Source organism: Alnus glutinosa, chromosome 6, assembly GCF_958979055.1.
Source record: "Alnus glutinosa chromosome 6, dhAlnGlut1.1, whole genome shotgun sequence".
Classification (NCBI taxonomy): Eukaryota; Viridiplantae; Streptophyta; class Magnoliopsida; order Fagales; family Betulaceae; genus Alnus; species Alnus glutinosa.
The window spans coordinates 28,410,924-28,519,741 of NC_084891.1; the positions used below are offsets into that span (position 1 = coordinate 28,410,924).

At 37.4% G+C, this 108,818-nt stretch overlaps 8 protein-coding genes and 1 long non-coding RNA gene across 26 annotated transcripts; 5 read left to right on the forward strand and 4 right to left on the reverse strand.

The window, feature by feature from the left end:
• Positions 1-23,924: 23,924 nt before the first annotated feature.
• Positions 23,925-40,784, forward strand: LOC133870375 (calcium-dependent protein kinase 29). Of its 3 annotated transcripts, none has more exons than XM_062307484.1 (8): positions 23,925-24,854; positions 26,278-26,421; positions 26,607-26,759; positions 27,027-27,142; positions 27,669-27,836; positions 28,050-28,177; positions 28,400-28,499; positions 40,438-40,784. In XM_062307484.1, exons 1-8 carry the CDS (start codon positions 24,173-24,175, stop codon positions 40,495-40,497), a joined length of 1,551 nt encoding a protein of 516 aa, XP_062163468.1. In that variant the 5' UTR covers positions 23,925-24,172; the 3' UTR covers positions 40,498-40,784. The 3 variants fall into 3 exon arrangements, with proteins under 3 accessions (XP_062163468.1, XP_062163469.1, XP_062163467.1); XM_062307485.1 differs by lacking the exon at positions 40,438-40,784 and adding an exon at positions 28,692-29,032 and having other exon boundaries at positions 26,278-26,397; XM_062307483.1 differs by lacking the exon at positions 40,438-40,784 and adding an exon at positions 28,692-29,032 and having other exon boundaries at positions 23,926-24,854.
• Positions 40,785-41,438: 654 nt separating this feature from the next.
• LOC133870370 (RNA pseudouridine synthase 2, chloroplastic) lies at positions 41,439-60,822 on the forward strand. 2 transcript variants are annotated; one of them, XM_062307475.1, is made up of 9 exons: positions 41,439-41,894; positions 42,731-42,874; positions 51,703-51,833; positions 51,934-52,012; positions 52,123-52,325; positions 53,021-53,099; positions 59,888-60,063; positions 60,144-60,246; positions 60,532-60,822. In XM_062307475.1, the coding sequence occupies exons 1-9, from the start codon at positions 41,541-41,543 to the stop codon at positions 60,547-60,549; spliced, it is 1,287 nt and encodes a 428-aa protein (XP_062163459.1). In that variant the 5' UTR covers positions 41,439-41,540; the 3' UTR covers positions 60,550-60,822. The 2 variants fall into 2 exon arrangements, with proteins under 2 accessions (XP_062163459.1, XP_062163458.1); XM_062307474.1 differs by lacking the exons at positions 41,439-41,894; positions 42,731-42,874 and adding exons at positions 49,028-49,633; positions 50,506-50,649.
• Positions 60,823-61,746: 924 nt separating this feature from the next.
• Positions 61,747-65,595, reverse strand: LOC133870371 (probable prolyl 4-hydroxylase 3). Of its 3 annotated transcripts, XM_062307476.1 has the most exons (8): positions 64,962-65,574; positions 64,769-64,853; positions 64,532-64,629; positions 64,278-64,375; positions 63,011-63,140; positions 62,700-62,887; positions 62,399-62,488; positions 61,747-62,073 (listed from the first exon to the last, which is right to left on the reverse strand). In XM_062307476.1, exons 1-7 carry the CDS (start codon positions 65,258-65,260, stop codon positions 62,415-62,417), a joined length of 972 nt encoding a protein of 323 aa, XP_062163460.1. In that variant the 5' UTR covers positions 65,261-65,574; the 3' UTR covers positions 61,747-62,073; positions 62,399-62,414. The 3 variants fall into 3 exon arrangements, 2 of the variants coding, with proteins under 2 accessions (XP_062163460.1, XP_062163461.1); XR_009900705.1 differs by lacking the exon at positions 61,747-62,073 and having other exon boundaries at positions 64,282-64,375; positions 64,962-65,588; XM_062307477.1 differs by lacking the exons at positions 61,747-62,073; positions 62,399-62,488 and having other exon boundaries at positions 62,764-62,887; positions 62,985-63,140; positions 64,962-65,595.
• A 281-nt stretch (positions 65,596-65,876) lies between these two features.
• On the forward strand, positions 65,877-68,418 carry LOC133870374 (uncharacterized). Its single transcript, XR_009900715.1, has 2 exons — positions 65,877-66,272; positions 67,568-68,418. It is a non-coding gene; the product is annotated as an uncharacterized LOC133870374 (long non-coding RNA).
• A 14-nt stretch (positions 68,419-68,432) lies between these two features.
• Positions 68,433-76,744, reverse strand: LOC133870373 (uncharacterized). 13 transcript variants are annotated; one of them, XR_009900712.1, is made up of 5 exons: positions 76,577-76,595; positions 76,012-76,126; positions 69,447-69,515; positions 69,225-69,324; positions 68,433-68,833 (listed from the first exon to the last, which is right to left on the reverse strand). XR_009900712.1 is itself a non-coding variant. In XM_062307480.1 (3 exons), exons 2-3 carry the CDS (start codon positions 76,115-76,117, stop codon positions 75,033-75,035), a joined length of 249 nt encoding a protein of 82 aa, XP_062163464.1. In that variant the 5' UTR covers positions 76,118-76,126; positions 76,577-76,735; the 3' UTR covers positions 74,952-75,032. The 13 variants fall into 13 exon arrangements, 4 of the variants coding, with proteins under 4 accessions (XP_062163464.1, XP_062163465.1, XP_062163463.1 ...); XR_009900714.1 differs by having other exon boundaries at positions 76,012-76,130; positions 76,577-76,592; XR_009900713.1 differs by having other exon boundaries at positions 68,621-68,833; positions 76,012-76,093; positions 76,577-76,744.
• On the forward strand, positions 72,652-74,612 carry LOC133870152 (pentatricopeptide repeat-containing protein At1g20300, mitochondrial). Its single transcript, XM_062307210.1, has one exon. It carries the CDS (start codon positions 72,718-72,720, stop codon positions 74,323-74,325), a length of 1,608 nt encoding a protein of 535 aa, XP_062163194.1. The 5' UTR covers positions 72,652-72,717; the 3' UTR covers positions 74,326-74,612.
• Positions 76,745-85,040: 8,296 nt separating the features above from the next.
• On the forward strand, positions 85,041-86,043 carry LOC133872078 (uncharacterized protein At1g76070). The gene has a single exon (XM_062309593.1). It carries the CDS (start codon positions 85,106-85,108, stop codon positions 85,904-85,906), a length of 801 nt encoding a protein of 266 aa, XP_062165577.1. The 5' UTR covers positions 85,041-85,105; the 3' UTR covers positions 85,907-86,043.
• Positions 86,044-96,662: 10,619 nt separating this feature from the next.
• Positions 96,663-97,799, reverse strand: LOC133871210 (thioredoxin-like protein CDSP32, chloroplastic). Its single transcript, XM_062308605.1, has one exon. It carries the CDS (start codon positions 97,674-97,676, stop codon positions 96,777-96,779), a length of 900 nt encoding a protein of 299 aa, XP_062164589.1. The 5' UTR covers positions 97,677-97,799; the 3' UTR covers positions 96,663-96,776.
• Positions 97,800-101,890: 4,091 nt separating this feature from the next.
• On the reverse strand, positions 101,891-103,244 carry LOC133870484 (24-methylenesterol C-methyltransferase 2). Its single transcript, XM_062307624.1, has one exon. It carries the CDS (start codon positions 103,170-103,172, stop codon positions 102,090-102,092), a length of 1,083 nt encoding a protein of 360 aa, XP_062163608.1. The 5' UTR covers positions 103,173-103,244; the 3' UTR covers positions 101,891-102,089.
• Between the last annotated feature and the right edge of the window lie 5,574 nt (positions 103,245-108,818).

Sequence of the window (108,818 nt, forward strand, 5' to 3'; positions counted from 1 at the left end):
CACAAGCATTTCTGTGACTCGTGGCTCGATCTCCTCTAATTCTCTTAATAGTGTTATATCGTTCTATCTTTCTCCAGTAAGCTTACAAAGTCAGAATTCTAAGTTGCAATGATGGAGATGGAGTACTGTTATCAGCAGATAGAATTTTGACAGGGTGCTGAGCATTGTTCATTGTGCTAGTTCCGCTACTCCAGTTCTAGTCTATATACGTACTGAACCACTCTCATGGATAAACTCTCAATTTTTTTTTTTTTTATGAGTTTTGACCCAACCACTCTCAAAGGCCAAAACCCTTAACCATTTTATTTATTTTTTATTTTTTTGCCATGGGATGGCCGGCCACCCCCATGGTGGCCAAGGGGTGGCTCAGCCACCCTATGTCTTTTTTTTCTTTTTTTCTTTTTTCCTTTTTTTAAAGTTTTGTAATATTTTTTATTTTTTAATTAATTTTTAAAGATTTTCTATTTTCTATGTTTTTTATACTAAAACACGTGTCAACCCTCAGGGGTTGACACCTGGCTGACCGTTAGTTTTTGAATGGAAAACTTGACTAAGGTACTAATTTTGTATTTTACCAAAACTGAAGTACCATCTGTGATATGAATTGAAACTCAAGTACTAAAAACTAAAGTTTCCAAAACTCATAGACCAGAAGTGTAATGACCCCGACCCCTTTCGAGGGTAGAATAGTCTTTACCACCTATGAGAATGGATAACTAGACGGGAATAATAAACGCATGATTTTTACATATGAAATTTTTTTTTATTCATTGTTGTTAAATAACCGTTTCTATATTTTATTAAAACACCTGTTGTTAAATTTAATAAATTTATATCAATTTAAGTTCCACTTTTATATTATATATTTATATTAAAATATAACGACCAAATATTTTTATTCAATTTTATTATCATTAAAAATATATGTTTTAGTACATAAAACCCTAGCAACCAAAGATTGAAACCCTACTCCTATAAATGAATCTTTTAGCTATTACTCTCTCCTCTCATCACAAAAAAAAAAAAAAAAAAGTTTTCAAGCATTCTCTCCCTCGTGTTGTACGTACAAGGATTTTCAGTTTCCTTCACTCCTACCTGCAGGTATATATATTTTTTTTTTCATATTTCTATTCTTTTCTTTTTTGCTGTACCAACGTAACGTACGTCTTTCTCCCTTATTTTTTTTTTCTTTTCTCTTCTTTCTTTTATTTGATGACTACCGTGGCATGCAGCCGTGATGTTTTTGTGACATGTACATAACAGAACATAACAGAATAATGGATTGTTAATTTTGGAATTAGTAAAAAGTGATGATGTGATGTATATAAAAAAAATGTATAGAAAAGTGAAAAAGTTTTGGATTGTTGTGAATTTTTTTATTTGAATAGTAATAAAAAATTATTAATGTGATATAAAAAGTGAAAAAAGTGGGAATGTTTTGATGTTGATTGGTATTAAAATATATGAAAAAGGTGAAAAAAGAAATGCATGAACAGTAACCCATTATTCTGTAATGTATTGTCCCTTGGCAAACAAGGCCATTAATGTCTTCTCAGTTTAGTGCAATCATCGCAGGTCTCTAGGACTAGCTAGATTTTCTTTTTCTTTTTCTTTTCTTTTTTTCTTTTTGTAGCTTTGTTGTTGACTAATCTTTTATAGCCTTGTTGTCTTGTTTTTCTATTTGTTAGAGCACTAGTAGCAGTTACCCTATATTGTTCCCTTCCCTATATTTAGGAAAAATTTCATGAAAAACATAAAAAAAACCTCCCACAGCAGATGCCTTATATTTAGATGAGGGGGTTGAGAATGAATAGTGATTCACAATGTATACATGTCTGCTATTCATTCCCTATGTATTATTTTAATATAAAAGAAATATAATTAATTGATATAGGAAAGAGAGAAAAAGTAGGAAAGAGAGAAAGTAAATAAAATAAGAGTAAAAAAATAATATTTAATTAATATAAGGAAAAATAAGGGAATCTATTGTGAGCTATTTTTTATAGGGAAGCAAAAAATAGTTTTGCTCCCTAAATATAAGAAAAATGATTGGAAATCTGCTGCTAGTGCTCTTACACAGCCAAGACTTTTGTCCCACTTGCATGTTGTTCTTTTCATGCTCTTTTTCTAATACCAACGTCATCCTCCTATTTCCTCCAATTCTCTTACAGAAATTCTGTAGTACCACATGCCAAACTTGCAATTTCTTTTAATATCATTATTTTTATTCCATCAAGAAACTTCACGCCGAGTGCTTCTCTCGGTTTCTTAATTTTTTTTTTTCTTTCCTAGCAATAAAATCACAGGAAGCATAGCAGACTAGCTTTACTGTTTATTCTTTTTATTTTATTTTAGTATGTTATTTTATTTATTGATTTATTTATTTTGTTCTCTTAAATCTTTTCCACAAAGAAGCAAAACTGTTTTAGTTCAATTGTTTCAAACCTTCTTGTAAATTTCTTAAAAAGCAATCATGAATCATTTTTATAAACCATTTTTATTAAAAGTATAGTTCGTAATATCGGAATTTATTAAACTTTATTATTATAAAATAAAATATTTTTGATAACAAATATCTTTATTAAGTCGTATTTCTAATGTCAATAAAATAAAACGCATTGTTACCTATTTAATGATTTAAATATTATTCGAGTAATTAATGTCTTTAAATATATCTAGGGAATTCTCAATAGGCTAGCAAGACGAACCGTAGTAGTGTCTGGATATTTTCTAGTGTCGAGTATGTAGTATTAATTTGTTGGAACCTGTATTCAGGTGACTAGCTAGCTGTCAATGAATTTGCTTTAGTTGCATTTGGAGAGGTAAGTGATCCTCTACCCCTTCTCAAATTGTTTTATGTCATATTACTTTATCATTTTTTAAGCATATTTGCAATTAATTGTTCTTGTTTTATATTTCAAATTATATTGATGCATGAAGGACTGTTTTAAAAATAGTTTTGAGATGAAAATTGTCGGTATAAATGTTAATCTTGAAATCACTGTTTTAAAAGAAGCTTTGGTTATAAAGGATTTTCTAATTATTAGTAAATTGTTTAGTTGGTTCCCGAGACGGGAAGTTACAGCTTTTTGGAATTAATGAGAAAATGAGAGTAAAAACCCTCCCACACGTTGCCTCAAGAGTTATTAAAGGAATAAGAATAATTTATGAGAATGAAATTTTTATAAATGAGGCACGTGTGTGGAATAAACTATTATTTTGGCCACAGATATTCACAGAGATTTGCAGAGTTTAAGCTCGGTACCGTTGCTTGGATGGAAGCGCAACCGCTGAAGGACTTAGAGAAGGCGGAATCCATCCGTATGTCATGCTAAGTGCACTTCAATTAATTAGCTGACGGGGCAGGGCATGTGGCCACAGTTTACATGCTTAAGGTCGCAGTAGACCGCGCAACCCTAGTACACAGGGCATAATAGTGTACATGGGCCCTATATATGAGAAGTCTTAATTGTTAACGGGTATTTTATGTGTTAAGTAAAATGCCGAATTTTGAATTGTGTTCTAGAAATTTAGATTTCAAGTGTATTTTAATAATTGTTTTAAAGAAAATGAAGTTAACTTAACCGTTTTATGGTTGAGGGTTGTCTTACTGAGCATTTCTCGCTCACCCCTTATTTTTGTTTTGTTTTTAGGTTATGAACAGAGAGACCTAGGCGGCCGGGATGGGATCTAGGCTAGCAGTAGGATATTATTTTTCTGTTACCTTAATAAGTGAACTCACACAATAAATCCAGTTTTCCTTTGCATTTTTATTTATGGTATTAAACAGTATTACCCTTTTCAAAATAAACGTTTCCGCATTTATTAAAGCTCTGAATTTTAAAATTATTATTATTATCTTTATTTAATTTATTTAATTCAGCATATTAGCTAGGTTATTTGGCAGACCTTACGAATCTTTGCAGTTTGGTGTATGAAAATGGACGAACCTAACCCTTAGCGGTTTGGGTGCGTTACAAGAAGTGTATTTAACCAAAAAAAAAAAAAACTGAAAAGATTTAACAATATATCAAAACCAATTATCCAGTTAATAACCGGTTTTTAATAACCAGATAGCCAGCAGTTGCAATTATTAAAATGAGAATAATTGAGTACTCCGATTATGACCAAATAATCACAACCGAAACAGAATGTACAACTCTAATTAATACTGCAGCCGTGATTCAACAAACTGATCCGTGAAACATGCTCTTTGTTTCACTACAAAAAAGAAAAAAGAAAAAAAGCGTTTTAAGCCATTTTTTTGGAGCCGTTTTAAGGCCTTAAAACGGCTCAAAACAGTTTGAGACATTTTTTTTTAGCCGTTTTCAAAATGGCTCTACATATCAAGTATTAAAGTCTCAGTTTGAGCTGTTTTAGTAAAAATGGCTCAAATAGGTTGGAGTCGTTTTGGAAAAAGCGGCTCAAACCGGTTTGAACCGCTTTAGTAAAACCAGTTCAAACCGGTTGGATTTGTTTTGGATCAAAACAGCTCTAACTAATTGGAACCGTTTTAAGGATCCTAAAACGGTTCTAAATTTTTATTTTTATTTTTTTAAAAAAAGACCATTATTTTTTTTAGAGCTGTTTTATGGACCCTAAAACAACTCTGAATTAAAAATAAAAAATAAAAACTTTTTTTTTTGAGTTGTTTTAGAATTTTCTAAAACGACTCTAAATAAAAAGAAATTAAAAAAAAAAATAGTAATGCCAAATATAGCAAGATTACCAAAAAAGGAACTAAAACGAACTAAAACGCCAACAAAAACGATCCTAAAAGGCTATAAGAACTTGCAATTCACGCTTCAAATTAATCTCTATATTTTGAATGTTAAAAAGGGTAATCACGCATATAGAGATTCAACGAGAAGCTCACACGAAAATGATTCATTAATTCTCTTAAAATAACAAAATCGAGCTAAAAGAATAAGCTTTTTATTGAATAAAAGAAGGGTTTAATATCGAAATTCAACCTTGAAAATTCAAAAATTGTCAATGACTTCCTCGAAGTCCGGAGTGGGTATTCCTTCCCTGTCGACAGCCGGAGCAGATTTCCGTTCCCTAGCGACGAAAAACAATAACCGACATAGAGATTTAACCCAAAAAAGCAATAACAAACAAAAACAATTTCCGTTCCCCTTCCTTACCCATGAAATTCAACCAAAAATTAAAATCCGGCCAACACAGAGTTCCAAGAGAGTTCAAAAAGGGAGAAAAAGTGGAAGGTCGGACCCAATCTTCCACCGGTGACCCAAAAAAATCCAACCTGGAGTGGAGCTCGATGCCTTCATCTCCATCACTGACGACGAAAATGAGCTTCTCTGGGTGGTGGCAAACGAGTCATGTGGCCGGTGGGTGAGTCGTAATCTTCTGGAAAAAAATATAAAATAAAAAAAATAAAATAAAATAAAATAAAATCAGGTGAGACACATAGAGACGAGGTCGAAGAAGATGGATTTTTTTTTTATTCAATATTGAGAGAGAGAGAGAGAGAGAGAGAGAGAGAGAGAGAGAGAGAGAGAGAGAGAGAGAGAGAAAGTTGAGATTAGATAGATATGTAAAAAAAAAAAAAAAAAGGCAAAATTTAAAGTGGTCCATACTCATTCACGTTGAGAGAAAGAGTTGAGAGAGTGATGATGCACGGCACGGTTTTTTAGAGCATTCCTCATAGTCTCACAAAAATAATTTTTTAGCTATTTTGGTGAGCCAACTTGATGAAAACATTAAAAAATTACTTCCAACAGCCTCACTACTTTAACCAAAAAGTTTTGGTAAGTGAAAATACTTATAAATTTTGATGAGTAGTATTCACTTACCAATTCTCTCACCAATTTTATTTTTCCTTTCTCGCTCACATGATCACAAAACTTTTTTTCTTTCTTCCTCCATTTTCTTCTCCTAACTCTCATAGCACCAAAGCCTTTGCGCACAGCAACAAGCATTTGCACACAACTCTAATTCTAGCAAGCCTACTCCCACGCACAACAGATATCAACCCAGCCTTTGCGCAACTTCTGCTCAGGTAAACCACTAAAAGATGATGATTTACTACACCGTAGAAAAACACCCATAAAAAGTGAAAAATTTTGTATTGCCTATATTTAGAAAGCTTGAAAATAGAATGAGTGAATGAATGGCGTTTATATACACTGCCATCATTAGTATGAAAAGTTACACTAGAAGAAGTAAAAATATATTCAATATCAATTACAATAAACACTTTGATTTCCTTTTGCTGACTTTGGAATTATTCTTGATGAATTTTGGAGATTCACTTTGCCTTGGGGAGCACTCTTGACTTGGGAATCACGCTGAACACCACAATAGGAAGAATCAGTGTGCGGTCAGCCTGTCATGCATGATTTCCTTCCAACTTGAGGTGAGCTAGTATCTGCTGAATATTCTGTAACATGATTTATGGTGACTGATATGAGATGTTTGGCTGCTGATGTGGAGGAGTGTTTTGCATGGTATACAGCATGATGTGCGGCTTTAGGTAGAGAGAAATCCGTGGCTGATATGGGAGAATCTGGTGCTAATATGGGAGTATTTGCTACACATCGTGTAGCAAGGTATACGGGTGTAAAGATGGAAGGTTCTGATATGCGGCTACTAATGGGAAAGACTTGTGTATGGCTGGCAGTGTGGTAGGCTGCAGTAGGTGCTTATATGGAAGGTGGTGAGTTGGCTGCTAGGTGTGTGTTGACTTGGGAAAGTATGTTAACAGCCCCCCTCAAGTTGATGGGGATGGGAATCACCAACAGCTTGGACTTGAGATAGAGGAAGCGGGCGGTGGAGAGGCCTTTGGTGAAGAGGTCGGCAACTTGGTCACGGTTGAGAACTTTCTCCCGAATGAAGTGATAGTCCACTTCAATGTGCTTAGTCCGAGCATGAAATACCAGGTTGGAAGCCAATGCAAGAGCACTAAAATTGTCACACCAGAGGACGAGAGCGACAGAGAGAGGAATGCATAGTTCCTTGAAAAGCATTTGGAGCCAAAATAACTCGGCAATAGTGGTGGAGAGAGAGCGGTACTCAGCTTCAGTTCTGGATCTGGAGACAACAGTCTATTTCTTTGCACTCCAAGAGATGAGACAATCACCGAGAAAAACAATAAAGCCAGTGGTGGAACGACGGTCATCAGGATAGCCGGCCCAGTCGGAGTCACAAAAGGCATTAAGTTGGAGGGGGCCCTTGGTGTAGTAGAGGCCATGATCCAAAGAGTCACGGAGATACCTTAAAACCCGTCTAGCTGCAACCCAGTGAGTAGAAGATGGAGCATGGAGGTGCTGACAAAGTTCGTTCACAGAATAGGAAATATCGGCCTGGTAAGGGTACAATACTGAAGGGCCCCTACGACCTGTCTGTGCATTGTTGGATCAGGGAGAGGAATGCCATCAAGTCGAGACAGTTTGGACCCAGACGGGCAAGGTGACTTGGCGGGTTTAGCGTCACTTATGTGAGTCTTGCGAAGAAGATCTTGAATGTATTTGGTTTGGCACAAATGAAGGCCATGAGGACCGTGGCTAACCTGTATACCAAGAAAGAAATGGAGTGGTCCCAAGTCCTTCAAGGGAAATTCAGTCTGCAATTTAATAATCAAAGCTGCAATAAGAGATGGAGGATTGCCGGTAAGGATGATATCATCCACATACACCAGAAGATACAATTGCACAGGTCCTGAGCAAAACATAAACAAGGAAGTGTCAACAAGAGAGGCTGTGAAACCAAGATCAAGTAAGAAAATGGACAATCTGGTGAACCAAGCTTTCAGGGCCTGTTTCAAGCCATAGAGAGCCTTGTGCAACCGACAAACATAATATGGATGAAGCTTGTCACGGAAGCCTTAAGGCTGCTTCATATAAACCTCTTCAAGCAAAAAGGCCTGCAAAAAAGGGTTAGAAACACGCAATTGACAAATTTCCCACTCAAAGTGGACTGCAAGAGTGAGAATGACCCAAATAGTGGAGGGTTTAATCACAGGGCTGAAAAGTCTTAGTGTAGTCTAGACCACTACGTTTGTGACGACCTTTTTTTTTTAATACAAATTATTTGCTTAATCATTAATCTCTTAAAATACAAATGGATCTTCACAGTGGCACGACGATGTGTCGCAAAGCCAACATATGGTACATACCCCATAATATGTATTCGGTAAATCATAGTACATCATCTAACTACTATGCAGCGAAAAATATAAACCTAATAGCGGAAATCACATCTTAAACATATATCATAAATTAATAACAATCAGAGCCATTTAACATCTATCTGTTTAAGTCTTTCCTCAATATGAATACATAACAGACATGGCTTTACACAATAACAAGTGACTTAGGTGTCACCAGTGGCGGAGCCAGCTTCTTGATTCAGGAGGGGAAAAAATAAATAAATAAATAATAAAAATAAATAACAAAATTAATTAAAAAAATTAAAAAAAATGTGAAGGACAAAAGAAATAAACAATTAAGCAAATTTTAATTACTATTTAACTCATATAAATGTAACTTGTAATTTATTTATTTTTTTTTCACTCTTAGCGTTAATTTACTTATTAAAATTAATGAATCATTGTTGTTGTTTATAATCTTAACCATAATGATATATTTTCATACAATTAAAATATGTAACAAAAAATATATATTCATCAACAGTTAATTTTGAAAAATGGTCCATATATAAAAATCAACATAGATGATTTTATTATTAAATAGTAAATTTATAAATAAATTAGTGTAAAATTTTAATTATATACCTTAAAATTTTAAAGAACCAAAAGGCTGTCATTTTGCTTTATTTTAAGCACTCTCTTTGCAAACCCCCACACTCAAGCAAATTTATTAGAGATAATTAAGGCTAAAAATTGCATTGAATTTTTGACTTGTTTCGAAAGTTCAGATTAATATATTCTAAAGTAACTAGTGTTGGTCCCTATTTTCATATAATTATGGCTTTTATACACACAAATGTGGATTTGAGAGTCCAAGACTTCAAGTGCTTTGATAATTTCTTCCTGACACTAGCACTTTTTTTTCAGACCTTCTTGACACTAATCAATGTAAGAATCAGACTAGACTACTTTCAATTGCATACGTGAGCTATAAAGCTTGAACACCTAGCTAGTTTTTTTTTTTTTTTTTGATCTTTTCAAGTTTTTATGGCTTCAAGCCATCAACTCTCACGATACGAAATGCTTTTCATTAAAAATAATTAATAAAAAATGCACCTCATGTTCAAATCAGCAACCCAAGCTCAAGTTTCAATGTGAGCGTGCTGCGATCTGGTCAACGTAAGTTATGTAACTTAACTCAAACCTTATAAATGAAACGGTGCGTTTTTGTCATATAATAAAAACATACTGTAAACGACATCGTTTGTATCTTCTTCTTCGTGAATCTAACTTAACCTAATCTCTAAATCTCTGAAACTGAAAGTTTGAGCTGAGAATCTGAGATTGAAAAATAAAATATCCATTGCCGCGTGTCGCTGCTAATAATAACGATCTCCTGTTGAGTGATTGAGGGTGGGCATTCAGAGTATTCAAGAAAAATTTACAAGGGTAAAAAAAAAAAAAAATAGAGGGTTGAGAGGGGGCAGATGCCCCCTCTCGACCCCCCTGGCTCCGCCCCTGGGTGTCACAAGCCATAAACAAAACCTATAAAACTGAGGATGCCCATGGTTCTGCAATTACGACCGTCGTGGCGAGCTCCGGTCATAATATCTCAAATGCACGTCTACGACTCGAGTTCCTGCAGCCAAAGAGACATCATTTATACGGTTGTGGGGGTTTGCCTCATCCGTATAGGTGAAATGATGAGTTCACCGCCTCAGTACATAATACCGAGACCTCAGTGATATTAAACTAACTGGGTTTTCGCAATGAACCAACTTTTCTTTTTAGTCTCTCGTACACTATAACAGCTACCAATTTATAAAATTTTGTTTGAAAACCCTCATAGCTGATATAGCAAACACTGACTATCAGAAAAACATTTAAAACATACTATGTAGTTGGACCCATACGTAGAAGTTCCAATGGCTTGGACGCAACCACGTATAAACCCACCTACAATAATACTTTTATGTTGGTAGTTCAAATGCACATAGGTCTAACGTTATTAACTGTGATAACACTGTGCCTCAGGGTATTATAACTTCATGTCAAAGCACATAGTTGTCAATGCGGTTACTAGAGTAAGACTCTGATATCCAAGCACTTCTTACTGATGAGTCACGACAATCCATCTACCTACTCCCAAGCCACATTGATATCACAACCAATAGCGTCATAACCAAGCACACTAAGTTTAAAACATGTCATCTCGCTCTTTAGTACAAGCTTACTATCATTTTCCGAACATGGTTAACACGGAATCCTAGGGCATTACAACTTCATGTCGAACACGTAGTTGTCCATGCGGTTACTAGAGTAAAACTCGGGTATCCAAGCACTTCCTATTGACGTGCTACGACAATTCATCTACCTACTCCTAGGACACTGTATTACTCATACCGAACCATGACAATATTCTTGTTCATCCAAGTTCAATGTTCTAAAATTATGCAACTAGACGATAGCAGTATACATAAGCTCTTTTGCCATTAAAACTCTTAGGCATACTAATACGTCTAGTATAAAAACTACAATATTCTATATCATGAAAACATAACACAATTTAAATAGTGATATGCATGCTTATAATGGTATTTTCATTCTTTGTGAGACTTTCCTTCCTTTCCATTCTTTGAGGCTTACTTTTCCTTTCATTCTTATGCTCATGCTTTATGCTTTACAATTCAAACTCTATACTCATATTCTTTACAATTCATGCTTTCTTCAAATACGATGGACCAATCAACATGAAACTTTATCATTCTACTTTGCATAATTTAAATCCCAACCACAGCTCACATTCAAATACTTAAAAAAACAATTCTACACATTTCATCCATACATCATTTCATAACATTATTGATATTATTTGAACATAGTTGAAACTACTCAAATCAACCAAAACAGATACCTTCAACATACAGTTGGTTCGGATTTATAAAACAACATATATATTTTGTAATTCTATAATGTATGAAAATAACAATTTTTCAGTGAGTAAAATATCACCTGGCTGCATTAGACTCTTGACTTGAATATCCCCTCGGACTCTAGTCACTTGGACTCTACATTGGAGAATCAATTCGAGTCTCAAATCCGGACACTATCCTGCAAACATTACAACGTTAGACTATGTTATGTGATGAGTGCCAAATATTGTGTATTTGGACCATTTGATTTGCACTAGTTAGACCTTTAGCCTTGTTATGTTATGATGTTTTGGTTAGTTTTTGTGTTTTTGTGTTTCTGTAGGTCAATAAGAGAGGAATGGCAAATTTCATAAGGAAATGCCAGGAAATTCGGAGGTCCTGAAAAGTCGATCGATCGAAACTTTGCCCGAAGTCGATCGATCGAAATAAAAGTCGATCGATCGAATTTTTCCGGAACCTGCTTTTGCAGAGTGCGCTAGAACACCCAATCAGAAGCTCCTCCATGACAAAAAGCAGTTCTCCCTCTGATTTTCGCAGCAGAACACGCTGGTTTCGTGTTCTTGGTTGTCTCTAGCAAGAGAGGAACCCTAAAGGAGGGTAGATGAGTCATTTTACATGGGTTTCTAACCCTAGTTTTCTTCTATAAAAGCCATAGTCATGCCTCCTTGTTGGGAGAGTAGAGAACAGTAGATAGGTTTAATTTCGTGCATTTTGTAGTGTATTTCAGTAGCTTTTGTTCTCAGACACTTTCTCTTTGTAAAACTTTTCTTTTATTTCTATGGTTGTTCTTCATTTTCTTGTGGTGTTCTTTAGTCATGGAAGGCTAGTAACCTCAACTAAGGTTGAGGATGAAACCTTTCCACTGATGACACTCACACTCTTGCTGTACCACTTGCACATTTAATGATATGTCATATTAGTTGTTCAAGTTCCATTCATTTAAAGCTTTATCTTTTGCAATGAATGTGGTTAGTGGTGGAAATAGGACATTTGATGTGTTTCAACCGATGGATACATTGTTTTATTGGTTTGAATGACGATATCCATTGTGATTGAATGATACATTGGATGATTTGATTTCAACTGGTACTCTTTGTGATTTGTTTTTGTGTTGGATTCATTTAATGGTTCTAGGGTTTATGGTTGAGAAACTTGAATGAAACCCTAAGCTTAATGTTCTTTGGGTGTTCAAGTGGAAACCAAGAGTGTGAGTTGTTGGAATTGGTTGGGTGGATTCCTTAGCCTTAGTTCCTTTTAATTTGCATATTTCATTCCATCTCTTTTATTTAGTCTTTTGTTCTTGAATCAATCCCAAACCTTTGGAACTAGGTTAAAATGAGGTTGATTAAACAAGACACCAATATTTGACCATTTCCCTGTGGATTTGACATCGCACTTGCACACACTATATTGCAAACGATTCGTGCGCTTGCGAGTACTCTTTAAAACACACATCACTATGGGACTCATTCTATGACTCTAAAACTATCCGCGTGCTCACACGCCGTGTTACTCGCTTCTAAGTCTAGTTAACAATCTTAAATTATTATTAAGTTCACATTTAGGTTTAGGTTTATATTATATCATGTTTATTAACACTAATGTGCATTTATTATTTTATTAGCCCATTCATTATTGTTGCATTACACTACCATTACTAGCCATTTTTATAGCTTGTCATTTACTTATTAAGTTAACAATATTTATACTTAAGCCATATGCATGTATATGTATACATATATACATATACACATAAAACACTTAAGCCTAATCCATTAACACACATAAATATTATGTGTACATGGATAGGTGGATTAGGTACTAAGTTGTTACCTAATGGATTTATACCACATATATGTTTTCATATGCTTACTAGCTTGTATTTACAAACTTATGGTTATTTGAATAATCTATAGCTCTTTAACATACTATTAGAATCGTTGTCCTCTTTTAATATTAACCATAGGCTTAGGTTTGTAACATTATCTAGTCCTTAATTCTTAAATACAAGCGTTGTCATACTCTATACTTTATTTTCTATTCGTTACTAATCACGATAGGTAGTTTAGATCTTAGAACCGTATCCTTATTCAAGGTACTAATTTTACAACTCCTTAGGTCAAGTCACAATCATAATTTGTAATGTGAACTAATTTACTAAAACTTATACATCAACCACTCTTGCACTTAATTCCAACAACCTTAATAAAAACTAATCAAACTTATTCCTAACCGGTTGGCTAAACAAAACAGCCCCCTAATAATTCATAAAGTACCAATCATCAACATTACAATCCCCAATCTACCAATAAGCCAAGGTTCACCTATCACCAATCCTTTTAATGGCTTGTTGATCATTTACTAACCTAACAATATATATATATCTATATCTATCTATATATATATATATATATATATATATATATATATATATATATATATATATATATATATATATATATAACTCATATATATATAAACCTAGCAACCATGTTACCAATTCATCATCATCAACTAATCCAAAACACCAATAAATCAATCACATCATTAAACTCAATCTTTAACAATCAAACACTAACCAACATCATCAAATTTACATATCTTCAAAGGCACAACCCTACCATCAAACCTATTATCCTAGTCCATCAACACAAGATTAACATTTAACTAATTAAACCCAAAACCAACTCCCATATCATTAAACAGAAAATCCACCACAAAGTCCCAATCGGGACCTTCCAAAATCACCTCTAAAACTCACATCTTCCCTCACTTAGTAAGCATGAAAACAAGGGAACTAAACCAATCTTCGAGAATCCTAAAAATCCATCTCCATTCTCAGTTAGCATCAACTCTTCGACACAAATCCAAAACAATAATCCAACATAATTAAATTCAATCTCTAACAACAAAATATAAACCAACATCAACATCAAAATACAACTCGACCAATTCACAATGGGAAATCACAAGTCACAAACACAACACTTCAAATCCACTATTTCAATTCGCACACACACGGCCATGACAGGAAAGAAACCCCAAAATCAGCCCCTGTCGAGGCCACAACTCAACCATAAACACCATAAAATCCCTCCAAATCAGTCCAATATTTTCCATAACCAAAATCACCAAATCAAAGTTCTCCAAAACGAAATACCCAAAGAAAGATCACTAAAACTCATTCTCTAAATCGGCCACCCAAAAATCAATCCAACCAACCTAAAACCATTCAGCCATCCATAACTCAAAAACCCATTCTGATTCAACTACTAATTAGGAAAATAACCAACCTGAAATCATACCCAAATGATGTCCTACTGAAAATCATGAAATATTCAAGCAAAAACAAAGAAAAGGAAGAGATGTCTCACAGGAACAGGGCCGAAGTTCACGGCCTAGCTGCTGCCACCACGTTCTAACGGTGGCCTGACCACCTAGCTCCAAAATCACACTACCACTGGCTGGACAATTGCAGGACTGGGCCTATGTCATGGTTTGAGTTCATGGGTTCGACGGGTTCCTGTTCTCCCTCTCTCGATCGGTCTCAATCTCTATGTCTCGGTGTGTGGGTGTATGGAGAAGAGAAGAAAATGGAAGAGAGGGGGAAGGGATGCGTGAAACCGGGGAAAATGGGCTGCTGTTGTCGGTTGGAACCGAGAGGAGGAAGAAAAGAGGAGGAGAAGAGAGAACGTGTGGCAGGGGAGGAAGAAAAGAAAGAAAAAGGGAGAAGAAAAGAAAAAGGTGCGGGTGAGGGGAGAGAGATCCGGGTGGTCCAAAGAGAGACGGAGAAAAGAAAAGAAAAAAGAAAGGAAAAGAAGATAAGAGGCCATGTGTCACCTTGTGATTGGTTGAGAGAGGATAATATAATCTTCTCTTGACCAATCCGATGGTGACATGTGGCAAGCTAGGATTTCATTTTATTTAAAGCCCACATCTATTGTTAATTATAGTAGGACCCCACCTTATTTTATTGCTATCATTTGGTAATTAATAAGTAACTCCACATTTATTTTAATTACATTCAATCCATCAAATTAATTATTTATTCTATTATGACCCATTATTATTATTACTCTAGTTCTCTTATTTAACCTAGACTTATTTTATTTTCTTAACATAAATATTATTATCTAGAATATAATTATTGTCCCATCAATTTAATAAATACAATTTATTTAATGCTAAATTCTTATAAATTTTCTTGGTCTTTACAATGTTGATCAAACCCCTTTGCAACTAGGCGGGCTTTGAACCTGTCCACTGTGCCATCAACATGCCTTTTGATTTGATACACCCATTTATTTCGAATAATATTATGAGTAAGGGGTCGGGGACATAGAGTCTAAGTGCCATTGGAGATTAAAGCATCAAATTCAAGTTGCATGGCAGCTTGCCATCGCGGGTTAGTGGCAGCCTTACTATAGGAATTTGGTTCAACCTCAGGTTGTAAGGTGAGAAGGAGTTTGTAATCAGGAAATGATTTCGGACGAAGGGAGCCAGTGCGAGACTTGGTAACCATAGCATGAGAGGGAAGTAAGGAAACGGATTCTGAAGGAGGAAGAGGTAAGGGTAGTGAAGGAGAGGAATGGAGAGTCAGTTGTAGAGGTGATGGCAAAGAGACAGGGGAGTTTGTAGGGACAGAGACAGTGGTAGAGAGGGAAGGAGAGGATGGAGCAGTGGGTGTGGTAGTGGAAGAGGAAGGTGGGGTAAAGAGTGGTGAAGTAGTGGGTGGTGTATCAGTGGGAGAGGCAAGAGGTGAAGCACCAATAGGTGCTGCACGGTGTGTGTGCGGCAGAGTGACAGTGGGAAATGAACAGGAAGCAAAAAAGGAGCATCACCTTGTGCACTTACCTTGGAGGAGAAAAGAAACACGGCCTGATCCTTTGCAGGGAAGGAGTCCTCATTAAACACCACATGCCGAGACAAATATACTTTGTTGGTGACATGGTCTAAACACATATAACCTGCATGATGATAACCTAGGAAGATGCATGGTTTTGACCGATATTCTAGTTTATGCAAGCCACAAGGGCGAAGGAGAGGATAACAAAGACACCCGAATACTCGAAGCTCTTGGCAATTAGGATCTCGATGATAAAGTTTGAAGTAGGGAGACAAATATTGAAGAGTAGGGGTAGGCAGCTGGTTGATGATATGGACTGCAGTGATAAAGGCATCAACCCAATAACGATTGGACAAATGAGAGTGAGCCAAGAGAGTCAGCCCTGATTCAAGAATGTGTCTTAACTTCCTCTCGGCAAGGCCATTTTGTTGGGTGGTTTGGGGGGCAGGATTTTATGTGAAGAATACCATGTTTAGTCAATAAGGACTAAAAGTGATTAGAAACGTATTCACCTCCCCCATCCGATTGGAATTGCTTTATCTTGGAGGAGAATTGATTTTCAACTAAAAGTTTGAATTTTACAAAACTGTCAAACACTTCAGATTTATGGTAAAAGGGATAAATCCAGGTGAAGCAAGAAAAATCATCAACGAATATCACATGATATTGCAGCCACTAATAGAATTGACAGGTGAAGTCCACTCATTAGAATGAAACAAATCCAAAGGTTGAAAAGAGACTCGAGTAGAGTTAGGAAAATGTTGTCTTTTATTCTTGCCTAATTGGCATGAGTTACAAGAAAATGTATTATTGAAATTGAAAACAGAAACTGAAAGATGCTTGTCCCTTACGACACGGTTAACTATGTCTAAGGATGGATGTCCTAATCTAAAGTGCCACATTGAGGATGTAGTTTTTATTCCAATCAAAGCAGTAAAAGTTTTGGTGCCTTTAAGAGAATTCCCTCCAAACCGTAGCGGATAGAGGCCATTTTCACTCTTCCCCTCCAAAAGTATTGCGTATGTCTTCAGGTCCTTGACAAAATAATGAGAGGATGTTAGCAAAAAATAACAAGAATTATCCAAGCAAAATTTTTGTATAGAAAGGAGATTGGCAGAGGCTTGTGGACAATGCAAAACATCATTTAGTTGAAAGGAAGAAGTGGGAGTGTAAAGGAGGGTTGAACCAGTGTTTTCTATAGTGAGGCCCGTGCCATTGCCGACTGCAACTTCTTCAGTGCGCTAAAAGGGCTGTTGGATATGCAGGTTCTCCAATGCACTGGTAATGTGAGCATTTGTCCCGCTGTCAGCAAGCCATTGTGGTTCTTCATAAGCAGCATTGGTGTGGGCAACCATGGCTGCCAGTTGAGCATGAGGATTTCTTCCTTGGTATGCATAATCCATGCAGTGATAGCAATCTATAGCAAGGTGGCTTGACTCCCACAAATTTGACATGGGACTCGGGTGCTGTTGTTGAAGAAATTGCCCGGGGTTGGAAGTACGCCTTGAGTAGTTGGCTTGCTGGGGAAGTCTGGACGTGACTGCATGTGGCTCTGTGGATACAGTTGATTCTGTGGAAGGTTGTTTTGAATATATGGCTGCTGGGAAAATTGAGGATTCTGTGAATACTGATGAGGGTTTCTGTTGAATTGATTGTAGGGTGAGGGACCTTTGCTGTATTGCTGATAGTGTGGTCGGCTTTGAAAGCCAGTGCTCGGCCTTGGGTCATAGCTTCCGGGATGATATTTGGATGGTGGATACATTGGGCTCTTGCCCTTGTGGAGTTGAGGATTGGAGGGTCTTTGGGCTGTCAAGGCAATAACACAGCTATTTGTGACTTTGTATTGCTGCTGATTGAGGAGCATTTCATGGCTGAGAAGTTCATCTTAAAAATCATCAAAGTTGATGTGGTTCTCTCGGGTGGCAAAGGAATAGGTGGTGATAAAACTGGTAAAAGGTGGATTCAGGCCATTAACAATAAAGGAAATTAATTCTTCATCTGTGATGGGATTACCTGCGGTAGCAAGTTGGTCTACCAAACTCTTGGCAGTCTATAGAAATTTAGAGCGGTTCTTCGGCCCTTGAGAGAGGGTTTGCAACTATTTCTTCAAGTGAGAGATTCTAGACTTAGGTTGTGAGGCAAACTTGGTTGCCAAGGCATTCCATGCCTGTTTGGAAGTGTGCAGCCCGTAGACAGTAGTTAGAACACTTTCTGTGAGAGAAGAGGTGATAACATTGAGAAGATATTGGTCTTTCTTGTTCCAGGTAATGAATTCTGGATTGAGGACTTCTTTCTATTCAACATTGGTTATGAATTTTGGAGGGCACAGTTCTGATCCGTCAACGATACCTAACAAGTCATGGTGACGCAGTATAGGAAGGAATTGTGTCAACCACATGAGATAATTATTGTTATCAAGCTTGAGAGAGACATTTTGGTTGGTAGAAGGAGTGAAGGTAGGAATAGCAGAAGGGGGATTGGAAGAAGAAGCCATAGAGAGGATCGGATTAAGCTTGGCGTGTGCCTAAGGAGGCTCTGATACCATGAAAAATTTTGTATTGCTTATATTCAAAAAGCTTGAAAATACAATGAGTGAATGAATGGCGTATATATACATTGCCATCATTAGTATGGAAAGTTACACTAGAAGAAGTAAAAATATATTCAATATCAATTACAATAAACACTTTGATTTCCTCTTCCTGACTTTGGAATTATTCTTGATGAATTTTGGAGATTGACCTTGCCTTGGGGAGCACTATTGACTTGGGAATCACGCTGAACACCACAATAGGAAGAATCAGTGTGCGGTCAGCCTGTCATGCATAATTTCCTTCCAACTTGAGGTGAGCTAGTATCTGCTGAATATTCTGTAACATGATTTATGGTGACTGATATGGGATGTTTGGCTGCTGATGTGGAGGAGTGTTTTGCATGGCATACAGCATGATGTGCGGCTTTAGGTAGAGAGAAATTTGTGGTTGATATGGGAGAATCTGATGCTAATATGGGAGGATTTGCTACACATCGTGTAGCAAGGTATACGGGTGTAAAGATGGAAGGTTCTAATATGTGGCTACTGATGGGAAAGACTTGTGTATGGTTGGCAGTGTGGTAGGCTGCAGTAGGTGCTGATATAGAAGGTGGTGAGTTGGCTGCTAGGTGTGTGCTGACTTGGGAAGGTATGTTAACAAAAAGAACTGTACTGATTCTTATTCTTTTTTATTTTTATTTTATTTTCCTTTTGGTCAAGAGTTGGAGCTTTTGATTGCTTATCAATGATGTTGTTGCTTCATGGGTATGTCGTGTTTTTTGGGAGAATTTATCATTGTTGGTTAATTCTGGCCCTTTTTTTTTTTTTTTTTTTTTTAAAAAAAAAAAAAAAAAAAGAGGAAAAAATAGAACAAGAGATACCCATTTGGAATTTTTCATTTGTCTGAATATACCAGTTTCTAATTCTATCATGAAAATCCATCCCAGTATGTGCACTTTTGATCTCGGTTGTTGTATGTGCACTTTTAATTCCAGTCATCATGAAGAATTTTGAGAAGAAAAGAACAACTCTAAAGAAAAAATGAGCCATAAGAGTAAAAAAAAAGATTGAATGGAAAATAAGTATTGGTTGTGGTAAATGATAATTGTGGAGGAAATGGTCTTATTTATAGTGTAAAGCATGACAGATTTTTTGAAAAATATGACCGTTAGGATAAGACAAATTTTTAAAAATATGACCGTTAGGAAAAGAAAAACATTTAAAAAAGATTAAATAGAGAAAGAATAGAAAAAATTGAAAAAATATTATTTAAATGAAATAGTGATAGTGAATAATTAAAATCGTGAGGCTGCTGAGAAAACTTTAAAAATGTGGCTCATCATAATAGAAAAAAGTAGTTTTTAACTATTTTGGTGAGTAAAATTTGGTGAGGATATTAGGAATACTCTTAGGAAGTTAAAAAAAAAAAAAAAAAAACTTAAAATTTAAAAAATAACAAAAGTAAAGAACCTTCAATTTAAATTTATGGGAGAGGTGCACGTGGGACACGAAATTTAATGGGTCAGAAAAAAAAAAAATTCAAAATTCAAAAACACATGAAGTTTTGATTGGGTTAGTGTCCTGTGCGCCCCCAAAAAGATGTTAGCGCCGTTTTAGAATTGGAGTTGTTTTCTCCAAGACGGCTCCAACTGGAGCCGTTTTCCCCAAAAGGGTTCTAGTTGGAGTCGTTTTTTCCAAAATCGGCTCCAATCACTAATTTTAATTTTTTGATAAAAAAAACAAGCATATATGTCACACACTAAATAAGCATATAGTATACTAGCTAATTAAATATAGCATACGGTTCCAATAGTTTTTAATTTTTAATAAATTTATTAATACATTTTTTACTCAAGTTATTAATATATGTTACATATGTTACTTAATATTTATTAGTGTGTGTATTTTTTATAAGTAAAAAAATACACACATTTTTTACGTGTATTAGTTAACATATATACTAACTACTTAGAGCTATTTTTTATTTTATTTTATTTTTTTAAAAAAACCAGTTTTTATTTTATTTTTTTCTATAATTTTTTGTTATTTTATATTTTTTTAAAATTTTTTTAATAATTTTATGAAAGGTAATTTTGTCATTTGGGGGAACATTGACATAATTGGTAGTTTAAGGGAACATTAACAATTGACTGGTAGTTTTGAAGGGGATATGTAAATCGTACCACGATCGATCACATAAATCGCACCACGATTGATCACATAGATCGTACCATGATCGATTACTTAGATCGTACCAGTTGTAGGATCGATCGTGGTAGGATCTAAATGTGATCGATCGTGGTACGATCAATGTGATCGATAGTGGTAGGATTTGAGTGTGATCGATCGTGGTAGAATCTAAGTGTGATTGATCGTGGTACGATAAATGTGAGACATTTATTTTATTTTATTTTTAATTTTTGTGTATTGTTTGTACAACTCTGGTGTACACTAGGACGACTGGGCTCATGTTGCCCTGTAAGTTTATCTCAATCTTGTCCGGACCACATAACGCGTATATGACTGAGTGGTCAGTTTCTCTTCTCCCTATAATGCTGTGCGTTGCATGTGTTGTGTCTACACTGTCTATTGGCTGACCGGCTGTTATTGTGAAGTTAAAATTCTTTGATTTGAAACCACAAGCGTTCCTCGATCTCCGGTTCAAATGAACCGGAGAGGATCCAAATGCCATAGTCTTTACCTGGAATGACTTTTGTAGTAACTTCTCTTCTTGTTCACTCGTTACTGTTAATGCCCAGTTCTACTATAAGGCATGATTCAAGATAGAAGAGATGGCTTTTGGTACTGTGCCATTTGTTCAACCTTTTATGTCGGTCCTGCATGTCTCCAACCAAAGGAAAATGTTAAGGGCAAATGGGCAATAACATCCGGTTAACCATTTTTTTAGCTAAATTTTAGCTTAAGAATCTTTAAAGCTTGTTTGAGAATGCCTTTTACCCATACTTTTAATTTGCTTCTAACCCAAAATGCAAAACGTCCATGCATTTGCTAATGTTTTTATATTTTTTTACTTTCACCTGCACGAGTTTTTTTACAGTATTTTTCACGGCTTTTTAGAAGATGTGGAAAACGCCAGCAAAAATTATTGTGGATGATAAATACGTTAATGCCTCGGTGAAAAACAAAAATAAAGAAATGTCGCGAGTTGTGTTTTTAGGTGTTTCAACAATTAGTATTTCTTTTCACTTAAATATTCTTCGTCCGTTTGTTAATACTTTTTAGATAATATTTTTTGTTTTTTATTTTTTATTTTAAAAAAAATAATAAAAAAAAGTTGGAGTTTTTTTTAGCTTTGGCTAGTGCTATAGAATTTGAGTAAGTTTAAGGGCATCTTCAGCAATGAAAGTTAGAATAGTTATTAAAAAAGAACAACTCTCTACTTTAATCATTGTTTATCTTATTTTCTCTCCAACAGTTCACTCTCTACTTTTTTAAAATATTATTTTTTAATCATTTTCTTTAATTTTTGTTTTCATTTCTCTCTCACTCTCCGGTCTCCCCCCAACCCCAACCCACTGCACTACGACGAAGAAGAAGAAGCACCCACCGCACCAGAGTAGCACTTCAATACCGCACCATTCAACCACCGGATCAACGCCGTTCAACCACCGCACACAATACGTCAATCCACCCACGGCCAGAGCAACGGAACCACCGATCAAGACCGATTCACCAGAAAAAAGGCACAGCTGAAGCCAATCAAGACCTCGGAAGAATCCATCTACAGCTTCACTGGCGTCGACCCATCCACCGGAAAAAGGGCACAACTGAAGCTGATCAAGACCCCGGCGGAATCCACCTCCATCTTCACTGGCGTCGACTCATCAACCGGACGTCACCCATTGTTGATCCATGGAAGATCGAGGCTTATACTGTTGCTTCCATTGTTATGAACACTTTATTAAATGAGGGACGAAGAATGACAGAGAGGGGCGGAGAGGGACGAAGAGGAATCGGAGAGGGAGAGAAAAAATATTAATGAAAAAAGTCTAAACACATGAGCAGTGATATGTTTAGAGAAATAGTTAAAATAGCCATTATGTTGAAGAAGATAATTTAAATAAAAGTTAAATTTGACTATTTAAAAGAAAATAACAAGTCTACGGAGATGCTATTAGCTGGTGAATGCAACACCTTTTTTGACGTATGTCACGTATTTTCCCTCATTGGGCTAGCCATACGTAAGTGCGCAAATACCGGAATATCAGGTGGTGTCAGGTGTGCCATTTTCGCAAAGGACAAAAGCCATGCCCCACATATATATATATATATATATATATATATATATATATATATATAGACTTTGCAGCATTGGTACGAAGGCAAACCTGAATGGAGAAAATACTCTTCCTGGTGATGAATGCTATTTTGTTTTTCTTTCTTTCTAAGCAGTGATTTTTTATGGCTTTATTGAAAATGGTTAATTATTCTCAAATATTTGCTTAAAGCAAACTAAACGTCATTCCATTCCCTGGAATGTCAGTATAGTAGTATCCCAAAAAGACAATAAAAGAATTCGTTTTTACGTAGCATCACTCAAGAGCATTTCTCTAGGCGAAAAGTGATTCGTTTTTATGGGACAGATCGAGACGCCGAGGAGCTATAGAATTCTACAAATGCTAAATGTAACTGTTTTTATATCATTCCAAATTTAACAATAAGTAGGTAAATAAATAATTTTTTATGAGGATAATATTATTCAGAGTAATGCTAGTCATACGTGCATTTTACGTATAATTAGCTTACATATTGACGTGGCCTCCAAAATAATTTGCACACCCTCCTGATCGGTGCTACTCCTAACCACCATGCATGTTGGTCATAACGCTCGAAATTTCACTCTTATTTGGTTGAAAACTCTGTTTGGACTTAAGTACCTTATAAAAATCATAACTCCTCCTCATATACATGTCCAAAAACCAGGAATTAACTTTCAAAACGTATCTTATTCATCATCTAACATACCTTACCCCAAAACCATTTCATTTATTGTCTCAAATTGACTTATTAGTGTTCAAAACGGTTCAATTTTCTTCCCTTATATGGTAAACCAAATCAAAAGTGTGATTCGAGCTAGGGTGGTCGCATTACTCTTAAAAGTTCAGTTGACAGTGATCAACTATCCCTTTTGAAAGTGGCTAGGTAAATTTTTTAAGCTACCGTGACACTATCACGTGTCAACAAAATTATTTTTTAAACCGACGTGACAATGCAAAATGTCCCACTTCCACGTTAGCGCCATGCGTAAATTGTACATATGGTTAGCATGACTGTACAAGATGCTTCATGAAAAGGTAGTGTAATTATCCAAGAGGCTATTATCTTGGGTCCAATAAGATCATGTGAATTCGCTTTGGGCTTTCTAATCCTGTGGGCTTTTGAGAAATTCAATCGACGGGCCAATAGAATCAAACTAAACGTCACCCAAAACGCGTAATTTAGCAAAGGCTTGCTTCTTGTTTAACACGAAACCGAGCCAAACAGGCAAAATTCTCTCTCTCTCTCTCTCTCTCTCTCTAGCAAAACGTAGCAGAGCAAAAAGAAGAATGATGCCCAGGGCCATCCATAGGGCAAAAGCAAAGCACATATAGAAGGAATATGTAGAACCAAGCAAACAAACAAGTCCGAATTTAAATATGCTCTTCCAACTGATACGAACCCACCAACCAAAAATCCTGAAAAAGCACCACCTGAAAGTCTGAAACTTCTTGCTCTGTCTCTCTCTCTCAATGGGACTCTGCTTCCGCAAACCCCGTGACGTCCCAATCTCATCCACCTCCGCCTCTGGCTCTGAGTCACCTCCTCATCACTCCCGCCAAGTCTCCAACAACACCCAAGAACCTTATGTCCCAACTCCAAGCAAATCAGCCTCTTCTAAAGCTACGCCGTCCTCTAAAGATACTGGAGACATTCTCGGCAAACGGTACGTTGACATAAACTCCATATACGTTATTGAAAAAGAACTGGGGAGGGGTCAGTTTGGGATTACCTATCTCTGTACGGAAAAGGCCACGGGCCGGAAATACGCGTGCAAGTCCATAGCCAGGAGGAAGCTTGTGAATCAGAAAGATATAGAGGACGTTAGGAGGGAGATTCTGATACTGCAGCACCTGACAGGGCAACCCAACATTGTGGAATTCAAGGGCGCTTATGAGGACAAGCAGAATCTGTATTTGGTGATGGAGTTGTGCTCCGGCGGCGAGCTCTTCGACCGCATTATCGCCAAGGGGAGCTACTCCGAGCGCGAGGCGGCGTCGATTGGTAGGCAGATTGTGAATGTTGTTCATGCGTGCCATTTCATGGGGGTGATGCATAGGGACTTGAAGCCTGAGAATTTCTTGATGGTGAGCAAGGATGACAACTCTCCAATCAAAGCCACTGATTTTGGACTCTCTGTCTTCATTGAGGAAGGTTGGTTGCTATCTGTGTACCCTTCAATTGCTGCATTTTTGGGTTTAATCGTGATGTTTACTTTGTTCTTGTCGTTCTCTGGGTCTAACTCTGCAATTAGTGTGATGGTTTGCTAATTTCTTTATTGCACTTCCGGCTATTTTCGAACTTCTTGTGATCTTTGCTTTCCCTTTTCTTTTTTCTTTCCATTTCAATGTTTGGAATCCCATTAGCTTGAACAAATATGTGTTTAATTCTTTCCATGGTTTCTCCATTAATTTGTTGGACTATTCCCATATGCTTTTTTTATTTTGAGCGAGAGAACTAGATCAGAAATTGCAGTATGAAATCTGAGAGCTTCGTGTAAACGATTTCTATGGATGCCATGATGGGTCAGGTTGACGAAGTCAAGGATGACAGCGACAGGTCAACCAAGTAAACGGTTTTCAATAATTAAAACGCAAACAAAAAAGGGGGGCAAAGAAAACAAAACGCGTCCTGTGCTTCATCACATGACTAGACATCATCGAAATTCCACTGGAGTAATGTCGCCCATGGTAGGAAAATATTCTAGCAGATCGATAAATATGAAATGTTGCTGCCTCCTATGTAATATGTAGCGCTAAAATACCTTCTGGATTTTACTTTTTTATTTCTAACTTTTCTTATCAGACAGATAAACACAGTAAGATATTTCACAAGCCTTCTTTCTGATCAAGTTGAACCATGAACAATCCTAGTTACTAGTTCACTACAAAGACTTTCTTTATATTGATATCATAATCCATAGAAGTAATTTGTATTATGAAATAGTTTTAGCTTAATACTAGTTATGATAGCTGACTTAAACAGAACACATAATGGCTAGAAGTTATCTACCACTAATATCTGTAATGATACAAATAGTAAAAGAAAAGAAAAGAAAATTTAAAACTAACCGTGGTTGTGCCCAAAAAACATGTTTGCTTACACGGAACACGTTGTGTTAAATCATTAGTTATTATAAAAGTTTAAGCTGATAAGAAATTATCAATTTAATCCTTTAACACTCTTTCAGCCCAATACGTGGATTATTTATTTGAAATTTGGAGTAAATTGTATGAAGTCAATATTCGAATTCACAACTTTTGCACTGATTGTTAAGTTATTCCAAAAGCTTAAGCTAATAAGAAACTTTGAATTTAATTGTTTAATTAAAATTCCAACATATTAAATTTTATGATAAGAAAAATTGCCATAATTTTAGGTAAATGCACCTCATGAATGGGTAACTGATTTACCTTTGTTAAAGTTTCTTACAAGAAAATGAGGGAACAGGAAAAAGGCTTTCTATACTTTGAAAGTTTGTTATATTGTGATTTATTAAGTTTGTTTATGTGATGCTCTGTTATAATGTTCTTTCATCACTAATACCGAAAAAATGAATGTATATAACATTCTCCAGGGAAAGTGTACAGGGATATTGTTGGAAGTGCATACTATGTGGCACCAGAGGTGTTGCATCGGAGCTATGGGAAGGAGATGGATGTTTGGAGTGCTGGAGTCATTTTGTACATCCTTCTAGGTGGGGCCCCTCCTTTTTGGGCTGGTAGGTAAAGTAGTTACAATTCAGTTGGCGTTGCCAGTTTGCCACCAAAAAAATTTGTGGTGGAAACTCTACAAAGAGATGCATGTTACTAGTCCTCATGAAACCAATATCTTGCTGTCAGAACATATTTTGTTTGAATTTTCCTTGGATAACTGATGGTGAAATCAATAAGTTTTGTTTTTTAGAGACCGAGAAAGGCATATTTGAGGCAATTTTAGCAGGCAAACTTGACTTGAAAAGCCCACCATGGCCATCGATATCTACTGGTGCAAAGGATCTCATCAGCAAAATGTTAACGATGGAACCTAAGAAACGGATTACTGCTGCTGAGGCTCTTGGTGAGTATAAAATTCTAAAAAGGCTTACTGATTTTGAATGAGTAAGTCCCATGTCAAATAAACTTCTTATAATGATTGATCTTACAATTCTATTGCTTGTCTTGGGTTTGGAGATGCTTTGGTACCATAAAAACAAATTTAATTAAGATTCATGCTCACTGCACAACACTTACTTCCTTCTTTTTTTCAATGGAAGTTGTGGAAAACTATTTCCATACAGACAACTTGCTGATAATTAATGTCACTTGCATTATGCATATAAACCAGAGCATCCATGGTTGAAGGAAGATGGTGAAGCATCTGACAGACCTATTGATAGTGCCGTTCTAATTAGGATGAAGCAATTTAGGGCAATGAACAAGCTGAAAAAACTCGCTCTAAAGGTATGATTTGATGCCTCCTCTTTTCTTTTTAAGTTATGTAGAACATAAGAGATGTCCTGAATGATCACAAGCATCTAGTCTTCATGCATTTGGATGACCCTAGGAAACAAACTAATTCCATTTCATTAACATAGCATTAGGAGATAGAAATGTGGCCCTTAACATGGAATCATTAAAAAAAAATGATTTCAATGCAAATAACTGGAGTACTCAAGACGTAATTTCTTGAATTCAGAAAATACCAATTGTTTTAGAAAATAGAATCGGCTCCTTTCCACTGCTCATGTGAAACATGGGATGTTTTCATTCCCATGGGACTTTCATCTGCTTCCTTGTAACAGTTTCATTATCTTGGTTAAGCCATGGTCATTGTATATGTGCTTTCCTTATATATATGGGTTCTAGTTGTACTTCAGAAGAACATCTGTTTAAATTGAGGAACACAGTGATTGGTTGTCCTTACTTTTCTTTTGGCTTTTTTCTTACACGCTGTTTTTCTAGTAACTGAAATTTGTATTTTTGAAAGGTTATCGCAGAGAACCTTTCAGAGGAAGAAATCAAGGGCTTGAAACAGATGTTCAACAACATGGACACTGATAAAAGCGGTTCGATCACATTGGACGAACTCAAAACTGGATTGTCCAGGCTAGGATCTAAGCTTACTGAAATAGAAATTAAGCAGCTGATGGATGCTGTAAGTTCTGTAAACCTATCCCATTATCCTGTGATCACTTTACTTACTGAAACAAATAAACTATTCATTGTGATATATATATATATATATATTGATTCTAAACTATTCATTATCCTATCTCATTGATTCTTCAAGAAACAAACCATGTTAGTAGTTACATAAATTCCCTTTGGCTCATGTATTTATTTTGTTTTTTTTTCTTCTTTCTGTCAGGCTGATGTTGACAAGAGCGGGACTATTGATTACCATGAATTCATTACTGCTACTATGCATCGGCACAGACTTGATAAGGAAGAAAATTTGCGTAAGGCGTTTCAGTACTTTGACAAGGATGAAAGCGGGTTAGTGTGCTGGTTTTTTGAATTATGCATTTGAATTAAGTGCTATAATACCTTATAAACAATGCTTAAATCTGTTGCCTAAAACTAGGCAGCCGGTCTGTTTTATTTAAATAAAGTTTTTGAACCTTTTTATTTTTTTTTATTAATGCAAGAAGTTTTTGGACATTCACTGTTGACAATTTTTTTTTTTTTTTTTCAATATACTCGTTTGATTTTCACCAGATTTATTACTAGAGATGAGCTAAGACTAGCTATGGCTGATTATGGAATGGGGGATGAAGCTACTATAGACGAAGTGATTGAAGATGTCGATACTGATAAAGTAATTATCTTCTCTTGAATCCTAATCATCTTTATTTTTTCCTTTTATTTGGGTACATTTTTTTATTTTTTATTTTTATTTATTTATTTATTTTTTAAATTGGGTTGGAGAAAATTCATCTAACCCAATTTAAAGGGGAAAACTATGTCATCTATGCGGGTCATTCTAATTATTATGGTGTTCAATATGTAGGACGGAAAAATCAATTACGAAGAGTTTGTAGCCATGATGAGAAAGGGAACAACATCATAATCAACACATATGCGTGAAGTGCTTATATCATGTACACAAATAAAACCCTCAAAGCTCTACGAGGCTTGCCTTCGACCCGCTAGAGGATCAATCTCCAATCTTTCGCATGCTGTATCAATACCTGCTCCTCTCCCAATGTCAATAAACTCTTTACAATACAGTTATTATTATGTGTACTTGTGTTTTGTCTTTGCTCTTCTTAATAATACTTGTGATTACTTGTAAGAAAACTGTTTTTGTAAATAAAACAATACTAAGCATATATATTGTGGACTTTGCTTTAGACCTAAAAGGGTAAATTTTTTAAGCTACCGTGACACTATCACGTGTCAATAAACTTATTTTTTAGACCGACATGACAATGCAATGTCCCACTTCCACGTTAGCGCCACGCGTAAATTGTACATATGGTTAGCATGACTGTACATGATGCTTCATGAAAAGTTGGTGTAATTAATAATTATCCAAGAGGCGATTATCTTGGGTCCAATAAGATAATGTGAATTCGCTTTGGGCTTTCTAATCCTGTGGGCTTTTGAGAAATTCAATCAACGGGCCAATAGAATCAAACTAAACGTCACCCAAAACGCGTAATTTAACAAAAGCTTGCTTCTTGTTTAACACGAAACCGAGCAAAACAGGCAAAATTCTCTCTCTCAGTCTCTCTCTCTCTCTCTAGGAAAACGTAGCAGAGCTAAAAAAGAATGATGCCCAGGACCGTCCAAAGGGCAAAAGCAAAGGCTTCCGCAAACCCCGTGACGTCCCAATCTCATCCTCCTCCGCCTCTGGCTCTGAGTCACCTCCTCATCACTCCCGCCAAGTCTCCAACAAAACCCAAGAACCGTATGTCCCAACTCCAAGCAAACCAGCCTCTTCTAAAGCTACGCCGTCCTCTAAAGATACTGGAGACATTCTCGGCAAACCTTATGTTGACATAAACTCCATATACGTTCTTGAAAAAGAACTGGGGAGGGGTCAGTTTGGGATTACCTATCTCTGTACGGAAAAGGCCACGGGCCGGAAATACGCGTGCAAGTCCATAGCCAGGAGGAAGCTTGTGAATCAGAAAGAAATAGAGGACGTTAGGAGGGAGATTCTGATACTGCAGCACCTGACAGGGCAACCCAACATTGTGGAATTCAAGGGCGCTTATGAGGACAAGCAGAATCTGTATTTGGTGATGGAGTTGTGCTCCGGCGGCGAGCTCTTCGACCGCATCATCGCCAAGGGGAGCTACTCCGAGCGAGAGGCGGCGTCGATTGGTAGGCAGATTCTGAATGTCGTTCATGCGTGCCATTTCATGGGGGTGATGCATAGGGAATTGAAGCCTGAGCATTTCGTGATGGTGAGCAAGGATGACAACTCTCCAATCAAAGCCACTGGTTTTAGACTCTCTGTCTTCATTGAGGAAGGTTGGTTGCTATCTGGGTACCCTTCAATTGCTGCATTTTTGGGTTTAATCGTGATGCTTACTTTGTTCTTGTCATTCTCTGGGTCTAACTCTGCAATTAGTGTGATGGTTTGCTAATTTTAGTGTTGCACTACCGACTATTTTCCAACTTCTTGTGATCTTTGCTTTTCTCTTTCTTTTTTCTTTCCATTTCAATGTTTGGAATCCCATTAGCTTGAATAAATATGTGTTTCGTTCCATGGTTTATGTTGAGACAGTTTCTGGGTTGGTGACACGTCAGCTCTTGGTTGGTTTCTCCTTTGGCTACTCAGCAGCCTGCAAAACAGTAAAGGGATACCGTTGGTTTCCGGCAAAACCTCCTCCGATGATTAAATCAGTTTTCAATGTCCTTTTGGAAGGGTTAAGAAAAAGAGGAAAAACTTTTCGAAAGAGAGAGAGATCCCACTTACCTAATTGGGAGTTGTATTTATATTCATCCCATACTCAGCACCACCTATATCTATTATTCTTCATTCTTCGTTAAGGAAAGTTTCTTTACCTGCTATCATTACTCCGCACTCGCATGAGCGCCTCTGTGCCTAATGTCATCATTCTTCTGTGTGCGCTCGGACTCTCGGCTATAGCAGGGCTATTCGGGTTGTCTACTCATAGGAGCGGCATTTTGGCGGCCCTATTGTATATTCCCAGGGTCTTGCTATGAAGTAGGGGCGGTACCTCTGGTATCCTGCTATTATCTAATAATTTCCTACTATGAAGTAGGGGCGGCACCTCCGGTGTCCTGCTGTTATCTAATCATTTCTTGCTATGAAGTAGGGCGGCACCTCTGGCGTCTTGCTGCTGTCTAATCATGTAGGTTAGGCGCTGATATTCTTTCTGACAAGAATCATTTGTGTCGCCTTTCTCTTAAATGCTTAAGTCAAAATGGGTCTACTAGTCTTGGGCCTTCCACAGCATTTTGGGCTTTCTAATTTGGGCCTTAGTATTTCTTTCTTGAAGGGCTATTCTCGGATGTAAATCTATCGAAGACAGGCCGAGCTCGAGAAATGAGCCAGTATTTTATTATTCAATGTGGGCCGATCCTATTGGAAATATCCTCAACAGTTTATCCATTAATTTGTTGGACTATTCCCATATACTTTTTGTATTTTGAGCGAGAGAATTAGATCAGAAATTGCAGTAATAGAAATTTGAGAGCTTCATGTAAACGGTTTCTATGGAAGCCATGATGGGTCAGGTTGACGAAGTCAAGGATGACAGCGACAGGTCAACCAAGTAAACGGTTTACAATACTGATTGCTGCACTACACTTCAGTGGGCCCCACCCCATATAAGGGAGTGTTGTGTCCATGTTGTGTTAGTGTTGTAAAAGTAGCATTTCTCATAATTAAAACGCAAACAAAAAAGGGTGGCAAAGAAAACAAAACGCGTCCTGTACGTGCTTCATCACATCGTGACTAGATATCATCGAAATTCCACTGGAGTAATGTAGCCCATGGTGGGAAAATATTCTAGAAGATCGATAAATATGAAATGTTGATGCCTCCTATGTAATATGTTTTTTTTGATAAGTAAGTAGAGAATTTTATTAGAAAAACGCAAAGCGCAATCAAGTATACAGGGGGTATACAAGAAAGACAATTAAGAAGAAGAAGAAAGCAATACAAGGAAATCGTTAAAACTAATCTCTAGAGGTGCTAGATACGCAGCCGTCCAGGAGTACAAAGAATGAAGAAAAAAGGAAATGAGCTCCTCTATGGTTCTTTCTTTGTCCTCAAACTGTCTATCGTTGCGTTCCGTCCACAAGCACCACATAAGACAACAAGGAGCCATTTTCCATACGACCGCACTTCGGGACTGTCCCCCTGACCACCAACAGGCAAATAAGTCTGTCACCCGAGAAGGCATCACCCAATACAGACCGAAACGGCTAAGGATGACATACCAAAGAGCGCGTGCAACCTCGCAATGAAGAAGAAGATGATCCACAGTCTCCCCGGTCATTTTACACATGCAGCATCTATCAATCACAATGACACGCTTCTTTCTGAGATTGTCCAAGGTGAGGATTTTCCCTAACGCTGCCGTCCAAGCGAAGAAGGCCACTTTCAATGGGGCCTTGGTCCGCCAAATACTTTTCCAGGGGAATAAAGAAGCTTCTTTGCAGGCAAGAGCCTTATAGAATGATCTAACATCAAAAGACCCTTTGCGAGAGAGGGACCACCAAAGCCGGTCCCCCCCATCTTGAGCCACCTTGGATGAATACAGTAAGGAGAAAAAGGAAGCCATAACGTCCACCTCCCAATCGTGAACATCACGGAAAAATCTGACATCCCACTGATAGGAACCACTTACCACTACCAAATGGTCTTCTACCAAAGTATCCTTGGCACAAGCTATATCATACAGAACTGGAAAAGCTTCCTTGAGGGACATCTCTCCACACCATACATCATCCCAAAAACGTATCCTCGACCCATTGCCCAAGATAAGTCTGGTATAGCTACAAAACAAGCTCCACCCCTTCCTAATGTTCTTCCAAATCCCCACACCGTGAGACCCAAGGGGATCTAAGGAACACCAACCAGCCCTAGTAGAGCCATACTTTGCATCCACCACGGATTTCCACAGAGCTTCTCTCTCATAAGCATAACGCCACAACCACTTCCCTAAAAGCGCCTTGTTGAAAGTTCTCAAGTTTCGTATGCCCAAACCACCTTCAGAAATAGGATGACAAACCTTGGACCAACTAACCAAGTGGTATTTGAATTCTTCACCTATGCCACCCCACAAAAAGTTTCGATGCAGCTTCTCAATGCGACTAGCAACACTGGATGGAATAGGGAAAAGAGAGAGAAAATATGTAGGAAGGTTGGAGAGAGTACTCTTTATAAGGGTAACCCTACCCCCCTTCGACAAATACAACCGCTTCCAGCTAGCCAACCGCCTCTCAATCTTCCCTACAACTTCATCCCAACAAGACTTAGCCTTGAAAGGAACTCCCAACGGAAGACCAAGATACTTTATAGGAAGAGAGGAAACTCCACAGCCCAATATGTTAGCCAGACCGTCCATATTATCCACCTCACCCACAGGAACCATAACAGATTTGGCCAGATTAATCTTCAATCCTGACACAGCTTCAAAAGAAATAAGAAGCATACGAAGATAATGAAGATGATCAGAATTAGCCCTACAAAAGACTAAAGTATCGTCTGCGAACAATAGGTGAGAAATGTTAATAGCTTCGCTGTTGCCAGAACCCACAGAAAACCCTGAAAGGTAGCCCTTTTGGACAGTAGCGAAGAAAAACTTACTAAGAGCCTCCATCACAATGACGAACAATAGTGGTGACAGTGGGTCACCCTGTCTAAGGCCACGAGAGCTACTGAAAAAACCGGTTGGGGAGCCATTCACCAGCACAGAGAAACGCACTGTAGATATACAGTGCGCTATCCAGGAGCACCATCTCTCCCCAAAGCCACATCTTCTCAACATATACAATAAGAAATCCCAGTTAACGTGATCGTAGGCCTTCTCAACATCCAGCTTACAAAGTAACCCTGGTTCACCGGATTTGATTCGACTATCCAAGCACTCATTGGCAATAAGAACTGAATCAAGAATTTGCCTACCTTTCACAAAAGCATTTTGAGGGGATGCTATAATCTTCTCCACCACCTTTTTAAGTCTATTTGCAAGGACTTTTGCAATGATCTTGTACACACCACTTACAAGACTGATAGGACGAAAGTCCTTTAGATCCACAGCCCCAGACTTCTTCGGAATTAAGGCAATAAAAGTGGCGTTAACACTTTTGACAAACTTGCTTTGAGAGTGAAAGTCCCAGAAAACCCTCATAAGATCTGTCTTGATCACATCCCAGCAGTCTTGGAAAAACGCAAGAGAAAACCCATCTGGACCAGGTGCCTTGTCTCGATTCATGCTTTTCACCACCTCTAAGACCTCCATCTCCTCGAAAGGAAGTTCTAAAGTAGAGGCTTCAGCTGCATCCAAGGTGTCGAAAGCAATATTATCCATACTAGGTCTCCATGGGAAAGGTTCTGTAAAGAGAGACTCATAGAATTGAGCAACATGCTCTCTGATAACCTGCTGGTCGGAAGAAACAGAGCCATTGATAGAGAGCGACTCTATGGAATTAGACCTCCTGTTCGAGTTGGCAATTCGGTGAAAAAATTTAGTGCATTTATCACCCTCTTTCAGCCAAAGAACCCTAGACTTCTGTCTCCAACTAATCTCTTCCTGCAAGATAGAGTTCTCCAAGTCTCTGATGACCACACATTTCCTCTCCTTTTCTTCGGAAGATAAACCTTGTTGTTCCTCCAACCTATCAAGAGTACATAACTCTTCCATGTGCATTTTTTTGCGAAACTCCACATTGCCAAACTCCTGTTCATTCCATCTCTTGAGATCAGCCTTTAAGGCCTTAAGCTTTTGAGTGAAAATGAAGCTAGGAGAACCCTGGAAGCGATAAGACTCCCACCAAAGCCGGACCCTATTCACAAACCCTTTAGCCTTCAACCACATATTCTCAAACTTGAACGGTCTGGAACCCCATTGAATGCCACCACAATCCAGTAGGATAGGGAAATGATCAGAACACAATCTAGGAAGCCTTTTCTGAATAGACCCTGGAAACTTGACCTCCCAATTTGAAGAGACAAGAAATCTGTCAATACGAGACCAAGAAGGGTTCTCCTGATTATTGGACCACGTGAAAGTCCCTCCAGCGAGAGGAAAGTCCATGAGGCCCTGCTCGAAAATAAAGTCTGAGAACTCCATCATAGCAGTGTTGAGGCGACCTTCCCTAGACCTTTCAGCAGGAAAGCGAGTGACATTAAAATCACCCCCAATACACCAAGGCATCTCCCACCAAGAAGCAAGGCCAGCCAGCTCGTCCCAGAGCGAGCTTCTTAAAGAATCAAGGTTAGGACCGTATACCCCCGCGAAGGCCCAAGTAAAGTCATCGGCAACGCTCCAAAAAGAACAAGCAACAACAAACTCCCCCACATACACATCTAATTTCTCAACAACCCTTCTATCCTACATGATAAGGATACCACCAGAGGCCCCGCATGAGGGTAAGTAACACCAATCAACGAAGTGACATCCCCAAAGGCACCTCACTAAACTGTTGGAGATGAACTCCAATTTGGTTTCTTGCAAGCAAATAATGTCTGCCTTCCATTGTCTAATTAAGTTTTTAACTTTCAACCGCTTGCTACCCTCATTTAAGCCCCTGACATTCCACGAAAGAATTTTTGGCTTCATAAAAAACCTCCAATCGCCCTCCCTTTACACCTACTCTGAGAACTGCTTCCGCTTCGCACATCATAGTTAATAGAACAAGATAATCTATTAAGTTCTCTATTGAACTTGTTGCCCACTTTCAGAGAAGAACCCGTCTCCTTCTTGTCATTTTCAGCAAGGATAGCCTCAAACACGGCTGAAAGCTGACCTTCATAGCCATCGCACGTGACCCCACCCACCGACTGGCTATACTCCAGAATCGCCTTCAAGAAGTCCATTGGAGATTTTTTACCGGAAAAACCCCTGATATTATCACCCGGACAGCAACACAAAGGAGCCGGCTCTTCCTTCGGGGGCTCAAAAAGCTCCATTCCATTCGTGGGCCCCAAACCGGAGGGGGAGAAGAGGGTAATAGAGGCATTGTCAACTTCTGAAACCGAGGGATAAAAGCCCGAAGGAACCAAAGGATCCAACGAACTCCGACCAGCCCAGACAACCATCATTGAGTCTGAATCCATCCGAACTGTGGCAGGGGCATCCGGAACAACCTCCAACATAGAAACGGGTAGCTCAAACCCATTACTAGGAACCGGCTGGGAGGTTAAGCTTTTCGAGGCAGGGACTACAGTCGGCCCTCCGGCGCAGAGCAGAGGTGGGCAAATGACGGTGTCCACCACGTTGATGACTGGCCCGGAACCTAACTCCAATAGATTGGTGTTGCTTACCGGTGCTTGGATTTCGAGAGGAGCAGAAGCACCACCGTCAGCCTCTGTGCATCCCACAAACTGAACCACACTCCTGGCTATACCCATTTCTTCCCTCATATCCGCAACTGTGGTATCAGGTCGAGACCCCCACTCTGGCCTGGAGGCAGACTCGGCGAGCGTGATCTCCGAAGACGTGATCGTCGTAGGTGGATGACAGATCCCGTCGGAAGTCGTCGCTCTCTCCGGAGCACTCTCTTGTCCACCGGAACCCATCGCTGACAACGGTCCTGTTGCTGGAGGCGTAGCCATATCGGCCGTTGAAACACTTGGGTTGGGCTTAGTTTTCGGAACCCAACAAGTCCTCTGCTTTTTCTTCTTCCTGTTCTTCTTTCTCTTCCGCCTATCACCATTGGGCTTGAAGCCCGGCCCAACCAACAATAACCCTTCACGCACACTACTCAGTGCTCGGTCCACCTCAGTTTTCAACTTCTCCAGCTGGCTTTGCCAGAGCAGCAGGGAGGGTAACGTGTCTTTCCCTCCAAACATCTGAAACCCATCGCTAGTTTCACCAATAGAGTAGTCTGACTTGCCTCGGAAAACAGCAGGGAACTTTGCTTCCGATTTAGGAAATCTTCTGACCCCCTGCACATTGTCGAAGGCGTAACGGTCATGATGGTCTTTACCCAAATGGTACACCGGCTGAACCTGCTTCAACCCTTCCTCCTCCGGTCGGCGAGAACCTGTGCATAGAACTTCTGCGTAAGATGGTGCTTTGTCTGAGGCGTTTGAACCAGTAGCAGCATCAGTGACGGCTCCATTTCCGTCAACCCGCTCCATCGCTGGCGGAGGTCCAGTCCGAATCAAATCTTTCCCTGCTGACTCTAAGAGGAAGTCCCTGATCTTACCCAGCTCTGCTAGGAATCTGCTCCATCCCCACCCATTCCGACCTTCAGGAATGTAAATAATCCCTTTCAAACCACCCAAGGCATAGGCTGCTACTTCGATGAATCTTCCAGCTATGTTGCCTCCTCGCCTAACGATGAAGACCTTGGACCCCTCCCTGAAAGACCTTACAAAATCCTTCCCTGTAAGCCTCAGCACACTCTCCAGGGTCGAAAACAGCCACCCACTGCTCTGGGCACCAAGCAGTACGAGCCCTGAACATCTCCTCCTCCTTTCCTCCACTCTTACCACCGAAGCACCTTCTATCACCGAAAGCACAAACGTCTTAGATTCCACGCAACACCACCTCTCCATTTAATGTTGTTCTTCTCCCTATGTAATATGTAACGCTAAAATACCTTCTGGATTTTATTTTTTTATTTTTAACTTTTCTTATCAGACAGATAAACACAGTAAGATATTTCACAAGCCTTCTTTCTCATCAGTTGAACCATGAAAATTCCTAGGTACTAGTTCACTACAAAGACTTTCTTTATATTGACATCATAATCCATAGAAGTAATTTGTATTATGAAATAGTTTGAGCTTAACACTAGTTATGATAGCTCACTTAAACAGAACACATAATGGCCAGAAGTTAGCTACCACTAATATTTGTAATGCTACAAATAGTAAAAGAAAAGAAAATTTAAAACTAACCATGGTTGTACCCAAAAAACATGTTTGCTTACATGGAACACATTGTGTTAAATTATCAGTTATTCTAAAAGTTTAAGTTGATGAGAAATTATGAATTTAGTAATTTAATTAATATTTTAACATTATCTCAGCCCAACACATAGTATATTTAACTGAAATTTGGGGTAAATTATATGAGGTCAATATTCGAATTTACAACTTTTGCACTGATACTATGTTAAGTTATCCAAAAGCTTTTACTTACTTATCAAAAAAAAGTTATCCAAAAGCTTAAGCTAATAATAAATTATAAATTTAATCATTTAAAAGTTGTTACAAGAAAATAAGGGAACAGGGAAAAAGGCGAGGCTCTCTATACTTCGAAAGTTTGTTATATTGTGATTTATTAAGTTTATTTATGTGATGTTCTGTTATAATGTTCTTTAATCACTAATACCCAAAAAATGAACTTGTATAACATTCTCCAGGGAAAGTGTACAAGGATATTGTTGGAAGTGCATACTATATATGTGGCACCAGAGGTGTTGCATCGGAGCTATGGGAAGGAGATGGATGTTTGGAGTGCTGGAGTCATTTTGTACATCCTTCTAGGTGGGGCCCCTCCTTTTTGGGCTGGTAGGTAAAGTAGTTACAATTCAGTTGGCGTTGCCAGTTTGCCACCAAAAAAATTTGTGGTGGAAACTCTACAAAGAGATGCATGTTACTAGTCCTCATGAAACCAATATCTTGCTGTCAGAACATATTTTGTTTGAATTTTCCTTGGATAACTGATGGTGAAATCAATAAGTTTTGTTTTTAGAGACCGAGAAAGGCATATTTGAGGCAATTTTAGCAGGCAAACTTGACTTGAAAAGCCCACCATGGCCATCGATATCTACTGGTGCAAAGGATCTCATCAGCAGAATGTTAACGATGGAACCTAAGAAACGGATTACTGCTGCTGAGGCTCTTGGTGAGTATATAATTCTAAAAAGGCTTACTGATTTTGAATAAAGTCCCATGTCAAATAAACTTCTTATAATTAATGTTACTTGCATTATGCATAATGCATATAAACCAGAGCATCCATGGTTGAAGGAAGATGGTGAAGCATCTGACAGACCTATTGATAGTGCTGTTCTAATTAGGATGAAGCAATTTGGGGCAATGAACAAGCTGAAAAAACTCGCTCTAAAGGTATGATTTGGTGCCGGCCTCCTCTTTTCTTTTTTTACGTTATGCAGAACATGAGAGATGTCCTGAATGATCACAAGCATCTAGTCTTTATGCATTCAGATACCCCTAGGAAACAAACTAATTCCATTGCATTAACATAGCATTACGAGATAGAAATGTGGCCCTTAACATGGAATCTTCAGAAAAAAGAAAAGAAAAAAAAAAAAGATTTCATTGCAAATAACTGGAGTACTCAAGATGTAATTTCTTAAATTCAGAAAATACCATTAGTTTTGGAAAACAGAATCAGCTCCTTTCCACTGCCATGTGAAACATGGGATGTTTTCATTCCCATGGGACTTTCATCTGCTTCCTTATTACAGTTTCATTATCTCGGTTAAACCATGGTCATTGTATATGTGCTTTCCTTATGGGTTCTAGTTGAACTTAAGAAGAACATCTGTTTAGATTTAGGAACACAGTCATTGGTTGTCCTTACTTTTCTTTTGGCTTTTTTTTTTACACGTTGTTTTCCTAGTAACTGAAATTTGGATTTTCGGAAGGTTATCACGGAGAACCTTTCAGAGGAAGAAATGAAGGGCTTGAAACAGATGTTCAACAACATGGACACCGATAAAAGCAGTACGATCACATTGGACAAACTCAAAACTGGATTGTCCAGGCTAGGATCTAAGCTTACTGAAATAGAAATCAAGCAGCTGATGGATGCTGTAAGTACTGCAAACCTATCTCATTATCCTGTGATCACTTTACTTACTGAAACAAATAAACTATTCATTGTGATATATATATATATATATATATAGCTCATTGATTCTTCAAGAAACAAACCATGTTAGTAGTTACATAAATTCCCTTTGGCTCATGTATTTATTTGTTTTTTTTTCTTCTTTCTGTCAGGCTGATGTTGACAAGAGCGGGACTATTGATTACTATGAATTCATTACTGCTACTATGCATCGGCACAGACTTGATAAGGAAGAAAATTTGCATAAGGCGTTTCAGTACTTGGACGAGGATGAAAGCGGGTTAGTGTGCTGGTTTTTTGAATTATGCATTTGAAGTGCTATAATATATACCTTATAATTAAACAATGCTTAAATCTGTTGCCTAAAACTAGGCAGCCGGTCTGTTTTATTTAAATAAAGTTTTTGAACCTTTTTATTTTTTTTATTAATGCAAGAAGTTTTTGGACATTCACTGTTGACAATTTTTTATTTATTTTTTTCAATATACTTGTTTGATTTTCACCAGATTTATTACTAGAGATGAACTAAGACTAGCTATGGCTGAATATGGAATGGGGGATGAAGCTACTATAGACGAAGTGATTGAAGATGTCGATACTGATAAAGGAATTATCTTTTCTTAAACCCTAATCATCTTTATTTTTTCCTTTTATTTTCATACAGTTTTTTTTCTTTCTAAATTGGGTTGGAGAAAATTCCTCTAACCCAATTTAGAGGGAAAAACTATGTCATTTATACAGGTCATTCTAATTATTACGATGTTTAATATGTAGGACGGAAAAATCAATTATGAGGAGTTTGTAGCCATGATGAGACAGGGAACAACATCATAATCAACACAAATGAGCTAATTGTTTATATCATGTACAAAAATAAAACTCCCAAAGCTCTATGGGGCTTGCCTTCGATCTGCTAGAGGATCAATCTCCAATCTCTCCCATGTTGTATTAATATCTGTTCCTCTACCAATGTCAATAAACTCTTTACAATACTGTTGTTATTATGTGTACTTGTGTTTTGTCTTTGCTCTTTTTCATAATACTTGTGATTACTTGTAAAAAAACTGTTCGCTTCAAAATGGAATACATCTATAAAAGAAATGCTAGATGTTATAATTTTATCTGACATTCATCCAACAATGATGACGTGGTGGCATTTTCAACTAACTATTGGATCAATTCTTTTTTTTTTTTTTTTTGAAGAGTGGATCAATTCTTGTTAAATAAAAAAAGATCAATTGTTGATTTAAAGTGCCACATTAACATTATTAGACAATTGTAAAATAAAACTATAGTGTCAATATTAATGTGGCATGGGTTAGTAGTTCTTGATTAGCCATTGTTAAAAAAAAAAAAGTAATCATATTTTTTAATCTCATTTTACATAATTGATGTGATTTTTATTTAAATGTGAAAAGTTAATAAGAAAATTAAAAAAAAAAAAAAAGAAAAAAAAAAAAGAAAAAAGAAGGGAGATGATACATGCACTATAAGCGCATAACATCAAGGCACATTGAGATAGGACTCATATATATGGATCTCTTATAATAAACTTTGGTGTTGTGCTCTTGTAATACATTTATTGTAATTTGAGTATTTTTTATTAAAAAAAAAAAAAAATCATCCATGCCAGCCTTGCCAGGTCAGCATAGTGATTGTGGTGTGATTTGATTGCACACCCGTTTACGGAAGCCAAGACGTCGTGGTTCTGGTTTTGTTTTCGAAAAAAGCCTCTTGCACAACATTGTGCACAACTGCAAGACATGGGTTCACAACTGTGCACCAATCAGTTCCCTTTCTTTCCCTCCCTTCCTTCCCTGGGACCCGGTTTACCTTCCCTCTTATTAAAGCAGCGAAGCTGTAACGGGAAGGAGACCATGCTCTCCCTCCCCCTCCACTCTTCTCTCTCGTCTTTCTCGGCAAAATCATTTGTTCTTCAAAGCTCACCTTCTTTCTTTCGGAACCCTAGAGCTCCCTCTAGGGATTTAAGAACCTTCCTCACAGCCAGTGCCAGTTCTGGTTCCACAAACTCCGATGAAAGCCACGAAGCCCTTTCTGGTCGCAGAGGCAACTACGGCGGAGTACGATTGGAAGAGACCGTGTGCATTAGCTCAGGCAAGCTGAGACTGGATTCTTGGATCTCTTCTCGCATTAGCGGCATCAGTAGGGCTCGCGTCCAGTCTAGTATTCGCTCCGGCCTCGTCGCTGTCAATGGCCGCGTTGTGGATAAGGTAATTTCAATTTCTTCTCTATATTAGGCTCATAATATTGTTGACAATATATATTCGTCGAACGGTTTGATTTCAAATTTGTCGTCTCCATAGTTAGTTTGGATTGCGTTTTCGCTTACAAGAAACCAGAGCCTTGCAGCCTTTGCTTTGTTCAACTACCGTAAGATATTTAGAAATTCGGTGTTAAATTGGTTTCGATAGGAGGTAGATATATTATGGAAGGGCCTGTTTTGAGAGATATTTTTGCTCTCCATAAAGAATTCGGTCATTGTAAAAATTCGAAATCGTGAGTTTCTGTGTACAAGGAGTTTCAAAAAAATTGATTTACATTCCATGTTTGTAGTGCAAGATCCGGGAAATAAATTAGTAAGAGAATTCAACCTTTTCATGGTTTAATTTGATTTTACTTGTTGATGTGGGTCATCGAAGGTTACATTAGTTATGTTTAGGCCATTTGTTGACGTATCGCTTCCCTAGTTAAAGATTCACTGATTTAACTGGTGGCACATTGAAGAATTTTAAATTCTCAACACAACCATCTCAAATTAAGCAGATCATAGATGGTATGGTCCCATTAATTGATTCTAGATTTCCTTGAGATAGTACCATTTTACAGATTTGTTTGTTATCGGAATGGTTTCATTTGCAATGATTGATTTGAAGTTTTCAACCAGAAATTCCATGTAGGTAATTTTTTTAGTTACAATCTAAGACTTGTGGCTAGTAAATTCTCATGAGGACATGTTTTGCAGGAGTTTGTCCTCTGTTCTCTGTATTTAAAATATTTTTACTCCCGTGTATATTGGAATTTTAAATTTCAGTTTTAATGTGAGCAGGTTTCACACAATGTTAAAGCTGGGGATAAGGTAGATTGCACCATTTCAGAGTTGCAACCCTTGAGGGCAGAGCCGGAAAACATACCTTTGAATATAGTTTATGAAGATGAGCATGTACTAGTCGTTAATAAGCCTGCACACATGGTAAACACCTCATATATGCCTGTCTTATCAAAAAAAAAAAAAAAAAAAACCTCATTCTCGGCAAACCGTACGTTGACATAAACTCCATATACGTTCTTGAAAATGAACTGGGGAGGGGTCAGTTTGGGATTACCTATCTCTGTACGGAAAAGGCCACGGGCCAGAAATACACGTGCAAGTCCATAGCCAGGAGGAAGCTCGTGAATCAGAAGGACATAGAGGACGTTAGGAGGGAGATTCTGATACTGCAGCACCTGACAGGGCAACCCAACATTGTGGAATTCATGGGCGCTTATGAGGACAAGCAAAATCTGCATTTGGTGATGGATTTGTGCTCCGGCGGCGAGCTCTTCCACCACATCATTGCCAAGGGGAGCTACTCCGAGCGCGAGGCGGCTTCGCTTGGTAGGCAGATTGTGAATGTTGTTCATGCTTGCCATTTCATGGGGGTGATGCATAGGGACTTGAGGCCTGAGAATTTCTTGATGGTGAGCAAGGACGACAAGTCTCCAATCAAAGCCACGGATTTTGGACTCTCTGTCTTCATTGAGGAAGGTTGGTTGCAATCTGGGTACCCTTCAATTGCTGCATTTTTGGGTTTAATCGTGATGTTTACCTTGTTTTTGTCATTCTCTGGGTCTAATTCTGCAATTAGAGTGTGATGATTTGCTAATAACTTCTTGTGATCTTTGCTTCCTTTATTTTTCTTCTTCTTCTTCTTCTGCTTCTTCTTCTTTTTTTTTTTCATTTTTTTTTTTTTTTCATTTCAATGTTTGGAATCCCATTAGCTTGAACAAATATACGTTTCTTTCCATGGTTTATGCATTAACTTATTCCCATATGCTTTTTGTATTTTAAGTGAGAGAATTAGATCAGAAATTGCCATAATAGAAATCTGAGAGTTTCGTGTAAACGATTCTGTGGATGCCATGATGGGTCAGGTTGACGAAGTCAAGGATGACAGCGACAGGTTAACCAAGTAAATGGTTTTCAATAATTAAAACGCAAACGAAAAAGGGTAGCAAAGAAAACAAAACGCGTCATGTGCTTCATCACATCGTGACTAGACATCATCGAAATTCCACTGGTGTAGTGTAGCCCATGGTGGGATAATATTCTAGCAGCTAAATATGAAATGTTGCTGCCTCCTATGTAATATTCTAGCAGATTTTATTTTATTTTTTTAAACTTTTCTCGTCAGACAGATAAACACAGTAATTGATCTGAGAAATTTCACAAGCCTAGCTTCCTTCTCATTAGTTGAACCATGAACATTCCTAGGTACTAGTTCACTACAAAGACTTTCTTGATATTGATATCATAGTCCATAGAAGTAATTTGTATTATGAAATAGTTTGAGCTTAATACTAGTTATGATAGCTCACTTAAACAGAACACATAATGGCCAGAAGTTAGCTACCACTAATATTTGTAATGATACAAATAGTAAAAGAAAAGAAAATTTAAAACTGACCATGGTGGTACCCAAAAAAACAAGTTTGCTTACACGGTACACACTGTGTTAAATCATGAGTTATTCTAAAAGGTTAAGCCGATAAGAAATGATGAATTTAATCATTTAATTAATATTTTACCAACACTCTCTTAGCCCAACACGTGATACCATCTTAAGTTATCCCAAGAGCTTAAGCTAATAAGATATTATGAATTTAATCATTTAAGATAAGAAAAATTGCCATAATTTTAGGTAAATGCACCTCATGAATGGGAAACTGATTTACCTTTGTTAAAGTTTCTTACAAGAAAATGAATTTATATAACATTCTCCAGGGAAAGTGTACAAGGACATTGTTGGAAGTGCATACTATGTGGCACCAGAGGTGTTGCGTCGGAGCTATGGGAAGGAGATGGATGTCTGGAGTGCTGGAGTCATTTTGTACATCCTTCTAAGTGGGGTCCCTCCTTTTTGGGCTGGTAGGTAAAGTACTTACAATTCAGTTGGCGTTGCCAGTTTGCCACCAAAGAAAACTCTACAAAGAGATGCATCTTAATGTTACTAGTCCTCATGAAACCAATTTCTTGCTGTCAGAACATATTTTGTTTGAATTTTCCTTTGATAACTGATGGTGAAATCAATAAGTTTTGTTTTTAGAGACCGAGAAAGGCATATTTGAGGCAATTTTAGCAGGCAAACTTGACTTGAAAAGCCCACCATGGCCATCGATATCTACTGGTGCAAAGTATCTCATCAGCAGAATGTTAATGATGGAACCTAAGAAACGAATTACTGCTGCTGAGGCTCTTGGTGAGTATATGACTGTAATAAGGCTTACTGATTTTGAATAAGTCCCATGTCAAATAAACTTCTTTTTTTTTTTTTTTTTTGAATGAAACAGAAAACTTCATTACTAAATATGAGCCCAACATGGGATTACACTTGACCAAAAGGCCAATAGAAATACAAGAGAAACTCATACATGCCCGAAGGCAAAATCACTACCTGTAGGCCATTTGTGACTAGAGATAAAGAAACTCCACCCACTAAGTCAGGAAAAATATACAACAACAGCAGCTACCCAAATAATAAATAAACATTACAAAGAACAGACTTTAAGCCCCTGTTAAAAAACAGATCTAGCATCCAAGCCAAGAAACAGTCCTCATAATGTCTAAAAATTACAAAGGAAACCATAACAGAAAACACAAGCAAAAATCCAACACAGTGCCGGCAGAGGAGACACAGCCGAGTTTCACCGGAGACGGCGGCGCGTGGCAACATGCGCCATCAACAGAACCGCCCAGCCAAAGAACAACCGCCGTAGACCCCTTCCCCACCATGCAAGGCCAGAAAATGGCGGAACATGGCCATCACGCTCGTCAAAGAGCAAAAGGCTCTCTGGCGCGTGCAGGCCACGCACCAAACTCCGACGACCGGTGTGACCTGTGCGACCGGCAGCAGGCGCGGACAGCGACGGAGAACTCGACTGAGCGGCGTGTGTCTAGCAGAAGTCGGCGGACGTGCGTAGATCTGGCGTTGAAAATCTGAAACAAAAAAAATGAAAAAACCGGCCAAAAAACACACCTACGACGACACCGACAAACCGACCACTCCCCCAACCTGAGCATCTAGAGTTGAACCTTCTACCTGAACGAAAGAAACAAAACCACCAGCCCAAAGGGCTAGGTGAACATCAACCCCCACCGGATCAACCGGGGGGAACAAAAAACTAACCTCCACTAGTAAAACCCGGAGGCTAGTAGACACCACCACTGGGAGAGGGAGACGTGAAGCCTCCCTCTCCCAGCAAAACCAACTTCAAAGATGGGCTAAATAAACTTCTTATAGTGATTGATCTTACAATTCCAGTACGTCCAACCCAAAAGAACAAATTTAATTAAGATTCATGCTCACTGTGCAACACTTATTTCCTTTTTTTTTTTTTTAATGGAAGTTGTGGAAAACTATTTCCATAAAGACAACTAGCTGGTAATTAATGTCACTTGCATTATGCATATAAACCAGAACATCCATGGTTGAAGGAAGATGGTGAAGCATCTGACAGACTTATTGATAGTGCCGTTCTAATTAGGATGAAGCAATTTAGAGCAATGAACAAGCTGAAAAAACTCGCTCTAAAGGTATGATTTGATGCCTCCTCTTTTTTTCTTTTCTTCTTTTTTTCTTTTTTATTTTTTATTTTTTATTTTTTTTAAGTTATGCAGAACTTTAGAGATGTCCTGAATGATCACAAGAATCTAGTCTTTATGCATTTAGATGCCCCTAGGAAACAAACTAATTCCATTTCATTAACATAGCATTAGGAGATAACATGGGATGTTTTCATTCTTGTGACTTTCACCTGCTTCCTTATAACAGGTTTATTTACTTGATTAGAGTTGGTTTTAAATATTTATTAGAATTTATAACCTGGAAGCACAATTAAAATTCATTGTTTATGCAGACACATAGATACAGAATAGACAACAAAATTGTCAAGTCCAGTTTCCCTTAAACAAATTATTTGGGTTAAGCCATGGTGATTGTATAATGTGCTTTCCTTATGGGTTCTAGTTGTACTTCAGAAGAACATCTGTTTAGATTGAGGAACACAGTGATTGGTTGTCCTTACTTTTCTTTTGGCTTTTTTCTTACACGCTGTTTTCCTAGTAACTGAAATTTGGATATTTGGAAGGTTATCGCAGAGAACCTTTCAGAGGAAGAAATCAAGGGCTTGAAACAGATGTTCAACAACATGGACACCGATAAAAGCGGTACGATCACATTGGACGAACTCAGAACTGGATTGTCCAGGCTAGGATCTAAGCTTACTGAAATAGAAATTAAGCAGCTAATGGATGCTGTAAGTACTATAAACCTATCCCATCATCCTGTGTGATCTGTTTACTTACTGAAACAAATAAACCATTCATTGTGATATATATATATATATTTAGCTCATTGATTCTTCAAGAAACAAAACCATGTTAGTAGTTACATAATTTCCCTTTGGCTCATGTATTTTTTTTTTGTTTCTTTCTGTAAGGCTGATGTTGACAGGAGCGGGACTATTGATTACTATGAATTTATTACTGCTACTATGCATCGGCACGGACTTGATAAGGAAGAAAATTTGTATAAGGCGTTTCAGTACTTTGACAAGGATAAAAGCGGGTTAGTATGCTGGTTTTTTGAATTATGCATTTGAAGTGCTATAATACCTTATAAACAATGCTCAAATCTGTTTTATTTAAATAAAGTTTTTGAACCTTTTTAATTTGTTTATTAATGCAAGAAGTTTTAGGACATTCACTGTTGACATTTTTTTTTTCAATGTACTTGTTTTATTTTCACCAGATTTATTACTAGAGATGAACTAAGACTAGCTATGGCTCAATATGGAATGGGGGATGAAGCTACTATAGACGAAGTGATTGAAGATGTCGATACCGATAAAGTAATTATCTTCTCTTGAACCCTAATCATCTTTAGTTTTTCCTTTTATTTTCATAATTTTTTTATATATTTTTTTTAAAAAAAAATTGGGTCGGAGAAAATTCCTCTAATCAGTTTAGAGGAAAACTATGTCCTCTATATGGGTCATTCTAATTATTACGGTGTTCAATATGTAGGACGGAAAAATCAATTATCAGGAATTTGTAGCCATGATGATGAGAGAGGGAACAACATCATTATCAACATAAATGAGCTAATTGGGGCTTGCCTTCTGCAAGAGGATCAATCTCCAATCTCTCCAATGCTATACCAATACCTGTTCCTCTCCCAATGTCAATAAACTCTTTACAATACTGTTGTTATTATGTGTACTTGTTTTTTGTCTTTGCTCTTTTTAATATACTTGTGATTACTTGTTAAAAAAACAGTAATAATGATCGCTTCAAAATGAAATGCATCTATAAGAGAAATGCTAGACATTATAATTTTAATTTTATCTAACATTTATCGAACAATGATGACATGGTGGTACTTTCAACTAACTATTGGATGAATACTTGTTAAATAAAGAAAAATCGATTGTTGATTTAGAGTGTCATGTCAACATTATTGGACAATTGTATAATAAAAATATAGTATGTGCGTTAATGTGGCATGGGTTAGTAGTTCTTGATGAGCCTTGTTAAAAAAGAAAAGAGAAAGTAATTGTATTTTTCATTCTCATTTTACATAATTGATGTGACATATTTTAAGTTTTTTTTGTTTTTTTAGGTGAAAAAGCTATTTAAAATAGTCGTGAAATGAACTCAAAGAGTAGCAATATAGCATTACTAAACGAGGTGTTAACATGTCAACTCTTGAAAGATGTTGACATGGACTTTCGTTAATTTTTTGACGAAAGTACTATTTTCGTCTTTAACCATAAATGACGTACCATCTACGATATAAAATGAAGCACAAAGAGCAAAGAATAAAGGTGCTAAACTACGATAGGTCAAACGTATTTAATCCTAAAATTGTAAATAAATAATTAAATCATTCATGCCAAGTCAGCATAGCGATTGTGGCGTGATTTGATTGGACACCCATTTATGCTTTATTGAAAGCCAAGTCGTCGTGGTTCTAGTTTTCTTTCTGGAAAAGCTATTTCACAACAGTTATGCACAATTTATGTACAATTGCAGACACATCACACTGGGGTGAGATTCACATATGTCTGGAAGTTGTGCACCAGTAGTATTTTTTTCATTTCCCGCACAACTGTGCACCAATCAATTCCCTTTCTTCCTTGGGACTTGAATCCTCTCTAGTTGAGAGGAACCAGATAGGAGAGTAAAATTATTAAAATATAAAATACCCCCAATATAAACGACCGGCTCCTCTCCTGTTGGCTGTTGATATACAACTGGAGAGGATCCTAATTCCCTTCCCTGGGACCCGGTTTACCTTCCCTCTTATCAAAGCAGCGAAGCTGTAACGGGAAGGAGACCATGCTCTCCCTCTCCATCCACTCTTCTCTCTCCTCTTTCTCGGCAAAATCATTTGTTCTTCAAAGCTCACCTTCTTTCTTTCGGAACCCTAGAGCTCCCTCTAGGGATTTAAGAACCTTCCTCACAGCCAGTGCCAGTTCTGGTTCCACAAACTCCGATGAAAGTCACGAAGCCCTTGCCGGCCGCAGAGGCAACTACGGCGGAGTACGATTGGAAGAGACCGTGTGCATTAGCTCAGGCAAGCTGAGACTCGATTCTTGGATCTCTTCTCGCATTAGCGGCATCAGTAGGGCTCGCGTCCAGTCTAGTATTCGCTCCGGCCTCGTCGCTGTCAATGGCCGCGTTGTGGATAAGGTAATTTCAATTTCTTCTCTATATTAGGCTCATAATATTGTTGACAATATATATTCGTCGAACGGTTTGATTTCAAATTCGTCGTCTCCATGGTTAGTTTGGATTGCGTTTTCGTTTACAAGAAACCAGATGTTTGCAGCCTTTGCTTTGTTCGACTATCGGAAGATATTTAGAAATTCGGTGTTAAATTGGTTTAGATAGGAGGTAGAGATGTTCTGGAAGTGCCTATTTTGAGAGATATTTTTGCTCTACATGAAGAATTCGGCCATTGTAAAAATTCGAAATTGTGAGTCTCTGTGTACGGGAGTTTCAAAAAAAATTATTTACAAAAGAACAAAAGCTGTCTCTAGTGGAATTGATGCTACTTTCCATGTTTGTATTGCAAGATCCGGGAAATAAATTAGTAAGAGAATTTAACCTTTTCATGGTTTAATTTGATTTTACTTGTTGAATTGGGTCATCGAAGGTTACATTAGATATGTTTAGGCCATTTGTTGATGCATTGCTTCCCTAGTTAAAGCTTCGCTGATTTAACTGGTGGTACATTGAAGTAATTTAAATTTTCAACACAACCATCTCAAATTAAGCAGATCATTGATGGTATGGTCCCATTAATTGATTCTAGATTTCCTGAGATGGTTCCATTTTGCAGATTTGTTTGTTATCGGAATGGTTTCATTTGCAATGATTGATTTGAAGTTTTCAACCTGAAATTCCATGTAGGTAGTTTTTTTAGTTACAATCTAAGACTTGTGGCTAGTAAATTCTTGTGAGGACATATTTTGCGGGAGTTTGTCCTCTGTTCTCTGTATTTAAAATATTTTTACTCCCGTGTATATTGGAATTCTAAATTTCAGTTTTAATGCGAGCAGGTTTCGCACAATGTTAAAGCTGGGGATAAGGTAGATTGCACAATTTCAGAGTTGCAACCCTTGAGGGCAGAGCCAGAAAACATACCTTTGAATATAGTTTATGAAGATGAGCATGTACTAGTAGTTAATAAGCCTGCACACATGGTAAACACCTCATATATGCCTATTTAAGTCTGTGTCAAACTTATTTTAATATTGATTGTCCATTGACAATCATGCACCTGTAGTATTGAGTTATTGTGCATCTGTGGTGTAAATAGCAAAATTAAGGATTTATTGCAGACCAATGCAGATAACAATTCTACAATATGTAATAAGTTTGACTGATATCTTATCCATCATGTTTAGTGTTTAGTAAAACTTTCCCATAACACAGAAATAATTATGGAATCGCATATTTTTGACAATTAAGGAAACAATTGACTTTAAACCTTGCAGTTGAAAACACATTTACTAACTGACCAACTGATGGCTGATTTAAATATACTTGAAATTCAGTTTGTGGCTGTTCACATTTATTATTGGGAAGATGAATAATTCGTGTAGAATGAGTAAATTATAAAGGTACTAAGTCTTACATTGGTTCCTTATTAGGTGAGATTGAACTTTATAAGTGAAGGAAGTTCCAAATTGACTAGTCCTTTTGAAGTGATAGCGCAAATGTGGCTAGCGATTCTCATGAGTCATTACAACAACCTAATAACATCTTGTGGTACTGGAACACGCTGCGTGATGTGACGCTGATGAGGACATCTAAGATTTAAAAGGGGGAAATTGTAACACCGCAGTCTCACATTGAGAATATGAATAACCTACATATAGTGAGTGGATTAAACTCATGGGTGTTAGCTACTGTTAAGTCTCATATTAGTTCCTTACTAGATAAAACTGTGTTTTATAAGTGATTATAGGGAGCTCCAAATTGACTAGTCATTTTAGAGTGATAATGCAGATGTGGCTAGTGTTTTTCCTGGGTCATTACAACTGAACCCTTAGAATGAATCGTGTTAGCCGCAAATGTCTGGGCGTATACTCAAACACTTGTGAAGTTTTAATAGTTTAGTTTTCTTTTCCTTAATCATATGCAATCAAATGGAGGATATATATATATATGGAACATTCAGGAATTGGGCTTCAAAAGTTTATCATTGTCAATTTCATCTTGACACTGGAAATGACATTCTGGTTCTGATTTAGGTTGTTCATCCAGCACCTGGGAATGCTACTGGCACACTTGTAAATGGCATTCTTCATCATTGCAGTCTTCCACTTGTTGCATTTTCAAATGAGGAAGTTCTTTCAGATGCTGAGGATATTTCTGATGACGAGTTCAGTAGCTTTTTTACTTGCTAAAAGAAAAAGAAAAAAAAAAGATGACTTCAGTAGCTTTTTTACAGACCAAAGTCCTAATGAGTGGTTATATTCCAGCCAAAGTGGGGCAGCTATTCGCCCAGGGATTGTGCACAGATTGGACAAAGGCACTAGTGGATTACTTGTTGTGGCAAAGGTAACCCCTGGGTCCCTTGATAACTTCTTCTATGCACCAGAAACTAGAAAACTACCATTCTGTTTGTAACAGTCAGATTTGTCCTGTGGACGATTACACTATGATGGCAGGATGAACACTCTCATGCCCATTTATCTGAACAATTCAAGCTACACACCATTCAAAGAGTATACATTAGTGTTACTTCTGGAGTGCCATCTCCAACTGCTGGACGTGTTGAGGTCCCAATTGGTCGTGATTTCAACAATCGGATTCGCATGGCTGCTGTATCAGGATCAAATAACTGTAGACAGGCCCGCCATGCTGCTAGTAGGTGATTGATGGTCCTCCATCACTTCCATTATCATGTTACTTGTCTGTTACTTAAGTTATGCTTTACAGTGTTGTTAAATACAACAATTAAGGAGAGAGAGAAAATGATATGGTAGTAGGGATTTAATTCCTGAGGATTTAGACTACCTTGCTATCAGAAATGAACCTCTAACGCCTAAAGTTGTGAAATATAGGAATTGGACACTTAAAAAGTACTCACCAAATTAACATGAGGCTTGGTCGTCGGATCAGTGGATTTGGTTTTCACTATGCTGAAAACGCTGATTTATTTGGCATATATTTGATGTGAAGAAAGCTCTTTCAATCAAAGTAAATTTTCTTTTATCCCAACATGTGCAGTTTACATGTTGCTTACATTTCACATCTACAGTGATTGGAATAGAAGAATCGAAAGGAACCCTAGACCTTGAAAAGTAATTGTGATTTATTCGTATATGGAGAATTCAAAAGGTCATTGAACAACGAATAAAAGAAACACTAATTAAGATTTTAAATACAAGCATGCTGTAAAAGTAAACATGAGTTGTAAGTTTGATGCAACAATACATGTCAGTGTGATAGGAATGAAGCAATGTCTTTCATTCTGTTGGTTTTGCTTGTTTTCAAATTATACGCTGTTCAAATCTTTATAAGGTTATGCTGCATGTGTACTAAAGTTGGTTGAAACTATATCAGATACAAAGTAATTGAAATACTTGCTGGTGGTGGTTCTGCATTGGTTGAGTGGAGATTAGAAACTGGACGTACTCATCAGGTACTGCATAGTGTATAATTTGAAAAAAAAAATATCATGGAGATGTTAAACTTTAAACAACATTTTAAATTTATATTCCAATGCTGATGAACAAATGCATCCATGGAATGTTGGTGCCTGTGTTTACAAAGCCTTCATATTGAATGTATGCTTGTCAAATGCCCACCAGAATCTGTGGTAAAAATAAGGGAGAGTTTTTTGCAATCATGATGTTTTTCCTTGCACTGCCAAGGAGCTTAAAACATCTCAAATCATGGGATCTAATTTTCAGCTAGAAAATATATGCTTTTGCCTAAAAAAAAAAAAAAAAGCAGAAAGAAAAAAAAAAAAAGAAAAAGAAATTTGATAGTGAAATGGTAAAGATGGTATGTTGTGTTTGGTTGTGTTGAATTGACGTGAAGCAGAATAGTAGCACCGATTTCTCTGCAATGCAGGCTTATCATTTCAGATTATACTTATAACTTCTCTAAATCTCATGAGTCTTATCAAACTGTTACGGACCTATGTTAGGAGGCACAAATGCATGGCAGCCGACATAGCTGGAGAACAACATGATGAAACCCTAGCGACAACAAATCCTAACCCTAGTGGCGGCTGATTATGTTATGGAAAGAGGCAAGTCAGTGCTTGTAGAGCACAACTGTGTAGGGGGGAAATTCCTAAGAATAAGGGATTTATATCCCATTTCAGTAGCTCCTAAGAATAAGGGATTGATATCCCCTTTTTGTTAGATGGAAAAAATCCCTAAGAATAAGGCGTTAGCTATTATTAGCATCTTGTAATCGTAAACCTATTTATACGGGTTTTATGAAATAAACAAGCATGTTGAAAATTAGCAAAACACAACACTAGTAGTTGAATTGGGAAGCAAAGGTACCTCGAATACCTCATTATCCATTCACCATAGGGAAGCACATGAAGTTCGTTCTTGCGGCTTTGCCTATCATCAAACCAGTTACCCGTTCACAAACACGAGCCTATAACAACTTGGTATCAGAGCCAAGTCTCGACGAGATGGAACAACGAATAGAGCGCATGGAGAAGGAGTTAGGAGCCATAGACTAGCGGATACAAAAGGATATGGAGAAGATGTTCGGTGCCTAGAAGCATATGGAGGAGATGTTGGGTGCCCTACTCACCAAAAGGCAGGGCAATCGAGAGGAAGACCAAAGCAATTCAGCAAGTTCCTCTGGCCCCGAATCGGCAGTGATTCCAACCGGACTGAATTTGGCAGCTCTTTCCCAAAGGTTGCCAAATTGAAGTTTCCCAATTACGACGGTACTGAAGACCCAACCAGTTGGTTCTGTCATGCAGAGCAATTTTTCAACTTTCAAAACACAGTGGAAGAGGGCAAGGTGGATTTGGCAGCATACCATTTGGAAGGCGAAGCACAGTTTTGGTATCTGTTATACAAAGAAACTGAGGAAGGAGTAATGTGGGAGAATTTGAAGGAAGGTTTGCATGTGAGATATGGCCCTACACAATTCGATGATTTCTTTGGAAATCCCACAAAACTACGTCTACCGGGACTGTACGAGAGTATCAATGGCAGTATGAGCGGTTGTTGAGCAGGGTCGGTAGACTCTTGGCAGCACAACAGATTGGAGGGTTCATTAGCGGCCTTAAGGAGATCATCAGGTCGGAAGTCCAGGCCTCCCGTCCCCCCACTCTCGCTGCAGCAATAGGCCTCGCACGGTTGTATGAGGCGAGATTGCAATCCCAACGAAGAGCCCATAATTTTTTTGAGCCAAGGAGAGCCACGGGTCCAGCAAACCCACCTCCACTGCCATCCGCCAATTTGGTGCGGAACTGGGCTTCGGTGATTCGGAAGTTGAGCCCAGCCGAGTTGAAATACCGAAGAGATAGGGGCCTTTGTTTCAACTGTGACGACAAATTTTCACCCGGCCATAGGTGCAGGAAAATCTTTCTAATCAAGGAGATTTTATGAGGATGAGGCTGACGATCCAGGCGATGAGTGGGCAATGACGACGAGATTGAGATCCCAGAAATCTCTCTTCATGCAATCTCCGGAATACCGACCCCCCAGAAGATGCGAATCCCCTGCGTCATTAAGGAGACTCGGGTGGTCTTGTTAGCCGACACAGGAAGTACCCACAACTTCCTCAGCACAAAACTAGCGGCGCAGTTGGGCTTAAAACCAAACAAACACACGGCCGTTGAAGTTATGGTGGCAAATGGGGAGAGATTGTCCAGCAAAGGGAAGTGCTCGGCCGTGCCGGTCTGGCTTGAAGGAACCTTGTTCACCCTAGAATTTTTCCTCATCGACCTCCGAGGATACTACTCGATCCTTGGGTTACAGTGGCTAAAAACACTCGGCCTTATCCTTTGGGATTTCACAGTCCTATCTATGAGCTTTATGCGGGAAGGTCTGAAGGTGACTTTAATAGGGATGAATGCACCTAGTAACCGGTTGTTGGAAGGATCAAAAATGCAGAGGGAGTTGCGGCGCTGCCCCTTGCTCCAGCTCTTTGCAGTCCAATTGAGAGTAGAGCAGCAATGCCCAAGTGTCAACGACCCTGATTTGCAGCAGCTCTTGGAGATTTTCCAGGACTTATTTGAGGAGCCCGTTGGCCTGCCATCGGTGTGCCGCCATGACCATAAGATTCCCCTAATTGAAGGCTCTTCACTAGTAAACGTGCAGCCATACAAGTACCCTCATTACCAGAAAATGAGATTGAGAAGATCATTGTAGATTTGCTTAATGCTGGTGTCATTAGGGCTAGCACTAGCCCTTGTTCATCCCCAGTTTTGTTGGTGAAAAAAAAGACACCTCATGGAGATTGTGCGTGGATTATCGAGCTCTCAACCGGCTTACCATCAAGGATAGGTTCCCCATTTCGGTTATCGACGAGTTACTAGATGAATTGCATGGTGCCCAATATTTCTCAAAGCTGGATCTTCGCTCTGGATACCATCAAATTCGGATGCAAGAGCAAGACGTGGAGAAAACTGCATTCTGGACACACCACGGGCATTTTGAATTCTTGGTCATGCCTTTCGGCCTATCGAATGCCCCATCAACATTTCAATCCTTGATGAATGATATCTTCGATAATTTTTTGCGTAAATTTGTTCTTTTTTTTTTCTTTTTTTAATGATATATTGATCTATAGTCGGTCTTGGGAGAATCATCTACAACATTTAACCTGTGTTTTTGAAGTTCTGAGAGCTAACCGTTTATATGTTAGAAGAGATAAATGTAGCTTTGGGTAGCAAAGGGTCCATTATTTGGGCCACATCATTGACAGGGAGGGTGTTGCGGTGGATCCCGATAAAGTCCAAGCAATGCTGGCATGGCCGAAGCTCCACTCTCTTAAAGGACTTCGGGGTTTCCTCGACCTCACTGGATATTATCGCAAATTCATTCAACACTACAGAGCCATTGCTCGGCCCCTAATGCAACTCTTGAAGAAAGATGCCTTTGTGTGGAATGCGAAGGCCGAAGGTTCTTTCTCTCAACTCAAGACAGCCATGACGCAAGCACCAGTGCTGGCCCTGCCAGATTTCACCAAACAGTTTGTCATTGAATGCGATGCATCCGGTCTTGGCATAGGGGCATTTTTAATGCAAGGTCGCCAACCTATTGCCTACTTTAACCAAATTCTACAGGGCCACAATCTCAACCTCTCCACCTATGACAAAGAGATGCTTGCCCTTATCACCTCTATCCAAAAGTGGCGCCCCTACCTCTTAGGTCATCGGTTTGTGGTAAGAACCGACCATCACAGCCTCAAGTATCTGTGGGATTAGACTATAGCTACCGAGGCATAGCAAAAATGGCTCATCAAGCTCATGGGGTATGATTTCACCATTGAGTACAAAAGGGGACATGACAACCGAGCAGCCGTTGCTCTCTCAAGACAAACGGAAGGGGATCTTCTTGCAATATCCGAGTCGGTTCCTCGTTGGATTGAGCCAATTCAGCGTGAAGTCCAGCATGATCCTGGCCTTGTTGCCTTGACTGAGAAGATAAAACAGAATGCAGTTCAAGGGCTGTGGCATAGACATGCCGGGCTTATCTATTTCAAAGACTGGATATACCTCAAGGCCGGCTCCCCAATAACAGAAGCCATAATTACCAAGTTCCACAACAGCACCCATGAAGGATATCAGAAGGGCCTTCAGCACATCCGGGCAGTTTTTTTTTTGGCCCTGTATGAAACAGCAACTTCATAGTTTTATCCGGAACTGTGATACCTGCCAACGCCATAAAGCCGACAACACCTGACTTGCCGGGTTGCTGCAGCCCTTGCCCATTCCCGAACGTGTTTGGTCGGACATCTCCATGGAATTAATTGATGGGCTCCCTACCTCCTATGGCCGAACCACCATCTTTGTGGTTGTTGACCGTCTTTCCAAGTATGGACACTTCACTCCCCTCAAGCATTCTTTATACAGCCCCGCAAGTGGCTCAAACTTTCTTTGAGGTGATCTTCCGGCTGCATGGCATTCCTTCTTCAATTGTTTGTGACAGGGACCCGGTATTCATGGGAATATTTTGGCGGGAGCTCTTTCGCGTCCAAGGAACTAAGTTTAACTTTAGTTCCGTGTATCACCCTCAAACGGATGGCCAAACCGAAGTTGTGAACCGCACCATTAAAATGTGCTTGCGGTGTTTTACTAGCTCTAAGCCAAAGTAATGGGCCAAATGGTTCCCGTGGGTGGAGTATTGCTACAACACCGGGTTCCATTCGGCAACTAAGCGCACCCCCTTTGAGATTGTTTATGGGCGTCCCCCACCACCCTTGTTACCGTACACTCCAGGTACCATCCAATTTGCTGCTGTGGCCGAGGCTTTGGGGACTAGGGATGAGCTGCTTAGGGAGGTAAGACTATTGGCAGCCCAGAACAGGATGAAACAGGTGTATGATCAGCATCATTCGGAACGAGTCTTCTCGGAGGGTGAATGGGTCTATTTGCGGCTCGAAGGGTACCGACAGCATTCGGTTCAGAAACACCATCATCCTAAACTTGCCCCTAAATTCTATGGCCCCTACAGGATTGTCAAGAAAATCGGTCTAGTGGCATACTGGCTGGCCCTTCCCCCAAAAGCGAAAATTAATGATGTCTTCCATGTCAGTTCTCAAGAAGTGGGTCAGCAATGGGGTTCCAATTCAAGATCATCTTCCTCTCATTCCAGAAGACAGCAGGTTGACTCCCCAAGCCATCCTTGAACACCGTATCCATCAAGGAAATGCTGAGGTGCTTGTACATTGGAAGGACCTCTCCCCTGCGGATGCCACGTGGGAGTCTCTCTCGGACCTCCAGCTTTGTTTTTCCAATTTTGCCCTTATGGATAAGGGCCATTTTAAGGGCTGAGGAGTGTTACAGACCTATGTTAGGAGGCACAAACGCATGTCAGCCGACACAGCTGGAGAACAACATGATGAAACCCTAGTGGCAGCAAACCCTAACCCTAGTGGTGGCTGATTCTGTTATGGAAAGTGGCAAGTCAGTGCTTGTAGAGCATGACTGGGTGGGGGGGAAATTCCTAAGAATAAGGGATTTATATCCCATTTCAGTAGCTCCTAAGAATAAGGGATTGATATCCCCTTTTTGTTAGATGGAAAGAATCCCTAAGAATAAGGCATTAGCTATTATTAGCATCTTGTAATCGTAACCCAATTTATAGGGGTTTTATGAAATAAACAAGCACGCTGAAAATTATCAAAACACAACTCTAGTAGTTGAATTGAGAGGTAAAGGTACCTCAAATACCTCATTATCCATTCACCACCGTTCACCATAGGGAAGCACAGGAAGTTTGTTCCTACGGCTTTGCCTATCATCAAACCAGTTACCCGTTCACAAACACAGGCCTATAACACAAACTATCTAAAAGCTTAGACATGAAGCTTATTGGGACACTAGTATTATTTGAACTAAAACTTGCCCTTGTTGAGGGTAATAGCCACTTACCAACTTTGTATGTCTGAACCCAAGTCAACAACTCCAAAGATTTATTTCCTGCCATTAGGGCAGCTGATATCTTTTTCTTCAAGATAAAATTTTCTAAAATAACAATTTTATCATGCACCTTTTTTTCCCAAGTTGGTTGAAGGTTCACTTCAACATTGCATGAAGTTCCTTGTTACTTTGTTAGTATTCATGCTTTTGTATACAAAATAGAAGCTATTGCCTAACGTCTTTTGTGATCAAGTGTCTTTAGCTATCCCTACTGTGTAGATTTGTAAATCTTTCAAGTAGTTTCCTTTATTAGTGGCTGTATTTTTTTTTTTTTTTTTTTTAATTTATACTTTCCTCGTCCCATTGACATTTACCTTGCATGTTTGATTTGAGGAAGATAAGTTATTTGTGTCTCATGCCGTAAGATATAGTTTCCAGCTCTCCCTCCTTTGGTCTCTGGTTCCAAATTAAAGCACATTACTTTAATCATTATTATAAGGCCATTCATACTTTTGGAAGCATGTCACAGTGTAATGACACATTTTTTATATACCATGTTAGTGTCTGATCGAGTCTGGTTGATTGCTTATTTATTTATTTTTTGAAAATAGATGCGCTTGGCCCCTGCTGGACCATCAGAATGATGGATCCTTTTAGTATAATCTACACAAAATGATTGACAGGTTCCACGTATTTATGCAATCATTTGCATCATACCTCTTTCTTTTAATTTCTTAAATGACTAACTTGAGACATGTAATCCCATTACATAAAACACCAATTGGTGATCAAAATATCTTTGATCTTCTATAATCTATACTCACAAGTCACAACCCCTCTTATTGCTTTATTTGATGTAGATCCGTGCGCATGCAAAGTACTTGGGGATTCCCCTTTTAGGTGATGAGGTTTATGGAGGGACCAAGAGCATGGCCTTGTCGCTGCTTCGGCCTAGAACCCCACCTGGCCATCATGGACAACTTTTGCAACTGGTTTCTGGATTGGACAGGCCTTGCCTCCATGCTTTGGCTCTTGGGTTAGAGGAGAAAAAATAGTTTGCAATATTTGCTCTACAAATGGAGTTACAGAATATTTACTTTTGCCATTCTTTTGTAGGTTTAAGCATCCTCATACAACAGAAAACATGTATTTTGCATGCCCTCCACCTGCTGATTTTGCTGAGATCCTGAGCCAGCTTCGTGAAATTGGCACAGTGAAGGTACTTACCCAGTAATATGCACGATCAGGCCTCACCTGTAGTATTTCCAAAAGAAAAATGTTAGACCTACAAGTTTTTTACATGCTGACCCGTGTTAGCATGTAATTAGAATGTGTTAATTTTTTTTTTTAGTGGTTGATGTGACTTCAATCACATGCTGACACATGTCATCGAGTTGTAAAACAGTTGTAGGTGTAGTATTATTCTTTCCAAAATGACATTTCATGATGTTTCTCCTTAAAAAATGAAACCAGCCTTTCTAACTATCAAGTATTTGTTCTGCAGCCTTCATTGAAGGTATGATTATAGCATGCTGGTAAAGGTAGTGAGGACCTGCTGCCTTCCGCTGAAGACATGGCTCGATAATTAATAATGAGGATCTGTAGTTATAGAGGTCAACCACCCCTTCCCAAACACACACACAAGAAGGCCTTCTTGAATGCATGATTATTTTTGGAATCTTGCTTGAAGAATGCTTCGTACATTATGTTAGACTATTTAATTAACTAAGAATTATGTAACAAATATCATCCAGAGCCTGTAATTGTAATTTAATATTGTTAGATGATTGTTGTATGCTAGTTCATCTTAACAAATATCATCCACACCCAACAACTATAAGAAGAATGCTCCGTTGTGAATTGAACCTTTCGGTCAAATGTTGTATAAAGATTTCTCTCCTTTAGGTGGCGGGCATGATCGTAATCCGGCCCGACGCTGGGCCAAATATTAATTTTTTCAACATGGCCAGCCCCATAGAGTTTTATTTTTTCAATGATTTTTTGTTTTTTGTTTTTTTGTTTTTGAGAGTCGACTGTGGAGCCTTTGTTTAAAACTTTAAATCTCAGACTCTAAACAATCCTACGTGGAATTAGGGGAAATTTCTTTAGCCCCCATTCTACACGATTTGCAATATCTGCTCTCAACTTTTCAATTAGGTTTAATGTTCTCCAATTGGGGTTGCGGTGTCCTCCTTTTCTCTTCAAAAAGACTATAATGCCCATAAAAATAAAAATGAAAAAAATTAAAGAATTTTGATTATGACAAAAAAAAAAAAAAAAAAAAACACTGACCCATGGCAGTGATGGAACAACCGTTGCCATGGGTAACCAAAGTACTAAAATACTTGGTCTTTTCGGAGTGAAAAAGAAATATTGCAACCCATCTAGTAGATTGGTAAGGTCCATTAATCTAATTAAAATATGGGAGAGACTATAAATTATAAACCAGGAGATAGATTAAAGGACATGCAAGTTAAAACACTAATAAATTTAAAGCCTGGGTTTGGTTCGTTCACGGACTCTCAGTAAAATGCACTGGGCCTAGGACCGGCACAAATCTTGATCGGGCCTGATTTTAATATCTGATCGAGTTCAACCTACGGGGCCCTATTTTGTTTGCCCACATCCGTATATCGAGGCTGGAGAGAGCACAGTCGGAACTGGCCCAAAGGCAAAAAAGGACAGCACGTGCTCATTACCGGCTCCTAAGAGATAAGGAGAGAGCAACTTTATTTTTTTTATAAAAATAAATAAATAAATAAAAGATGTATAAGCACTTTTAATTTAGTGATTATTTTGTTAGTTTACAGTTGGCTATCAACACATCATCTTCCTATCCCTGAAGATCTGCAACTAAACTCGTATACTCTCTGCATCAGAGGAAGCCTACTTTATTCTTCAAAATGAGGGGCGAGCAAACAAGTGTGCTGGTTAGAAAGAATGGAAGTGCATCGAATGAAGGCTTGATCAAGGCAGCTGAGTTGTAAAGGGTTGCATTATTACATAGTAGCTTTGAGGACACACCACAATGTCTTAGGACCTGTCTCTGGAAGACAAAAAGAAGCAGGTAATATTATTTGAGATGAGAAAAATTTAACAACTTCCATCGAGAGACAATCACCAATGCTACAACAAATAACACAGCACATAACCACTTCAGTTCAGTTAGCATATTTTCCATTTTAATTCCCTTTTGCATCAGCAATGGCTTAAAATATCCATTACTTAAAATAGGAACTTAACTAGTGAAAAGAAAACACCATGTAGATGCAAATTTCTCAAAAACAAAGATGTCAAAAAATCGAAAGGTGAAAGGACTTCACTGAAGAAACACAGAAGCGATAGCAGCTAGTATGGGAATAAAGAAGTACCTTTACAACCAATGCCTTAAACCTTGTACTCCTCAACATGCATCCACTTTGTAGCTGACCATTTGTTCCCTCTAATCACAGGGCAACTACCTAGTACAAACCATAACATGAATAACGAATTCATGTCATTGATTATTAGATGTCAAATAACTAATCCTGACAGTAATAAACACGAGAAGTAAGATAACTACGGCAAAGAGAATCAAGCCTCCCATTCTTCTTAAATGTAGAACAAACTGCAGAATCATTGTTGAAGCGCGGCTTAAGTTATCAACAATAAATGAATTGAAGAATTGCTAACCGTGCAAACTTGAAGGATCTAGTGAAGCATCAGGCCTCATGCTCCAAAATAGCAATGCATCGCCCCTTTTTGGTTTCACCGAGAAACCTTCTTTACCACATTCAGATAACTCATCCCACCATGGCACGGAGCTAAAGTTTTTGTTTGCCACAGGAAACACAGTCTCACCTCCTTCTTCAACATCTGACCTGCACCCAAAGCAGAAATGACAAGAAGGATAAGGGGGACATTGAAGCAGATAAGACACATCAGGCACAAATTTTTGAGAGACAAGTGCATCAAAACCTGGGAAGAGGGAGGTATAGTCTTACAGATACATGAGAACAGTAGCAATCCGCTGCCCTCCATTCTTGGTGTTGAACTCATCAAGGAAGTAATCAAAGTGTGGTTCGTATTTCTGCCCCACTTCATAGTGGAGAATTTGAATTCCCTCTCCATGCTCTGTACATTGTATAGTTACCATGAGAAATGTTCTAGACTCTTCTCAAACATATTCCGTCTTAACTACAGCTTCCCCTCATATTTTAATTTACAAGCCGTGATTCACACAATCAGAATTCACGACTCTCAGAACTTCCACCAACCCACTTGCAGTACCCCCAAAACAAACAATAAGAGAGAGCAAAAGTTTCTATGAAAAAGAAAAGAGAACATGAGGCCAACAGTCTTCCAAAACTTAATCAGTTACAGAACATGTGATAGAGAAACACTAAAGAAACTGAAAATGTTTGATTTTCATACGTGCCCCATCTGCTATTAAATTATCTGCACCAGTGCACCTATCTATGCCTCTATGGTATCCTTCCTATACTGCCACTGGTAAGTGATGCGATGATACCTCTCCAACAATCACTTTAGTCGCAAAAAAATTTACCCACAATATATTTGACTCATAAGGTAGCACCAAAACTTAAATCAACCTGGAACTCTAGATTTTAGAAATCCCATTGAAAACATAAATATAGTCATATAACGAGCATAAGTATTCATGCATAAGCCCACTCTTCCAAATGTCACCAAACAAACTTCGTGATAATGTTGCACTCTGTTTGATCTTGGGTTTGCAAAAGATTGGAAATAGCACTTTGGGAGTCTTGTTGTAAAGGTTAGATACAACATGTTCTCGCATTGACTTAACCTTAAAGCTTAAGCCAATGGATTTGGGTACACCAATGTTATTTAAGCAACGACTCTACTACCCTATGTGGGAATCTACCGCTTAACCAACCGCATCACTTTCATTTGGATATTCCAGCACACTCACTGCTTACACCAATAGCATGATAACAATTTTAGAAATCGTTGATGAAAACTCGTAGATAACAGTAGGTCAAAACAGTCATCATAGAGACATGTAAAAGTGTTACAAGATAGAAGAATGCCCAGTGTGGCTAAGCACTTCAAATCAATGTAACGCCTGATTAGCACATAAATGCCTCTAATTTGATCATTGGAGAAATATTAACAGATCAAACAAAAAATGAATGAATAAATAAGTTATCCTTTCTGAGTAAAAATAAATTAGTTAACAGAAAAAAAATCTAAATGTTTACATAGGTATGATTTTAAACCTCATACCTACAGGTATGAAAGTGAAGTCTGCTATCCTTTTCTCTACATCCCTGACGATTTTATCTCGTCCTCTCCTCAGAAACATTCCAGAACTGGTACGAACCCTGAAAAAAGGATGTCTACTGTCTTATATACTATATCTAGAATATAGCTAATATTTGAAAAAGATTATTACCGATAACATCAACAACATCATATAATGCAGATTAACCTTTCCTTGGAAAAGTGGAGATAGATGGGGTTTAAAAGAACATACAAACCTGCTATCTTTGCTCTGACCTGTTATGCTATCAACAACAGTTGACTTTTTCATATGAGGTTTGGCAAGACTTATCAAGTACTCACATTCTTCCTTGGACTGTTCAAAATGATAACCAAAACATTTAATTATATGTATCAAATCTTTCTACGTTCAATTACATCAAATAAGTAATTCTTAAGACATGCCAGCACTCTCTATATTATTTGGGTCTCCAATTCCCATATATAAGACTAACCAAAAAATTGCGGTAAATAAATGCCCGGGGCTCCCAAGCAAGAATTTCGGTCCACTGCTCCCTTCTCTCCCCAAGCCCTTCACGTCTGCGGAAAAAAGAAAAAAAAGAAAAAAGACACACAAGACAGTCGATCACCGTTGATTCCAAACATACCAAACTCTTCGCGACCGTAGATTACGAGCAAAACTCATACCTCTCAAAGCTCCTGCGCCTAAAGGAACTGAGATCGTTCGGCGAAGAATCGTCGGTGCTGATGGGAAGCGAGAAGATTCCGAGAGCCAGTAACATTAGAAGAAATATAGAGATCACGAAAAGCATGGACAGCACGAGCGTCAATGTCGACAATTTCCTGCCCTGCAAGCGAGCGTACCTTCCCTTCGCCATTGTTGAACCCCAAACCCTAATTCTCGAGCAGTGAACGAGGCCTCTAACTATAAATTTCCCCAATTTTGGATCCCTCTGTGATTGTCCGAGATGCGGAGATATGAGCATCGAACTGACCTGGATTGCCCATTTAAGAGCGACGGTTTATACATACATACAGGTTTTTCAAAAATGTACAGGTTAGTTATTGGAATAAGCTAATGACTCAATTAACCCTGGAATTCTTCTAAATGGCGATGTAATTCCGGCTTGGCGGTGAGTCAATTGATGGGTGATCTGGACATTGTAGCGCTCATGGTTTGTTGCTGTTGGCTGCCCATGGTTTGCTGAAACGGATGACTCCGAACCGGAGTCAATGTAACAAGTTGGAAGGAAAGAAAAGAAGATAAAAAAAAAATGGTGGGAAAGAAAAAGGAAGCCTCATCCCACGTTCTCCTTTTCAAAACAATTACAGTGGGCCGTGGATTGAAGGAAAAGCTTGACAATTTCAATTTGGAAGTCCATCCCCAAATTTCGAGTAATTCTACCCGGCGCTTTAGCGTCCCTCAAGCGTCCCTCTCCATCTGACGTGGCTTAGTCCACGTCAGGCCCTCTTTTTTTAAAAAAAAAAAAAAAAAAAAAAAAAAATTTAAAAAAACTAAAACCTGCGTATGTTTAAAACCAAAAGACCCAAACCAGTTTCCCCAAAATCATTTCTCCCCAAAAACCTCCCTCTCGATCTCCTCCATTGGCGGACCTATATGGGGGCTAGGGGGGGCCTTGGCCCCCCCAACCTCCAAAATTTCCCCCCCCCAAAAAAAAAAAAAAAAATCTATATATATATATATATAAAATTTTACCCTAAATTTTGTTTATTTTTTTAGTTTGCCCCCCCAAAATTTTCTTCTTTCAATTTGGCCCCCCATATTTATAAGGTTGGGTCCGCCACTGATCTCCTCCCTCAACTTCGCCGTCGACGGGCTCCATCTCTGTCCAGCTCCATCGCCACTTTTCCCCTCAAAAACCTCACTCTCTCGATCTCCTCCCTCGACGCCCCCGTCGACGGGCTCCATCTCCGGCCGTTCATCTCCACGCCACCGTTGATCAGCTCCATCTTCGGTCGTTCAATCTCCACGTCCAGGTCTATCACACTCTATAAGTCACAAATCTTCCCCTTTCTCTCTTGGTATCGCATCACAGAAGAAAAAAAAAAAAAAAAAAAAAAAAAAAAAATCCTGAAAAAAACCCTAGAATTTTACAGTTATCGTTTCTTTATTGATTTACTGTTTATTTCCTTTTATTTTTTCCCCTTTGTGTTATCTGCTTAATTATTATATGTGTGTGTTTGTGTGTTTTTTTTTTGGCTTAAATGTTGGTATTTTTGCTCCTCTGTCAACATTTGCCAGAAAATAATTGGAAAGGCATATTAAGATCTTGTGTGTTTTTTTTGCTTAAATGTTGGTTTGTTAACTATTTTTGCTCCTCTGTCAACATTTGTCAGAAAATAATTGGAAAGGCATATTAAGATCTTCCTTCACTGTAATACGTTTATGCTATTCCTTTCTGTGGTTGGAGACAAACCCAGTTTGGTCATATAAGCATATGTTGTTTTGTTTTTGAAAGTTTTTAAAAGGGGTTGCCTTTCAGGCTGGAGTTCTTGTTCTAGGATTGTTTTTTTTTTCAATTTTTTGGTAAGTAATCCCTCATCATTTTTTTGATAACTAGTGCCTTATTATTTTTATAGTGACATTGTTTTCTTCATGCTTTGGATTTCATCAAGTGTTTATATTAACTTGCTTAAGCCAAGTTGAATTGAGATGATTCTACGAAATATCTTGTATATATGTTGAATTGGCAAGTCTATGCATCAATCATATTAATTTCGTTAGGATGGGGGTCAATTCAATTAGGGTCGGTTTTGAAACAATTCATTGCATTTATATTTATATTTATAAAATCCAATCTTAATAAACCATTTTTGTTTTTTTTTTAACCCATACACTGCAGTTTTGGTGGTGGACTGTTATGGTTTTTCGTGTGCCTGTTGTGATCACTATATTTGTGTGCATGTTGAATCTTATTGAGATAGGAAGTTAGTAATCAAGTTTGTTTGATGGATTTACAATAGAAATGGAATAGTTGGTGAAATTTCAATTGTTTAATGTAAATTCCATCGTATGTAGCATGATGTCTCTACAGTTTCATGTCTCCTTATTTTGATTGTAGCATCACTTTTTTTTTTTTTTTTTTACTGGTTTTTGATATACTATTGGGCTTTCTTTGTTTCAAAGTGTTTTACTTGGCCTTGTTTATTTATGACTTGTATGGTCTTTTATGATAATGTAGACAATTGCAAAAATATTTTAAAAGATCCATTGATTCCTGGGTTGAAATTTGTTGATTTAAATGACTTTTGTACCTTTTTTGCTTCTTTAGATAATTAGATGTCGTCGAATTGGTCATCATTGGGAAAATGGCAATGAAGATATTAATGGACGAAGAAAAATCAAGGAAGACAGTTCTTTGGATGCCCTCAATACGGCAAAGGCCAACATTGCAATTATTTTGAATAGTTTGAACCACGCATTTCTGAACATAGCGGCAAGCTTGTAAACGAAATGAGGGTGATGATTAAGACCATGAAAGAACTTTGTAAACATGCAAAAAAAAAAAAAAAAAAGAGGAGCCATCAAAATGTCCTTTGTGTCATGGGGATTAATGCTTTTTGTTCTATGTAATTAGTTGTAATTTTATTTCTTTAACCTTAAAGATGTAGAATGGATTATCTTCAGAATTGTTTTTTGTTTTGTCGTCCATGAAGAACAATTTGAAGCCATAATCTCATTATTTGGATGCTTAATTGAGCAAATTGTTATGTGAGTTTGTAATTTGATTGCAAATTTTATTTTGCTGTAAAAATGCTTTTATTGCAAACTGTATTGCTGCTATGGGTTTGGTTTCACGGTCAGGGAGATCTAAAAGAGACAACCATGACAACACATTCACAGCCAGAGGTATCTAGTGGTTCAGATCATGAAGGAACCAACTCTTGTTCAGATTTGATGGAATAAACTGATTGATGCAATGCTTCTCAAGGACTCATCTTATTTTCCTTTGTAAATCCTGTATTTTTTTTTCCACAAGATGTAGATATGTGGCTGTAGCTTTACCTTTTTTAATTTGTAACTAATGGAAAATCCCAACATTTGTTGTTCTCGTTTTTGCCCCAGTTGTACTAGTCCTTGATTAGAATTTGAATGAAAATTGGATTTTGTTTTGGCAGCAAATCTTTCTTCTCATGTAGAACAATGGATTTTGTTTGGCCTTAAATAATTGGAGGCTACATGTACAATGAGATTAAAGGCAGTAAACCAGGCAAAGGACTCCCTCCATTTGTTATCTTTCTCTGTATTTGATTGTATTGAATTATGACTCACTCTCAGCCTCTGATCCCTCACATACACAACACAGAATCTACCAATCAATCCATAAAAAATACAGGCTATTGTCAATACCCGAAGATTCACTTCAAATCCAATAGGTAATAATCCCAATAAGAAGGATCCAAGAACTTGAACAGAAAACATCACTTAGTTTCAGGTGAATACAAAGCGCTCCTGAAGCCCAAGAGCTCTATTGACTATTGAGTGCCTGATGCAAGATCATGCCAAGCATCTCTGCCAATCTGTTGAGGCTCCTGATCTGGTCAATGTAGCAAATCCAAGAAAAGGTATTAGAAAGAAAATTAATGAATCGAATAATTTGAAGAAAAAATGAGTTTAATTGATAAAAGCAACATGCTAATTGACAACAAAGCCTTCATGTTAGAGCATAGATTTATTTCAATTTCACCAGCAAAACACCTACATAATTTCTAGACATTTCTCAGAACCTCACTTCTAAAACCATGGATACTAGAAACATGACTAACTAGGTAAAGAACAAATGACATAAGCTGGTCATTCAAGAAATATACACTTCTCCATTCAATATTCAATCCAGAAGTGGCTGCTAACAATCAGCAAAGAATCATGGATTCTGAATCCTCGTAAGAAGAAAAAAAAAAAAAAAAAACCCCCAATTCAAATCGAACCTAAAAAACAGAGTACATTCTTCTACTCTAACTGTCCAAGCTCCTGCTATCAGTAACCAAGTCCTCTTATGAAGAACTTAATCACTGTCTTCATCAGCATCTGCATATAAAGGATCAAGATAAAGTTAGGGTATTGGGATAACAGCTTAAAAAGGTGCAACTAAAAGACTAAATCTGTCACAGGGATGATACAGTCATACAAGGAGAATATGTTTGAGGTACCTGGATCAATAATGGTAAGGCAGGACACATGAAAATACTTTCCAAATGCTACCCCCAGATCAACATTGTCTGGAAGCACAAAAAAGCCACAATGGAAAAATGCAAAAATATTAAAAGATCAAGTAACATAATCATCATATAATCCATTTAGGCCTAACAAATTTACAAAGGAAGTCAGCAAACCAACAAAGAAACATTATTTAAAAAAAAAAAAAAAAAAGAAGCTAATTGAATATGGTTCTTCTCCTCCTCTGATTCTCATACAAACTGACTACCATCCTAAAATCCCAAATGTCCTTAATTTTGTACCGGATTAGTAGGCATAAATAGCTTGAGACTTGAATAAAAATAATCATACCATTTTCTTTTCTAATGAAAATAACTTTTTTTAGGATGAATTAAAACTTTCATGGCTAAACTCATCATAGTACAACCACTCTAGTAAAAACTGAATGAAGTTCCCAAACAAGAGAACAACCCATCAACAACAACAAACACATTCCCAAATCAAGAAAAAACAACTCAACAAATACAATAGCACAAATCCTACAACGAGGAAACCAACTCAAACAACCCACCGAAAGATCAGACAACTACATCCTCCAAAGCTTTGAAAGCTTAAACGAGATGGGAGAACATTTGGAGATGGAGAAAACCTTACAGTGGAAAACAGTGCTTGTAGCCGGAGATGGAGATGGACGTTGCTGGTGGCGGTGGTAGACGGTGCTTGTGGGTGGCGGATCAAGCAAATCAAAAAACAACTCAAAAAACCAGATCCAAAAACTCAAAAACCAGATCTGTTTGAAGAAAAGAAAATCGAAAGGAAAATCGAAACAAAACAGAAAAGACCTTACGGTGGATGGATCGTCGAAGCCCTCTGTGGTGGTGGTGATTCGGCTTGGCTCGTCGGCGATGGTGGTGGCTCGGCTGGGCTAGTCGTGGCGGAATGGTCGATGGGTCATTAGAGCTATACGTTGGGTCGTCGGAGCTTGACGGTGGATGGAAGCCGGAAATGGACGAACCGGGGTTCGGTGGTGGTGGTAGCTGGTGGTCGACGGTGCTCAGCAGGTGGGTGGGTGGCTGTCGGTGGGGTGGAGGGAGGGAGGGAGAAGGGAAAGAAGGAAAGCGGGCAAAAATATTTTGAAAGAAACTGAAAATGTAGTTTTGTATAAACGCAGGGTTTAATATTTTTTTTTTTTTTTTTTTTATAAAAAAAGGGCCTGACGTGGACTATGCCACGTCAGATGGAGAGGGACGCTTGAGGGACGCTAGAGCGCCGGGTAGAATTACTCCCAAATTTCCAAATATGCCATCAGTCTATTTTAGAAAAACAAATGCACAGCCTTTTTGCTGCAATTTTCACTCCTTATTTCTGTCCTATAATAATATAATATGGCGAAATTTCTTAACTTTGTTTTTGTGAAATTGGGGATATAAATTGGGATTTGGATATATGGGAATCCAATTCTAAACCTTGACAGTCTATTTACATTTTACACGAAAGATTCTTAATTAAATAGAAAAATAAAATTATATATATATATATATATATATATATATATATATATATATATATATATATATATATATATATATATATATATATATATATATATATATATATATATATATATATATATATATATATAAAATCAGTGTGTAGATTACCTGATTTACAATTATTTTTATGTGGTATCAAAATCAACTTAAAAGTTCATGTGGTATGTTAAAAAAAACAAATCACTTCCTACATTCAAATTCCATAAAAAACTTAATAAATTTCCTTTATGTGCCACGCCAACATCAATAAATTGATGACACGTGTTACTTATATATATATAATTAAAAACTTTAAGAATTATATTTTTAGATTTTTTTTAAAAAAAAAAAAGAAAGAAAAAGAAAATAGAATGTCACCCCCTATGCTAACATAGAATATTTACGTCGGATTAAAAAATTAACACAATTCGAGTGGTGAATCCAAGAACCGCCGGTGAAAGATTATCAGTATTTCTTCTTAAATAGATTTTATTTTTGTCCCAAAGTTTTTACCGAGCAATTTCGCAAGTCAAAGTTCATTTTTAAACAAAATCTCAAAAAAGCACTGTTTGGTAGGTGACTCAGTAAACCATTTACACAGAAGGTTAAATCATTTAGCTAGCTGATTTTGCAAAATGAAAGTTTGGTAGCTAAATGATTCAATCACTTTAGTGCTATATTTGTAAATACTATTTTTTTTTTTTAGCCATTGAATATAAACAATACCTAACTGAGTAACTGTAATGCCATCGTGGACCCAACAAGGCCCGATTAGGTTTACATGGACAAAAAGGTAGGTCCTTTTACGAAAATTTAACAAGCCCAATCAATATTATGATCCGCCCCTAACCTTAAAGCAAAAAAAAAAAAAAAAAAAGTATATATATTTCCATCAAACTATCATTTCATTGTCTTTTTTTTTTTTTTATTAATTCATTGTCTTATTTCATTGTCAATGACTCAATGTCCCTCAAATGTTCAAATTACCAATTATGTTAATCTTCCTCCTAAATTATCAAAACAATTTCAATATATCCTTGAAGACCAACAAAAAGATAAATTACCATAATTTATTTTTAATAAAGAGAAAAATATCCTTAAAAATTCTAAAAAAAAAACTAATAAAATTTAAAAATTTAAAATAAAAGCGAAATTTTTTTAAAAATTATTAATCAATTGTTTTAAAATTAAAAATTAAAAAACAAAAAAAAAATCAAAACAAAAATAAAATGATCACCTTGGTTTTTCACTTTTTTCTTTTTTTTTTTTCTTTTTTTTTTCTTTCAGTTTTTGTAAGAAAAAAATTTTAAAAAAAATTAATTGTCTTGGTTTTTTTTTTTTTTTATTTATATTAGTTTTTTAATTATATTTTTTTTAGTTAGTTTTAGATTTTTATAGTTTTTTGCTATAATTTTAAGATTTTTTTCTTTAATTTTATGAAAGATATTTTTGTCATTGAAGAGACATCAACATTGTTTTAATAGTTTTAAAAAAAGATTTGACATAATTGAAAGTTTAAAAAATATTAATAATGTGACAGTAGTTTGAGGAGTATATGTAATTTTTTTTTAAAAAAAAAAAAATTGAAAATGAATTAAACGGCGTCGGCTTTTCAAGCGAATAAGTATCCGTTCTTACCTTCGTCAATAGTACCTCTTCCCTCCCACTCATCCCTCTCGAAGCCTTTTGTAAGCTGAGGGGAAGACTGAGAAACGAAGCAATTAGCTATCCAATGGCCCTCATCAAATCAAAGCTACGGTTACTCCACTCTCTCTCGGAGCGCGTGCTCATAATCAAGAGGTATTCATTTTCTTCATCAACTTCAGAAGCCCAACATCTTCAAGAGGATGATGACGACACAGACAAGAATCCCAATACTGCCCCTACCGCTAGCTTAAACCCTGAAGAAACCCTAATCGCCGAAAAGCTACACGCCGTAATCAAAGACCACCACCGTAAAAATCCAAACCCTAACTACACTCCGCCAAACCCCAACTACACCATCCCCAGCCTGTCCCACGACTTCTACCAGATTTCCACCGTCCATTCCATCACCCCCTCCATAGTGCGCCGCGTCATCGAGAGATGCGGTGGTGTCCGCCATGGCATACCCTTCCTCCAGGCCCTAGCGTTCTTCAACTGGGCCACGACCCGCGACAGCCTGGCCCAGCTCACCCCCGATCACTACAACGAGATGGTCGACCTCGCCGGAAAGGTACGCCAGTTCGACTTGGCCTGGCACGTGATCGATTCGATGAAGGCTCGGAACGTGGAAATCACCGTCGAGACCTTCTCGATTCTCGTCCGCCGGTACGTGCGGGCCGGTCTGGCCGCGGAGGCGGTGCACGCGTTTAATCGCATGGAGGACTATGGTTGTAAGCCCGATAACATTGCGTTCTCGATTGTGATTGGTATTTTGTGTAAGAAAAGAAGGGCAAGTGAGGCTCAGTCATTTTTTGATAGCTTGAAGGATAGGTTTGAGCCCGATGTGGTTGTGTACACGAGCTTGGTTAACGGGTGGTTTCGGGCGGGTAATATTTCGGAGGCCGAGAGGGTGTTTATGGAGATGAAGATGGCTGGGATTAAGCCCAATGTGTACACTTACAGTATCGTGATCGACGCATTGTGTAGGTGCGGGCAAATCACTCGTGCCCACGACGTGTTTGCGGAAATGCTTGACTCGGGCTGTGACCCCAATTCGATCACTTTCAACAACCTAATGCGGGTTCATGTGAAGGCCGGGCGAACTGAGAAGGTCCTGCAGGTGTATAATCAGATGAAGAGGCTAGCATGCCCTGCTGACACGGTCACGCATAATTTTCTTATAGAGACTCACTGTCGGGATGACAATCTTGATGAGGCAATTAAGGTGCTTAATTCGATGGTTAAGAAAGGGTGTAGCCCGAACGCGTCTACGTTTAATTTGATATTTAGGTGCATTCTGAAGTTACGGGATGTGAATGGTGCTCACCGAATGTATTCTAAGATGAAGGAGCTGAACTGTCGGCCTAACACCGTGACCTACAATATATTGATGCGGATGTTTGCTGACTCGAAATCAACCGATATGGTTCTTAAGCTGAAGAAGGAGATGGATGAGGATGAGATGGAGCCTAATGTGAATACGTATCGGGTTTTGATCTCGATGTACTGTGGGATGGGGCATTGGAACAATGCCTACAAGTTTTTCAGGGAGATGATTGAAGAGAAATGCTTAAAACCTAGTGCTCATGATTATGAGATGGTTCTGCAGCAACTAAGAAAAGCAGGGCAGTTAAAGAAGCACGAGGAGTTAGTGGAGAAGATGGTGGATAGGGGATTTGCTTCCCGCCCTTTGTAGAAGAAGCTATTAATCTTTTGCACCTTTGAGCCCCCATTAGGTGGTCAATGATCTCTCTAGATTTTTTAATTTTTTTTTGGTTGCAGATTATGATGTAATTGTTTTTGCAGTGATTGTAATCATGTGTTTTGACGTTGTATGTCGGACAATTATGATTTACTTGGACCTCTTGGTCACAAATTTTGGGCTATAATTTAGGAAAAATTGTGAAATTGGTCTATGGAGTTTGATGTTGTGACAAACATTTCCTTAGGGTTTCAAAAGTAACAAATAACTTTCTTTGTACACATGCATCTTTATGGCAAGTTTCATGTGTAGTGAACATTTATGCTTATGTCTTAGTTTCTTTCAGGATTGCTATTTCCTCAAGATGCCAGGACCGACTCTGGAGCCCTTTTGTCCTTTTATTTTCGGGAATACACAGCATACAAGACAGTATTGGGAATGTTTGTTGATTCAAAATCGACTGATGTGGTTCTCAACAGAGCATAATATGAACATCTAGGAGATGAAACAGTAGAAATGCTTAAAAACAATTCTGCCGCTTTATGAGATGAGTATCCAGCAGCTGAGCAAGGCAGAGTTAAAGAAGCATGGGAATTGGTGATAATTGAAGATGGTTGATGGGATTTGTAAGGCACAAAATCTATAGAAGTTTACAAGAGGAAAGGCATACAAAAGAGACCAAATGCAGCCTCTAATAACAACTAACAGCGACCTTGCATATCGAGCATCTCATCCAGACCTTTCAATCTCTCTAATCCTTCACTAATCAAGAAACGAATCTTTTGCTTGTCGTTGCAGTTCCGGTTATTCTCCATCTCCCGTCTAATCGTCTGCCTCAATTCTGCTGTAAGATCCATTGCATTTCACCCAGTTAACATTACATAATGAGTTTGACGCGAGTCAAAAAGAATACTTCATGAACTCTGAGAACTACTTAAGAAGTAGAATCAACCGAAAAAAAAACCTTGATAAACATGTGCTTTACGAGAAAGCAGATCAATTAATAAATTGGAGAATGTAATTCATGAAAATCTCAGAAGTAATCCAGGAAATAATTCTTTCCTGGCAACAGAGTTCCTGATAACAAGATGGTCTTTTTTTTCTAAAAAATAAAAGACGAGCAACCCTTTGGAACCCATTCCTGTCGCGTAAACTCCGGATACATAACCCTGCCTAAAAGAATCGTGTATCAAGTAATTGAAGAGACTCGGACAGCCGACCTCATAGTATTGCACCAAACAAGCGACCATTTGAGATAACAAGACGGTCTTCAAACCACTAAACTAAGAAGAACTGATGTGTTTGTTCCCAGCTAGACCACAGAACTGTGCAACCCAAATTTTCAGTCCACCAAATCCACTATAAACTTCTTCGACTGAAAGTTTTTAAGAGGGAAAGAGTTGCAAAGCAATGAATTGAAGCTAAACATATACAGAAGGTGATAGAAATGGTTGTCATTGTGAAAGGCTTTTGATCAAACAAACTAATTGACACAAATCTTTCCAGGGTCTGACTAGAGGAAAAGCCATAGCTAAATGTCAAGCAAAGAGCAAGGCCAAGTAAAGAGATTTGGCAAGGAGATTTCTCAGAACTGAAATCTACCCTCCTCTCAGTAATTTCCTCTAGAAATATTATTATAATTATTTAGACAAGGGAATTTTTCCAAGTGCAAAATTTCACCTCTAGCATGAGCAGGGGCTCTCCCAGCAGTCCTTAGCGCCTGCCTGTAAAGCTTCAGGACTCGAGCACGGAGAATGAAGCCCTGTAAATCAAAGGAGAGAACCATCACGGTTCTCTTCCTCAACACCATATTTTCATATCAAAGCATGTCCAAAGAGCACAATATGACCCTCATTGCAAAATCAACTCGTCAACAAACTATTCGAGGAAGGAAAAAAAGAAAAAAGAAGAAGATCGCTAAACTAAGTATAAAATTCTGCACAAACAAAAATAGGCGTATAAGATCAATGGGCAATGAGCCGCTTTCATCGAAATACGACAAAATTATAAGCATTTAGGTTGAAGACTATCCAAAATCCACAAAATTACGACTAACAATGACCAAATCTAGCTTTGTTGGCTCAATCCGACCAACAATGTCATGGAAATGTGACGAATTAGATTCCAGAAGCTAAAGCGAGGGTTTTTCTTCGATTTTTTTTTTTAAAAAAAAAAAATTATGGAGAATAAATTTGTTTAATTCAAAAAAAAAAAAAACCTGAAATTGGTATACGGTATGGTATACCTTGGGGCAAAGAGAGAGGCGTCTAGCGAAAGATGAAGCTAGGGTTTCACCGGGCAGAACCAGTTTATCTCGTTGGGAATTTAGCGGGAATTTATATATATATATATATATAACCAACAAGGGAGGGAGAGGAAAGGTGGACGGCAGGAGTATTCCAACAAGTAACTTCCACTTCTAAATTCTGGACTCAAGCCGATTGAGATGCTTTTGTTGGGTAATTATGTTTCGAGCTATTGGGTTGGGCCTTAAGGGGCAGACCAATGCTATGAGGTCTGCCCTCTAGGACGAGCCCACCATTCAAGGGGCTCTTGTATGGCAACAAAGCCTACTTTCAGAGAAGAGAGCGCCAAGGATCCGAACAATTCATGTTCAAGCAGTCGCGGAGTCAGGATTGTGGATTAGAGGGGAGTCAAATTTTTATTTTTTTTATATGAACGAAAAAAAAAAATTGATTAAAAATATTAAATAATATAATTAACGAAATAAATAATCAATTCAATAAATTTAATTATTATTTAAAACATATAAATTTAACTTACAATTTATTTTGTCATGCTTAACGTTAATTTATTCAATTGTGTCAAGTCTTCATATTTTGAAATCCCTACACGAGGACTTGACACAATGGTTTAAATATATACTTTAGGTTTTGAGAATTACTAAGAATATCAAAATTTTTACCGAGAGATAGATATAAAGATGGTGTATATCTTATTCATTAGTACCCTTAACATTTATTTTTATTAATTGTTTTGATTTTCTTATGAATAAGCTCTACATCATTTGGGTATTCATCTCCTAATAAAAAAGTTGATACCCTTATCATTTCTCTTTGGTTTTTATTTGGATCAACACCTTCTATTAAACAAAACGAGTGTCTCAACCAAATCTAGTCTTTAGGGGTTTTTTTTTTTTTTAAAAAAAAAAAAAAAACTAGTAGTTTTGAAAATAATTGTCAAGTCGGTTCACCACAAAAAAGTCTTGAATTAAAATTACTGGCCATTGATTTCATTGCCTACTAAATCACTGGCTAGTCAATAGGGGATTCAATCGTGTCTAAAGGAGTTGTTTTGTTTTTAATTGCCCACTGACCCACTGATTTTAAGTCATGAATTAGGAAAAAAATATTCCGCCCGTTGATGTGGTTTTTTTTTTTTTTTTCCTTTCCCCTTTCTAATTGCTCACTATTGTGTTAAACAGAGCGTTTGGATTTTATGACTTAAATCAAACTAGCGTCGCAGCCTAAAAGCCGCAAGTCAACTAACAACAAACGGTGCGTTTTGGAGCAAAGTAAAGTGCCGTCGTCTTCAACATTTCGTCTAACCTAAAAACCAGAAAAGTTGAAAATTGTGACAAAATTCGGGCCGCCCTGTGAGTTTTTGTGCTTTGCCCCTAATGTCTGATGAGTAAGTGACTGAAGGTAACGTCTATTGCCCCTTATGAATGGTTGAGGGTGGGCATCTATAGTTCTGGGGAATTTTCTACTGGGGTTGAGTGAAATTTTTGGGGGTTGACGGGGGGCATTTGACCCCCCTCGACCACCCCTCCCTCCACCGCTGTGTTCAAGCACCAGTCGTCAGATTACATACCCGCATCGAGTTTGTACCGATATCTGAGAAAGAGGATCCCTTCATTTATTGGAATTTTTAATCATTTATTAGATATGATGGCAGATGGTCTAATCAAGTCAGAGTACAGAGAAAACAACGGCGTCACGTGCCGTTGCTCAAACCGGCTCATCATGCTGAAAAACCAAAATGCCATAAATGATCGCTAATTCTGTCAAGTCCAATTCCTGTACATCCACACTAGTAATATGGAGATCACACGTGCGAGTTCATAAAGAAGAAGGAGATATAAATAGAAGTCATAAATGGGTAACACCTAACTTTTCAGTAACATTAGTTCTTCTTCTCTGCCAAGCTCTTGCTGACTAAACCATCGAAGGAGGCATTACCGGCCAACCCCCGACGAGTCTTTTATGTTTTACAGATTTCAAGCCCTCCAACTTGCTGATCGTTCTCGAATATCTACCATCAGAAGACTGATCGTTCGTTAACACGTCATCGTTTGAAAACTGTACCAACAACTTTCATGTGGGGAATTGTTAATTTGGTTTAGCCAAAAGTTTTGTATAACAAAATTCAAAGGGAGTGTACCCATTTTATGATTAATATTTTATTTTATTACCTATTTTTTATGATTAACATTATATTTTATAGATCTATAATATTGTATATAGGAAAATGCTTTATTTCTCAATTTTATTTTTATTTTTATTTTTTTAAAAGTAGTTCACAAATAATATATCACCGTCTTACGAGATGATGACACATTTTTCAGCATGGTAGATTTTATTCATGATTGACACATCATTTGATAATCAATTTTGAGAAAAAAATACAAGAAAAAAGTAAGTCTAGCACTTCTTATATATATAACATAGTATGATGAATATATTATAATATTATTTAAAAAAATATTATATATATTATTAGATCCTGTAAAATAAAATATAAATTATAAAGTGACTCAGTGGAAAGGATTCTTGTCCGATGCTTTATGTATATGGGCCCTTATGGCCAACTACAAAGTTATGGCAGAACATGTACTTTTTTTTTTCTTTTTTCTTTTTTTTTGAATTTAGCTTATATCGTAAAAAATTACTTGAAATTTTTTATAATAAACAGTGAAAATTTCACGATTGGTTGGGAAATAACTCCAGTTATCTTTTCTTCTTTTTTTCACTATAATCAATCTCCACCATTTATACTTGGGGAAAAAAAAAATCTCCTCCAATTTCTACATTTTTTTTTTCTTCACTTCCATAATAATGTCAAATACAATCAATGAACACTTTTTCTGAAGGGGGGCAAAGAAACAAAAACACGTGAAGAGCACCATTTCCAACCCTCCCCCTAATATAATATTTTCTATTATCTAAATATATAACTTTTCACTATTTTTTTCACTATTTTGTTTACAAGGTAAAGTAATCTTCACTTTATTTTAAAAATTAAAATAAAAAAAAAAAAAAAAAAAAACTCTAAAGCTAATATGGAACTACCTTACCACATAAACAATGAAGTCAAAAATTATATATTTAGGTGATGGAGAATCATATCTATTTAAGTGGTGGATAATCATATCTATATATATATTTAGAGAAAGAGAGAGAGAGAGAGAGGAGAGAGGGGCCTAGACCAAAAAAAAGAAAACCCTCCCCCAAAGATTTCATAAGTTTTACTTCTTTAGCTGTTATTAAAAAAACGTTTATTCATAAATGTTTTCTAAGGCCTCGTTTAATTTGTGGAATAGACCCTCGGAATAAAATGACAATTTTATAGAAATAGTCATTATTATGTTTGGTAGGGATCTATTCATTGGAATAGTTATTCTCATTGGAATATCTATTCCCTTACGAAGAAGAATAGCTATTCCAATTGGAATACACTAAATTTTTCAGAAAAAAAAAAAAAAAAAAAAAAACCATTATTATTTTTTATTTTCTTTCAAACTTTTTTTCAAAAAAAAAAAGGGGGGGGGGGGAAACGAAACCCCACCCCCCTTAATAGTGGCTGGACTCCCGAGGCATTCCGAGGGTGGTGTGACCACTCTCGGGGAGATTTGGGGGTGGCATAGGCCACCTCCGATTCTCATCAGGGGTGGCCGCAACCACCCCCTGGATGGTCAGCCACCCTATAGTTTTAAAAAAAAAAATTATTATTTTTTTTTATAATTTAAGTTTTTTTTTTATTATATATATATATATATATATATATATATATATATATATATATAATGTGAGGTTTTTTTAGTAATATTGATTGTATTCTAATTTTTTTTTTCTTTTAAAGAGATTGTATTCCAATTAATGTATATGAGTTGTTACCAAATTAAAGATTAAGAATAATTATTCCATTCCACCACCTTCTATTCCTAAAAATAACTATTCATTTTCTTAATGGAATAGTCATTCTGCAAATTAAACGAGGTCTAATTTTTTTTTTAGTAAAAATTCATAAAATTTCATAAATGTTCACTTGCGTAGTTGGGTTAACCATGTCGGCACCATAACGCTCCTCCACTTTTACGCCCATAAAATATTAATATCAATCAAATGATTCATGTATCTTCGCAAGCTTCCACAACGCAAGTGTTAATTTTAAAATGGATCAATTAAGGCTTTAGCCGACCTTTATGGACAAAGTATTTCTTTAAATTGGATTAGAGATTATTATTATTTTTTTTTTCCAATTTAATCTACTAAACATGCATATGTTTAAAATGTTTTGTGATTTTCATATGCATTTAAAATTGAGTAATGCTACATACTCAACTCTCATCCTACCACATCATATTGAACTGATGTAGCAGTGTCCATCGGCTATTAGATCAGCATTTATTAAAAAAGAAAAATATCAAATGGCTGATTGACATTGCTACACCAGCCCAATGCGATAAGGTGAGATGAGAGTTGAGTATTTAGAATTAGAGATAGCATGAGCGAAGTGATGGCAAAGTTGTCAGAGCCAAAAGATCGCATCATTGCACTTGATATTGCAGAAGCAACGTCGTCATTACAGGCAACAAAGTTTAGTCGTGAATTGAGGTTTTATATGGTGGTTCTGGAATGTGAAGCTCTCCAAGTATTATAGGCGTTGGGAAAAGATAGGAAAATTTTGACCAGATATGATTATCTAATTGAAGACACTCGAGGTATATTGGATTGTCTGCAAAAGTGGAATGTTAATCATGTTAGATGAAATTTAAAAGGCACAGCTCACTGTCTCACAAATAAAGCGTTGTCTTTGACTGAGGATCAATGCTTTCTTGAGAAAATTCTCCAATCTATTTAAGATATTATCTCTGTTGAACGTTGTGCTTAAATTGTTAATTGAATAAAAGGTTTATGTGCTCGATTCCACTAAAAAATGAAAAAAAAAAAAAAAAAAAAAAGAATTACTCTTTAAAACTAAAATTACATACATTTTCAACATATATCAGTTTAATAGATTGGACTGAAATAAATTATTCCAATCCAATTTGGAAGAAAACTTTGTCCAACTTCTACCTGTCACTGCATGATGTGGAAGATATATGGTTTTATGCTTTTTAGACTGTGGTTTTTGTTTGAAAATTTGTTTTGATGTGATATAATTAAAGATTAAAAAAAAAAGGTTTTAAGTGTTATATTTTTTAATATTTTTATTTTAAAAAGAGAAACGAAAAAGTTATCAAACAAAACTCACGTTTGTATCTTGCTCTTATGTGTGAAGAAAAGTGCATTATTTATTTTCAAATGGCATTTGAAAATATACCTCCAATTTAAGAAAAAAGAAAAAGTCCATCCTTTTGGACTAGCACCCGCATCGCGAAATATTAAGCGTAGCACTAGCATAATTAGAGCAGGTTTCTTTTAGAGAGTAGTGTTAATATATATATTGAATTTTGAAATCAAAGAGTAACCACTTTTTTTTTTCTTTTTCTTTTTTAAGCATAAACCCTCTTCCTATTTCAAGTTAAATGTTTGTTAGTAAAATAATTTATTGAAAAATGTTTTCTATATTTTATGGTGTTTGGAGTGACAAAAAATAATAGTCAAACCGAAAAATAGTTTATGTTTAATCGACTAAAAAAACTTATTTGGTTTCAAAAAATTGTTTCTGTTTTTAAATTTCGTAAACCATTTTTCGAGTTTGAGCCTTTCTTTCTCAAACCGCTTGACCTCTGCCATAGGTTGCTGGACGTTTTCGCCTTCACTCGTTTTCCATAAAAGCCAAACGCCGAACAATATTTATAGAAAATATTTTTCGTTGAAAATATTTTCCGATGAAACAAACGCTCATTAAATATCTAAATGTTACCTTTCGAGATTGAGAAATAATAAAAACTATATTTTTATCTCATTTACTAATGTGGTATTGCTAATCAGTATTTGAATCTAGCTATTTTTAAGAAAAAATAATCAAGAGTTGATTGTCACAAAGTGGGATAAAAACTGCGGTATATAACATTACTCTTTGAGATGTCCTAAAAACATCTTTAATTTTTAAAGATAAAAAATACTCATTTTGATATTTTCTCAAGCACAGTTTTATTTTAAATTAAATTGGCTGGAAGAAATTTCTTCTATTCAGTCTATTAAATTGACATGTCTTCAAAATTCACATCATTCTCACTTATATTTTGAATAGGGTTTGTAATTTTCACATACATTTTGGATACATAATCATTTTAAAGACTGAATTAGAGAAAAATATTTCAAACCCAATTTAAATGAAAACTTTATAATTTTCAAACTATTCTCATATTTTCACAAAATTTGAATAAGATTTTTATTTAGAAGTTGCGACATTGTGTTCACCTTTAATATAGAGCAAATGTCAAATGATACTTCAAAAAGTTTATTAAATCTTATATTTTTATTCATAACTGTGTAACCAAGACATTCATTATATTCTAAAAGAAAAAAATAAAAAAAAGAAGACATTCATTATATTAATTAATTAATTAATTATTTTTATTTATATTTATTTTGCCTTTCGTGATGGTTCCTCCCTCTCTCTCGCTGCCGGCATAAGCACGATGTATGATGTACTTTTTTGGCTAGAATTTAATTTCATGCTGACTTTAAACACCATGTACGCTGCATGACTTGTTTGACTTCATCGAAAAATATCAAACTTGAGCAATCCATAATTTATTTGTAATCTTGTTTAAAAGTAAGATAAATACAGCCGTACCCGATTAATATCATATATCCAAAATTCAAAATATTGACCATTTCTAATTTTTCACGTTTTGAACAAATATTCACGGACAAGGGCTGGCCGGATTATAGTCTCGTACCACTACTAATTTCTCGGGATACAACGTACGATATCATTATCGGTGTACAAAATGGACATACATGGCTTCTAAATTCTAATCATGAGAAAAGCATTAATTTGTAAGAAATTTTAATCCATATCTTATCTTATATGGAGCGATTGAGTCAAAGATCCAAACTAGCAACTGCACTTTGCTTCTAAAAGTCTGCTAATTAGATGCCTTTTACACATCATATTTTTGTCACGTTGCAGTTGCACCCACCATATATATATAATAGATATTTTTATGATACATCAATTTGTGTAGAAAAACATGGCCATGCATGACCAGTGTCATGTATTTAGAAAACCAGCTTCCAGAATTAGACGGAACCTGTACTCGATCGTATTACTTCTTAATTAATCCACGTCGTTCAAAAACCATCCTCAATTATCATTTGAGTAATTTTATGCTTTTTGTTTCACAATTTCTTTCCTGACCATTACACCGATCAATTCTTTGGTTAAAACAGACAAAAAATTTCTTTTCACTTAAAACACGTAATGTCAGTTAGGATAAAGTAAATGTGATAAATGAATGCAAATAATAACATTACTCATTTACTCTTGTTAAATTAATGCATTATTAAAACATGTGATTCTTACGTATATTTTTAATGTAAATTGACATCTATCTTTAAATCATATAATTTTTATATGTATTAATTTACTGTAAATATATGTCAATATAATAGACCGTTAAAAATAAAAAATAAAAGTTGTTCAGTTGAAATGGTTAAAATTGAACGGCTCTAAAAATATAATGAGTCGATGACCATGACTAGTATGGCCGGGGCTGTGAACGATATAATATAATTAAACAGCTGATTGGATAAAGTGCACCCAAAAAAAAAAAAAATGATTTTAATGATTCCATCAAATAAATTATTAGATTCATGCACTTGGAAATAAAATAAATAATACTAAAATACTTCCCCTGATAAGATTGGATTTTTTTTTTTAATTTTTTTTTCCTTTTCTTTTCTTTTGAGTAGAGGTAAGTTAATTTGTGCAGTTGGAACGAGTTTGGATTGAGCCGCTAGCTAGTTGACATTTTGTTAGTCTTGGTTGGTTTTTGACCACGTGAACCGAAAACTATTTCCCACGCTTTAAATTTCACGAAATTACGTCCGAAGGCTGTTTGCCAAATTATAATATATATTTTTTTCCTAATAAATTTTAGCCGTCATTATGTCGAAAAGCCACGTATGAGGTGTAATGATTAGGTCAATCTTAACGAGTCATAAACCGATCGATCCGATGACAAAACCAAAGGGTAGCATGTCATGTTAAATTTATATATAGCCCTTAATTACTCCCTCACAGAGAAAAAATAAAATAAAATAAAATAAAATATTTTTATATATAGCTAGCCGATATTTTTGGACTTTTAATTAGTCCGTGGATTAAAACGGTGACTGCATTTATTTATTTTCTGTGAGCAGGAAGCGTAAACATGCATCCACCGCAATGAAGCTGTATTATTAAATTCTGGTTTGCTCAGTCCCACCATCTTCTTTGACCGTCCCTCTCTCTCTCTCTTTTGACAAGGTCAAACCACAACCATCATTAATGGAAGAGTTTGTTTTTTTGCATATATAGAGGCCGGATTGATCATTGAGGAAACTGAGCAATATCTTGTAGTCTTTTCTGTACAATGGAGAAACAAGCCAAACCAAAGAACAAGATCTTGAAGTTTCTACCAAGAGCGGCCTCTGCAGTAGCAGTCTCCTTCCAAAACCATCAGTTCAGCCCAAGTAGGGATAGGAGATCGGAGATTAACGCAAACAAGCTCAAAAATCATGCCGGAAGAGGATTCTCCGGTCCCATCATACCAATGATTCCTGACGAAGCTCGACGGAAGCCCAAGAACGGAGGGTCGTTTGATTCACAAGAACCCACTTCACCGAAAGTCTCATGCATGGGCCAAATCAAGCACAAGAAAAAGATGATCAAGAAAGCTAAGCGCGCTGCGCCGGCGCCCTTGCCGCCTCAAAAGGTGAAGGCTGTGGCGACGAGTACTTCTCCTCCTCGTGAGCTGAAGAAGCATGCCTCGGCGATTAGGAGAATCTTCGCCGGTGCAAAACCGGCCGGTAGGAAATCTGATGCTTCTGTTGATTATAATAATAAGCCTGTGCTTCCTGATGGAGCGCCTTGTTTGAGTCAGATGAAGCGGTTCGCGAGCGGACGTGATTCGTTGTCTGATTTTGACTGGATGGCTCAGATTGCACCAATGGACCGGGATCACAGGAACTATTACTCGGATGAAGAGAGAGGAGAGAGTGATGAAGAAGAAGAGGAATTCATGATTCCTTTCTCTGCTCCTATGATGATAGGTGGAGGAGTGCCTTTGCAGCCAAGAAAAGAAATTAATCTCTGGAAGAGAAGAACCATGGCTCCACCTAGACCTCTCCAATTAAATACCACGGTCAAAGCTAGCAATAGCAAATCGACTTAGATTTCTCAGTTTTTTTTTTTTTTTTGGGAGGTTCTTTTGTTTAATTTTGTTGCTTTTACATCAATTTGTGGTGCAAATATTTGATGAAATTTGTAGAAAGCTGTGATGAAATTTGAAGGGAACTGTAATTGGCATGATGGGCATCTCCAATTCTTGCATATATTGATGAATATTAAAACACATATATACCTTCTTTGTACCTTGGGATTTGCTTTGGTATCAAGTAATACCTTGATCTAATAATTAACAAGCTAACCTTTAAGTGATGGAAAGTTAATCTATAACTAAACATCTTGATTATCCATCCAACAAGCAAGTAATCATTTAAGCTGAGAACTCTTTTTTAAGTTTCTTTGCCATGATGCGCGTCTACATTTCTTGGCATTCTTGCATAAATGAATCATCAATGTTATAATAGCAAGCTTTGGGATTTGCTTGCTAGCTTCCTATAAGTAATGAATATAATGATATATATGCGACTAAATATATTGATAGAACAAACAAGTAATTATCAAAACTTGTACAAGCAGCTTCTCAATTTTAAGTGAGATCGATATATAGAGGGTAATTATTTAATATTGTTGTATTTAACGGCTTAAATGCTGTCATATATTTTAAATTCTTTGAATAGAGTACGTGTTTCTTAAAGTGTACAGTACATATATATTTATTGGATATTATCATCTACACCGTTAAATACAACATTACTCATAGAAATGATACTATTCTACTATTTGTAGGCAGATTTAGGATGCATGTTTAATGGAGCTCATCTACTTTTAATTATTTGGGTTAAATACTCCATTGTTACCTGAGTTTTAAGTCATTTTAAATTTAGTACCTGAGTTTTATTTTGTATTACAGGTGGTACTTAAGTTAGGTGTAAAAACTTAATTGATACCTCTGTTAGATTTTCCGTCCACATTTAATGGCCCACCACATGTCAACTACTGAGGTTGACACAGGGCACTAGCCATATAATAAAAAATAAAAACTAAAAATCTTTAAAAATTAATTAAAAATAATAAATTAAAAAAAAAAAGAAAAAAAAAAGAAAAAGAATAGGTGTGGCTCCTTGGCCGGTCTAGGGTGGCCAAACCACCCCATGCCACCCTATGGTAGAAATAAATAAATAAATAAATAAATTGTTGGGTTTTGGCCCTTGAGGGTAGTTCGGCCACCCTATGGGCAAACCTCAAATTTTTTTAATGGGTTTTGGCCCTTGGGGGTGGCTCTAGGGCCACGAGAGTGGTTCGGCCAAAGGCCAAAATCCATCAATTTTTTTTTTTTTTTAATTGGGGGTGGTTCGGCCACCCCAAACTTGCTTGAGCCACCCCCTTAGCCAAAATGGGGGTGGCCGGCCACCCCCAGGGAGGCCAAGGGGAGCCACTCCTCTTTTTTTTTTTTTTTTTAATTGATTTTTAAAGATTTTTTTTATATATATAGTGTCACGTGTCAACCTCAGCGGTCGACACGTGGCGGGCTGTTAAAATTTAGACGAAAAATTTAACAGAGGTATCAATTGAATTTTTACCCATAACTTAAGTAACACCTGTGATACAAAATAAAACTCAGATACTAAATTTAAAATAGCTTAAAATTCAAGTACCAATAAAATATTTAACCCTAATTATTTTAAGTTTCCTTTTGATAAGTGGCCAGCAAACTTAACGTACACTTCAGATTAATTAGGCTCCCATGGCCTTTAGTACACTGTTTGTATCAACCTAGTATTAATGTGTAATTTAAAGGGAATATTGTGATTTTAAATCTATAGTGGCTGAAGGGAAAATATATAAGAAAACACTCAATCTAACTAATTAATTAACTAGCCATTGCATCATTGTTAATATAGATTTGCCGTCTCCATCAACCAGCTAATTGGAAGAGCGACAATAATAAGGTTGTACCAAGTTATGATTTTGTCATTTCGTGTCTTCTTCATTTCTTTTCCAATATTCCTTTTTTTTTTTTTTTTTGGGCTTCTGTTCTTCTATCTAGTCCGTTCCCATATATATAATATTAAAATTGAGTTGAAGGAAATCTTTTAATCCAATCTATTAAAATGAAATTTATCTTTGAAATATGTGATTTTAAAGACAAATATTACATGTTATTATGTTAATTTTATTAAAAATAAATATGAAAATCAATTGCTATAATTATAAAGGTGAATTTAATAGACTGAATCAATTAGTTTTTTTCAGTCTCATTCTAAAGAAATATTAAACGAAGTTTAGCTTAACCAAAAGAGAAAAATTCCTACCTTTGGAGCCATCCGGAAGGACAATTCCAACCTTACATATATATAAAACAACTAAAACTTCGAGTAAAAGGGCCTGTTTGGAGCGATAATGCCAAACTTGGTACTTTGGCCGATAAAGTTGTCGAAAGTAAAATAAAATAATGAAAACTACGACGGGGCCTTGGGATCATGGCCGTTGGACCTGAGTTCGTACATCCTAAGGCGGCTGGAATTTTGGCCTGGTACGTTTCATTGTGTAATAGAATGCTTAGAGATGATCCTTTTTATACTTAATAAACAATAATTTTCTATCTCGTGATAGATAAAAAATTTACAATAAAATACATTTTAATTAAACAACGATTATTTTTAAAACCTTCTAAAATAGATCAAAATGGTAGGATCCTCATAATATTTTATAAGTTATTATCAAATTTCATAAAATTATTATAATTAATTGTAATCTCTGTGTTCTTAAACAATATTCTACAATAATTGTATGATATTACAATATTTTCATTGTTAAGTTATATTATCTTAATTATGTAATAGTTTCATTACCAAATAAGTTGTAAGTTCCTCTTATAAAAGGATGTAGATGTTGTATGACAATTTATTATAGAAAATACCTAATTGCTTAAAAGTATCGATCTTTTTGAAGTGATCAATTGGAGGCCCGATCCTTCGAATCAATTACTTCATCTTTATTTTTCTCTCTCTTTATTTTTGGTTTTCAAAGCGATTAAAGACCATCAGTTCCTATCACAAAAAGGTAGTTTAAATCTAAAATTGTATGAATTTGAATTAAATGTTAATGTAAGAAGATAATAGGATATATATATTTATATTTTTAATTTTTAAAATTTATCTCTTTTAAAACAATAAATAAAATAAAATATTTATGTGTAATGTTTCAATTCACACCAATTTTTTCACATTCACTTAACACCGATAGGTGGCCGGCTTGAGCTGAATGGAAGTAAAAGAGTTTAATTTTTTTAAGTGTCCGTTGAACTCATGTCATGTCGGTTGGTGTGAAGTGAGTAATAAAATGGGTGCGAAGAAGAGATTAATTTATTCAATATTTATTGTAAGATGAAAAAATTGCTCCTTTCCCAAGCCGGCCGGCCAGCTCCTAATTGATTTCCAACATACGGAACCATTCCATGCTAATGATTTTTGTGAAGAATCTGGCCGGACTCGATCCAATTGTAGATGAAGTCTCCGTTTGAGACGGATTGGATGAGCGCCGACTGCAAAAATCTTAACTGGCCGGAGAGTCGAGTCATTCAAATTTCTCCAAGACAAAGAAGCCCCAGCTATATATATATATATATGCAATTGAAAGTTGAAAAAACATGTCGGCAAACCGAGAAAGTTTAATCAACCATGGGCCGTATATGGCTATGGAGTCTATATGGATCACAGAAGACCGAATGGGCCAAGGCCCAACGTGGATCTAAAACAATTTTTTTTTTTTTAAAAAAAAATTCCTTATTATTCTCGCGTGACATTGTTAAACATCAAAAACCGTAATTATCACTTATAAAATGATGTGAATATTCATGTAGCAGTTTCTAAAAGATTTATAGTTAAAATTGTAGTACTTCCAACATTACTGAAAATAATAGTAAACCCGTATTCATCCATTTCCTATATTTCTAACCCTCTTGATGAAATTAAAGTGAAAAACTATCAAAATTCGAAAATGAATTAATGAGATAAAAAATGTTAAAAGGGTACGTAGTAATGAAAGGCAAATGTTTGGGTGAATTATATTTTTTATATACTGTTTTTTTTTATATCCACTTTTAATCAAGGACAATTAATGTGGAATATACAAAGACGACATTGTAACAACAGTTTTTTCAATAATTTTCCAATATATTTGCCTATATACCAAGCAAAAAAAGAGTTTAAACCATATACCAAGAAATTTGGCATTTAGTCTCGGAGAGTTTCCTCTCTCTAGGGCTTTCTCTCTTAGGAACCTTGGAGATTGAGAGTTTGTAGTCTCCTACTGTATTTTGTTACAGGTGGGAGTGTTGAGGTTTTCTTTGTTCTACGAGTGTATCTGATTTGATTAGTTGGGCTGTTTAGGCACAGGAAGGGAGATGGAGGAACTGATTGGGGCTCTTGGTGAGTCTACACTGTTAACGGAGGGAGAAAGACAATGGCTTATTATCACTGAGAATGAGACTGAGGAGCTTCGCTTAAAGAGTGGGTGGTGTCTTGTTGGAAAATTAATGTCGGAGAGACGAGTCCACAAGGAAGCGTTCCAGTCTATGATGCTCAGAATATGGAAGACGCTAGAATCGGTACGTTTCAAGGAACTCCATGATAACTTATGGCTCCTGGAGTTCGGAAATGAGTCAGATAAACGTAAGATTAAGGAAGGGAGGTCATGGCTCTTCGATAGGAAAGTCTTTGTCCTAAAGGAATTGGAGGAACATATCCCTCCTTCACAGATGGAGTTTACACATGCCCTTTTCTGGGTGCAAGTGCATGATATGCCCCTTATATGTATGAATAGAGTGATAGGTTCGAATTGGGGAGTCTCTTGGAAAGGTGGAGGAAGTCGACGTCACAGGAGATGGAGTGGGTTGGGGAAGATTTCTAAGAATAAGGGTTCAGATTGATCTTACAAAACCTCTGGATAGAGGTCGAGCTCTTCATTTAAATGGAAAATCAATTTGGGTTTCTTTCAGGTATGAAAAGCTTCCTTATTTCTGTTATACCTGTGGTAGAATTGTCCATGGTTCGTATAAATGTAAAAGCGAAACTGGTTTTCGGTTGAATGGGGATACACCGACTAGACATTAGGGGCCGTGGCTGAGAGCAGATGATTTCAGATATAAAAAAAGTAGTTCCCCGATGGAGAGTCAAAAATTTGAGAAGGTGGGTTCGGAGTGCTCAGGTGGAACGTCGACAGAACCGATTGTGGGAGGCGGAGAGAGTTCACATCCTGAAGACCAAGCAGCAACTCCAAGTTCAAATTCAAAGGAAAAGACAAGTCCAACCTGGTTCGAAAATTCAAGAATGGAGAATAGTGCTGATGGGACAGTCGTGGGGCGCAAGGAAGGAGCTGTGAGCAGGGCGGGAAGGAAGTCATTTAATGCAGAAGATTCGGAGGAAACAGTACTAGGAGATGTGTTGGAAACCACTAAGCAAAAGAAACAGAGCCAGGCAGCAGTAGAGGCGGGGAATATCCCAATAGTTAAAGGTCCATTTGGTGATTTCAATTGTCAGAGTAATACATATATTTTGTCTTCAAGCACTGGTCCAACTAGGCCCTGTTCAGAGGGGTCTAGCTTGGCCCATTTTAGGCCCAATAGTGATGTAGAGGAGCATAAGGCTTCAGGGATAGAAAGGGGCCAAATTCTTCAAGTTTTCCAACCTGCTGATTCGCCTCCCATGCAAATGGACGTGATGGAGCAAAAGACGAAGGTGGCAACTCGTACTTGGCAGAGAAGGGCTAGGGAGTCCTCTAGGGAGTCCCTTACAGTATAGGGAGGTAGGAGGAAGTATGTAGATTCTGTTTCTCTTGTCCTGGATGCTCAGGGATTAGAGAAGAAGAAAACAAAGAGCGACAAAGTGGTTTTGGCGGAGGCTGATTCTCAGCCCCGCCAGCCACAATGAGTCTCTTAAGTAGGAACTGCCGAGGGCTTGGGAACCCTCAGACAGTTCGAGTTCTCCACCACTTGGTGAAGGAAAATAACCCAACTTTTGTGTTTCTTATGGAGTCTATTAGTTCTAAATTCCATATGGAGAAGGTTAGATGCAAACTCGGTTATGACAGCCTTTTTGTTGTGACCCGGTAGGGAGGAGTGGGGGCATAGCCTTGTTTTGGAAGAAGTCTGTTAATGTAGAAATCTTCAATTACTCTCGTTTCCACATTCAAGCGATAGTTAAAGATAATGAAGGCGATAGTTAAAGATAATGAAGGGAACGATTTTTGGAAGCTTACAGGCTTCTATGGCCATCCTAGTCGAGATAAAAGAAGAGAATCTTGGTCTTTGCTCAAATTTTTAAAATATTGCCCTCCTCTGCCTTGGTGTTGTATAGGGGATTTTAATGAAATTTTGGAGCAAGGGGAGAAGGAGGGAATGGGGCCTAGGTGCGAAGCTCAAATGGCAGGTTTTAGGGAAGCTTTGGAGGATTGTGGTTTGAGTGACCTGGGTTTTGTTGGTCCCAAATTTACTTGGAGCAACAATCAGGTGGGTGATTCTTTTATTCAGGAAAGGTTGGATCGGGCTTTGGGGGATAGTGAGTGGTGCCAGTTGTTCCCATATGCAAAAGTATCTGTTTTAGAGGCTATCTGCTCTGACCATAATCCCATCGTGGTTGTTTTTAAGGAGAACCAAGGCAGTAGTTTCGGTAAGAGGGGGGGTTTCAAATTTGAAGCAGCATGGATCAGAGATACCGAGTACCAGGGCTTAATCCAGAATGTCTGGAAGTAGGACAGGCAGGAAGGGGATTCCATCTTGGGGATTCAGCATCGTTTGTCCTCTTGTCAAAGGGAGCTTCTACGGTGGAGTGGGAGTAAGTTTGGGAAGATGAATGATATTCTGAAGAAGAAGAGGGAACAACTTAGGGATCTTCAGAAAAGGTCCAACTCAAGCTCCTTAGAAGAAATCAAAGCTTCCTAGGCAGAAATCAATGAGATTTTGGAACGTGAAGATCTGCGGTGGAAACAGAGAGCCAAACAACACTGGTATTTGGCCGGGGATAGAAATACACAATTTTTTCACGCATGGGCGAATCAGAGGAGGATAACGAACTCTATCCGTAGTATCGTTGATGCTGAAGGGCGGGTTTGGAGAAGGAAAAAAGTGGTTAGTAAATCTTTTATTGATTTTTATTCTAATTTATTTTCTTCTCAGAATCCTTGTGGTATCGAAGACTGTCTTAGTTCTCTGGGCTGTAGAGTTACTGATGATATGAATCAATTTCTTTTAAAGCCTTTCACGGGGGAAGAGGTTAGGTGTGCCTTGTTCCAAATGAATCCTCTAAAATCTCCAGGCTTTGATGGCTTTTCAGCGGGGTTTTATCAGCAGTCCTGAGGAGTGGTGGGTGCAGATGTCACTAAGGCTGTTCTTGAAGTTCTTAATGGGGGATTGGTAGAAGCAGAGATAAATTCTACATTCATATGTCTCATCCCAAGGGTGAATTCTCCTTCAAAGGTTTATGATTTTAGACCGATTAGTTTGTGCAATGTGATTTACAAACTTATATCTAAGGTGATTGCTAATCGCCTTAAAAAGGTGTTACCCTATATTATCTCTAAGGAACAAAGTGCATTTATTCTAGGGAGGATCATTACAGACAATATTTTGGTGGCTTTCGAAACTCTCCACACTATGGATACCCGGTTGAAGGGGAAGGAGGGTTATATGGCATTAAAACTTGATATGAGCAAAGCCTACGATAGGCTTGAATGGGAATTTGTGGAGGGTGTGCTTCGAAATTTAGGTTTTGCGAATAAATGGGTTGTTCTCCTTATGTCCTGTATTCGAACTGTAACCTATTCTATTCTTATTAACGGACAGCCTCAAGGCCTTTTAACTCCGTCCCGAGGAATCCGTCAAGGCGATCCTCTCTCCCCCTATCTCTTTATCCTTTGCGCGGAAGTTTTGAGTTCTTTGCTTCAGAACTCGGCCAGGGAGGGTAAAATCTCGGGAGTCCCTATATCACGGGGATGAACTAAAATTAATCACTTGTTATTTGCTGACGATAGCCTTCTATTCTGTCATGCCAATCTCAGGGAATGGGGTCATATTCAATTCCTTATTGGGAGGTATGAGGCGGCATCTGGGCAGCAGATAAACCGAGAAAAAACAGCTTTTTTCTTTAGTCGAAATGCCAAGGAGAATATCAGGAGCATTATTTCTCAAGGCATGGGTGTTAGTTCCACTGTTCACTATGAGAAGTACCTTGGTCTGCCAGGTCTGATTGGTAGATCCAGAATCTCAACGTTCAATGGCATTAAGGAGAGAATCTGGAATCGCATTAATGGGTGGAAGGAGAGATTTTTGTCTCATGCCGGTAAGGAAACTCTGATCAAGGCCGTCATTCAAGCCATACCTACGTATACGATGAGTGTTTTCAGGCTTCCTAAATTGCTATGTCAGGATATAAATTCTATGATGGGGAGGTTTTGGTGGGGGCATAAGGATAACGATTCTAAAATCTCTTGGATGGCTTGGGGTGGAATGGGGAGGCATAAGCTGGATGGAGGATTAGGGTACCGGGATCTGAGAAGTTTTAATAATGCTCTCCTTGCAAAACAGGGATGGAGACTTATCAAATGCCCCGATACTCTTGTTGGCAGAATTTTCCGGGAAAAATACTATCCTTTAGGGGATTTTTTGAACTCATCTTTGGGCTCTCGTCCTTCATATGCGTGGAGGAGCCTTTGAGAGATTATTCCGCTTTTGAAGGAGGGACTAATGTGGAGTATTGGGGACGGTTCTAATATAAAAATAAGAGATGACAAATGGATCCCCTCTTCTCAGACACATTTGATTCAAGCTCAGGTGCAGAATTTGAATCTAGAAGCTAGAGTTTGTGAATTGATTAACTTTGAGACAAATTGGTGGAACATACCTCTTTTGGAACAAATTTTCCCGGCAGATACGGTGGAACAGATTTGTAACATCCCCATTAGCCCCCGTTTGATGAGGGATAGGTTGGTTTGGGCAGGAAACAAGAACGGTCAATTTTTCGTGCGCAGTGCTTATTATCTTGATTTGGGACGTGTGACCAGGCATCTTGGAAGTAGCTCGGCTTTTCCTTATACCAGAGAGTGCTAGAAACTCCTTTGGAATTTGAAAATTCCTCGGTCAGTGCAATTATTTCTTTGGCGAGTCTGCAATGATATTCTTCCTACCAAAGAAAAATTATGGAAAAGGCATCTTGTGGAGAACCCGCTTTGTCCTCTGTGTGGTATAGAAGTTGAGTCCAGTACTCATGCTGTTTGGCTCTGTGATGCTGCTAAGTCGGTCTGGTCTAGATGTCCATCTCGGATCCAAAAATGTATTTCGGGGGATGTTGATTTTCTGACTCTTTTTGGTAACTTGAGTGGGAGGCTGGATTTGGAAGACTTGGAGTTATTTGTTATGGTTGCGCAGAGGATCTGGTTTAGGCGTAATAGGTTTGTCTTTGAAGGTGTTTTTACCCCTCCCAGTTGCTTGATCAGAGGTGCTAAAGAAGCCCTTTCTGATTTCAGGGAAGCTCATGATTCTTCCTTTCTTTATTTACATCAAAATCCTTCCCCTTTATCCCATAAGTGGATTAAGCCTCCTCAAGGGGTCTATAAGCTGAATTGGGACACTGCTGTAGACAGAAAGAAGAAGCTGATAGGGGTGGGAATTGTCGCCAGAGACTCTAACAGTAAGGTTCTAGCGGCTAGATGCTCCTTCTAACGATACATTTCGGATCCATCAGTGGCTGAGGCTTTCGGAGCTAAACTTTGTGCTGAATTTGGCCTATTTTTGGGGTTGAAGTCTGTGGTGCTGGAGGGGATGCTTTAGAGGTGGTTAATGCCATATTCAGGGAGGATGATGATGCGGGTTTTCTTGGCAATCTAATAGGGGAAACGGGCCATCTGCTGAGGAATTTTGACCGTTGGGCTGTTAGTCATATTAGGAGAGATGGGAATATGGTGGCTCATAAGTTAGCCAAATTTGCTGTTTCCCACCTTCATAACCAAGTTTGGTTTGACTCTTTCCCCTCTTGTCTGTCGAGTCTTGTTTGAGTGTCAATTGTTTTTTTCTTGCTGGGAATACAAGCTCATTTCAATAATAATAATAAGAAAAAAAAGAGTTTAAACCAAAGGCGGAGCGAGAAATTTATGCTTACGGGCTAAACTGAAGCATGAATTTCTAATTTCGCCGCTAAAGACGCTTGCTTATAAATTGGTATATATAAAATTCTGCACTAACACAGTCATAATAACACAATTGTGACTTATTCAGCTACTCTACACGTTTCAAGCTACAAAATTAAATTCATATTATACTATATAATAAACACATTAATCATTCACATTTCCCGCAATACTTTGTTTATGCAATCTAATATTATGAATTATCATCTAAAAAAAACTTAAACAAGACTATAAAAGAATAAAAAAGAAAAGAAAATAAATCTATGATTTATCATTTAATTGGAAAAGAAGAAGTAGACTCTTTTTTTTCAAGATATTTTTATTTTTTCACTTAAGGTCTGAACTTTTCAATAAAAAATTGAAAAATACAAAGTTTGGAGAACTTTTGTGTGGAGTCATTTGGAAGGGGTAACAAAATCTATAGGGCCTTAACTCTTGCATGGGAAGAACTCCCAAGAACTATTTTTTTTTTTTCAAAAAAAAAAAAAAAACCCTATTGCAGGGACATGGCCCTGAGCGCTGCCTATAAGTGGCTCCGCCACTGAAACCAAATCAATATAGAAATTTCCCAAAATTATTTTTTGTTTCTGTTTCGATGACAAATACATTACCAAACAATCACAAAATACAAAGATAATTTTCAATGTCATTATTCAAATTGTAGAAATCCCCAATTTCTTGTATAATTAGGTCATACAAATGGTAAAACCATGATCATTTTGGCTCATTTTGTTTAACTAGTATGTAACACGAACTCCTTGGTATCTAAGGATCTCACCAATAAGCTCCCCCTTACCGGAACCCACATACCTTCCACAAATGTCACCGTCTCTGATGAACAAAAACGTAGGCACCTCCACCACGTCCATGTCCTTCAAGAACTGCATGCAGCTATCGTTCTCATCGCCGTTCATGCGCGCAAACACCACGGAGTCCACCATCTGCTTCGACAGCTTAATCACCGTCGGATAAACCTTAACGCATGGCCCGCAATGCTTCAACCCCACATCAAGCACAATCAGCTTATGATCAACCTTATTCTCTTCAATCAGCTTCTCCACGTCCTCCCTACTGTGAAGCTGTACCACGGAAGAATGGTTATCTCCGTAGTATAACACATCTCCCACAAGCACGTCTGGGCCAATCCCCTCCTCTTCATGAATTTTCTCCATGCTCTTGTAAAAGCTAAAGTGAGGGACTTTGTCGATTTTCTCCCGCTTGCAAAGTTCCCTAGTCTTTTCTGATTCGTCACCCATTACCAGAATGAACTCTACATCGCTGCAAGTGCGGCTGAGGTCCACCATGAACGGATAGATTTTACTGCTGTGGTGACTGTGGCTGGCAGCGTACTCTACCACTACGAGCTTGCTTTTGGCCGTCCGGAGGGCTTCATCGAATTCTTCTATGCTGTGGACTTTCTGCACTCTGTCATCAGTTTTAACTTTTTTGGTCGTCCCAGATGCGGCTGTGCTCTTCGTGACGAAGCGAGTAGTTCGGTTGGTTTCAAGTTTTGTTGGTAAAAAGGAGCGACGGAAGGGTACAAAGGAACGGCGGAAGCAAAGAGGAATAGAATTGATTTTAGGGATGGAGGCAAAAGACGAGAGTGATTTGGATAAGGAAATTGTTACTGTGGCCATAGAAGGAAGAGATCGAACAGAAAGCAAGTGAAAATTAATGGAGGGGATTCGGGAAGGTGGGTTTGTCTGCACAGATGGAGATGCAGTGAAAGGTAGAGAGAGGATTTGGGATTAAATCGCAGTGATCAAAGATGATATCCACCAACTCAAAAAAAAAAAAAAAAAAAATCATATCCACCTGTTGGGTTGTGGTTGAATATCGTCCACGTGGATTAGGCAGGCACCTCTGCGATATTTTTATCAACAAAAAAAATCATGTTAAGGTCGGCGGTCGGGGCCATTATGATGTTCAAAAAATCCAACATTGGTTGGGCTCAGACGCAGGCCTTCGATATCTGGGTTTAAGGCCGACAGAACTCCATTATTGGTATGAATTTGTGCCTGTACGACAACTTTATGGACAGATATTCCTAACAATTTTACTGTTTAAATGGCTAGTAATTCACATATTATACGTAAGAGATCTTTTTTAAGGCCAATATGTCCAAACATGTCTTAGGCAACCCCCACTTCTTAGAATAAGTCGCATTTGCTAAGACATTGTACGCGAGAGAACTTCTATAAGGCCCATATGTTTAAATAGTTCTTAGGCAACTCACCAACCTCTTAAAATATGTCAAATTTATTGACCGAATTATTAGCAATCCAAAAATCTAGATCCCAATATTAATGAGATACCCTATTAATGCCCTTTAATTTACGTGTTCATAGTTTGTTCCAATGTCGGTTACAAGAGAGCCCAATAAGGCAAGACAAAAACGAGCCATTAGCCTCCAACTATAGGAAACCCATTGAGGCCCATGCTTTTTCTCAGTTGGGTTTGCAAGAACAACCTGAACAATGCAACAATTCTACCTTTTATCCAAAAGGTAATTTTTTCTTTTAAATTGGGTGAAACAAAAATTCTGGGATCTAATCCCTTTATGTGTTCATTCTTAGATAGATTAATTTTTTATTTTTTAATGAAAGATTTGGGTATTTCATTGATCAAAGATCACAAATATAAAGCTCTTACATCACAAAGTATAAAGCTCTGCAAAATCATAGGCACATGCTATATATGAGATTACAACGTTATATATACAAACAAAATTCTTACAATAAAGTACTATTTATGACTTTCATCTTCCGCTAACCCATGTACAAAAATGGTTAAATAGCAGATATGCTCCGAGCATACTAAATCTAAGACAATAATAGCTAAATATCCTAGAAAAATTTATTTAAACTGGCTGTGAGAAATAACTCATTACACCGAACTATCCAATGTGTGAGGATACTAACCTACATCTCCTTTTTTTTTTTTTTTTTTTTGAAAAGAAATATTCAATCAATATTATTGATCATAAATGAGAACCTTGCTCAGCAAGGACAACAGATTGGATAGAGTTGTAATTTATGCACAACCCTTAGTACAATTAGTGCACAACCCCAAGGCACATTGAGGTGGGGCCTACACATGGGTCTCACCCCATTGTGCCTTAGGGTTGTGCACTAGTTGTGCTAAAGTTGTCTTTTTAGCATTTCCTAATTGGATATGATATATGGTGAAGGGGTTTCCTCAATCCAAATTTGTTCTGACATGAATCTTAAAGACGACTTGGCTAACACATGGACAGCCTGATTTGCACTTCTACGAGCGTGTTTCACTTCTACAAGAGGAAGCTGTCTCAGACTTGCCCGAGTGTCTTCCAAGACATGACCAAAACAACTCCAACAAGGGGTATCATATCTAACAGCAGAGACTATCACCGAAGAATCTCCTTCAAAGATTACATGTGAAAATCCCACATCCATGCATAAACCAGCTGCATGTCAAGCCCCAAGTGCCTCCACAGTGGTTGGGTCCTGGATAAAAGGGGTAACCATGGCCAAAGCAGCCACCACCTGCCCCTCACTGTTTCGTACAACAACTCCCATGCCCATCTGCTTAGTCTCGTTGTCTAGAGGAGGCTTGCACCAAGCTTCATGTGGCGGTGTAGAGGAAACTCCCAAGGAGGACGACTTGTTGTGCACCTACTTGTAGAACTCTACCTTTATCTCTTAAATTGTTCACGAAGATAGATATTAATTTAATAAATTGAATTGAAACAAATTTAATTCCTCTGAAAAACTCAAGGGTGCATTTCTTCAATAACTAGAAATGACGAATCAAAAACTTTACTCCCATGTCGTAACGGCAATCTCAAAAAAGGTAATTAAAACCTTACCAATATACTTATAATTTGGAAAAAGAAAATCTAAGGATATATATAACATAAATTTCAGAAAACTTCTTCGGACAAACAGTTCTTAATAGTGGAATCATCATAAAAGACCAAATTTAAAGTTTTTCAACTGGTACCCAACCCAGCCACACGTGGCACAGACACGCTTTGGCTAAAATAAATCATTACCACTAATCATGGCAACATATCCGAAGATCCAAAATTGTTGGACAATTTGGTAGTAAAAAAAAAATAAAAAATTGTATCATACATAATTTCACTAATGTTCCCGATAAGTTTTTCAAGATTTTACCATTAGCCTAACCTCATACTTTCAGAAAATATTTGAAAAGTACTATAACTTTTAATACAATTTCTTATAAATTTACGTAAAATTCAAGTTACTTAACAATCCTTGTCATATTTTAGTGACTCAGTTATAAACAAAATTCGAAAAGGCAATGTAATAAATATAATGAAGACTAGCATATAATAGTCCACATGCCTAAGAAGTGTCCGTTTATCATGTGGTCTCGATTAGTAGAATGTCTGTCATATCCAACAAATTGACAATGGGATTGTCCACAATCTGACGAAGGAAGCACTATTTCTTAGCGGAGAACGTACGGATATTTCACGTACAGAGAAATTTCTTCGTTGTATTTTTGGTATTATCCTTACAGAACGTTATGCTTAAATTGTTAATTCTATAAAAGGCTGATTTTCTTTTTAAAAAAAAACAAATGGTAATAATTAGGATGTCTAAGCATGAATGTTGCCAGCTTTACCGATTATATTTATTGGTTGAGAAGGCATCTTGCCAACTGTCGTGGACATACAAAATAAGTGCCACGCCACTTGTGACAACAGGATCGTGACAGGTCCAGCACCATGCGCACTCAAAAGGCAAAAGAAAACGAAATTAAAAAGAATTAATACTCCATATTGTAAAAAAAAAGGACCTGGATCCAGACCAACAGCAACTTTACCCTATTTAAATCAGCCAATTAATTCTATATATAATAGTGATTATATAATATATAACAGTTATACTTAGATTTTTTTTAAACAAAGCACTCAGTATAATGTTTAAGCATTACTCACCACATATTTATCCATCCAAAAAGATCCTATAAAACGACAAAGAGGCAAACGTTGATAGATCCAAAGTCGGGTGTGGTCCATATGTCCTCTACTTTCTAACCACTTCCAAAGTCCAGCATAAGATGACAAACCAAACAAAAGTTGGATAGACAACACATTAGCAAAGAAAATGACAAGCTAACATCTCCGATAAATTTTTTCTACATTTACATACAATTTAATTTTAAATTTATTATTGAATTTGTGTACTCTATAATATAAATCTTATAAATTTAAAAATAAGATGTAAAAAAATATATAGAAAAGATATAAAATATAATTTCTTCATACACAAACTAAAACAACAAAAGTAATACTTCTTCCGCACTATATGGAGAAATGTATGTCCAGCAATCTTTTTTTTTTTTACAAAAAAAAAAAAAAAAAATTGTCACAAAATGTTTACACACTGTGCAAGAAGTTTTTTACTCTAACAACAAAGCTCGCTACCTAAGCAACTGGCAAATGTCGACCAATCCATGTGCGCCTCGTGCACCACCCCACACGACACACTCAGAGGAAGTTTCGCCTGTTCTCGCGCACACTGACTTCTTCCCTTGCCACACGCTACGCCGGTTGAAACATGAATCTGAAACGTTTGGTGCTAATTTTTCCGTGTTTTTTTTATTTTTATTTATAAATTGGTAAAGAGCAAAAAAATAAAATAAAATAAAAGAGAAACCGAAATTCTTTATTAATGCCCCTTCACCATCTTCCTCAGGGTAAACGCAGTCCCTGCTACAACAAGGTTCTCGCTCTTCAGTAGTCACAATCAAAGACGCCAAAATATATAACTTAAATTTCAAACAAACGAAAGCAAAATTCACAAAATTCTCGACCTCTTCACCAACACAATGGGAACACTAGAAAGCAAGATCCAACCACGAGATTTAATTTAAATTCCGAAACAAAAATACAAAGATCATAGTAAATTGAAATTAGGGGAAAGAAAAAAAAAAAAGAAAAAAGGGGCAAAAACCTAAGCAAAAACTAAAAGTAACAGGCGGTTGGGCACATGGAACGCAGGGGCCTGAGGTGGTTACCTCATCAACTGTTGGTTGGCTTAAGACGATTCGGTAGACTCGGGCTTTCTGCAGAGGATCATGTGCATCGGTGTGAAAATTCCGGTCTCACCCCCTCTGGTCAAATGGTCAGCGGTCACGAACAGCATCTCGTGCACATCGACCGTCCCTTTCGGCGCGATTCCCAAGGCGGAGAGGATAGTCACCAGAATGTGGTTCCGCCAGTAGGCGATCCTCCCCATCTTCAACCTCGCCCACCACGGCTGAGCCGGTGGCCTAGCCAGATCTCGCTCCTTGACCACCTCGAACCCAACCTTCTTGGCCGCCTCGGCGATGTCCACGTAGCTTCTAAGGCCAGGCAAAGCATCCCCTCTCTCGATCCCTTGGATGATCTCCACGTGTTCGGAGTTATTGCCCTCGTACTTGTCCGTCGTCACCCACTCGTATGACACGTACAGAGATCCGGGCTTCAAAACCCTAAAGATCTCGGCGTACACCTCCTCCAGCTTCGGCGCGTGGCAAGTCGCTTCGATCGAGTACGCGCCGTCAAAGCTGTTGTCCGGGAACGGCATCTCCAGGAAGTTCCCGCACACGACCTCGCAGAGCGAATCCAGGCCGGCCTTCTTGTTGTGCAGGCGCGCGCGCTTCACTTGGTACTCGTTGATCGTGATGCCCACGACCTTGGCGCGCGAGTGGGCGGCGATGGCGCGCATGGGCCCTCCGACACCGCATCCGACATCCAGAATTCGGTCACCGGGTTTGACGTCGATGAGATCCACGGCCATCTCCTCGTGGATGCGCGTGGCGTCAAGGTTGGACTTGCCGGGGATAGAAGGGGAAAAGTGGAAGGACTGGCCCCAACCCCACTCGTATATGTCGGTGACGAGATTGTAGAACGTGTCGACGAAGTCGGGCACTTTCTCGGCGGTTTCGATCTCTTTGGGGCGGCGAAAGAAGGACCAGTATTGATTGTAATTGTCTCGAACTTTCTCGGCCGAGATTGAGCCGCCCGATAGATCGACGGCTCGCTTGCCCTTCTGTTCGGCGGGACCCAGAATGCATACGAACCAAAAGAGTCCGCCGGCGATTAGCGCCGCAGTACAGAAGAGAGTTAGAGAGTCCATTGGGTTGTGAGTGTGAGAGACAGAGCGAGAGAGATAAGTTTTGAACAAGGCAGAGTAATGTTTCGGTCTCTTTTATTGTCCCGTTTGTTAAATAAGTTAAATAACGAAAGAGTCTCCCTGACGGATCGTTGCACGCGCCTAGCGCGTGGATCAAGTTTATCAGTTCCACAGCGTGGTTTAAGGTCCTGAGATTAGGGACAAGAGACTTGGGCAAAGATCGAGAAATATTTCTGGTCTTTTTTTTTTTTTTTTTTGATAAGATAAATAAATCGATGCTTTCTATTGAATAATTTACTATTATAAGCATAACTAAATTTTGTCAGCTAAAATAATTAAAAATTATTTTCATTTTCTTTTCTTTTCTTTTCTATTATTATTATTATTTTTTTATGTCTTTTTTATTTTAGCCATCCATTTTCTTCGTTGGTGTTCTTTAAACCACGAGAACCAAAAGTACTACCCTTAATCTATGGTAGCATTTTGTATTTCCTTAACATTATTTTAATATAAAAAATCTTTATTTTTCCTCTACCATATATTTAAAATAATATTTAAATGACATTATCTTTTTCTCTATCCCCTAACATTTAATTTAAAGAACATTTAAATGATATAGGAAATGATAAGGAGAAGTAGTGCTCTTATTTTTCTTAATTTTAAGAAACATAATTACTTTTTTCTTCTCTATGCAAATACATTTTACAATAACTTCTTTTATTTCTTCATATCCCATTAAAATATTATTTCTTTACATAATACAAGTTCTCTACCTACTCTCACATTTTTTACAAAATTTCAACATAATTCCTCATAAAATTCAAAAGGAGTAGAAATGAGAGAATTTTTTTTTTTTTTTTTTATTATTATTATTTTTTGTGTTGAAATAATTGATAATGAAGGTATATAGAAGCTAAAGTGCTACCAAATACATTTGGTAATACTGTAGCATACCCTATGTTGAAGAAAGCTGCTACATGTAACTTTTTATAATTATTTTATATTATACATTTTTCATATATTTAGGGAAAGTAAAATGTTATACGGAAGTTGCTACAATTGCATTAAGAAAAAATCAATCCTTTGAGAAATGGAGTACGTATTTTGGATATGTCGGTTAATGTGGCTTGGAGAATATATATATGGTTTAAAAAAATATTTTAATATAACATCAAGATTCAAAATGAATATTGCTTTTATATTTTGAGGAGATTACTATGTTTTTAGGTTTGTTTGTCAATATTTTTTTTTTGTTTGAAAACATAAAAGTATTGCCAGAGTAACCACGTACATTGAGCATATTCTGTAGGAGACCTATAAAAGAGGCCGAGGGCTAGAGTGGCGCTCGCATGAGCTGATGATAGGACTACCTTTGATGCTTAAGTTAGTGAGAGTGAATTTGATAGTGTGTATGAACAGAATGAATGAAACAAATGTGAAAGAGCTTATGTATGGGTGACGTAGACCGTTTCTTATTTTAGAGCATTTGTAATGAGCTCTCTAAGTTTTCTCTAAATTTTACCTAAAAAGTCTATTTTTGTTATTCTAGCTACTACTTTTAACAAACTTTTTATATCAAACTGTCCAAATATTTATTTATTTCAACTAGATATTAATTTTTAATTGGTTTTTAAGCAACCATTCCTAACAAATGAGGAGAGAGAGAAAGTGAAAAAGTTAAGTGAAATGAGAGAGAAATGATTAAATATTCAATGGCTCGTGAAATTTGTGAGTCAAATTTGGAATGAAATTCTGACAAAAGTCAAAATAGAGAAATTATAGAGAGTTTGTTAGAGTCAATTTTTTTGGAGTTTTTCACCAAATTTTAATGAAAACTTTGAAATGAATAACTCACTAGGAATGCTCTTATAGAGGTTTCCGTACTTAGTTGGCAAGCAAGATTAATTAAACATGTATACAAGGTCAAGGAAGCTCATATGGAATGTGGTGCATCCCTGTAATTTTATTTTCGTTTTGATGGCAACTCCAAGAGCTTTCTCCCTTAACGACGGAGTTCAAAATGATAAGACATTTAAGACTCATAACTCCCTTTCCTTTAAGGGAGTACCATCAATGGCCATTTTCCTTGTGGATACTTTTTTTCTATTTTTTTTTTTAAGAAATGTTTAAATATTTTATTGATCAAAGATTACAAGCATAAAGTTCTTACATTATAAACCATAAAACTCTGCAAAATCATCAATAGTCATAGATATAAATAAAATTCTTACAATAAAATGTTATCTATGACTTTCATCTTCTGCTGACTCATGTACAAAAATAGTTAAAGAACATATTTGTTCTAAGCAGACTAAATCTAAGACAAGGTAGCCAAATATTATAGAAAAATTTATTTAAACGGCAGTGAGAGATAACCTCTCACACCGAACTATCAAGGCCGTGGGAGATAATCCCTCATACCTAACTAACTTTTATCTCATAGATCGCCCATGATGACAAATCTAAAGAGAATAAAACTCTTATTCAAAGCAAAAACACAATGAGGTAAATAGACAGATGCATAGCAGAAATGCCAAAATTACTAACCTGGTTGAAGAACACCTATCTTTGGATACTCTTAAAAATGAAAGATAAAACAAAAAATCATTTCAGTTTATATATATATATATATATCCATCGAGTTACCTAATACCTCCTTTTAAGAACAGAGTATTGTTAATCTGCATTACTGTTTCGAATTTTATGTTTGGAGTATTTTCTCGGGGATCATGCGGACATGTGTATTGATAATTCATTGCAAGAATCTTATTGCTATATATATATATATATAAATAAAAAAATAAAAAAATAGTTTTCTCACGTGCTTGCTCGACATATTTGTGCGTTAATAAAGCTCGCACAGATCGAAACGGCTCAGAGGAAAAAAAAAAAAAACAAGGAAAGAAGAATGAGAAGATCTGTACTGCTTTGCTGGTCCTTCCTATGCCACACTGCTCTCGATCCCCTTTTTAATCTCCTTTTCTCTGGGACCCTTCTTACTTTGTCGTTGTCTCTTTCTTTTATTATTATTTTCAACGCCTAGCTTCAGTTTTCTTTGTTGCCCAAAAATTAATCTTATGCTTTTGTCAATTAATTATGTAAGCACCTTTATTTTTTTTTTTTTCTTTTTTAAATAATGATATTTAATAAATGGCTATATGGTTATCATACGACTAGAATAATGTAATAGTAAAAAATTAGCCTTTGAATCAACAAGATCTTTGTAGAAAGAAAAATTAATGGCTGATTTTCATTGCCACGTTATCACAAATATATAACAATTCTATAACAATATACTAATTAGCATTTATCTATTTTGCCATTTTTTAAAAAATATTTATTTTTATAGCAAATTGTAAGAAAGGAAAAACGTAGAGCGAACCACTTAGAGCATCCACATCAAGCTCTCCAAAATTTTCTCCAAATTTAACCTAAACAATCTTCTTTTTTGATTTTATCTCTCACTTTTGAAATACTTCCTACATCAAACTCTCTAAATATTTCTCTATTTTAATTATAAATTATTTTTTATTAGTTTGGAAACCAACCAATTTAAATGTATGAACATCAAATTTTCCTACAAAAAAACAATTTCACCACAATCGGTTACCCTTACCCACATAACCAAAAACTTCAAATTAGGTTGCAGGATATTCTACCAATTTTCATCCCTCTCTTAAATCAACTCCCAAAGCACAACAATCACCAAAAAAAATATTATTTTTCTACCAATTTGAAGACAACCCAGATCGAACGACTTTCAGAGGGATGAGGAGCACGGTGAAGAGTTCGGATTTTTTACCAATTTAAGAGGGACGAGGAGCTAGAAACCTAAATCAGCTTTCAACGCAGATCCAACGAGGAAGACGATCCAGTGGTCGGATCCGGGCGCCGCTGCCTCGTAGTGGATTCTGGCGCCGGTCTCTCCCGGATGCACGACACGCTGGCGCCGTTGTTGCCGAGGAAGCTGTGGGTGCCGAGGGTTCCGCCAGTGCGAGCCAGGTGTGGAAAATAAAATCTTGGGCTTGGGCGTGAAGAAAGGGAGGAAAGCCAGAGGGAGATGAAAGTGAAGAAGGGAAGAAGGCACGAGAATGAGAAAAATAATAAAAAATAGAATGACGTAGAGATTTTGAGCGTTAAATTTGGTGATAGAATTTGACAAGATTCATTTTGGTGAAAGAATGGAGAGTTTGACGCACGAGAAATTTTGAGAAGTTTCACCAAATTTTGGTGAAAAGTTCGAACTACCAAGCTCGATGCGGATGCTCTTATTCATCTATTCCCTCTACCCTCCCTCCTTCACCCTTTAAGAAGTGATTTAGATCTATGCCCAAAGAAAAGGAGATACGAAACAATATAGTGGCATAATGAAGGGTTTCTCAGCTCGAGCAAGCCTCTTGTTTGGGCGAAGTACTCCTTTCTCGGGCAAAAAAGCTTCTTTCACATACGTTTGTCCAAACGAAAATGAGATAGGATCGTGATAACATCAATAATCTCTAATTATAAGAGATCTCGATCCTTTGAGAAGAAGAAAGTTGGAGAAAAGAGAACCCCAAAGGTGGATTGCCCACTTGGGGAGAATGTATAATTTACACTCCTACGAAGTTTTTGTGCTTTCCAGAACTTGAAGGGAGGAAGCAAACTAGGAATATCTATTATGACATTATTAACTTCTCATTCAATTTTTCAATAATGTTAAGGGTAGATTTGGGTTGTATCAATTACTGTCCAAGGTGGTCACCTTCAAAGATTATGTAGTTGAGTCCACAGGACCACAAGCGTGAACTTTTGAGAGTGGGATCTGTGGGCTTTGGGCCTTTGGCTGTCCAACCATATAAAATTGCACTTCTATGGCCCTTGCAAACCATTCCTGAATAGAGAATTTCTCTCCTACTTAATAAGTTTTCTTGTAAAATGAGAATAGTTATATATATATAAAAACGAAAGAGAGTGTAATGTAATATTTATTCATACTCGTTAGTTTGGTGACAACACGTATATTATAAATTCTTTAATTGGAATTGAATCAAAATTACTTTAAAACCCACATTATTTATATGTATATATATATATATATATATATATATATTAAAAAAAAATAAAGAACTAAAAAATGTAAAAACTAGTGGGTGGCCGACCACCCATTGGGGTGGTCGCCCACTTTTGACGGCGTTTGGGGGTGGTCGTAGGTATTCAAGGGACTCCGGGAGTGATCACGGCCACCCCTGACGCCAATTGGTGGTGGCCAGACCACCTATTGGGGTGGTTAGCCAGCCATAGGATCACGTTTTTTTTTTTTTTTTTTTTTTTTTTTTTTTTTTTTTTTGTTAAAAAAAAAAACAATTGAGAGAAAATACAAGAAAAATAATATGAGAGATTTTTTTTTTTTTTTTTTCTGAAAAATAGTCTTTTTCTTTTTTCTTTTTTCTTTTTTTTTTTTTTATTATTATATATATATATATATATATGAATAAATGCTTTTATAACCCAAACTCAACTGTCAACACTGTACAATCACTCTACAATCACTCTAGAAAATCTAGATCAAAGCTACTCAAACAGAGCAACTAAACACACAAGAACAGCAACATCCGAAACACTACATGAATCAACTATTCTAATGAATCAACTCCTACCAAAAAGTCCTTC

Coding starts and splice junctions, on each gene's coding strand:
- LOC133870152 (XM_062307210.1), top strand. CDS start 72,718: ATGGCCCTCATCAAATCAAAGCTACGGTTACTCCACTCTCTCTCGGAG.
- LOC133870375 (XM_062307484.1), top strand. CDS start 24,173: ATGGGACTCTGCTTCCGCAAACCCCGTGACGTCCCAATCTCATCCACC. Junction 24,855..26,277: donor CTCTGTCTTCATTGAGGAAG/GTTGGTTGCTAT, acceptor AACATTCTCCAG/GGAAAGTGTACAGGGATATT. Junction 28,500..40,437: donor AAGATGTCGATACTGATAAA/GTAATTATCTTC, acceptor TTTAATATGTAG/GACGGAAAAATCAATTATGA.
- LOC133872078 (XM_062309593.1), top strand. CDS start 85,106: ATGGAGAAACAAGCCAAACCAAAGAACAAGATCTTGAAGTTTCTACCA.
- LOC133870371 (XM_062307476.1), bottom strand. CDS start 65,260: ATGCTCATATCTCCGCATCTCGGACAATCACAGAGGGATCCAAAATTG. Junction 64,854..64,961: donor AGGCGCAGGAGCTTTGAGAG/GTATGAGTTTTG, acceptor TTTTTTCCGCAG/ACGTGAAGGGCTTGGGGAGA. Junction 62,489..62,699: donor AGATCCTTCAAGTTTGCACG/GTTAGCAATTCT, acceptor GGTTTGTACTAG/GTAGTTGCCCTGTGATTAGA.
- LOC133870373 (XM_062307478.1), bottom strand. CDS start 76,141: ATGGTGTTGAGGAAGAGAACCGTGATGGTTCTCTCCTTTGATTTACAG. Junction 75,176..76,011: donor AGCCCCTGCTCATGCTAGAG/GTGAAATTTTGC, acceptor TGGATCTTACAG/CAGAATTGAGGCAGACGATT.
- LOC133871210 (XM_062308605.1), bottom strand. CDS start 97,676: ATGGCCACAGTAACAATTTCCTTATCCAAATCACTCTCGTCTTTTGCC.
- LOC133870370 (XM_062307475.1), top strand. CDS start 41,541: ATGCTCTCCCTCCCCCTCCACTCTTCTCTCTCGTCTTTCTCGGCAAAA. Junction 41,895..42,730: donor ATGGCCGCGTTGTGGATAAG/GTAATTTCAATT, acceptor TAATGTGAGCAG/GTTTCACACAATGTTAAAGC. Junction 60,064..60,143: donor CTCCATGCTTTGGCTCTTGG/GTTAGAGGAGAA, acceptor ATTCTTTTGTAG/GTTTAAGCATCCTCATACAA.
- LOC133870484 (XM_062307624.1), bottom strand. CDS start 103,172: ATGGACTCTCTAACTCTCTTCTGTACTGCGGCGCTAATCGCCGGCGGA.